Source organism: Salminus brasiliensis, chromosome 10 (assembly GCF_030463535.1).
Source record: "Salminus brasiliensis chromosome 10, fSalBra1.hap2, whole genome shotgun sequence".
In the NCBI taxonomy this organism is placed as follows: domain Eukaryota; kingdom Metazoa; phylum Chordata; class Actinopteri; order Characiformes; family Bryconidae; genus Salminus; species Salminus brasiliensis.
In genome coordinates, this window is record NC_132887.1 from 10,945,119 (window position 1) to 11,068,917 (window position 123,799).

The 123,799-nt window shown below is 40.1% G+C and overlaps 5 protein-coding genes across 16 annotated transcripts; 3 read left to right on the forward strand and 2 right to left on the reverse strand.

Annotated features, from left to right (window-relative positions):
• Window positions 1-674: 674 nt before the first annotated feature.
• Window positions 675-4,713, forward strand: LOC140564608 (uncharacterized). The gene is made up of 6 exons (XM_072690202.1): window positions 675-778; window positions 1,843-1,952; window positions 2,058-2,321; window positions 2,950-3,113; window positions 4,271-4,407; window positions 4,560-4,713. The coding sequence occupies exons 1-6, from the start codon at window positions 675-677 to the stop codon at window positions 4,711-4,713; spliced, it is 933 nt and encodes a 310-aa protein (XP_072546303.1).
• Window positions 4,714-5,595: 882 nt separating this feature from the next.
• Window positions 5,596-10,706, reverse strand: ttc8 (tetratricopeptide repeat domain 8). 2 transcript variants are annotated; one of them, XM_072690304.1, is made up of 14 exons: window positions 10,484-10,706; window positions 9,568-9,688; window positions 9,380-9,443; window positions 9,093-9,252; window positions 8,845-8,934; window positions 8,702-8,746; window positions 8,534-8,619; window positions 8,315-8,402; window positions 8,108-8,218; window positions 7,739-7,878; window positions 7,423-7,597; window positions 6,701-6,823; window positions 6,256-6,339; window positions 5,596-6,001 (listed from the first exon to the last, which is right to left on the reverse strand). In XM_072690304.1, the coding sequence occupies exons 1-14, from the start codon at window positions 10,601-10,603 to the stop codon at window positions 5,885-5,887; spliced, it is 1,524 nt and encodes a 507-aa protein (XP_072546405.1). In that variant the 5' UTR covers window positions 10,604-10,706; the 3' UTR covers window positions 5,596-5,884. The 2 variants fall into 2 exon arrangements, with proteins under 2 accessions (XP_072546405.1, XP_072546406.1); XM_072690305.1 differs by lacking the exon at window positions 10,484-10,706 and adding an exon at window positions 10,224-10,437.
• A 910-nt stretch (window positions 10,707-11,616) lies between these two features.
• LOC140564092 (putative E3 ubiquitin-protein ligase UBR7) lies at window positions 11,617-16,013 on the forward strand. 2 transcript variants are annotated; one of them, XM_072689191.1, is made up of 12 exons: window positions 11,617-11,662; window positions 12,398-12,521; window positions 12,998-13,131; window positions 13,288-13,348; window positions 13,535-13,630; window positions 13,806-13,859; window positions 13,939-14,044; window positions 14,163-14,275; window positions 14,667-14,873; window positions 15,038-15,191; window positions 15,321-15,382; window positions 15,519-16,013. In XM_072689191.1, exons 2-12 carry the CDS (start codon window positions 12,399-12,401, stop codon window positions 15,609-15,611), a joined length of 1,203 nt encoding a protein of 400 aa, XP_072545292.1. In that variant the 5' UTR covers window positions 11,617-11,662; window position 12,398; the 3' UTR covers window positions 15,612-16,013. The 2 variants fall into 2 exon arrangements, with proteins under 2 accessions (XP_072545292.1, XP_072545293.1); XM_072689192.1 differs by lacking the exon at window positions 11,617-11,662 and having other exon boundaries at window positions 12,273-12,521; window positions 14,670-14,873.
• An 11-nt stretch (window positions 16,014-16,024) lies between these two features.
• On the reverse strand, window positions 16,025-67,384 carry LOC140564091 (BTB/POZ domain-containing protein 7-like). Of its 4 annotated transcripts, none has more exons than XM_072689187.1 (12): window positions 67,360-67,384; window positions 60,422-60,549; window positions 44,767-45,019; window positions 41,629-42,828; window positions 27,215-27,423; window positions 26,500-26,575; window positions 24,829-24,989; window positions 24,476-24,619; window positions 23,342-23,531; window positions 22,708-22,886; window positions 21,421-21,810; window positions 16,025-19,667 (listed from the first exon to the last, which is right to left on the reverse strand). In XM_072689187.1, the coding sequence occupies exons 3-12, from the start codon at window positions 44,846-44,848 to the stop codon at window positions 18,927-18,929; spliced, it is 3,372 nt and encodes a 1,123-aa protein (XP_072545288.1). In that variant the 5' UTR covers window positions 44,849-45,019; window positions 60,422-60,549; window positions 67,360-67,384; the 3' UTR covers window positions 16,025-18,926. The 4 variants fall into 4 exon arrangements, with proteins under 4 accessions (XP_072545288.1, XP_072545287.1, XP_072545289.1 ...); XM_072689188.1 differs by lacking the exon at window positions 67,360-67,384 and adding an exon at window positions 20,811-20,864 and having other exon boundaries at window positions 19,603-19,667; window positions 60,422-60,763; XM_072689186.1 differs by lacking the exon at window positions 67,360-67,384 and having other exon boundaries at window positions 60,422-60,760.
• Window positions 67,385-67,623: 239 nt separating this feature from the next.
• On the forward strand, window positions 67,624-121,206 carry LOC140564093 (protein unc-79 homolog). Of its 7 annotated transcripts, none has more exons than XM_072689193.1 (52): window positions 67,624-67,708; window positions 71,558-71,678; window positions 75,544-75,857; window positions 76,748-76,918; window positions 77,616-77,711; window positions 77,929-77,984; window positions 78,337-78,466; window positions 79,023-79,087; window positions 81,719-81,807; window positions 82,783-82,823; window positions 83,228-83,256; window positions 85,409-85,638; window positions 86,441-86,612; window positions 87,005-87,235; window positions 87,322-87,512; window positions 88,857-88,980; window positions 90,748-90,888; window positions 91,874-92,089; window positions 92,628-92,855; window positions 93,094-93,241; window positions 94,432-94,511; window positions 94,601-94,749; window positions 95,388-95,545; window positions 96,880-97,061; window positions 97,436-97,637; window positions 97,996-98,175; window positions 99,951-100,019; window positions 100,885-101,186; window positions 102,670-102,852; window positions 103,125-103,290; window positions 103,405-103,554; window positions 105,096-106,346; window positions 107,753-107,854; window positions 109,130-109,255; window positions 109,434-109,536; window positions 110,309-110,437; window positions 111,005-111,145; window positions 111,365-111,403; window positions 111,769-111,881; window positions 111,980-112,065; window positions 113,566-113,739; window positions 113,863-113,931; window positions 114,055-114,165; window positions 115,849-115,953; window positions 116,049-116,126; window positions 117,121-117,210; window positions 117,301-117,476; window positions 117,863-118,046; window positions 118,832-119,035; window positions 119,424-119,501; window positions 120,312-120,353; window positions 120,447-121,206. In XM_072689193.1, the coding sequence occupies exons 1-52, from the start codon at window positions 67,687-67,689 to the stop codon at window positions 120,633-120,635; spliced, it is 8,226 nt and encodes a 2,741-aa protein (XP_072545294.1). In that variant the 5' UTR covers window positions 67,624-67,686; the 3' UTR covers window positions 120,636-121,206. The 7 variants fall into 7 exon arrangements, with proteins under 7 accessions (XP_072545294.1, XP_072545295.1, XP_072545300.1 ...); XM_072689194.1 differs by having other exon boundaries at window positions 118,832-119,032; XM_072689199.1 differs by having other exon boundaries at window positions 75,703-75,857.
• The last annotated feature ends 2,593 nt before the right edge of the window (window positions 121,207-123,799 follow it).

Genomic DNA, 123,799 nt, shown 5'->3' on the forward strand with positions numbered 1-123,799 from the left:
CGCCCAAAACACACCCATGATTAATTAAGAGACTTTTGTGCCTTTTGAGCCGCGCAAAGACACACTGACACCGTAAATCAAGATGCAAGGTGTGCGGTTGACAGCTCGCCTAAAGATGGCTAATATAGGGCCCATACTGTTTATTCACCAGTTCACATGGTCTGTATGGAAACTACACTGAAAACAGCCACAAAAACCAACATATTTGCATATCTGCAAATATCTATTGCGTACAATACAATTTAGCTTCGCCCATTCACCAGATCCACTTTCTCACAGATTATTTACACTAAACTAGCCCAAACCCACACCTTTTAAGCTCCTTATAAGATTCACAGTTCACAATGGTCATATGTAAGATACATTGTGTATATATATATATATATATATATATATATATATATATATATATATATATATATATATATATAAAATAAAGGTTAGAAGCTTTTTATACAAAAAACCCCCAAAAGCTGTATTTAAATGTCTGTATTTCTCTGATTGTTTGTCTCATCAACTCAACATGAACCATGACTGCAACAAGCATAAGTCCACCCACAATCAACTGCAAGTAAGTACAATGACCCTGTTTGTACAAACAGAGGATAGCTCTGCAGGTGCTCTGGGAAAAGAACACGGGTATGTAATTCACCGTCTGTAGGACTATTAGGGAAATGGCTTCAGAGATCTCAAAAAACAAAGTGACAGGAACATACAATGAATTAGACATTCATGATGATTTCATCACAGATGAGCGTCCTCTTTATTCAGATGGTAAGTCATTGTTTTTCCACAAGACATTTTAAAAAGGATGGCCTGTTTATGACTTGCTTCATGTCTCTAAGTAGCTTTTCTCTATTTTGGGAAGTGAGAGAGGTTGACTACATTTGGGTTCTTGCTATTTGTCTTTAATATTGCTTGTTATGCCTGAATGTAGTCACTGACAAATCAAAGTCTAATGAAAGTCAGGAATAACTTCTTTCCAAATCACCAGTATTTATACTATGTACTTACCCTCACTTTTGATTAATACTTTCTCACATAAGGTGAAATAGGTTAACTACGGCACTTTTAGTCTAGGTTTCTAACACGGTTTGTATGTTTAACTGAACTGGACCGACTGACTGAAATCCGCAATGTAATATTTTTTATTTTTGAGCAGATTTTCCATCCAATTCACTTATTAGTATGTATATATTGTCACCGTCCAATGAAAAAAAAGTATCTGCAAAAGATTGACTTTACAGGAGAAGACAAAAGTTCTTAACCTTGAATGGAAGGCAAAATGGAAGGTGTAAAGTCTATTCAGTGTAAAGTTATTTAGAGCATTTTATTGGTCTTTTCATACAGAATTATTTACACAGTGCACAGTGCAGTTACAGGGTTCAAACCACGTATATTTACTTATATATATGTAATGAAATATAGAAGAGTTTAGAAAGAGTATAGAAAGATTCTATACCATTTAAAAAGTGTCCCATTTAGTACAATTTTTAATACAATGTTATATATAACCAACATAGAGATCCCACATTGATCTATAACATAAACAACAGCATTTCTGAGTTTGCACATTGCACTTTATGCACTCTTGTGTAGTGTCATGTTGCTCCATGTTGTACTGTGGTCCACTTTCACTCCACCGTGTACTTGTTGTATACAGATGAAACCACAATAAAAACCTCTTGACTCTGACTCAATTTGACTAAAGTCATATGTATAACGACGATAGCTAATAATCGTAATCGATAGCTCATAATCGTTTTTTAACTGCTTGAGTTTGTCTTCACAGAATGTACTGATAGCTGATGTTATTTACCTATTTACCTGTCCAGCTTCAAGGTTCAAAGTCAGAGATGGACCCATGTCAAGGTCTTACCGACTGGCAACTATAAGTCTGGGCCTAGTGAGCGCTGTGTTTCTCATCATTATCATAGGACTGGGTGTTCACAGTAAGTATTTACTAAAATGCTAGATAGTCCATCACAGAAAGCACAGAAGGTGAAATGGTGTAGGCCCAGAGACCTACACTGTGTACTAATCTGTTTCTCTCTCAGTTAACAAGGTGAGTTACAGTCACAGCAACTTGTCTGTCAACACATCAAAGATCAGTTCTCAACTTGCTCAGCTTACATCAGACCACAAAAGCCTGACTGAGTCCAAAAAGTTAATTGAGAATCAGCATGAAGAGGACACAAAACAGATCAAATCTCTTCGGTCAGACCTGAGCACGGAGACAAGACTGAAGAATGAACTGCAGTCTCAGAATCGTGCTCTACAAGAAGAGAAAAGAAAACTGAACTTTCAGCTCAGAAATATGGGTGAGTATTGCTTATGATGAGCATGCAGCTAAAATTATATATATAATTTTAATGTCTCTATACTGTAGAGACAATTATACGCTTTGATTTACAGTGGTGGTGCAATAAACCAGGGGTCATGTACCACAAATATAGCCATTTTATTTGCTGTCCAAAATGACCAGGGACCTACACGCGTCTTCTGAAGTTTTCTATGTAATGTGGATAATAGTAAAATAGTGGGTGAGGAACAGTGTTTCCTTTGGGGGCTATTTTCCCTTACAATGTGCTGCATGTTCCTTTCTGCCCTAATTGGATTTTAAAAGTATATTATTTTCAGAACTACTGAAAAACAGGGTCTCAGGCATCAGATAGCATATTCATAACTATGTCCTGTAATAACATATCTGATGTAATTTGGGGCTTTTAGAGGCATTCAACTCTTCAGGTATCTGGTTCCTATCACCACCACTGTAAACAGTTCTTCTAGAATGGCACATTTCATATCAGATCTCTCTCTTGTTTACATCTTAATGCAGAAATGATGTTGAATTAAAAACACACACATGGAATTACATTTTAATCACAGTTTTTGTATTTAAGCTTGGGTGTGCTTTTCTGTTTTTTGTCTCCCATCTTACTAAAACAGAAGACAACTGTGGGCAGTGCTTACCGAACTGGGTGCTGATGAACAAAACCTGTTATTTCTTCGCTGTGTCTGACACTATTTCACGCAGGGGTTGGGCTGCAGGCAGGCAAGAGTGCATCAAAAAAGGAGCTGAATTACTTGTCATAGACTCAAAGGAGGAACAGGTGATGTTACATTATTCTCCCAATCAGTGTGTCTGGCTTCAGTGCCATGAATGTAACACGGCAATGGCAGTCCAATTGCAGGGAACATCTAGCACACATTTAACGCACCACAGATCTTTGAATCTCTATAATGATATATATTTTTCATATTGCCTTATATAATGAGCCATTTGAAGTCATTTCTAGCCTAATCGAGTGCTCACCCACGCACACCACCTGGGGAACAGTTTGCACATTGCAAATTGCACATTTGTAGTCCTGTATTCATTATGTGTGCATGCACACGAGGACTATGAGGCTGTAGGGTGTGTTCACAAGCACCCTATACATGGCCTTGTTAAGCCCTTCCAGAAGGACCACTATAAAGTGGACTTAGCAGCACCCTATTACTCACATTTCCCTTTTAAAAGCAGTATGAAGCAATAAAAGCTGTATGAGCATTATGGCAGAGAATAGAAAAATGTGAGTTAAAATAATTTCTTGAACAATTATTAAGAGATAAGTGTCCTAGAATGCATAAAAAATCTTTGCACTCCAACAAAGATACATTACTTTGAACACTTACATTTATGGCATTCAGCTGATGCTCCTATACAGAGCAACGTACAAGCTTACTCATATTACAGAGGTAGCCAATGTAGTGTTAGGAATCTTGCCCAAGCACCCAGACCGGGAATCAAACCCCAGTCTCCCACATGGTGTGGTTGGTGTCTTGTGTGGTTCAAGTGCCATTAGTCTGTCCCACTGGGTGCACTATAGGTGCGTAAGTTGCTGATGTCACCTGAGTGCAGACCACAGGGCTTAGACCATCTTTTGGGATTAGGGGAATGTTATATGTATTCCTCCATATCCTCCAGGGGACTGAACCAGTGACCTTTCAGTCCCAAGCCCACTTTAACATAAAGGCCTCAGCTGCCCACTGATGAAGTGGTTTAACTGGCTCTACATTTTGTAGAAATATAGAGGGGGTTAGCCAGGGGATCACTGGGGAGTCTACGGCAAGGGTGGTCACTTGCCGTAGGTGGTCACTACTGGCAAATCTGTCGCTTGTATTTTTAATATAAAGGGTGTACCCATTGGCCACTAACCATATTAACCCATAATGTTGGTCATTTACCCTGTAATAATATCATTATACTGTTTGTTTGCATCCATAGGAGTTTATCGTTGACACCTTAAAGGCAATGAGGTACAATTTACAGTTTAGTTATCGAAATGGATTCTGGATTGGACTAAAGGATGACCACACAGAAGGCGTCTGGAAATGGCTGAATAAGACCAATATGACTGAAGGGTATTAATTCTATGTTTACGTGTAGTAGGATGAATACATGATCCCATGATGTCCTTTAAATAAACAACAATTTCACTGACCTTCTGTTTAGCTTCTGCCTGTGGCTGATTTAATATTTTGTTCAAGGTGTCAGTCCTCTTTTTTTTTTTAAGATATTGGATGGACGGAGAGCCAAATGATGACATGGGCATTGAGGATTGTGCAGCTGTGTATCCCACCAATTACCCAATGAAGTCCTGGAATGATGTACCTTGTTCACACCCACTCAAATGGATTTGTGAGAAGGAAATAATTCAAACATCTTAGAATCCACAATAATCCACCAGTATCATATTTTCACCTGATGTTTACCTGATTAATGTCAGTATTCTTTTTGTCTTTATTAAAATTAGTGTTGAATGACTGTAGGTGAATGCTCCTTATTTTCTGTTTTCTGTGCTTGCAGTTTTAGCAGCCCTTAACATTTTATATATAATACTATGCAAAAGTCTAAGGCAGACACAAAAATGTAAAAAAAACCCCAAATAATAGGTAATAAAACAAATGTACTATAAAAATATAATTAATGCAGTATAAAGTAAGAGGGATGTTTCATTTTCAATTCAGAACCCAGGTTTGGTGCTGACTTCTCTGTGAACTCCAGTCTCTACACAGATTTGTTCAGTTCCACCAGCGGCTTATCTGATTAACTTTAATGAAAGACTGATGCTGAATGGTAATACTGGTCTTCTTTGAGAACAGTTTTGGAAGCGGTTATGCTAAGCCATTCACACCCACAAAATCACATGCATTGTTTACTTGCAGGATATTAGAGTTTTTCAAAACAAATATATAGCTTTATATATACACACTATATGAATAAAGTATTGGGACACCTGCTCATTCATTGTTTGTTCCACAGTCAAGGGTATTAAAAATAATTTGTTGGAGTAATTGTCTCTACTGTCCAGGGAAAGCTCTCTGCTAAATTTTGGAGCGTTGATTAATGTGCATTTTAGCTCTGACATGTTTTTGTAGTTTCCCTGATCCAAACACATCAACCTCTTTACCAACTCTGCACTGAGGGTCTTCTAGCAAAAAACTACAAAACTGTGCCGCATAGGTGAACCCTTAATTGTGTTTAAAACTACCTTATTTTTCAATGGAAAAATGACTGCTCTTAAAGACAGAAAAATAATAAACATATACTTTTAGTGGTTTCATACAATCATAGACTTTTTATAGATGAACATGTTTACTACCACACAAGTCACATTACTGTTCTGTTCAGTAAAAAACAAAACTAACACCTCCATGTTTTCTCAAAGCTTACAAGACTTATGAGAGTTTACTATAACTCAGAAATCATGCATATAAGTGCAGTGATTCATTTCATGAAAATAAATATCTATAATCTATAAATATTTCTAAATATGATGTGGATGCGCTCTGCTACGTTGTTTAATCTGACTGATGTGAAATGTTTGGGTTGACCAGCTCATAGCACAGCAAAATGGTGCCTGAGGCTCTTCAGGATCTGCTGAGTGTCCACGTGTTCAGGGAAGGCATCCTCAGACTTCTGGGCAGCCATATAGCTACTCTGAAGATCACCCACCTTACACACACACACAAAAAGGAAAAATATATATTACTTGCTTTCCTATTAAATAAATGTATGTGTACAACAACACTGCCACAAAACACTATATGTGATATTGGGCTGCAGTGAATACAGATCAGTGATATGACAAAGCTCTTTTTTTAATGTAGTAACATAAGTGGCTGGATGGTGAAACATCTAGATATATCCAACTGTACCTTATCTAATAGCATAGTAAAGATAAAGCAGAATAGTTTAGTGATCCGTACCTTATCTGATAGTATAGCAAAGTTAAAATGTGGTTCATACATATGCGGGGCCAGAGTAGAAGCTGTCTGCAGAAAAGCTTTTGCCTGTAACAAAGAAAATGTGAATGACACAATGATTCTATTATTTAAACATATTCAAAATAACCAGTTCAGCCTATATGGTATGGTAATCTGATATTTAAATAGTACATAAAAAGCCAACAATCTAAATAAAACCTAATCTGTACTGAAGAAACAATTCACATATGCATAAGCATATTTTCTCTGACCCTGGGCATTTTAAAGACCATAACATTTTAATGACACATATATATCTTAGATCTTTAGATCATCCATAAGAATTGATTACCATTTTGCTGAACAGTCTGAAATGTTAAACTTTTCACTATGCTTACTGACAAACAGCATTCTGATGAACAGCAGTCACACTGATTTCAGATCTCACCTGCTCAATGCGGCCTTTCCGAAGCTCCAGTGCTGCCAAATTGTTATAAGCCTCAGCATGATCATTGTTGAAAGCCAATGCTAGTTTAAAGCACTGATAAGCTAGAGGCAAGTCACCTATACCCTGTGGATGAGAGAAAATTAAGAAAACTAATTACATATGCACCAGAAGAGGATTAAAAATGGATTCCTATTTTATCATTACCAGTCATTTCAATGAGCTGGAATGTTTATATTAGCTTGATTTATATTTAGGCCTGGCCCCTTCCCAAAACACACAGTTGTCTACCCAATGTAGTCATTTCCAATTCCCCACCTAGTATTAAGAACTCCCTTTATCACATGATGCCACCGGTGCCTGGAGGGTAAAAGCTAGCATGTGCTTCCTCCAAGTCACATGAAGCTTGTTGCTGCATCTTTTTGACCTGCCGCCAACAACAGCAGCTAAATGCGGGCAAAATGCCATGTTTTGTAAAATCAAAACCAAATGTTTTGTAACATCAAGTTACAGACGGCCACACTGGCTAGCATCGAGCTGAGTGATGTGGAGAGAGAGAGAGGACCATCCTACCCACCCAGAGAGAACAATGTCACATATATTTTCTGGGACTCCTCCTATGGCATCATCAGGCATCAAACCAACAATCTGAAGACAGGGTCACCTTAGACAGGAGCTCATGAGCCCCTGTGTATATTAAAGTACTATCAAAAGACATGACGCACCACTGCAACATGTCCAAGATTATACCAGACGTCCGCCTGTTCCTCATCACTTGAAACCAGAGCCAATGCTCTTTCAAAGGATGACAATGTCATGTCATACTGCTGAGCATAAAAGCAGCACAGGCCCAGGTTATTATACAGCTGGCAGTTGTACACACCCATCTGCAGCAATCGTCTGAGACAGAGAGACAAAAATAAGGGAAGAAAAAACAGGAAGAAGGAAAGAGAGAGTGAACCAGACACAGTAATTACAGTTACCACATAAACTCCCATGCACAGTAATCATTTTCTCTCACATCAAAAAGAAAAAGATAACCTGTAGAAGCGTAGTGCAATCTCCGGTTGGTCAGTGTAAAAATGGTTACTTCCAATGCAGGCAATGGCTTCCACATGTGTATTGTCCTGTTTTAAGACATCTTTGTAGTACTCTGTGGCTGAAGTGATGTTATTCATCTCCTGGAAGTGGATAAAGACTTAAGTTATTATGTTTGGGAAATGATCCTGTACCATTCTGGGCCCAAAAACATCTTAGTGTTTCAATCATCTTAACTTGTAAAGAGAACGTTTAGGGTAATAATTATATTTGATGCTAAAATGCTTTTGGGGAACCCAGCTCTGTTTGTTAGTACACACATTTGCAAGTCTATTAAAACGGCACATGTGGGAGTCTTTCAATAATACATGCCTCATGAATGCGAGCAATTCCAGTTAGCAAAGTAACCTCTCCTGGGAAATGGTCCAGGCCTTGTTTAAAGAGGTTCAAGGCAGTTATGGGTTGATCCAGTCGTTGGTATACCTGCATGCCAGACAACAAAATAGAAAGGATTTCTTGTTCTTGCACTTAAACTAATTCATGTGCAATAAATTGAAGTGAAGGATGGCAAATGCATACCTTTGCAAGGTAGAGGTATGTATCTACAAACTCTTGGTGATTGAGTGCAGATCTGAACTGTTTCTCTGCTTCACGATACAAACCAAGCCTGTGAAAAAAGATATTTACCTAAACTACTAAAATCCATTATATGAAATTTACAACAGACAAATTCAACAATCAGACAATTTAAATAAACATGTAAACCACAACTATATGTTGTTGTAAAGGGTGACATACCTGTAATAACATTTGCCAAGCTGAACTTTCCACCACCAATCTTTGAACTGGGCATGCTCAGTGGCAAGAGCAGCTAGGTCCAATGCCTATAATGTTCCCACACTGAGAAATGAAAACATACATGGACTGCAAACAAGTATGAGCTAACATTTAATAAGTCGTACTTACATTTTTTACATCATTTTCATGGTGAAAGATGTATTCAAATAATGTCTAGAAAGACAAAAAAAGCAATTTTATGGGTATATGTGAACCTTTTGTTACAACTGGATTCCATGATTTAATTCAACATTTTCAGAGCTCTGAAATACCTTAGATAAATTTGGTTTCTGGGCATACTTCGCCAAATTTAACCTGGATAAGTTTATAAATGGTCCATCTGGATTTGTTAGCATGGAAGCCTAAAAAATGAAAGAAACATACAGCTTTAAAACAACAAACATACACAAATACATAAAATAATGAAAGCATGATGTTAATAAAACTACAACTAAGAGAACTCAAAAACAAAACACTAAATATCTAAATACCCTTTAATCTACACTCTGTAATGCCCTACCGTGCCCAATCTGACAAATCTGCCAGAAGAACTTGTGACCGGACGGGCAGTGTTTGCTGTTCGAGGCGTCCTGATGGCTTGCTCCATAGTTCCTGGTCTACCAGACTGAGTGCTGGGCCTTACAAATCCTGTGATGGGGCGACCTGACTGGGTCATTGGCCTAAAACACATTACACAAATCCAATACACAGTAAAAACATCATATTTAACTAACATGAAGTATATTAAAGTGAATATACTACTCAATATTACTTAAATTAAGCTCAATCATTTTCACATTTATGCACCTGACAGCTGGAGTAGGTCCTCCACCATGGCTTGTTCCAGGGAGTCTAAGTGATGTTCCAGGGCCTGACAAAAACATTACTACTTTAGTCAGATTTACCAGGGTTTAAACTAAGCATTCTTTCAGTCTAACATATTTGCCTTGATGTATTCATGAGAAAACATGATGAAGTATTACGACAGTACTCACGTGCAACTTGCGCAATAGAACTTTCATCCAACATAATTTCTGCAATCCCCTCCTGATCCACCTCCACCTCATCAATGTAGACCAGCTCAGTCAGAGCCCTTGTCTTCAGACTCCAAGCCGCCTTCAAGTAATTAGTGAACTTAGTAAACACTGTCTCGGATTGTCCTACAACACTGCACATTTTACCATTTCTTTACTCTGCTATACATCACAACCTTTTCTATGAAGTTAAAGGTGGAGGAGAGGATGGAGTGCTGGTGATTAGGTTGGGTTCCTAACTAGGGGTCTACCTCTACTACACATCAATGGCTTTAGATAACTAGCAGTGGGGTCTGGGGTGATTGGAGGATAGGGGCTATGGCAAGGTTCTTCATTTCTGGTCCAGCATGGTTTGGTGATTTCCCTGCTCAGACAGGACTGACAAAACTCAGCTTTTAATGATCAGGTTTAGTAGATATGCTTGAGCAGGGAAAGCACTGTGCTGCACACTGGATTTAAAGACTAGAAGGCTGGTTGGTTATTACCTCAGAAATATGGAGTGAAGTATCATGTTCCTTGGTAAGAAAAAAATTGTAAAAGAAGGAGGAATGACAAGCATGTAAGTAGTGATGGCTAATATAGCTAGTGAGATCATTTCCTTTGCTCATTGCAAATACCTGAAAGGGTTATTGATAACCTGATGCCAGAGTATGCAGTTGTCCACAGCGCCACGTTGTTGACAGAGTGCCCTAGCTAGCACTAACTACTTTCTACGTGATTCTGTCAGCTAGCTACCTACTTACAAAGCCATATTAATATATAGCCAACCAGCTACCGGTGTTAGTTTAGCTGCAGTCCAGCTTATAGGCTTACTTCTAATAGACCCAGCGACGCTGCTGGGGTGGACTCGGCTAGTTTAGCTCATAAACAGACAAACCTGGTCGTACGGACTGTCTTCCAGCACCTTTGTGCAAAGATCCGAACATTTCTGGAACTTTCGTCTTCTAAAATAGCTCCATGCTAGAAAAAGAGGGTCCATAGACAACGTCACCTCCATTTCTACAGTGAAATGCCAGAGAAATGGCTGTAAAGACCCTACTGGACAACAACTAGCTTGCGCGCTAATCAGGTTAGCTAAGCCTCACGCCTGGCGTTACCCAGGTAACGTAAGGCACGCGCATGCGTGTTGGATAAACAGACGTAATCGCTGCACAAACGATTAAATTAAGTAAATAAGTTTTATTTGCATTACTTTTTTAAAACTTAATTTTTTATTAAAGGTTTAATATACATAAAAATACAATTAACTACATTTATTTTATTTATTTTTTAATTTTTATTATAATTTATTAACTAAATTACAACCTTCATACAATACCAATTCGTCTATTTTCAAGGAACACATAGCTACATAACATCAGTTACCCCACCCACATCCATTACTAAACGTTTTCTTAATTTTTTTAATCGTTTTCTCATTTTTACTAAAGGTTCCCTCTAAACTGAGAGAACTATGTATTAAATTGGGGGACCGGGATGTTAAATTAAGGATGCAATTAAATTATATTAAATCAAGGGAATGTTTGTGCCTTTAAATCATATTTTTCCTGTATACTTTAGGGGCTCCGTATAAAACAAAAATACTTTTCTATATTAATGTCCCTAACTTCTTTTACCTGAGGGCTTGACTTTGTTAAGAAGGTTCCTGCAAAAAAATACAGAAAATACACCCAGGTCCACAGTCAAATAAGAATCAGGATAATGAAAGCACACTGTGATTTTTCAAAGCGCAATGTTTTTGAGGGAGTTAACATGCGAACATGAGCCAAACGCGTTTGTACACCTATATCTCAATACAGTGTTTTAACTTGAGTGTCTCTAATTTTCTATCGATAAAATACCTATACACTTTATTGCTTCACACGGTTTCCTATCTGATCCAAAACGCCCACTGCAGTGTCTAAAGGTGCCGACTGTGAAGTGTCTCTGGTTTTTGCCAGATTTTCCTCGTTAAAGGCTGTTTTCAGGGTAGAAGCCCATTGTTCAGTGTTTGGCTCAGTGAGGGGCACCTTCACTGCCCCCCTCATCAGTCAGGCTCGTTCACTGCGCGAAACAGGTAGGGGCTGTTTATTTTATATTGAACAAAATGTGAACTGAATACTAGCTAATGTGTTTATTTACATGGAGGTAATATGTAGATGTCATGTCGACAGTGAGCTGTAAGACGAAAAAAAAAAAAATCACCTATTATTAGCCAAACCAGACCAAGCACATTGATGAAAGTCGGTGTAATCAGAAGAGGCTCATGAACGGAAATGCTTAAACAGTTTAAGTTGTAATTATATATTAAAATTAAGTGATTTATAATTTTAAATGCTGAATTAGATACGAGTAATGAAAATAGCCATACCATACTTTTTTGTATTGTACACTTTATAGAAATTAAATAAGTATACTTTCAAATCACATAGCGGGACTTTTATTTTGTATAAATATACAGCACAACGTGGATATGACAAACTGACAGGCTGCCACTCTAGGGCAACTAATTTTTATAGTTTAATGAACATGTATTTAGTGTCTTCTAAATTAACTAACAATAAATAAATAAATAAAGTACAAACATACATACAACATAAATGTATACATACGAAAAAAAAATCCCGCCAAAAGTTTGACGTAGGGCCAACCCGGAAGTCACGTGTTTTTTCCCCTGCTGGTGTTTGTAGCTGCATTGTGGGGGTGCCGCTGTTGTCCTCTATATCTGAAAACGGTGTTTTTGTTCATGGAAGTTTTCTCTACCGTTTACGATCACTTAAACGGGGTCTCTTTTTGTGTGTGTCGTCTGAAGAATGGCTGATAATGAAGGAAACGAGGCTGCCGTGTCCTTGGTGGATGTAGGAGACGATGAGGAGCTTCGTGAAGCTCTGGCAGTTTTGGCTGGCAGTGACCCCAACCAGTGCTCCTTCCAGCAGGTGAGAGAGAGAAAGCTAAACATCTGAATAACCAAAAACATTACTGAACGTGCAGCTTTTAATTAGATACGTTTTTTACACCACATGTCCAAAAGTATCCAGACAGCTCTTGTAATTAGTTAAAGGTTCAGTCATTGCTTAAAGAGGCATGCAAAGTACCCTAGCACCCCTTCATCCAGTATCTGTCAGAGCAGTTAGAGTCGTGTCTGTATTCCATAACTAATCATCCAACATCTGTACCTGACCACACTAATACTTCTCACAATTCTTTTAGTACTGAATAGTCCTGTTCTTGCAGCACCTTTTTGCTGCAACAATACCCCTGATTTCAGAACAAACTTGGATGAGCAGGTTTCTTAAAATATTTGGACATGCATTGTATTTTGAGACACTTTAATGGATACCTTATGTTCACTTGGACTGTTAGTCAGTCTGTATATTTTAATGATTTCTTTTGTTTTAACCCTCTGATTCAGGGATACATGAAGAGACAGGCTGTGTTTGCCTGCAATACTTGCACAAGTGAAGGCATGGGGCCAGCTGGAGTCTGCCTTGCATGTGCTAACCACTGTCACGATGGCCACGACATCTTTGAACTGTATACCAAAAGGTATAGACTGCCAATACACCATAGTCAAAAGCTATATTTGCAAGGCTGTGATTTTAGCAGATTCATGTCTGCGTGATGCATATTTTGCACAATTATGATGGGCTAATCTAATAGAACATGATTTACCTCCCCTTGTAATGGTCTTTGTTTTTACAGGAACTTTTGCTGTGACTGTGGGAATAAGAAATTTGGCTCATTTGAGTGCAAACTCAGTCCTGTAAGCTATTTTTTATTTTAGAGTATTTTATTTTACAGTGCTGTCTTTTTACTCAGGATGATTTTTAGATCTGCATTATGGAATTTCCTTTTGTCTATTAGCTACTGGAAATACTGTGATACCTGTTGTGTGAACCTGGTATTTATTTGCCATAATTGTCTTTCTTTCCTGATAAAATGTTCACAGAAAAAAGATAGTCAGAACGTCAAGAACTTGTACAACCACAACTACCTTGGCCGTTACTGCTCCTGTGACCGACCTTATCCTGATGATGATGATCAGGTATTAAGCACAAGTTCTTGCTTGGTAATCTTTGTGGACTCTTCTACCATAAGTAAAGTGTACAATCACTTTTGTTGTGAAAGTTGTCTTCAAAGTTGAGAGGTCATATTTAGTAAATCTTAATGGTTAATCTTCCAGTCTTCTAATTTTATCTTATTTATGCTGTTTATAAAAGGTTGGTGAAGAAATGATTCAGTGCATTATATGTGAAGACTGGTACCACTCAAAGGTAGGCTGCTGTACAGTTATTAGGAGTTAGTCCTTATTGTGCAGTGTAGTTTTAATGATATTAATTCTCTCTATCTCAGCATCTGGGCTGTGCAGCAGTGGACTCTGAGGAGTTACTGGAGATGGTGTGTGAGAGCTGTATGAATAAAGCTCCCTTCCTTTGGACATATGCTGCTTACTTTGCAAGTAGGTTATATGTGCTGTACCATATGCACTTGTAGCTGATTTAGGTTTTCTTTAGGACAATCACAGCAAGGACATGTGTTTTTTGTTACACTGAATGTGATGTGTATTTATGCTTAAGCACCCCCAGTAACCAGTAAAGAGAATGAAGATGTGAATGTTGAGAAGGAAACCTCATATTCATGCAGGAGTGGGCATGATGAGCCATCCACAAGCCAAGGCTGTAAAAAAGAGGTAAGACAGAGAGAAACAGTCAAGTTGACTGGTGGCCATTGTATCATTTATTAAACATGTCAAAACGTAATGGACATTAGTCATCCGTTAAGCATATGCTTGATTTGTGTACACTGGGATATGTAATGTTCAGAACAGTCTCAGTGTTGATATAATGTGATTTTAGATTTTTCAGGTATAGCAGATTTTTTTGACATGGATATCATTTTTATCCTTATAGTGTACTTATCCCATCTTATATACCTAATTTATTTATATATTATCTTTCCCCACCAGAGGGCGCAAAACCTTTAAACTAAACATAGTTAAATTATTGGTTTACAATAATGGGTTTAACAGAAATACAGATTTTGATACTATCTGAAAGTAATGTTTTCTAATCCTGGTTTAGCAGCCCACTCCTCGTAATGGGGATAGAACTGAAAGCCAGAAGAGAACTCATGAGCAGATGGAGAGGCATTCTTTAACATGCCAGTCTGAAACTACACAATGTCAACTAAAGGATCTTAAAACCAAAGGCCTGGTGAGACCTAGGGTTGGATCAGTGTTTTGGCCCTACTGTTGGCGGTCCAAGCTTTGCACTTGTACAGACTGTAAGGTATGTTTAAACAAACATTGTACGCTTTATTTATGTAAATGAATTTATGTACATGTTATATATAATTTATTTATTACATTTTAAATGAGAATTTTAGGCAAAAGTGTCATTTTGCCACATTCACCTGCAACAAGTCCAGTCTGACCGAGATTGATGTCTTGTAGAGAACGTATGTGGAAGCAGGTGTTCAGTTCTTGCTGGATGAGTCAGACACTGTGCTTGCGTATGAGAACAAGGGCAAAGAGCTGCTGAGGGAAGACTTGCTCATGTCCTGCTTTAGCTCCCTGGATCGCGTCCAGCAGCTGGAGATCATTTACCGTAAGAGCGTAAACAACTCTTTACGACTTAATAGTCTGATGTAAATGTACATGCTTTAACCGTAAGCTACAAGGACAGTGGTCTCTCTGGTCAGTGTTTAAGTTTGTCTGGTGATTTTTGTTTTAACAGAGTATAATGATATGAAGGATGAGCTGCATGCCTTTCTTCGGGAGTTGGCTGACCAGGGGAAGGTACATAGTTTTATGGGCCATCATTGATTTTCTATTACTGTGGACTGTTATTCATAATTTCATGTAGATATTCTGTGAAGGATTTGCAGTTGCATTTCCCATAATTATTCCATCCTTATTTTACAATTAACTACAGGAGGTGACCCCTGAGGCTATCTACACTTTTTTTGAAGAGCTTCGGACGAGGAAAAAGAGACGATCCAACGCTGGCCAGCACAGCTGCAGCTGAATGGATCAAGCCATAATCACATTCCACATCCTGGACAAGCTGCACCTTCTTCCAAAAAGTGTTAGAACCATTCTTTTGAATAAAAGATGCACATTCAAAAGGACTGCTGCTAAAGTGAGGCGTGAGTGTAAACCTGTTCCGTTGCATTTCATGAGCTGCTAGAGTGCCCCTCATTCCATGCATTTCACCTAAACAGATGGTCAAGTTAGGAATGATCATGCACTGATTAGCCAGAGTTCCAAGGTTATTAATGTTTTAATAGGAACAGTACGTTTTCAGACACGTTTGGAATAACCATATTTGCCCAGCTTGCAATAAATTGAATGTTGATGCTATTTACACTGTTTTGGAAAGACTTGAATTAATTAAGTTTGCTGTTAATAAACAGACAACAAAATGAAATTGCAACAGAGTCATATTGAAGCTTTATTTTTGAAGATGCTCTCTAGCTACAAAGTTGGTCACTTATTTACCCTCTTTGAGGTAAAAATAGAAAAATAGAACCAGTGAAAATTCAAAATTCATTACAAGAAATGCAATTATATATTAAAGTACAATCAACATACTTATTTGAAAAACCTGTATCAAACCACAACACATATCTTGAGTTAAAGGTATCTTTAAAAAAAAGAAAAAAAAAGAAAACCCAAACAAAATACTATCTTCAAAATCATGTACATGAGGCAATACAGGCAGTTTAGAAACTGACAGATGGACGTGGGCTCTTATGAAGGCTTGCATAGGCCAAAATCACTTCTAAGAAAATACTTAAGCCTCTGCCAGGCAAGGCACAGACATTTGGGTCTTCTACAGTGTTATGCAGTGGATGCAAGGGAACCCCTAAAGCCCTCAGATCTCACCTAGGATATTTTTCTTTTTATTTGTCAACCAAATGCAATGTATTATGAAATGTATACAAGTGCATTTCACCATTTTTTCATGTAGATTAACCTTCTCCTTTTGTGCTACTGAAGTAAGTTGATGAGCAGCGAAGCAGAACTAGACTGCATAAGCAGCATGTGCCTTGTTAAAGGGCTTTCCCACAGTACAGATAGATGAAGGCTACTAATGTCTATTTTCAAAAAAGCCCTGGCATATCCAACAACAGCACACTGTATAACACTCGCAGCAGATCACTGTTTATAGAAGTGTTTAGCCAAATGTTGAACTTGATGTCCATAAAGCAATGATTGAGTTTGACCACTGTCATTTTGGGTTAAGCATCAAAAATAGTTACCTACTGCCCTACTTTCCACTTTGCAAACACAAAAATCACTTCACATGCAGCCTAATGACAAACACACGTTGCATCAAATACTATGCTGGTGACACTGGTGTATGATGGCTTTTTTTTTTTTTTTTTTTATATATATAACTGGATTTCATGTGGACTAAACTGACATCTTTGTGAGGAGACCCTTATTTCAGTAGCTATTAGTCAACAGATCAACAGTCATACACTATCACACAGCTCTCCAGCATCCCTCTGTACCACTAGGTGGCACTGTTGAGACTGATATTTGATGGAAAATCAAGCAAACAGCTAAAGCTCATTGCAATGTTCAGACTGCACCCTACAGTACAACTCCACACGCCACTAACTGTCAGCTAAATGAAGTTGGACCAGATGAACAATCATTAAATTAGTGCCATGGAAAAGAAGGAATGGCTTGCAATCATTCCATGGTCTCTGAGAGCAAAACCCCACAGCTAAGGCCACTGGATGTGAGGAGGAGGTGAATTCAAGCATGTTCAGTATGTTCTCTACAGTACATGGATTAATCATTCTCAAGGCTGGTGCTAATGTAAATATTGAACAGTCCTGATTAATTGTAGAAACTAGGAGTCTTACAGAATCTAAATGTATACCTAACAATGAAGTTACTCAATCTGTATAAAAAATGTCATTCAATTCAATGATTACAGCACTGGGAACACAATACTATTCAAATCCATGGCCAAAACCAAACTTCATACTTCTTATTCAGCATTGTAAGTCAGTTCACCCTGATCACATGGCAACCTATACGTTCTTCTGACCAATGGCTGCTGTTTAACAGCATCAGTCACAATCATCTCTATATGCACTTTCTATGGGAAGCTTAAAGGAAACGCTAACCAACTAAGGAAAAACACATTTCCCAATACCCAAAGACATGGAGTCTGTAGCACAATGAAGACTGTAAGGACAATGAAGAGATAAGGTAATCATGCCTATAGGAATGGCCATGGAAAACCAGTTTTCCCCCTTTGGTAACTTTGAACTAATCTGAACAGCCACACCGATGCTGTGATCAATATGGTTTTAAAACTCAATTTTATATAAGTTGTATAAAGGTTGCCTATTGTATAAGCTTCTGAAAACAACTGGTAATCCCAGCCAACATGCTCAGGTGGAGCTCACATGGGTGGAACAGGGGCTAGGTGGGTTCCAGGTAGGCATGAGCTCTCAGTGGGTTTGTACTTGTGGTGTTTACTGGGTCAAAGTTGGGCTTCCCAAATGGGCCCCATCATTACACCTTAATCTCACATGGGTCCCTTCTAGGGGTCCCAATCTGCTGCGTACAACCCAGATGGGGCCTGTGCCTAACTCCTAGTCCCATCACTGACCATGCTGGTTGGCATCCATATGTAGAGCAAACATGAAACCCATGGACCAAACTGTCTGGTTCCCAGTTGGGCTACCCATACAGGCCCCACATAATCATGTTATTTGGGATAGTAGCTCTTGGGTGAACAATAGCCATTCTAAAACATTGTCAGGTCCAAACTTACAAATGATGACTTGCATGTTCATCAAACCTACCACAGGAAACACTACAAAATGGCCTGACCACACTATAACTGATCATATTCCTATTTCACTGTAGCCTAATGCATTCTTCACTGAGCTGTTCAAGGTGTGAAGTTTCATATGGCAGATTTACTATAGACTGTATACTGTGAAAGTGATGTAGACTTTATGAGGTTCATCTAGGAGCTGATTTGATCTCCATTTTCAATGGCAGGCATATTTTATTGATGCTACCTTCATCAATTAATATAGCCACTGTGTCTGTGACAACTGAATTATTCTGTCAAAATGAAGTTAAGGTGTTTAAAACTGAAAATAGAAAATACAGAAAATTGAATTCTCAGCCTATCCTACCCACAAAAATGTGAAACTACAAACCTCATTCATTCACTAGCTCATGCTAAAATTCACAACATTCAGAAAACAACCTCTTCATTGCATTCGCAAGATTTAACAGCCTAATTCACTTGAGTTTTATTAGTCTTCGCCCTAAAGTCAAAATTCCCTTTTTGTCACGTCATTTAAAGTGCAGATTTCTTATATTGGTACTCTGGCTTATTGGGTGACCTGTGATCCCGGCTTATCCCCGTTTCTTCACTACTGCTCCTGTGATGCCCAATCCCTCCAGAGGGCTCCCTCATGCCCCCTGTGCCATCGGTGACTGGTGGTGTGTGCTCCTCATAATGGTCAGCACCAACCCTTGAAGGTCCAAGACCACATATCAGGTCAGAGTCATTTATTGAGCGCCCACTGGGCACAAGAGCTCCTCCTGCTGAGGGTCCTCCAGAGGAGGCCTGGGCCAAGTCCAGCCTTTGACCCAAGACATCCAAATGAAGGGAGTCAGACGGCTGTCCCAGCCTGCCCTGGGAGTGCAATGACAGGGAAGTGTCAGGCAGATACGAGAGGTGCAAGGTGTTGAATGTACCTCTGCGGTGGCTGTACAAGTCTGAGCCTGTGTAAGTGGCCTGAGGAGGATGGCTAGATGTAGGGGTGTCTGGTTGACTGGAGAAGTCATAAAGGTCTGGATACTCAGACTGCAGTTCTGGTTTTTGTTTGGGGGGATGCCTTTTGCAGGGCGGATGAGCGAGAGAGTGTCTTCCACTGGGGCAGGGTCCAGTCGGGTAGTGAGGCATTGAAGAAGCCATACTTGGATGAGGACAAGGATGTAGGGCAAGGTTCTGAGCCTCACTGTGTTCCGACAGGGTCATAGCAGACACTCCGAGAGCGATGTCCGGCATGTAATCACTCAGAGGTTCCAAACTCTGCAAAGACAACACAGTGTGTCTTTTATAACTGGTAAGAATAGAATAGCCCAAACAAACCCAAAAAGATTCATAGACGTATTGAGCAAAGCCAAATAGCTCCCACAGACAAGAAAAAATTACTCTTCCCAAGAACTGACCCATTATTTTGGCAAGCAAAAACATTTTGCAATGGTTTCCCATATACTCTTCAAAATACAGGTGCTTCAAGTGGTTCTTCTATGGCATCAATGAAAGAACTTTTTGAAGAACTTTTATTTTTAGGAGTATAGTATAATCATAATGATGACTCTAATCCCCTCTAAAGAACGTAGATTCTTTCACATCTACGTTCACATCACAAGCCTCATTGCTCAATTCTGATTTTTTGCTCAGATTCAATATTTCTGACTTTGATAGTTGTGATCCATCTGTTTTTAGTGCACACACCTTCACTCTCAAACAACTGCCATGTCCACACTGGAATCAATAATCTCATGTGAATGAACCATGTGCACCATGAACATTAAACTTAAGACTGAATCCCAAATGGTTTCCTCGTCCCTAGAGCCCAAGCAGTAGAGCTCTGTACATGGACTGAATCCTAAATGACATGACTAAGTGAGATATATAATAGATAATGCACTGTTTGCACAGAGCCATTTAAGATTAAACATATCTAAGCAGCAGCAAAAGCTTCATCAACAAGATAATCTGCTCTGTTTATTACTGCAAAGACAAAAAGGTCAGCTGCATTGATGCTTTTGCAGCATTTACTGGCACAAAGTTCTGTTACTTTAACTGTGAATGATGGTGCATTCGCAGTGTTATTAAAAATCGTTCAGAGGAGAGGAGAGAGAAAAACAAAAATAATCAGATTTGTGTCCCTGTAGCCTGGTAATGTGAACGTAGACTTCTCATACAAGTAAGGAAGAAAATATGAAAGCAGTACCATGTTTTTTTTTCATAGCACCACAGTATACAAGAAATGCATAATAATTTGCAGTTATTGGAACTGTAAAAAGCCTAAAAAGGGAAAATGATCAAGTTTATATATTGTTTAAAGCAATTGTGTGGATATACAGCATCCCAGATTGGTTGAGAATTAATTTTTAAACAGTAAGCTTTTTATTAGACTGCTGGCATTAATAATAGGTGACCTACCCATCCATACACTCGATTTCATTACAGAGCAGTTGAAAGGATGCCAGTCTGAAGCTGCAGGAAAAGATACACATATATCTAGACAGCACTGAACTACATAACTGTAACTTGATCTCACCAAACAGTATTCCCAACAGTGCTGAGGCAAATTTGAAACGTATGACGTCATGAGTGATTTGAAATAGGCCATCTAATAGAGAACACTGAGCATAGAAATATAAATGCTTGGTGCTTTTTAAGGCACCCAAATCCACATGAAACTCTGTAAAGAGAAAAAGGAGAGGTCCTAGGCAAAGTAGCCGTGTTAAGAGACCCATCTTGTCGTCCTTTAAATGTAGGAAAAAAAACATTCAATTGACAAACACACCAATAGAAAATTTAAAGTTATTTTCAAGTAGTTCTTAGTCCTGGTCTTGGTGTACCATTGCCCTGCATATTTTAGAGCGTCCCCAGCTTCCAACACACCTGATCCAACTAATATTAAGAGGAGGTCTGTAGATTCCAGGACCGGGGCTGAGAACCACTGCATTAGAAATCATTAAATTAAGAACTTTTGAGAACATGTATTTACCTAAATGTTTACAACAGTAAAAGTATAGATGTCACTCACCCCACATGACTCAGGAAGGCCCTTTCCCATGCTCTGAGCTGTGCTGTAGTCAGGAGGTTGGTAGGCCTGGCTGCTGGGTTTGGGAACGGTGGAGCCTCGCTGTCGGAGAGGTGTGTGGTTACAGGGGTAGGAGAAGGAGCGGGAGGGAGGAGGCACAGGAACCCTTGGCCTCCAGCCTCCTCTGTGCTGAGTGTGAGCAGGCATGGCTGGAGGGTGATACGGAGGAGGTGGAGGCGGGAGAGGGGGGTTAAGACTCCCCAGGGTCTCCAGGTCTGTGAACAAAGTTTCCATGGCGGGGGAGCTGTTCACTCTGCAGCGGCCAGCCGCTCTCAAACTGAGGATAGGACTCTCGTCCCCGAAACGCTCCTCCGGAAAGAACTTCTGTGGGTTCTGCCAGAGCAGAACAAAAAAGGTCATGTTGCATGCTCAAGCAAACCATGCACTTTGTCCTAGTTTCTATCTTTTGCTAGCTGCTGTCTAGACTTCAGGGAGTTCTGTTCACTTAAAAAGGGACTGGAAAAGTTCCACTGACAAGATACATTTAAAACAAAAACATCTGTTACAATATACTGGCTTGATTAACTGGTAAAAATTACTGAGCTGATTTCTATTGCTGTGTCTTAAACTCTTGCTGTGTCTTTACATCCTTACATACACTATATGCCCATTTATAGTTTCTTCTGAAATCAAGTATAAAACAAAAATATCATCCTGCTTTTGTTGAATTAACTGTCTACTGTCCAGGAAAGGGTTTGGAGCATTGCTGTGAGAATTTGATTGTATTCAGCAACAGGAGGTGTTCGTGAGGTCAGGATATTGGATGATCACCACCCCACCTCATCCCCAACTCCCCAACTAATCCAAAAAATATTGGATGGAGCACCATCATTCCAGAAAACAGAGCTCAGTGCTGAGGGGCCTTATAACTCATGTTCATGTCCATCTGCTCCATAGAGTCCTATTCTATTGGCAATACTTCTCTATAGGGGGTAGACAAGCTATTTGCGCACATCTGCACATCTGTGTCAGCAATGTGTGCCACTTAAAGTAGAATAAATGCATTCATTAGAAGTGGTGTCCGCAAACATGTAGTATTTTGAATTGTCATATCTTACCATGATTAAGAATATTTGACATTTTTATTTATTTATTGTTTTCTTGTTTTTTGTAAAGTGTCTAATTTCTTAATGAATTGTCAAAATAATCAGGGGGTTACTCAATGTATAGTGTAATTGACACTAGCAGCCCTACACCCATTATTATTTGGCAGCATGCTCATCATCTCACCTGAAGTAACTCTGCCGCGCCGTCTGGCAGGCCAAACTCTCTAAGCACACGGAGCTGCAGCTCGTAGCTGACCGTGGCTCCCTCCCCGCAGTTTAGAGCATACGCTCTCTGAACCTGGTCTGTGTGCCTCAGCTCCTGCAGTCTGGCAATCATCTCTCTCACCACTGCCAGCCTGGGCACTGACACACACACACACACACACACACACACACACACACACACACACACACACACACACACACACACACACACACACACACACACACACACAGGGTAGGAGGGAGTCAGTGATGGTCAGAAATTTTAATCACTGCATTATTGAACAAGCCATCACACGCACTTGCAGACTCCTCCCTGTCTGACTCAAGGACAGGTTGCTCATGACTTTCTGAGGTGAGTTTTAGCCCCCTGTCTCTAGACATCCATCAAAGTCTCTCTCATTTATCCACTAAATGGCTCTCAGTTCCAGGATGTCTCTTATCATCTCTGAACCTGACAGATCATCAGATTCTAAGTCATGTCCCATAAATGTCTTTGCTAAACACATTTAAAGTGGATAAGATAGCAGATGAAGCACTCTTCTGCTTGAAACCAAAGCTTCAGTTAAGACCATGACCTGGGAACATCATCTTACCTGGTATCTCGTTGGCCACCACAGACGGGGCCACAGTCTGGCTGCTAGTGATTTGCTGATGGTTTATGATGTGACAGCACTGGGGGACAGCGTTATTGACCATGTACAAGGTGTCGGGCACATTAGACATGCGCACCATCCTTAGCCGTACAAGATCCGTCTGTTCCACCATCATCTCCTCCAGAACAGACTAAACAAACACGGGCACATAAAAAATGTGTTTGTTCAGATCCATGATGCATAAAACAGTAATGCAAGCCTGCTGACTGTATGAACCAAGCATGAATGTATGTTCAGTGCATTCACAGTGTTTAAAGTATGTTATTATTAAATTTGTACCTCATTACATTGAATGGATGGACTAATAGAAATGCTCCAAAATGACTTGGAATAAAATTTGACATCGACTTCCACTGAAAGTTATGAAGGGCTGTGTCCAAATTGTGTACTACACACTAATACTATAACATCTTTTATACTACATTTAATAGTGCGGGTTTGCCAGATCAGTACACAAAACATTAACTTACCAACCCATTTTGTACTAACAGGAAGTGATGAGGCAGTGTTATCCACCTTTGTTCCAGATTTTTCCACATGAGTATCTCCTCCCTTTCACATTGCATTGTGGGATAATAGTGGTCATTGGAACCACAAAAAAAACCCAAACCGTGAATCATGGATGTTTTAGTATTTTTTGTTATTTGATATTTCTTTGTCACTTGTTCTATGTTTACTCAAAAACTAGTTAGTAAAACTACTTATACTACTTATAAGTATGCAATTAGGACACAACAAAGGGTTTTTTTTCTCTCCTGTAAAGAGATTTTTTTTCTCTCCAATAGCGAGGATGTAGTTACAACACCTCACTGTTCAATCTGTCTATAGAGTACATCTGTATACACTGATGGAAAAAAAACCCCAGATACCCACTACCTGCATTAATTCTAGTTATCTATTATATTATTTTAGTACTATCTTCACACCCCTTCTTCTACCCTTTACTATTCAATTTCATTTGCTACTTTGTTACCAAGTCTGTCTTAACGGGAGATACTGCTGCCATGAATTCCTCATGTGATGTGAAACAGTAGCTAAGCAGATGTCTAATAGCATGGCTGAAAGAAGCCCTACCTTTGCCTCCTCCACATATGGAGAAAAGAGGCGCGGGCGCATGTAGATGCCAGTGTTCTTCTGCCTGAGCCAGGAGTTGGCCTTGCCTCCCTCTGCAGTGGGCAGCATGTCTGACGGAGGAGTGCTGATCAGGCCACGCTTCATCTGCGGCAAGAACAGACATTTCAAACACAGCAGACATGCACACACACCTTTGTTAGACTGTCACTGACTGTGGTGGTAGACAGATACTGTGAAATGTTAAAGGTAGTTCGGGGACCTATTCGGATACAACAGCCATGATGCCCCAGTCAGGTCTTCGGTAGCAATGTGATGTCTAAAATCAATGTGAATGTGGACGTGCACACACTCACTGCATCAGCGAGGACATCACTGTTGGCTGGTAGGATGTGCTCCATGCGGACGAAAGGCAGCAGAGGAGACAGGATCTCCTTCAGTTCCTCTACATCTAGATCTCTCCTCTTCACCCCACGCTTGTTCACACTGTGAGCTGTACTGCTCAGCAGGTTAGGCTCTGAGTCACACACAAGCATAGAGCAGTTGCATACATGATTAGTGTGCTATATTACTATAACATAACTTCAATGTAGTGACAGAAAAATGTACAAAATTATTAATACACTAGTCCTGCAACTTTATGGGTTCCATTAAATTATTATATATAGCCATATCGGTATATACAGAATGTTATGACCACCTACCCAACAACCCTTGGCTAGGATGACCTTACCGAGACCTTGTGACACAGACTGTATTAGGTGAAAGAAAGTGTTTATTAGGAGGTTAACTGCTCCACACTGGCGAGTCGATTGCGCTGTACCACTTGCTGAAGTAGTTGTTGGGAAGCACTCAATGTACATGAAGTCCCTTCTCTGTAACCCTTCACTACAGCGGTTTAAGAACATCCCACAAAGTTAGTGGTTTCTGAGATGCTACCACCCTTCACCCCCTGTCACAGTCATATCAGGATATTATGACCATCCCGGTTCAGAATGAACTTGACCAAGGTTGTCACAGATGCCCCATGATAGGGTTTTCTGCCCGAATAAATAAACGAGCACACCAGTCAGCTGTAGCAGAGTGCAATACGATCATCATGGGCAAAGCATGCAATCTAAATGATGTCCAAAAGGGCATGATAATAGAGTACCAGGTGAAGGGTGGTAGCATCTCAGAAACCGATAACTTGGTGGGATGTTCCAGAGCCGCCGTACTGAATGTGTACCAAGAATGGACTTCTCACACATTGAGCGCATCCCAACGGCATAATAGTGATGCCCAATGGGCCACTCATGCCAGAGGGGAACAAAGACTCTGGCAAGTGGTACACAGCTAATGAAGCAGCACTGTGGAGCAGCTAACCTCTATAATTAACACCTTTTGTCACCCAATTCGGTCCATGCCACAACGTCTCGCTAGTGTCATCCGAGCCAAATGGTTATTCCCACTATTAAGTCAAAGCATTTTGATATGACATGATATATGAGTGTGATTTTGCATTATGTAACCTGCTGTTGAACACTAGATATTAAGAGAGATCTTGCTTTTGTTGGAGTACCAGGAAAGGCTTTCTACTAGATTTTGGAGCATTGCTGTGAGGATTTAATAGCATTTAGCAACAAGAGCATTTGTGAGGTTAGGATGCTGGATGATCACCACCACACCTCATCCCAAAAATTTGAACACCATCATTCCAGAGAACAATACTGTGGGGCTTTATACGCCTCTAGCTCACACTTGGGATTAGGCATGGTGCCAACAGGTTAATGTTTATCTGCTTCAGAGAGTACTATTCTATTGGCAGTACTTATCTACAAGGACTACACAAGCTGTGTGCCTCAGCTTTGGGTGCTGGGTAGTGTGTGTTGTATAGCCTTAATGTGGAAGATCTTTAGTGTAACTGAATATGCGTCTGTCATTTCGGTGTCATTATATAGCCTATAGGAGAGCACTCATTTGAGATAAGGCAGAAATATTCGGTGCAGCGGGGGCGACTTGAGGGTCACTGGGAACAGCAATCTCACCTCGGTCAGCCATCCTCCTAATGAGCTGGTGCTCGCCCCACTTAATCACATACTTCAGAATGTCCTGCTCGCTCGCCTGTGAAAGAGAGGGCGGGGAGGGGCCGGGGGAGACAGCGAGACACAGCACAGGAATATCACCAACCTCATATTTCACAAAGACGGGCTGAATGGTTTGAGACTCAGATGACAGATTGGTGCAGATGCAGGAACCCGCTATAGCTCTTACACTGGCTCGGTTTGTCTGGCACCATTTCTTTGGCAACTACTATCTCATGCACATTAAGCCTTTAAAAAAGGGCTTAAAAATGCACCCTAAACCCATCTTAAAGTGTGTGTGTGGGTGTGTTTGTATGTGTGGGTTATGTGCCCTCAGGCCCAGTTTAAACCATGAGAATGTTTCTGCTTTGACACAAAGGTGAGTTCATCAGATAGCTCTTCCCTGGGAGGTGCAGCTCAGATTAATTACAAAACCCAGTGAAAAGTGGGTCATCAGGTCACACTATTATACAGCACGCATGATGACGAGAGAAACAAGAACACAACGTCTGTCTCTACGCAAAGGAGAGTAAACAACCGCACACTGAAAACAGATATAAAGGCTACATGCCATAAATGATAAAAGAATGTGTGATAAAGAGGTACACACAATGTGCCAAAATGCTGTTAATAAGGTGACAGGCTTTTTCATACCTGAGATTCATAATGAGAGTCATACCTGTAGGTAGTCTGACTGGATAGCAGCCAGCAGTTGATCCTTGGCCAGCTCATAGAGCACTTCGGAGGTCATGACCTGGCTGAACTCCTCACAGAGAAAATGCATGGCCTGTCTGTGGACCCATTTGGAGCCATAAGGCTGAGAGCTCCACTTCAGTATGGAGACCAGAGACTCAAGAGAGATGCTCTCCACAATGATGTCCTCACAGCCTGAAAGAAAGAGAAGTGTGAGGCAGCTGTTGCGAGTGCTAAAAAGCAGAGATGTAAAGAGTACTAAAGTAAGCAAAATTACTAGTCTAAAATCTGCTCAAGTAAAAGTTAAAAAGTAGCTCAACTCATACAGCTATTGAAGGTGAAATAAATTGTGCATTACTCTCTGAACTTCCTATTAAGTTTTACCAGCAGTTGATTTTTAAAGTTAGTAGAGCTTATCCTCGCTCTGCTCCTACAAACTCAGCGTGCTAAATGCTGGCGACTCTGGGTAATACACACGTTTTAACAGGACATCAGACACAGAGCTAAGCACCCGCCATTGAGCGAATAATCAGCATTCAGTTCAAATGAACATTTCTGCTTAGACTCTATAAATCACTGTTTAGCATTATTTTATAGCCTGTTGGGCGACATAAAATAGCCCAGGTACAGTCCACTTATCAATTCATCTCTGACATTTAATTAGGTGTGTGGCTGGGTTTTATATCAAAACGCTCAGCGCAATCTCAACTCCCCCTATAATGAGACCCCATGTGACCTACAGCACTGTGTGAAATCATGATCTGACACTAAACCAAAAAAATAAGGTACAGTTTTAGAAGTTCTTGATGTTTCTTGTGAAAACATACCTTCACCCATGTGAACCAATGGTTTTGGGGCTTGAAATGGGTTAACTAGAGTCTTAAGCAGTGGAATGTATGAATAAAATAGGACACAAACGGTGAAAGGCAAAGACATAGGAACCTTTCCATATTTATAATCAGAACCAGGTGCAGCACATCAGCTGCAGATAATTAGAACGTCATTAGACAGGATTTTGGAGGAGCCAGTCTTATTTAAACCTCAGACGTTTAGTTTGGTTTGTTCTTAATTGTTAAAGTGAGTGGTTTCACTATGGCAAGACCCAAAGAGCTCTTTGAGGCCTTCAGAAAGAAGGGTGCAGATGCAAAAGATTCTGGAAAACGATTGTCATAGATCTCAGAACAATTACAAATGAGCCGCTCCTCTGTACGCAAAATAACGTAAAAGTGCAACAAACGTAAAAGTTCTAGCAAACTCAGCTCAAAAGATGCATAAAGAAGTCTCCAACAATCCCGAAATGTCATCAAGGGACCTACAGCTAGCTCTCGCCACAGTCAAAGTACAGCATCTACCATCAGAAAGAGACCAAACAAGTTTTACTTTCATGGAAGGTGAGCAAGGACGACACCTTGCATTGTTGCATTATGATTATTGCAGTACAATTATTGCATTGTGATCTTTTTTGGGGTGGTAACATTGTGTTGATTAATAAATTAGATAGAATAGATTTTAAATAGTAATATTCAATATACATAGACATGTTCATTCTCTTTGTCAAAATAAAATGCCTGAGCTATTTGTAAAAGTGTGACTGTCCTCTGCGTGCCGTTTTACCCTAACCATCAATATTGACTATTCAGAAATCTCTCCAGTCACGTTTGTTTAAACATGTGATTAGAAGTAATTCCAAATCCTGGAAAATTGAGATTTCAGGATGCACTGAATTATTCCCTAAAAAATCTGATCTCAAACTATTAGAAGGGATTCTGTATTATCCCAAATTTATGCAAAGTATAAACTCTGTTTTTCCATTTGGGGCATTCTTACATTTGCCTTCTGCACACATTAACTGCTCAAGGACAGAAGGGCAGACAGAAGAGATAACATCAGCCAGAGTCTGCTGCAGAGACCCAGTCCAGCACACCCACTGCTCAACACCTCTGAATCACTCCATGTAGCAGCAAGGGCGGAATGTGGCCAGCACTAACCCAAAGATAATCCAGGGCTTTTTTTTTTTCACTCCTCCAAAGGCTAAAGCTTACAGACCCGTGGCTCCCTACTCATATTATCACCTGCAGGTCAGAGTGTCATCCACCTAACCGCTGCCTTAGCAGACACATGAAGCAAGTGCATTTTACATTTTACAAGTGCCCAAGTTCAACTGCACAGAAAAGCAATGTCAGTCCACATTCTGAAGCACAGACACATTTTCTTTACTTTTAACTTTGAAAATGAGGCATGAGGAATTTCCTTCCATACCATGACATATTTCCAAGTGAAATACAATATCAGGGAAGGCCTTTTATTCAATGATGGGGGTTGGGGGAGTGGGAGATGAAAAATTAGTGGTGAATATTATTTTTCTCACTTGCTGGTGCAGGGCGACAATCAAAAAGCAAAGAAGATTACAGAAAAAAAAAAACAATAATAATTTGAAATGATATTCTGAATCATGCTCTTTTTTTATCCTAATGCAGTAACTATTGTAAATTATTTGGTAACTGTTTGGTTTAGCATATCCTGTGGAATCCCACAGGACTCTATTTTAGGGTCTATGAAACTGATGTTAAATATAACAGTAATGCACTGTGTGAACATGAGGTTAAAGAAGAAAAAACACCACCCAGATTTAAGACAAAATAACAGAGCTGTACATTAACAATCTCATTAGCACAAATGACACTTAAAATCCAAAAATAAACTGGGGAAACTAGTAGATTTCTGTATCTGATGACTAACATTTGACTGCCTTTTCAGATGAGCTACTAATGAGCTCCTAGAGGTTACTGATTTGTTGACTGCTGATGAGGACTCCATTTTCTACAAGGTCTTTTCTCTTCAGTGAATACCTCACTGTCAACACCTAGACCAAGCTACCAGCAGCTACAGTAGTCACCTAGTCAGTAATTAAACTGAGCATAACATTACCTTCATACATGCATATCAACTGGACTGATAACCATAGCTAATATTGATGCATGGCACATCTGTAACAACAATGATCAGCAAAGCCACACCTGGGTAAATGTGCCTCTTATATTACTAGTTTGGTTAATGTAGGTATAATGTCTCAAATACAACCAACCAAAGGTTCAGTAGCTTGTCTCAGTGTCATGTTAATGGTGGAAAGGATTGTTTGAACTTTGGATTATGTGTCGAGTGAAACCAATTAAGCTCACTGCTTTGGTGCCTCTGTGTTTTACAGTCATGCTGCTTTGTGCTGTTACGAGGAAACACTTTGCTCTCTCTTTCAAGCATGTAAAATGCACTCATTTTGCTTAGTGCACCAAAGTAACAAATGCTCAAACTCAAGTCTTTGCTGCTAATATCCAGAATAAGAAACAGCACGGGATGCCAGATTGATTAAACATCCCAAGTGTAAAATTTGTTAAAAAATAATAATAATAATAATAATAAAGTAAAATAAAATAAAATAAATACTCTCCAGGGAGTGAAAGCCTAAAATATAGCCTAAAATATACCTGTGTTCTGCAAAAAAGGATGTTAAAACCTACTTAATTCTTTATAAAAATAAATCTATTTCTAATTTCATCCAATTTTTCTACCCAAATTGGAAGGCCAATTACCCAATTGTTGTTTATGCGAAGACTAGCACGTCTCCTTGACACACGTAAAATCAACCCTTGCCTCTTTTCAAACTGCCGCTGATGCAGAATCGCTAGGTAGCCAGCATGAGGAAAGCACGGCTCCCCAGATCCAATACAACAGCTAACAGATACCTGTACTGATTAACACCACACTAGGAATGATGTGGGGAGGAATTGCAATCAACCTGAGACCCCTGAGAGAACAAGGCATCTATCTGATGCTCTCGGACTCCAGCTTCTAATGGCAAGCAGTGTGACCTGGGGTGGGGAGCCCCTATAAAATAATTCCAAATAAAATCTCACAAAACACCTTTATCAATTCCTCTCATGATCACTCATACGGTCCTTGTAAAAACATTCTTTTAATTTAAAGTTGCCAACGTAGACTTCTGAGGATTCCCGAGTTCTGTTGTATTACATGCCAGCATTCTCGTTTACAACAGCCAGAGCGCACCATCAAGCACACCATACTTTTCTCTGATGTTTCTACTGTACACATTTCTCCTTCAGGGATCAAGGAATCAACTTTTTGGCAGCCATGATATATTTTAAAAGTAGTAAATAAAAAAATAATAAAATAATGCAATAGTGAGTCATTTTCCTCAGGGACTGCATCTTCAAAAGAACCCAATTTGGCAGGAAACTTGTGAACCAAGCAACCCTGTTAGCAGAATTGTGTGTGTGTGTGTGTGTGTGTTTGTGCACATATACATACACATAAATACATTATATATAAAGTCAAGCAGCATTAAATGACACAGATTCAGAGCGAAAGGTACTATCCTGTGCTCTGGAGTCCCACTCAGCTAACCCCACCCCACCTCCTCTGAACCAATTTCCCAAACATTTCTCAAAATCAGAGCACATACCAGAACAGCGGGTGCTGCTTGAACTCCATTAACTACCAACCCACAGCAATGCCTTTGATACCTTCACACCTTCCGGGCTTCGCTTCCAACTGCCCCCATTCCAGCTCCACATTCTCCACATTAAGTAAACACAGTGGCCACAGACAGGAGGGAAGTAAGCTGCTGGGTGTTAATCTATTCAAAGTAAGCTTCAGCTAGCGATGCCAGTGGATGTGAGGCTACACAGCAGTCAGATGATGTAGGGAAAAATCACTATAGAGGTAGCCACAGGGACTTAAAAGATCCATTTCGTTCTCCTTTTTATTTGGTATAAGCAAGCGAGAATTGCTTAAGGCACATAAGCAGACAGCAGAAAAAGCTTTCTGGTGTTAGAAAAGTGACGGGAGAATAGTGAGGCGAGCACACACATAACTCTCACTGTCAGCTGCTGGCAATAGTTCAGTTTTTTTAAATGTCACCTCCCCGGTCCATACCGAGAACGCCTTCAGTGCAAGATGGCGAGACAGCCTTAGTATCACAATCTCTGCAGGGGGATCTTCTCTCCGCCACGGCACGCTCATACTTAATCATCGTGCCTCTTTTCTGATTTCATGTTTATTGATTGATACTTCTGCTGCGAGAGACGGGTAGACCCACTTCACAGTCTTTCAGAGTTCTTTCAGTGACAACTCAAAGCAGCTTTGCCTTCAAAGACTTGCAAAAGCGAAATGAGAGCACCTCATAAATAGACCACATGATTAAGAATGCCCTTTGCAGTTGTGACTGTGTCCCATGTGGAGGACGATGTAAAGCTCAAGATACGAACACTGTTTCCCAACATCTCAGACAGATACATTTCCAGTCAATCAGAAACGTATGCACCATTAAATGACCTCAAACCCCTTTTAGACAGGCACAGTAACCCAGAACGTTTCTGGACATCACCCGGAAAAATGCCTAGATCTGTACCGGACATTACCCAAACTTTGTCCTGCCAGCCCCTAGTACAAAGTCTGGGTAATGTCCGAGAACGTCCGGTCATTTTCCGGAAAATTCACAGTGGGCATGTCGATGACCTGATTATGGATGAGTCAGTACCCTTGTTTGCCATCTTCGATGTGCTGTAAACAAAACACTACGCTACTTTTGCAGCATTTATTTTTGCGTCCTGCTGCGCCTCCTGCATGCACTACACAGGCATCACCCCCTTACCTAAACCACATGGAACATTTCCTGTAGTGAGTTCAGTGTCAGACGCGTTAATCTCCGGCTCTACACTACGTGTTACAGGGTAACGCAACTGATTCTCCAGACAGTTTCCGGAGTTCATATGTGGAAAAAGGCTTTGGAAAACCAGTCAAATTAACAGGTCAATGGTACACAGCATCGTTTCAGCATCATTAACGCAATAAGCACATGCTTATCTTTTTTACTTGTTTCATATGGGAAAGTAGAGTAGTGTGAATTGTCCTTTACTCACAGACCTACCCGAGGCAGATCTGACCATCATCATGTATTGTTTGGTAATATTAGTGCATTATTAATAGTATTACAACACAATGGATCACTCACTTATGGTGAAATCAGGCAAAAATGTCAGTATATTTCAATATCGCAACATGCACCGCAGAAAAGAATGTCAGGTTTTTCCAATATTGTGCAGCCCTAAACCTTACATGTCAGCATTACTGAGGAATTACTGGAAAACATCCAGTAATGGCAAACAAAGTTTTACATGATTCTAGTGGTGGGGAGCTTGCGGCACACAGGAATGGTCCGAATGGTCCATATTGCGAGAATTCGGTATGAACACATGTACCATTACACTCCTACAACATAAGCAAACATTGCCCCACCCCTTATGACCCCTTTTTAGCTTCTTCTTGATAGGGCTGCCGCGATTACCGCACTTTCACAATATCGTGCTATTAAAAAGCGAACTGCAGGGAACAGCAAGCAACCGTCACGCCACACTGTTCATGTTTTCTCTCTTTTGCAAGATGGAGATAACGGCAGGTGCTCTGGTCACAAAACCAAACACAGCTTCACCAGTTTAGACGAGGCACTATGCAAAATTTGAGACGAAGCCTGTACATTGGACGTCAGCTGTAGAGGAGTCATGTCAATAAGTAGACGAAACCGCACACTCAAAGAGATGCTAGTAGTGAAAGACAGTGAGGAACACCAGATTGCGACAGCCACCAAAAAAGAAGAGACCGCAGATCACTCAGAGCACCATCAGAGAGAGTGTTTGGTCCGGTTGGGCATATCGTTAGCCCAATCAGGTTCTCTCTGAAAATAAACCTCAAGGTGAAGGTTTTTCTTAGCGTGCAATGAGGACGAAACTTACTCGCTTGGTTTGTGACGAGACAGATACGCGCAGCCAATTACTAGATTATAAAAGTTTACTGGAAAGGTGGTGATCCAAAATCAAACCACTAAACAAGAGAGGGAGAGCTTAAGTAGTGGAGCTGATGAGCTTCAGGGGCGCGTTCCAAAACTCTGGCGATCGTGCTTAGTCCCGATTGGCTGGAGTGGTCACGTGAGCAAGCAGAGAGACATATACAACGACTAATGGTAAAACCGCATATCGCGATGCTGAGCCACCCTAATTACCGCCGGGTACCGCAATGTGACAGCCCTACTTCTTGCCTCTTGCACTAGCAGCATCTTTAGTGTAGACTAAGTCTTAAGTGCCCTCCAGCGGCTGATCAGGTTGATTAAAGTGAATCGGGTTTGCCATTGCCTTTAGTCAACACACAATAGTAAAATAAAACGTTGCATCTCTCCCTGCCTCCCTTCCACCTACCTATCCGTACTCTACCTGTCCATCCTCTCGCTTCGCTTTACATTTACTGCATCCAATCTTCTGCTACTCTATTTCTCCCCTCATCCTGTAACCTCTATGCCTATACTCCCTTCATTATCTGTTTCCAACACATTCCCTAACTCCTCTGTATCTCTCTTAACAGCTGGCACACAGCATGCGTGCGCACACACTTGCTCTCCCACACGCGTGCGCACACACACAGCCTTTGAAGGGTAAATCCTTGCTTTTCCTTTGGAGGTTTGCTTTGGGGGTTATGCCAGAGAGATGAAAGAAACCGCCTCTGTTCTCCATTAGCCAATTGGGATTCACAGGACTATACAGACCTGTAAAAAGTTCTATGTTTCCCAATATAAGCCTGTGTGATCTGCATCAACGTTAAATCTGGAGCAGGCTTCCTCCAACTTTTCCGTGGTTACACTCAGAGATCCAATTGATCCAAAAAAAAAAAAAAAAAAAAAAAAAAAAAAAAAAAAAAAAAAAAGGAGGGGGTTCAATACTTTTGTAAATATGGAGGAAACACATCATCTTATTTGGAGCACCACACATTCAAACTCCCAAAAGATTGAAGGGTAAAAATTTTCAAAGGGTATTACACTTGTCAACAAGTTAGAGTAGTATTTCTATATGAAATACAATATCTAAGGAATGTGCAGGTGGCACACTGCTGATATCTGCTATTTCTAGTGCCAATTAGTGAGGGCTCTACATTAAGTTTTTTTGCCAGCAGCATTTCCTGTCAACAGTGGGGACTGTAGCATTGCATCAATGTGAAGGCAAAGGCACTTTTAGGGGATCATTTCTGTATTTTAATGTATATATTGCCTTAAAGAGGCACATTTATTCAAATTAATTTAGCAAAAATGACAACAGAACAGAATTTAGCACAGAGTAGTGAGAACACCAAGTCAACTATGAAGCTAAAGCTTCTTATTTTGTTTTAGATTTTTTTTCCACCTTAAATGGTTCAGCAGTTACATTCTGGATGATGAACAGAAATAAGAATATGAAGCAATTCTTCTTCTGCACCATTTCAGGTGGAACTGCTTCTGCCCCATTTGAGAAACTTTGAACAAGCCAGCAGCAGCCTAATCACAGTCTACAGGTCTTACTTGCACGCTCACAAAAATCAAAAACGCTGTCAGTTCTGATGAGCTTTCTGGCAACGCTTAATAAACTCCCGACAGACAGACTAATGATCAAACAAGGTTGACATGATCTTAAATCTTTTATACTGATCTATTTCCTTCCGCAATGTCAAAACGTGCAAGACCTAAAATGGTTAGGAAGGAAAGACCAATGGCATTACAGGTATTATTTTTCCTTGTTCATGGGTCATAAGGAAATGTAAGACAGGTGACTGTTTCATGTCAACAACAGTGTGTGTGAACAATAGGCCTGTCAGACACTGATAAAGTATGGCCAAAGAATGTGTTTGTGGACGTGACGGGAAACGTGATGAGAAAATCCACAGTGCTTTCACTACTGCTGGAAATTGAGCATATCACACAGAAAATGCCCATTTTTTAATATTTAAACAATGTTTAGATATGATTCGTTCAACCAGGAGCTTTTATAGATTTAAAACAGAGGTGTTAGTACTGCATGCACAGACCCAGGCCCAGATTCCTCCACTTTAGTGTTTTTAACATTACATTAAATGATTAGTATCCAAAGACCATATATCCTATGTACATTTTTTTCTCTTTAACTTACTACACTGTTCCACAACTCAACATCGTACCTATATATTGTCAAGGCTAGAGAGTAACCTTCAGTACTGCCCACTGCGTCACAGACACTACAAAACCTTCCAGGTGACTGGCCACATAGCTGCCATTTGTTTTAGTAATAAAATACACTAAAAGTAAATTCATTATGGATCATTAAAAATAAATGTATTTAAAAGTACCAATTACAGTCACAAAATGAGAAAAAAAATGATACATAGATAGGTATAAAAATGCATTGATAATCGATGTATAATCACTAAATCATAATCAAACTGAATTGTGAGGTGCCTAGAGATTCCCACCCTCAGGTTAAACCAATTATATATAAAAAACAATTATATATATAGCTAATCTGTAAAGTATTGGTACAGAAAGAAATGAGGATCTGAAACTACAAGTAGACTATTTTACCTACGCTCTGCAAGAACACCAAGTGCCCCTTTCACATTAGAATGGTTGAACTGTCGTGGCTCAAGCTGTGAATACAAAGTATTCATGTCAGGCAAAGAAAGATTACAAAAGCTAATATTAATTCATCTCTCTTGTTTGCTCAGATGTACTCTCTCTCTCTCTCTTTCTCGCTCACTCACTCTCTGTAGTCAGTCACTTTCTTTTTTTACTCCATCCATGAAATATGGAAGGTAATGAGATTTTTGACATTCAGACACAGAAGAAGAGAAAGACGAGTTAATACTTTGTTTACCTCTTAGTGTTTGCACATTATATCTATTACTGACTCAAACAACTTTTAGAGACATTGTTACACCATTGGCATCATAAATCCAAATGGCATATTTGATTGTAAAATGACTGCAATAAAAAAAAATATTGACTATAAAGGGCAGCAATAAAAGGTGACAGATCACATAGACAAAACATTAAGTCTGAAGCAATACCTGAGGGGGGAGGAAAAAACATTCATTAAAAAAAAGGGAGACTGACAGCTTTTTGTCTGGGAGAGGGGCACTGGCTGGGATGGCTTGTTGACCCCTAGTGCCTCAGGGAGGCCTTCAGTAGCTCTTAGCCAACAACCGAGTGTGGTTAGACAGTGGTCAAACGTTCCTTCAGCAAACAAAAGAAACAAAGTCCTGACAGGTGGAACAGTGTTCGATGGTACTGCATGTTTGAGCAAGCCTCTCATAGAAAAGTAGCCCATTTTGCCTGTGCAAACCATGTTACTGAATCATATTCATAGGCATAGACAATACAGCATGATACTTCGAGATATTTTCATACACACTATAAAGTAATTTTCTTTGAGATTTGCAAAGTTGGTACAAACAAAAACACCCCAGCAGTGCTGCACTGATAAGAATGAAAGAATCCAGTGTTAAAAAAACAAACAAACAAACAAACAAAAAACCCATTAAGAGGCCTAACTTTGTTCCCTCTGTAATGATGTATGCAGAGAAATAACAATCGGCGTGACCTTATCAGACAAGTGTACCATTGCAATTTCTGGAGGCCAGATGACATTTACTAGAAGACATTTTGATATTGATAACCAGTGCATTTAATTGCATTGGTGCAAATATATATTAAAAGACAGTAATTAATGATGTTTTGGGTGAGTCAGAACATTAATCTAATAATAATAATAATAATTACAACAAAAACAATCAGCCACGAGACACAGAGTTCCCCAGCAGACAGGAGAGAAAACTCTCCAGACCATAGAATCCTATCTGAGTGATGGAAAAGGCCTACTGAGCCTGATGAGCAGCTTGAGAAGAAGCCTCAGAGTCGCAAAGTACAGACATTCTGGAGGGCTTCAAACCATAATATAGAGACATCAACCAAGGAAACATCCAAGCTGCAATGTAGAGTTATTCTGGCATCGGACCATTAAAGATACCCAATCCACAGTGTGTAATAATAATGATGCCACCATCCTGGGAAGCCTCCTAGCTATGATGTACAAAAACCTCAAGCAGGAAACTCCAAAGCCATGTGGGAATGTCACTTTCAGATGTCGGGAAATTATCCAAATAAACACGAAAATGGCACAAATCAGGTTGTCCAACCTATAAGAAATCCATCCTGAGGAGCATGTGCTCATAATATTAGCAGCAGCAGCAGCTCTGGCTAGAAGAACGATATAAGCCTCTCTAAAGAGTCAAATGTTACAGTGTACTGCTGCCATACATCAAAAAAAGCACACTCTGATGTTGAATTCCATCATTTTTGTGCAGACCATCATAAAAATTGTGTTCCCTCCAGCAGCAAACTAAACCACAGTTCTCCTAGACCTGTGATTTTTGTAGGACAATGGCCTTCTTGTTTGGTGTGGACCAGAGTATGTGTGAGTGTTCCCACCTGTCAAAATGGACAGAATTAAAGGAAGGAAAAAATGCAGGTCTGAAAGCACCCTGAGACTTACTCAGATGCTGCCTCTGACATATTTGCAAAATTCAGGACCTGTACAGGAACCTGCCAGAACAGTAACCAGCAGTTTTGAGTTGTTTCGACTGGGTTTTAATTCTGCACTGAATTTTTTTTGCAGTTAATCTACGCCTTCTTCTAATTGGTTTACAAGCTGAAATGCACCATTTTTCTACTTTGTTAACAACTATTAAAATGAAAGTAATAAAGTGAATGTACTTTATTCAGAAATGTGTGAGCAAAAAAATCTTTCACAGGAAAAACGTACGCAAGTAATATAATGAGCGTAAATGCAACTAGCTATTTTCCACCAAAAAATGCATATACAAATACATAAAGAAAACATCAGTCTTATCAATCATCTGCTGATATGTAAATAACTGACATTTCTTTCTAATTAGAAAACTGATCTAATTTGTTGAATATAATTGCTATATTTTTGTGTTACAATTGAGAACAGACAACAGCACTGTTTAACTCCAATCAGGAGTATTTAATTTAAATGTAAAATTAAATCCACTGAGAATGTTTCGGAATTGGTCACAAAATTACCTCATCGGTCAGGCATTAGTAAATTAATCACAATAATCCTAAAATATCAACATACTGACCAGATATGCCATATATAGAGTGCTTCGCTGTATTAGATCACAAGCTCAATTAGAGCACAAAGAATAATAACTATAAAACCAATTGGTTATGGTCTTTAGTCCTTTTTTAATTGAATCTACTTCATCAAAACTACATGGGGTATGTCCCTGCCTGGTCCATCAGCAACACACACATCACAACACCATCTCCCAGTAAACCCTTAATATACTTCAGTGTTCCACCTCACCTCATATGTAATGGATTAAGGTGGAACAAGGACATCATCACATCTTCAGTCTCTCAATCAAAGCGAGAAGTCCCACAGAGAAACACAATCTCAGTGTCACCCCTGTCCTCATCTACCACAGAGAAGCATTACTGGAGAGTCTTTGAAGTGAACACTGATGGCAGTCTTCTCTCACTAATCTTAATGAATGTAAATTTCTCACTGTTAATCTGCAATGACTGGAAGTACCCACCAAGACATTTGGTGGTAAGATGCAGGCGAAATTGGTTAGAAGTCTATAGTCCTACAAATCTGAACTTTATCTGAATATTTTATACAATCCATCCACCTACCTCATCTATACTAACTAATTTCTCTCCAATGTTTGGCTGAACACAAGAATAAGACCATAAACATTAATAGTTTATTTGTACTTGGCATTCACAAACTTCACAAAATGAAGATCTAAAGCACAAGTGTGCTGATCAACTGGCACTAACAACAAAGACAACTCCCAGTGCACCTTCACAAATCAAACTCAATGCAGTCGTCCTTATTGAAATAAATGACTACACCCAGAAAAGATCACACAGAACCTGTTGGAAGAAATGAGGGGGAAAAAACCCAAAAAAACAGTAACTGTAAAATAATAAAAAAAATAAAAATAAAAAAAAAACTGCTCCCAAACCTGCACAGTGACCCAACTCTACAGGTCAAGCCTGAAAAAACAGAACCCAGAACTAGGAAATTACTGAGCAGAAGACAGATGAGAGAAGTGGTAGATGGAATGTCAGAGATGGTGAAAGTAGCTATAGACTGTTATATTGGTCTATTAAATGTGAAAAAAGTGAGAACAAAAAGAACAAGGGGGTAGAGAAATTTTATGATATGAGGGCTTAAAGCAGAAAGTTGAAGGCAGCTATAAATGAGATTCTCAGTTTTAAAGCGCAGAGGTCTCAAACCACAGCCTTCCAAATCCTTTTTATCTGATGTCAGTCTGGAAAATCTATTCCCTGTATCGAGCCACAAGAACAAACAATCCTTTAATAGCCAAAAAGAATCTGTCAGACTCAGGAATATTCTTTCTATAGAGACCAAACCTAGTGTTGTGTTTATTGCTACACTTGTTCTCGCTCATAAACCTCCACGACAATACATAATGAATTTACCCAAACTCACCATTTAGAAAGCAATTGTGATTTTAGAAAGGAAGAAAAGTTGATGATAAATAACTCCAGCAAAACAATTCTAAGAAGACAAAAATATCTTTCAATTGGCATAATGCTGCTATTAGGACACAAACATTTTAGGCATATACATGTGTGTACAGGGTGGCCATTGGTTTGTTGTGTGTTTGCATTTGTCCTGATGTTATACATGTTCACTTTGTTGCTGTCCAATAAAAAACATGCATCTCCATTTTTGTCTCCGTTTTTAGCTTCTCTGTACACTGTGTAAATACTTCTTGATAAATGGCCCATTAGAAATGCTTTAAATTACTTGGAGGTATGATTCAATACACTGTGATATATTGAGGTACTGTAAGCAAGGCAATATACTGGAAAACTGTCATGGTAAAAAAACAAAACAAAAAAAAAAACCCCAAAAAAAAAAAAAAAAAAACCACCCCATTATAAACCTGAGCAAAAGCAAATTTTACTTTTATGCAATCAGAACATTAGTGGGTCAAATTCAAACGATGTTTATCTTTGCAATAATACAGCACAGAAATATGGTTCAAGCATTTCCTGAATCTGTAAAGCCCAACCTTTCTATTGCATCTTAACGATGCGTTGCCGTGTCTAACCGGTGGATCTGTGTGTCCGTCCTCTGCCTCTCATTATTCATGCGCCCATCGGTGGGTTTGGGTAAAACGGCCCAATAGACACTCAGAAACTAGTCTTCTGCCTCTCATCGTTTCGACTCTGGTAAACCCATTTCAAGCACCAACACAATGTGTCACATGACTGAAGGTATGTTTTCACAGGAAATATTAAGAATTTCTAAAATCTGACTTCAATTTTTTCAGGTTTAGGGTCAGATTAATTCTTGTCACATGGAGCTTAAGGTCACATGAGGTATCATTTAGAGGGAGAGTGGTTATTCTCCTATATGCAATTTTGTCTATTAACATGCACTTTTTTTTTTTACTGTGAATTGTATGGGTGTGTATGCTCACACTCACCTTGAGCCAGCATGCTGAACTCCAGAAACAGGGCAATGTGATAAAGTTCCATGGCTTCTTCTGTGCGTATAGATACAGACCCTTTTCCAGCTCCACTGCTAGTGGGCAAAGCCTGTGCCTCACTCAGACTACCCACAGATGGACTGCCATGCAGCACTAGGGACATGTCCACAGCGTCCGTGTACATGCAGTGCAGAATCACACGGGCATACTTCCTCGGGATGATGGACTCGTCCAGCACAATCAGCGTGGGCGTCTGCAGTGTCCGCTCAGTCATCTCCTCACCGGTCCGAATGCGTCGCTGCAGCAGGTTCCGGAAGAAAGGGGAGCGGGCAGAGAGGACTGCTTTGTGGGCCCTCAGGTCCTCTTCAGGTGATGGCAGCTGCCCGCAGCTTCCGATGCTGCCATTTACAGTGCTGCCTCCGGTGATACCCCCTCCACTAATACCCCCCACCCCATCACACGCTTCTGCGAGTTCAGGATCTGAGCAAAAGCTCAGGACGGAGTCGTAGTAACACATGTAGTTAAACAGTGCCCTCATGTCGTCCTCCAAAGGGTTAGGCAAGCCAAACTCCTCGCTCAGCTGCCTGAGAACGTCAATGTTTCTCAGTCGTGTTTCTGCCTCGTCTACTCCAACAGCGCCCAGCTCTCCCGTGTAGAGAAAGTGCAAGAGAGCAGAGAAGAGAGTCACGTTCATGCCCGCAGTGCCTACGTCCAGCAGCACCTCTGCCCCACCGTAGCCTGACGCTGCTGCACCCGTGGATGACAACAGGGTCTTGAAAAAAGGGCAGCGTGCAGCCAGGATGGCTCTATGAGCGGGGAAACAGGTGTCCTGAAAGACCAGGTCGACGTCAGTACAGTGTTTGTGCTGGAACAGGGCGGCCATGTCAGAACGCAGCGTGGACGCCTCAGGCCTGGCCAGGCCAGCGGCCAGACTAAGCTCTTTGAGGGTGGCGGTGCCCTCATATTCCTCTACCAGGGCATTAACGTCACGCACGTCCCAGCCTGAGAGCAGCTCACGCATCTGCCGGGCGTGGTCTGCCGAGCGGCCGGCCCTGCGACGCCTGATGAACCTGCGCTTCAGGGTGGCCAAGCCCGAGCTCTTCTTCTTCCGGTCGAGCGGCCTCTCGTGTCCGACATGCTCCAGGCTGTAGAGCTTCGGCTCCCAAGTGTATGACTGCTGCGAGTACAGTGACGTTCCTAAAAGACGCGGACAGAGAAACACTCTTCAACATTGTTATACATATATTATTAGCACTGTAGTATTTCTTATGTAAGGCTCATTAAATACATTAACCATACATACAATTCATTTATTCATCAGCCATAAAATTACAACTGGTGAAGTGAAAAACACAGACCGCCTTTATCTACAGTGGCATCGGTCAAGGGGTGGGAAATATTATAGAGCAAGAGAACAGTCAGTTCTTGAAGGTAAGGTGTTGAAAGCAAAATGGTTTGTGTATGAAACAATTAATAATTATGTATGTAATAACATACATAATTATTAAATAATAATTAATTAACAGTATGTCACAATTAATTATTACTGTTACTAGCCATGCTGTTACTAGAGACCTCTACATAACATCAGAGGTTTTGTTTTTACATTCAGCTTCCTGTTAAAAGAAAGAGCATCACTGAAAACTGTTGAAAGCTGGAAAAAAACCTCAATTAACTCAGCAAAATCATTGAGACCTGGGGAATTACTGATGACAGAGCTTCACAAATCGTCTCCAGCAGACCGCGTCTAGAAACACGTCAAGGAAGAATGATTCTTTTGCCCAAAATCAGCAGCCATTCAGACTGCAGACACACATTCTCCTGGACTGAGCAGACCTGATAACTAGCTGCTCCCAAAAAAGCCAGGATTCGTGCAGGCTTCAGCAACACATTATCCCACTCCCTCTCCCTAATGGTTCCGGTGACACTCTGTTAATCACAGTCTCCAGCCCCATTTCACTGGTAATTGAACTGCACTTTCCACAGGGGGGAATTAAAAATCATTACAGAAATGCCAGTGAATGTCACAGGCCAGGGTTAATCATCGATGAAGTGCTATGGGTTCTGATGTCAAATATCTTGGTTAGGACGCTTTGTTTTGCGGACAACTCACAGGTACGTATGGAGAAGACAGGTCCATTTTCGAGACTGTAAGGGAGATGCACTCGTGAGCAATTCATAAAACGTTTAATATCCTGACACAAAGTCCTAAATTTGATCTAATATTGTATACCAAAAACCTTCCAATGAATGCATTCAGCTACTTTACGTTACACTGATTGCAGACACAGATGTGCAAATGCACAAACAGCTTGTGTTGTCCTTGTACTAGTGTACTACTAATAGAATAGGACTCCCTGAAGCAGATTAAGAAACAGGAACCTGTTGCCACCACACCTGATGCAGCCGTAGGCTAGAGGGGTATAAAGTTCCCCAGTATTATATTGTAGAACAGTGGAACTGTGTTCTCTGGAATGATTGTGCTCCATCTAACACTTTTGGGATAAGTTGGGAAATGGGCTAGGAGGGTGGTCATCTAACATCCTAACCTCACAAACTCACTGAATGCAATCAAATTCTCACAGTAATGCTCCTAAATCTAGTAGAAAGTTTTCCTTTGAGAGTAGAGACAGTTACTCAATCAAAAGCAGGATAATCTCTTTTTTTTTTAATACCCCTGATTTCAGAAGAAAAAAAGAATTAGCAGGTGTCCAAATACTTTTGTGCATGTTCATGAATTGTAATGGTTTATTAATATGCCATATTAAAAAGCCACAGCCAATCCACATTCTGTGGCTCTATATAAATGACAAGAACAGAAACTACACAAACTCAGACATTTGTCTGGTTGGTGCACTCACACTTTCTGGCACTGAAACAAATCTGTCTCATTCTCATTTAGATTTTGACTGTTTATTCACGGGTAATTAAAGCTACATTGGAACGTCACATGAGGCCTAGTTTAATCAGTGAGTGAGCTTCCGTGGCAGTCTAAACTGTTTAGGGAAACTGTCTCACAACTATATAGAGAAATATGCAACTTACTGCTCCTACAACCACACAAGCGCTGCTCATCATTACTACAGAACAGTTTAAAAACAAACGCCGGTTTTAGTATTTCATTTAAATACTCACCAATGAATGTCTGCTGCGCCTGTGCATTTCCACCAAAGCGGGGGGAGCATGAGTGTGGGTAACTGGAGGCATTGGCTCCCATCTTCTTCCTCCCTCTTCCTCGTCACGTCTTCACTTCCACCTGCAGGGCCTTCCTGGTCTCTTCGTCATTACGGCCCAGCAAGGAGCTCCCTTCCTCAGCTGCCTACTCTGTCCACTAGCGCCTGGGCAGGACTCTGGGCACTGGAAGCCAAGGCCCAAATAGCCATGCCTCCTGCAGAAAAAAGGTGGAGGAAACTCTGAGTCACTGTTTTGAATGAATTACACCGCTGATTGATTAGGAAGATAAGGCAAGATGGACGATGATCCACTCGTGCAAGTTACTGAATAACCACCTCAGCTTGATTCCAACGTGACTGAAGAAGGATCTGATGGCAAGATGGCTCCAAATGAATAGGACATGATTTAATTTGTTGGAAACAATAACAAACTTCCAATAACCCACTAGATTCTCAATATGTAGGTGGTCCTTTAGGTAGTGTCTATTGCAGTCATAAGAATGTACATGTTCAGTAATACCCTTTATTTGCAGACTGGAAAAATAAGCTTAAATGCAAAAATAAAAATACACATTGAAGAAAGAGTCATGAATGAAACACTAAAATGAATAATAAACGCCCCAGGGTAAACTTTCCTGACTAAGCCATGTGAGTTATATGCCTTGGAGTACTTTGTTGGTTCAGAGTGAAATTTTCATCATCTGCCTGGAGAGGAAATGGTTTTCTTCCACTGACTGATTCCTGCCAAATCTCTCAAGACCTCAATAAACAAATGTTGTGCTCATTCTGTGGAAATGAGCATTCTGACTGTCTGAACCCCTGCAAAAGGAACAGAACTGGCTTCTTCATAGAGCGAAACCACCTACACAGGTAGGTGAAACCACTCTGAATCAAATTATAACCAAGCCATGCGTGGCTCTTTGCAGTCCTAGATCGGTAGCACGACAAGGGAGAACTTTACAACTTGGCTATGAAAACTGGCTATGACTAAGATTGGCTAACGGTTAGCAACAGTTGGTAAGACTGAATAAATTGGTCCAAAATCATAAACACGTGGTTTATTATAATTGGAGCCATCAGAAAAGCACCATGTTTGAGCAAAAATGAAAATTTAAACCCAAACCTCAATCTGAAGATCAGTTTGTATTGAACACTGCAGCTATGTTTCAGAGATGTGTTTTGCAAGACCATCTTTTTAAGATTTTGACTGATCATGATCATTAAAACAAGCCAGGGGGAACAGATCAGTGAACCAAGCCAAACTCCATATATTTGGTTCTATATATTAGTTCTAGTGCCTGATGTAAACACCCGTTTCTAGAACTAGGGTCGGGCAGTTAAACTGTATATACTGGTACAGAAATACTATTTAATATTACAGAAATACAAAAAAACCCCAACAAGTGTAAATTCATATTCATGTCTTTTCTGACGCGCGAGCTGAGCCATTTTCGTCTAAATGTTTGAGAGCTTTCCCTCAGCCAGACTTGAATTTGTTCTGTGATGAGCAGATGACAAACTGATTATCCTGCTAACTGAGCTAAACCTAACTAGCTTTTCTCTACTGACAGCTTAATATTTGCAGTTGTCAGACTGACTGATTTAAATTGTGCACAGCATTCATTTAGTTTGTCACCTTGTGAGCAAACCGTACTTTGTTTCTGATCGTTTCTCGGTTTTAAAAGAATGCAGGATCAGATGATACAGAAGCCCCTCACCACCCAGGTATTATGGTATAACGTGGTAATATTTTAAGGTGGTATGCTGGTATAATAAAGTGAATACCACCCAGCCCTACACAGAACTGCATACAGAACTGCACAGAGAACCAAGGGCAAGTATTAAAAGGTCATAATCCACAGAAGACAAGCATCCAGACTTTTTTTCTGTCCTGGCACCGAAGTGGTGGAACGCACTTCCCCTGGGTGTCTGAACAGCAGAGTCGCTCGTTGTCTTCAAACGCAGACTGAAGACCCATCTCTTCCAAGAGTGCTTGGGCGAAGTGTAGTGTTGAGTATTGTGGTCCCAATACTGACTTTTGTATTTAGTAGTATCTAAGCTTAGATGGTAGGTTTTGGATCATAGCCAATACAAACTAGCTAAGGGTATTTTCTGAAGGAACAGTGAAGCACTTTGCTCTGGATAAGAGTGTCTGCTAAACGCCTTAAACGTAAATGTAAGAATTTCACATAATACCTCAATTCTCACTTGTCCAGTTTTATTGATATTAGAACAGAAAGGTTTGCTACATAAGATTAAACTAATAGAAGAACTAATTTGAAAACTAATGCAGTAAAAATTATAGAATTGTATTCATTAAAAAAAAAACATGTCATAATTTCTTCCCCATTTGCTTACGCTTATTCTGTAGGCAATTCCTTAAGCTGCTGTTAACAGTACATTCATTATGAAATGATTCATATCACATATTAAATGCCTTGCATGCACATTTAATCGTTTTGTCCTTTATGTCCTATTTTCACCTCTGTCATTTACCTTTGTTTATCCATATACGCCAACTAAGACTGTATCTCAGGCAAGAGTTAGATATAGCACCTATATTTTAATTATAATATACATTTTAATAAAGTGAGGTTTTAATAATCAGTATTCATACATGGAGCACATATATCCACATCCATATATTTCCAGTTAATTATTTAAATGTGTATTAAGTTCAATATTTGACTAAAAGATTACCAAACTATGAGCATGCTTGACCAACACATACTTTTTTAACCCATGTTCAGATAGAATTAGAAACACCTGCTCTGCTTGTAGTTCATAAAGTCTGTTAAAAAACTGTATGTACATTTAAATACAACATAAATGTTTATGATTTATTTTAATTAATTAATTTATTCAGTTTAGAATGGCTTAAAAAGGACTGAAATGAGAAACTAATCTACGTATCATTCATTCTTTTCATATTCAACTGAAAATCTTAAATTGAGGGAAAAAAAAAACGTAAACAGTAAAGAAAATGACGCACATCCCCAGGAGCCACAGCGATGGCCGCCCATGTGTGTATATGGTCATTGCGTGTGTTTGATTCCGAGGTGGGTCAAAGGCGGAGGCCGAATTCCATCCGTGTCCAATACTAATAGTGAATACGGTTGTCTTGGATGTTTGTCAAGGCTTTCTACTCGATAACAGAGCAATGCTGTAAGTATTTAAAAGCCTTCAGCGACAAGTCAGCAGGTCAGCATTAGTGAGGTCAGCCCCAACTCCTCAAATTATCCCCAAATGTATTGGATGGAGCACCATCCATCATTTCAGAGAACACAGTTCCACTCCTCCACAGCCCAATGCTGGGGGGCTTTATACCCCTCTAACTTATGCCTGGCATTAGGCACAGCGCCAACAGGGTTATGTTTATGAGCTGTGTGTGTGATTTCGCACTTTTGTGTGAGCAATTGGTGCAACTTAAAGTAGCTGAATGCACTCATTAGAAGGGGTGTCGGAACCTTTATTAGATAAAGCAGAATGTTTTCTTTTGGAGGAAACATTTGCAGTAAAAAATGAAAACTGTAAAAGCCTTTACCGCACCTGTACCTGATAAAATGCAATAAACTGCCCTGTCCTAGACAACAAGCTTCTTCATGACTAAGCTGAGAGTGTGTCTTGTGTATATGAGCAGGACAGTGGGAGCATTAAAGCTATATTTTCTAGGATAGAAATAGAAAAATAAGACCAACACTATCAAAAACATTAATAAGCTCACAGTAGCAAAACATACTAGTATGGAACTACAACACAGGCTCACTAACACTGACACACACCCATGTGCTTCCTCTTACCCCCCCCCCATCTGCGACACTCCTCCAGGCAGGCGGTGTGTTTGAGTGTTCTGGGAGGTCTGGTTTAGCTCAAGCTGATATTTATGTTAGTTCCTCCTTCTCATGCAGTAAACACGTGCATGTCTGCGCGTGTGTGTGCACACACAGTGACAGATCTGCTCAGTTGCACAGCCCATCAAAAGCTCAGTGGGGAGAAACACAAGCTTTTACCCACTGCTCAATCTCTGCTCCGCACTAATCCTCCACCTAAATCACTTCTACTCTCAACTCACCATACTCGCACACCATGGCCTACATACTCCGACTTAACATGAGCTCTGGTGCACACACACAGCCGCGCGCACAGGAACAAAGACAAAAGAATCCATAATGATTTATGGAAAATTTACCTACCACGCTGCAGTTTTCTGGCCAAGTGTGGTATCAATTCTTACCTCACAAGGATTCAGTTCTATTCTTTTTAAAAGGAATCAGTGAAACGCACAAGCATCATTATTTTAGTATGCCTCAGCATTGATCAGAAAACACACTAAACACAGTAAGTGTATTCTGTCAGACCCCCCACGGTACAGAAGGCGCGGTTTGATGCACACAGTCATACAGAGAACACACGGTATGTGATAAGCTATGCACAAAGCATCCACACAAGGGGTGAATACTGATGAACATCGTGCAGACCCAGACCCAGTTTTATAAACATGTGTTTCACCTGGAAATCTTAAACCCTAAGCAGTAAAGTTTGTATTTGTATGGCATTGTGGGAACTGTAGTGGATTTAAGAGTATCGCTATGGTAACTGTTGGTTTGTGGCCTCTCCCGCCCCCTCGCTGCAAGAAAATCTCTTTCCATTATTCTTTATCACTCGCTGTTCTGTCTGCAGTGAAACAACTGAAAATCAGGGTTAGGGTGACTAACACATAACATTTGTTATGGTAGTGTTTGTAAGCTTTGCAAAAGGGAGATGGTTTATCACAGCAGTACAACTTGGCATGCATGAGCACTTGAATTATAAGCATGCCAGAGTGCTTCGCCAAGACGGCAGCACAACCGTACCGTAGGAGCTGCGTCTTCTTCGTTTATTTCTGAACCGCTACCGTTACAGTAACGTAATGTTCCACCATGTCTTATCTAATGTTATTCGGCAGTGTTATGATTTTCTGTTGAACTTAATGGCCGTGTACTTAGCTTTACAGTAGCTTAAACTAGTATTATAGCCGGCTGCTACAGCCTGTAAATTAATGTTAATTATTTTCCCTGGACTGCATTGATGCAAAAATACATTGGCCAAGGAGAACCTTAACAGAGTTGGTTACCTGTGAACACTAAGGTATTCCTGTTGCAGAATAATGCCCTGAACTGATCTAGGGCGTGTGTGTGTGTGTGTGTGTGTGTGTGTGTGTGTGTGTGTGTGTGTGTTGGTGTGTTTGTGGACTGCAGTGTGAACCAAATCTTGACTTTTGTACCATTACACCCCTACTATTCACAGTAGCAAAAAATGGACAGCACAATCAATATTGGTTTGATGCTGAAAAATATCAGAAATTAGCACATATATTGTTATGCTATTCAATAAAGTATTATAAACGGCAAACCAATTCAAATCAATGCAGTTGAACAACCCACTTCAGACTGATGCAGCTTTACAACCCTAAACAGACCTGTAAAATAAAAACACTAAAGAGGCCTAAACCTATGCAGTGAGCACCAGTCCCGTGACAAGCTTACAGCAGCCAGGTTAGAGAGGAGGGGTGGGTGCGTCCTGTGGGATGACCGCTGAAGCTGGAAAATGCGAGAGTAATAAAAGGGGACAGAGCCAGGCCACAGTCTGTGCCTCGTCTAGGTGTGACTTCATGACCTCTTTACCACCCCACCCCCAATAAACCTCTCTCCAACCTTGCACAGCTACCTTCCTGTCTGTACCACTTAGACATGTAAGCATAGCTGAAGAACGATTAGGCCTCTCAAACAATGACAGGGTTTCCTGACAAGGTAAAGAAGCAACCCAACCACTCATTGTCTTTAATGCTATTAAACCCTGATATAGCAAAAGCTTTAGGCACCAAAGACAATATTTAACGCCTCTCTTAGCAATAAGAGTTTTTTTTTTTACTGGAGAACCTGCAGATCCCATTAGAACAGATGCAGGTGAACATAAATACAGTAAAAAGCAACAATAATTTTATACTGTGAAGAAAGTAGGTGAGATCTTGTTAGCTAGTCTGAAGAACAAAGCTTAGTTTCAGGTTTCTCCTGGACGCCCCCAGCCAGCACAGCGTGGATGTGTTCAATACCATCACCAGCTCGCCTGATTTACCATCATCAAGCACTGATTTACCAACCAGGTGTTGGATGATATCTATACATAACACTAGACACCCAAGAGGAGAGCTTTGGAGAGGTTTTACTGAACACAGTGATGGAAAACCACGCCTTCTGGTATGAACATTATTAGTATTTATTCTATCTGTGTTTTACTGAGAAAAACACTTACTGCCAGATAAAGAGCTTGTTATTATGATTCCCACATGTACCTTAATTTTTTTGCATGAGACTGTACAAGCAATTAGCCATTATTCACATTAATACCACGCAAAACACTGACGTTATCTACACAGTAGGACATATGGGCATTCTGACTCATCGCTGACTCAAACACGCAGTAAGTGACTTCTGCATGAACGTGAAAAAGGAGAATGTAAAACAACAACAACAATAACAATAACAGTGCTTCAACTTAGAAACTGTGAACCCACTGGTGGAACTAGAGCAGTGACACATTAACCAAAGCTACTCAACAGTGACAGGAAGAAATGTGGCTCATTAACTTACGAGCATTAGAAGTGCTCTTGACTTGCATTTAGCCTTCAATCTTTTAAATGTTACCCTCAGGCAAGTCAGTCAAAATAAAACATAAGCCAGAGCTTACATTTGGAAAACCCCATTGCAACATCACAGCGTGCACCAGGTGCTGGAAATCTTAACTTTTCTCAAGACTTTCATAATGACAAGCTTGACTGATTAAATGGAAGCTAATGCCTCTGAGATTAAAGAGAAAAAAAATGGTGAAAATCCCCTTAGGCCAAATGTAGCCTAGTTGATCAGCCAGGACACGTTAGTGTCTGAAGTGTGCTTCTTCCCACCCCTCCCCCAAATGAAGCTATGAGGGTATTGTAGCCAAAAAATGGAGTACTAAGCTTTGTTTGCCAATCAGAATAATCTTGACTATAAATTTATATTATATATAAAAATAATTGACAATTTTACAAAGCTTGTTAACAATTAGGCTTGATGACGTTTCCCATTTTTATCACTTGAATAAAAGAGGGAAAATACTGACAGCAAAGACCAGACATATGCATAATCTAGAAAGCCCAAAATATAGAAGTGCCTCACTTTTTACAGCACTCAAAAAGATGCATATTTTGCAAATTGTGTAGAACTGCTTATTTGGTATGGTAGCATGACTGTCAGCTTTGAGAACACACACTGCTTCCACTGCAGAGGATCATAAATGTCGAGTAACTAAATAGTAAAACCAAATTTAAAAAGCATAATACACAAACAGAATAAACCGCGGTTCCTGCAGGGAAGGGACATGAGTTCTAAACTGCACATGAGTCCAAACATTTCAGTAATCGGGGTTGTCCGTGTTCTCAGGCACGTACACTTGCTTATCCAAAAGAAAACTAGTTTTTCCATCTGCATTTTGGCCTCCACAGAAATGCTCTTTAAAGCAACAGTATGCAACAATTGTACCCTGCTGTTATTGTAAAACAGCAGTTTCAAAATTTTGACACTCCACTGACTGTAACCGGGAGAATGGTGGCTCAGTCAATGCCACTCCAGGCTGGAACTCTGCTACTCAAACTATGGATCTTTGGTGCAGTGTGAATGAGACCTCCTGCCACAACTGTGCATCACAGAGCAACTATAGTCATATTTGTGTAAAATCATTTACACAACATTACTCTACCTCATCAGACAACATAGTTTATTCACTTCAGATGCAGATTCTGTAGCTCTTAGCTTGTCCACAATGCACATGTACAGCGGCCCATGAACAGGAGTTAATTGCAAGGTGAATTACACTCACTGTCTGGAGGGGGAGCCCAAGAGCACAGAAATAAAAATTCTCACTTAATCCTCCTTTAAGTCACTAAAAACTGAGCTCTTGAAAGATTTTTCCCCATTAGCTCCATGTATGCTGTTTGTATGGGTTCATTTTTCACATAACCATTTTCCAACCTATCTCTCTATCTGTTGTTGAGAGTAGAGCTGGACAATATGACAATATTTGATCATATCGTGATAAGTTTTGTTATCGTGGTACACAATATGCCTTTATGAGTGTATCGTGGATATCACAGTACATTTCGTTACAAAGTGTAATCAGTCTGATTAAATTCAAAAGCGTGCAGCATATTTGGAGTAAAAATCACAGTACTCAGTATGGTACCACTGGTTCTTCTTTTTCCATTTTATATGATGCATCTTTACACAAATACAGGGAACAATACACACGCAGTAAAGATCATTAGATAAATAGCAAATACATATATGGTATTTGTTTTGGATATTACATTTTCCTGCCTGCTAGTGTGGACGCAGGGTTAGAACTGAACAGGCTGTTTGTTACTGTGACTGATATATGTAAATCATGTCTGCTCTGATTGACTGCCTAGTGTTGTTCCTCATTGAAAAAGCACTCCTGACGGTCCTTGTAGCTGCATCGTGAATGGGTGGGTCTGAAGCACTTGTTGGATAGATAAATATATGTAAATGTGTTGCTTCACAAAAAAAAAAAAAAAAAAAAAAAAAAAAAGTAATTCAAACCAGGTTTCCTTGTATAGACTAGAGATTGAGTGGTACGTTCAGAAACCATATTAACCATTTATATAAAAAAAATAAAATAAAAATAAAGTACTTTATTTTCTCATTGGGGAACAAATCATTTAAATAGAAACACTAGTTTCATTGAGGTTAGTTGAGCTGAAACTTCTCATTTAGCCATTCAGCACTGACCGATAACCTTTTTCATATTTTATTATTTCTTTTGCATCTTACACACTGAAAAAATGAGGATCAATCTTTGTACTATTATATTATTGTACTGTATTGTGTTATATTACTATTATATGTATTTGTGGAAAGAAAAGATATGATGTGTAAAACAATTAATAATTGATAGACTAAAAAATGAATGATTTCTCGCCCCAGTTATATACAATAATCAAAGCTATAATGGACTGATTCATAAATTATGGAAACACACAACAGTAGGTAACAATGTGTGGTCCAGTTACAATAAATTGTGACATGAAATTTATGACATGAGGAAATTGGTCACGAGTTAGCTCAAACAGGAATCTGCATGTGGTGTATGGATCACTGTAAGAGGAACTCATGAGGCAGGGATGAGTTAAAGGAGTTTCTCTCATTCCCTTTCTGTGACCTCTGCTGGCAGTCAGTCAGGGCCACTGAGACGAGCCAGGCCACCGAGCTGTCAGCCAAAACCCTGAAGCAGCTACGTAAGCGTCGAAGCGTGCACACAAACAGCTGGCCCCAGACCAGCTTTTGGGCAGTGCCTGCATTTGGCCAGCATAGCAGATGTGGGCCACGGATGAGAGCTTTGGATCATGATGCCTGCTCCAAGACCTGAGAGAATGACAGTGCATCTGCTGACACAAGACAGGAATTTACATCCAGGTCTTTTCACAGTCCAAAATAGCAGGTTACTGAGGGTAGAAATGGCACCAGTGCTTTATGACAGAAGGATGTAAAGGTGCCATTTTAAAGCAACAACATGTAGCATTTTACCTTAAAATTGCAGTTTTAGAATCATGTTGAGGCTTCACTGACCTGTAATAAGAAGAGTGGCATTTATATTGTTGCTACTTTGGGCTTTAGTGAAGTGGGCAGGACAACGCCTGTCCAGTATCTTTCAGCTTCTCCAGAAATGCATGTGTAAAGTCATGTGTCTTAAAGCGCAATTACACCCAACTGTATTGGGAGCCCAAGAGCAAGAAATACTGATTCTTGAATAATGCTGCTTTAACAACATTGAATTAGAAATAAAACTGATTTGAAATTAGAATATTAAATAAGTCAATCAATTTTACTCTCTGTATTCTAGCAACGTACGTAAGTAATTTTGATAGATCTTTGATATTTTTCTGGCACGTATAATGTCAAGTCAAATGACAATATACATTGACATGCAAATGACATTTTCGTATAATGCAGAAATGGTATGAGTTTTTTTTTCACCCTTTCAGAAAAGATCACAGTTTCACGGTGTCACAGTATATGGTATTTCACAATTCGTCCTCATCACTGTCATTATATCATACACTGACTCTTTACTACAGTTAAAGCTTCAAACAATTTATTAATCAAAGTATATGTAAAATAACTTCCTTTTAAAATAAACAAATAGAACTGTGTGCAAGCTGGAGTTCTTTTTAACTATTTTGTTTCCAGCTAATGATTATTTTTTATTAGTTATTAATCTGCAAATTAAACTGATAATTATTTTCTCTATTAATCGATTGACTGTTGGGTTGTTTAAAACCCTTTAAATAGGAATTGGTGTGATTTTCTGTTGGGCTGCATTTCTTTTAATACCAGTGTTAAGTAAATGTACACCATTTGGTAACCATAAATGTTTATACCATCGATTAGCTTAAACTGGTATACTGCTTAAGCCCTATCCTTGTGTAACGCCAATTTTTTCTGCTTGTTTTCTGCTCAGCTTCAAATAGACTTTTCCCCCAGAAACAGCTCTGTCTTCATGTTGGTTTATTCTTTTCGACAGTAGATGCAGTCTTACTTACATTGCAATATTTTTTTGCTTATTTAAAAATGTGTGGGTTGGGCGCAAGTGGTACAGCAGTTTAAGCGTTGGCCCTGGTCAGATCAATGACCGGTCTACTACATTCCACTACTCTAAGTAGTTCCTCCAGTCATTTGTGTATGCACAAATGAACTTTACTAAAACAAACAAAAAAAACCCGAAACAAACAGAACTCAAAAACAGAAAATGAAAAACACTGTCATGTCAGTTTGGTTATACATTGATTTTTTTATGAACTGCCTTGGCTGTATTTCACCGCCTACTATTTCAGCGAGGGTTTTCATAAAGTAGTGCAAAAAAATTCTGGCACCACACAGACCACATAGTCTGACAAATTCATTCTTCCAACTGCTCAATGGAAACCACAGAAATACTATCTATCCATCTTATAGGCTACACCATGTATTGTTGCTTGTGTCAGTATGTTTTTCCAGCAGGGACATTGCTGACTCAACAGGTTTAAACGTTTCTGCACTGAATACTTGCTAATATGTAACAGTCAGCCATACATCCCCCCCCCCCGAGGTCAAAAACGCAACATACAGCAACGTCAACAATTCTCTTTCAGATATAAATACTAAACAATGGCAGCCTGTGTATCCTGCAATCATGTTTAGCCCACACAGTGGCAGACAGCGGAAACTACAGGAATCAAACACTCCTGAAGCCAACGGGACAAAAGGCTAGTGAAATATCACTCTCACTCAACTGCAAAAAAAAAACTGCAGTACATAGTGGCTTGAGTAAACAGTGAATAAACATTCATAAAAACCATCAGAATCACTGCTCCCATATCTCCCCCCCAACCAGAATTTTCACTACAATTACTTTTATATTTAAATCGCTGAGCTCACCCAATTCACTCCATTTGTTTTAGTAATTTCCTTTTGCCACCCACTCCCCGATCACACTATGCCATGAGTGATTGGAGAGTGAGTTAGCTCAGGCTTCCTCCGAGTCAAATGAACAGAGCCACTGGATCTTTTCGAAGTGCAGCTAACTCAACGTCATTGGACAAATGACCTGTACAGTCTGGGACTCATCCTGGAGTCACTGAGTGCAGGAATATACCCTGGACAGGGAGCCTGTCCTTCGCAGGGTATTATACAAACCAATTTGCTCACACCTAGAGGGCAACCTATGGGCTTTCGGAAATGGACGACGAGGTCATATTTACTAACCATTAGTAGGAAAGCTTTTTAAAATCTGTTGTCCTTTTAGTAGGAAAATATACTCATTACATACACGTCTGCCTGCTACCCTAGACTTTATACTGAATAAGGGAAAATATTAGGGCTAGAATCTAGGCTTCCTCATTGATTGACGGTGCCAGTGTGTGTGTTCAGGTGCTTTGGGCTTGATGGGACATCCAATTATTTTATTTCTGCCATTAATTGAAGTAAATGTCCTTGTGTGGGAGATTAATACAATAGTTACAGAAAGTCATAGAAACCAGAAAAGATATGTTTGGGAGTTACACTGCTGACTTAAAAAAGCCGCCTTCTTAGCTTTCAGAAAGCTGGATCTGCCAGTGTAAAGCGACGGTTTAAACACTTTCATTATATGAAGACATACAGTCAGTTATTGTCAAGCAAAGGACGTTTAATGAAATGCTTACTTTGACTTTAAGGTTAATCAACAGAAAAACAGTCTTTAGTGGCAGCCCTAGATTTCTTTCTATACTTTTGCTCACCTACCAATTGGGTGGTCTGCCACCAATGGTGCCATAATCCAGTCTGTAAATATCAGGAAATAAAAGCTGAATTTCAGATACATTGTGTTTTATCTGTCTTTTCAGCTCAAACCCAAAATAACTAAGATACTCAACCAGAGTTTTCGTATATTTAAATAATATTCAACACAAGGCCTGTCAAAGTCCACCCTGAGCAAAGTCCGCTAGCTTACAACCATAAGGCCTTTCAGTGACACAAGGGACATGAGATAAACAAACAACACACACGTGCCTCTGAGATGCAAGCATGGCACAAGGAGTGTTTGCTTATGATCTACTGCTCAGTTCTGTTTATGGCTGAGCGACGACCCTCAAACAGCAAATCTGAATGGAGTGCTGTGATGAGCCTGACAAACCTCCTTTTTATTAAGCTGAAAGCTAACACTAAGATTTTGGTTAGCATTTGCATTAAAGCCGACATCCTTTTTTTAATGCACAAACGTCAAATGTTTGTGGACACCCCTTCAAAAAGTTGTACCCATTCAAGACCGATGTGCTGAGTACGGCCAAAAGAACTCAGACTCAGATAAACATCACGGCCCACAACTGGTATCATGCCTAATGCCAATCATGGGCTAAAGTATAGAGCCCCACCCCCAGCATTGAGCTGCGAAACAGTGGAGCTGTGTTCTCTGAAATGATGGTGCTTCATCATCCAGTACTTTTAGGATGAGTTGGGGATGAGGTGGGGTGGTGATCATCAAACGTCCTGACCTCCCTAACACTCTCATTGCTGAATGCAATCACATCCTCACAGCAATGCTCTAAAATCTTGCAGAAGTGCTCTCTTTTCTTTTATGCCCTTGATTTCAGAATAAACAGTGAATGAGCAGGTGTCCCAATACTTTTGCCCATATTGTGTAAGAGGGATTGTTCATATATTGGTAACACTAGACTTGAACTGCAGACCGCCTCTCTAAATAAAGGAAAATGTTTTTTTCAGGCATACAGCAGCACTTACACAGAAGATGAGATGAGGTCTTGTTGAAGTATGCACAAGACTGTAACAGAGATTTCTGCGTACCCCAAATTCAAACTTATCGCAATCTCTGAAAACCAACAGAAATCTTTTCACATACTCCATCAGCTCACTGACTTCTTTTAAAGTGAAACACAGCATTAAGAATGGTCTCTGAGCTAGCTGAGTGGTTTCGCTCGTTGACAGGTGGGAGTGTTGAGAAGGGAAGGTGAAAGATGATGATGATGATATTGGTTAATATTCATTTTCCCCACCAGCTGCTGCTGCATCAGTAGATTACAGAATTATATGAGAACAACAATTTTATCTTCTAAACTATTTGATTGTGCTTAATATGACAGAAAGTACGTGAAGTACATGAATTTAATATGGTTAAAAGGTCCATTCTAAGTTCGGTGTGACCTTAAGGCCTGCTGTAGCACCAGAGCGTGTTTCATCTCCTACATAAAAGAGCAGCTCATGAAACAGCCGGCTAATTTGGGAGAGAATATATCTGAGGAGCACTAGATCAAGTCACCTGATCTACAGAGGATGTTTATTTTGACAGCAAAGCGATAAGTAATATTAACAAGGAAATTCCACATTTTGTTCAGGATTTCTCCATTATGTAATCATTGAGCTGTGAAGACCAGTCTGAAGTAAGATGGTTTACTATAGAGAAACTAAAACACTGAGGTACTTACAGCAGCGGTGAGCCACAGTTTTATTTTTATGACCACTGAATCTACGTGAGTCTTTATGAGCATGTCAATAATGGTTAAAAGACTTTTACTCTACTATTCCTAACCATTTCATGGACCACCTTTCTGTGGAGGAGCTTTGAGAGGCATTAGAGGATTCCATTTGTCCCGTCACCACCGATGTGAACAATCCTGGCGTTTATGTAGAACAGGGCATTTCATATTGTTTCAGACTCTGCTTGTGTCTTAACCACTTAATTATGCAGATATTTAGGAAACAAATGGGTGAATTTCCTTTTACACGACTTTGTGGGCTTTATTCAAGGTCATACCCACCCTCTGAATCAGCACATTTGAGGAAGGAAAAAAAAAATGCAACCTAAAGGGTGCATCAGAGTCAGACTTAGGGGTGCGTTAACTAATGGTGGGAGGACACAAAAACCTTAGTTATAATGCAAAAGACATGCATGTCATGCCATCATCCAAGATTACACACATTTAGCTGTCTCCCCTGAGGTCCTAACCCAGTACCACATTTTTGACAGTCATCTCTGTTTCATCTCAGCCTGTCTACATCGACCAATTGTGGGATTACCCGACACTTACCTGAGATTACCTGTTTATGGCGTGTAAAGGAAATACTAATTCCTGTCACACTTATAAGCCTTTCATGACTGGTCAGACTATTTGGCTGGCAAAGGTACTTACCAGGCTCTTGGTAAGTTCAAGCAGGCAAACAGGCATAGAAAGCAAAAGCAGGGTACGACATTCCCAGCTCTAGAGCCCTAGTGTGACTTGAAAGCCACTGCCTCTGAAATCTTTGCATTTCAGATGTTCTTATGGAGGAAGGACTGGGGAGAAAGGAGGGCAAGGGCCACTGCCATAAACCATAAACCATAAAGCATAAAACAACAGGTTCCAGCATCCGCACACAATGACTGGATACCTGTCTTCTGTGCAAACAGGATACACGATGCAGATGCAAACACAATTGCAATGCTTTCACAAGGCTACTGGGACGCTTACGTCAAAAGAGTGGAGAACTCGGGCTCATCATTAAATGTTCAATGCAATCAATCAATCAATCAATCAATAAATAAATAAAAGCCCACACTGTGTGTGTGTGTGTGTGTGTGTGTGTAGATATCATTGCAAGAATACAATGGCGACATAATACACACTGGAGGATTAGCATACCCACAGCGTGCAGAAGAAGCTCGTGAGAACAGTGCACAGGATTGCTTTGTTAGCACGAGCTCCGTGTTGCATCTCCGCCTGCATGCAAGCAAAGCCCTCATTTCTCGCGTGCTCTTTCTTTGCGTCCAGAAAGAAGCACGCTGGAAAGGCACATGGACCTCAGGAGAGGAGAGGAGAGCAGAGGAGAGGAGAGCAGAGGAGAGGAGAGGTCCATGAACAATACGAGCAAACCAAAACACACCTATCATGTCATGACGGGGGCAAACGCTGATACGCTATTTTATCACTCGCTCGTGCAACTGAGAGAAACCATGAAACCAAACGAGCTCGGGTTAAAAGTTCGCGATTTGAAGAAAACGGCAAACCCGTCGCTCACCTTTCTAACCCGGAGTCCTGTTTCTTTCTTGTAGCGCTGCTGCAGCACCGACCGAGTCGCTGGTTGAACTGCAACAGCCTCCCTCCTCCTCCCTCCTCCTCCCCGCCTGGGTGAAGTTTAGGGATTTCCTTCCAAGAAGCACAAAGACACCTACATTACAGCTCGACTCCCCGCAATCGCCGCGACATCCAGCCCCTTATCCTACAAGCACTAAAGCCCCGGCTCGTCGCACTTGTTGGCCTCCCCGGGGTGCGGGCATTTCTGTGGAAGTTGAGTGTTCGTGCTGGTTTTGGTGCTCGGTGTTGTGGCCTGAGCCGAATGACGTTGGTAGCTCTGTTTCAGGACCGACTCACTCACTCCGCCGAGCTCAGACGGGATCTAGGCGTTAGTGTGTTCTCTGGCGCCCAGCAGTGGCCAGTGGAGGCATTACACACGCACTTCACGCCTCATTGACAAAACTGAGAAAATGTTCACACGACAGGCTTTTATTTGGTGTGTATGTTTTTATATGTAAAGCAAAATCCTTGTGTGTGCATGTGTGTATGTGTACAGACTCATATTGATATGTGTGTAAATCTATATGTACTTATATTACGTTACATTCACATTTATACATGTATGTGATTTGTATGTATTTATATACAGTGGCCCCTGTTAAGGGGTGGGGTATACATATTAGGCAGCAAGTGAACAGACAGTTTGAATTGAATGTGTTGGAAGCAGGAAACTTTGACAAGGGCCACATAGTGATGGCTAGAGCAGCTCCATAATGCCAGGTTTTGTGGGGTGTAGAGTGTGTGGCTGGTGTGGTTGGTGTGGCACAACAGATAACGCCACTACCTGCCACTGAGCTACCACACCATGTTGGAGACTGGGGTTCGATTCCCGGGCTGGGGTTCGATTCCCGGGCTGCGCTACACCAATAAGAGTCCTTGGGCAAGACTCCTAACACTACACTGACCCACCTCTGTAATACCAGTAATCTTGTAAGTCGCTATATAAAAGTATAAAAGTAAATGTAGAGTGTTCCTGGAATGCAGTGGTCAGCACCTACCAAAAGGTGGTCCAATGAAGGACAACTGGTGGTGACGGTGGTGTCAAGCTCATCAATGTGCGTGGGGAGTGAAGGCTAGCTCAGAGGAGCTACTGTACACAAATTCCTAAAAAGTTTTACTTTGATGGATCAGGTGGCCCTATATATATATATATATATATATATGTATATATATATACATATATATATATATATATATAAATATATATATGAGAGTGGTGGCTATATATGTTATATATATGTTCCTCTATTGATATGAATGAAAGAACATTTTCTTATATGTAGTGTGTGTGTGTGGGTGTGTGTGTACTCACTGCCCCTAGTTCACTTGTGTGTGTGTGTGTGTGTGTGTGTGTGTGTGTGTGTGTGTGAGTGTGTGTGTGTGTGTGTGTGTGTGTGTTCACTACCACAGATGGGTTAAATGCGAAGGACACATTTCACTGTACAGTGTACATATATATATTTGTTCCTCTATTGATATATTGATATGAATGAAAGAACATTTTCAGTACAATGTGAAACCGTTCTGCTTAGCATGTGTACTCCAACAGCTAGTAGAAAGCCTTCCCTGGACAGCAGAGACAGTTACTCAAACAAAACAGAGAAACTATTTCTAAGAACTGGGTTTCAGAATAAACAATACATGTGCAGGTGTCCCAATACTTTTGTCCATACAGCGTATATACAGTATATCTTCAAAGGCACAAAGAAATGGGAACTCAATACAGCAATCAGTCAGAAGGGGGCGACTCAAGGCTATAGTCTTATTCATTGCACATTGGAACATCAGATCAGAAGAGTAAATCACCATTTATTAGTAATAACTCAAATAAACAGTATGCACTAGTAAAACAAATAATTCTAGTTAAAACTCAAGTTTCCTGTGAATGTACAATTAGTACATTTAGTGTTAAAAACTAAATTAGTTAGGCTTGCCATAGAAATATGACTTTCTATGAGCAAAACATGCTTTACAGAGATCCTGTATTCAGTTGTCACTAGAATCATATTCTTACAGCTTGTTTCTGACTTGCCATACCATGTAGTACTGAAGAATTAACCCTCAACAGTCTAAACAACCTGGGCAATCATATTAGGGATCTCATTTGTTCACTTGTTTTGGTTTTAGGAGTGAAAGGAGTCATCTCTACGCCACTTTAACTTGTCATCTCTTTCTCATGTATTGCCTACAGGGTTGATTTTGAGGGCACAGATATTCAGCACAGAATCCAAGACCATGCTGAAACTGTTCCATGATGTCTAACTGAGTGCAGAGTTACTAGATATGTGTTTGCAGTATCCAGGCAGTGTGTATACTCTTTAAAATGGGACATCTGCTGTGGTGACTTCTCTGACCTCTGGCTTCCTCTTGAGGGACACAAACACAGCTGTTTGTCACTACTTGCAGTATCATTTTGTGGTGGTTTTCCATGCTTAGGCTAAATCTAGCGAGATTTCTCAGCTAAACTGAAGTCATTTAGTCTAGTGCTAAGCTTAACCCAGTGTCTGTCTTGTAATGAAATTAAAATGAATGTTTTGTGTATGATCATGAGGTCTTTTTTGCTGCTCAGTCACACAGTAGTGCAGAAGAATTTGTATCAGACATCAGTTCTTTAACCTCTTTAATTCACAGGACCATTACATCCTACAGCGTCTTAACTTATAGGAGTGATTTGTGGTGTTTTTTTAGAAGCATAATCAAGCACTTCTTTTGATAAATGCGAATACTTCGGTCCTAATGTGAGATTCCTGTGACATCTCTTCCCACGTCAAACTCTGAAAACAAAGTGAAAGATGAGAATGTGAGAGAATCTAATTGTAGCCGTTCTCTTGGGACCGTGGAAGCAGTGGATAGTTTTGGGTCATTACCATGGCTTGGGGGTCCTCCCTGTTGGTAGGATAAACTGTTTTGCACAGTCATAACAGGACATACCATTTCACATCGTCTTTATGGTGTACACACATATACACAGGATACTTCGTTTGGAGGAGAAATTCTTCAACAGAATTCGGATCAAAAATGCTTTTAGGCCTGAGAGGACGGGTCAGGGCTCTGGCACGAGCAAAGCTGGCCCAACAAGACCACAGGTCAAATATCTACTGCAAACCACCTAAGGACAAGATTGGACCCGGGGTAAATATCAAATATATCCAGGAAAACTGTTCATAAGTTTCATAATAATATTCATAAGTTGTCACTTGTTATATTATTCATTGTTTCTTGAATTCACACAATAATTAATCTGTAGGATAAGGATTTGAATATGATAATTATTTTAGAAAAAGTAAATAAGTAGTTTATGAACAAATGTATATATGAATATATTATATTACTTATATCTATCTATATACAACCTATGAACAATATATATGATAAATCATATACAGTATAAGTAAAACTTGTATATGTATGTATGTGTATATATATCAATAAATAAATAACACACACACACACACATATATATATATATATATATGTAAAAAAAACATTAGATTGGTTTAATTCAATTTGTAAGTGATTTGTTATTTAGTATGTATTGCTGAAATTATTCCAGTTTTACTGCTTGTTACCAGTTTTAGTTGCCATTTTACAGTGTACATACTAAGAAATTAAAACAATATCTGTTTAAAGAAATCATCTACACATGGTTTTCCTTGTGAATGAAGAACCATTTACACATTCAGGTTCTTTGGCTTGTCATGGTTCTACATATATAAAATATATAGAACCACACTGTGTTTATTTTAGAACTTATCTGCAAAAAAAGGGGTTTCAAATGATTGAAAACACTGATTCCAAACTTTTGAACAGCGACTTTAAACTTCTAAATGGTAATGCACAGTAAGACAACAGTTAACAGATACTTGTTGCTGGGCTGTGATGTAGCCTGTTTGGTGTTTGGTAAGATTCAGAAATCAAACACCTTCTAATTGAATAAAACTAGAAAATAACTAACTGATTTCTATCAGTTACAGTATTTCTTTTACTATTTTGCACTCAAGTTCAGCCAACTAAACCCCAGCTTAAAGTCCTCGAATCCTTAAAACGATCTCTTGTATAATCAGGCTGGCTGTGGATGAGTGCATAGGTGTGTACATGGTATACAACCCCAGTATAACCAGTGTTTTATTAATAACCACTGTATTAAATTAACACCTACACCACCCGGTCACTAACGAACACCAGAAGTGTTAATTCAACACGGGGGACGTCTGTGCCAGCGCTGTGCATTCTGGCCAACATGTGAAGTGATAATAAGTCTTTTTTCCCACATCCCTATCATGTCTCCACAGCAAACAGTGTTTACCATGTCCGTCTTTGCACTTGCTCTTCTGGTCCCGGCGGGTTGGATCATGCACCATATCCCAGTTTACCGGCAAAGACCACCTCCTCAAGACTGACTTGACGGCCCACCTGCAACACTGACGCTCTGTCATATCTTCATATACAACATAACTGTTATTGTTGACTGTAATAAATAATGTTACCTGTGGCATGTAAATGTGTTGGTACTGTGTATTGACCTGGGTGTTTCTTTGTGAAAGAAGGCAAATGATGCTGATTAGTTATATTATTAGTACGACATGAAGGATTTGGTTCCAAAATACAATAAAAATGTCATTCTGATGAATTGTGTGCTTTACATGCACATGAAAACTCAGTGTTATGTGATTAATTCTCCATTGTCTGCTATGGTTATGGTAAGAAACCATAACCATATCATTATTACCATGCATTACCATAATGGATTTCAGAATGAAGCTCTTCATATTCAGTTAATATTCAGTGAAAAAAAGCAACTGTCTGTTTTTATGTTCATCACACATTTAAAGGGGTACTCTGCCGTATACGTGCCCACCCGCCTCCTACAACAGTGCCACAGTAATCCTGATAACACAATTTACTGGTTTAAAGACCAGGAAAGGCTACTTCTGATGAAGGTGAGAGGGACGTTTGTAGAACTATGAGCGCTGTGGGGTGACGCAGGAGGACAGGCTGTTATTTTCTGCTATCAGGCAAATGCCGAAGTAAGGCAGAGAAGCTAATGCTACTGCTACGAAGAGGAACATCATATATATTTATTAGACTCAGTGGTTTCATCATTGGATTTCTTTATTGCAGTGGTTGTGTGGTGCATTTTTGTGATGCATGCTGGGTATTGTAGTAAAAGAGCACTGATGAAGGAAAACACAAAAAGGATACAAAAGGAATTGTTTCAAACTGCGTAAAACTACTTTACATGAACAGTAACACACAATATAACACTCGCTTCAGTGTATTAAACTCATGATCTCTTAACTGTGAATCAGAACATGTTTCTTTAAAGTATTGGAAATAACCTTTAACCTTTTTTAGGTGCTACACAAAACCATTTTATAAATGCTTCTATGAATAGCCAGGTACGAGAGATTTCCCTTGTATTTGAAGAACTACTTGACCGCTCAAAGAACCAGTTTAGCATAAGACTGAGCAAAGAAGAGCCAGACATCCACTGTGCACAACTCTCAGCTCCTGTTGCTGTTTAATTTTATACGTCATATCGAGGTTTTCCTTGTATTTGAAGAACCATTTAACCACACAAGAACAAGTCTAGCATTCAGAGGGTTTGTATTGGGCTAGGGCTGCACAATACATTGTTTCAGCATTGTCATTGTAATCTGGCATACACAACAGTCACATGTGCCATGTTAAATAACATTAAAGAAATGAAACAATTGGAATGTGCATTGTTCTCATTTTTACCATGACATATCTAGAGGCATATTTGTATCTATTCAATATTGTTTATTTTACTCCAATCTTGGATACATGGAGTGCACTATAAATAATTGTAATATGTTGGATCATTGACTTCTGGAGAAATTTGGTGCAATTTCTTGTATTTTTTTTTATATTGCTGAACAACAAAATATCATCAGTTTTTCCCCCCAATACCGTACAGTCCTATATTGGACAATTTCCTTTACTACAGAACCCTTGAATAATAATAATAATAATAATAACAATAACAATAATAATAATAATAATAATAATAATAATAATAATAAAATCTTTATTTCTATAGCACCTTTCATACATTGGAATACAGCTTAGTGCATTATGTTAAACATACATTATTAAAATAAATATTAACATGAAATAAAATGGACATTTGTCTGTTCATATCTTTTATTGATATGCCATATTCAGTTTACTCAGTGACAAAAACAACATTTGTCATTTTTGTGGATAATAAACTGGATTTTTTCCACTGTGCATCTGTGCGCTGTAAATATTTCACATACCCCTATAAAACAAGTCAAACTGAACCACCGCAGGCCACATGTAGACAAGTCTCTTAATGTACATTCAACAGGACAGTCTCAGAACTGGACAGTCTCAGAACAGGACAGTCTCAGAACTGGACAGTCTCAGAACAGGACAGTCTCAGAACTGGACAGTCTCAGAACAGGACAGTCTCAGAACTGGACAGTCTCAGAACAGGACAGTCTCAGAACAGGACAGTCTCAGAACTGGACAGTCTCAGAACAGGACAGTCTCAGAACTGGACAGTCTCAGAACAGGACAGTCTCAGAACAGGACAGTCTCAGAGGTGTGAATGTCCACCACATCCCTGCATCTCTAAAAACGGCCAAATCCTTTCTTAAAAACCAACTGTTGCACATCCAGCTCGTACAGCAGTCCCACACTACACGTTACACCAAACCCCCCTGTGCCATTTTACGCGCCTGTTTACATTCCCAGAGAACCCCCCTGAGGGCAGACTGATAGATGGTCTGTCCTAACAGCGTTCTGGATGTCAGAAATTAATATCACGAATGGCAACTGTTCGACACGGAACAGACCATTTGCCCGGAAAGGTGAGCAGGGAGATTAGCCTACCTTTGTTCAGTGATTTTTCCCAGGCTGAAGGATTGTGCGATTAACGTTTCAGGCTCGTTTAGGACAGAGGAGACGGGCTGCAGTGACACAGGACGGGTTGTGGGTCTTTATACGAGGAGAGATAAGGGCTGATGTGGTGAGAGTGGTACAACCTGAACTCGGGCTGGTGGAGGTGGTGGTGGTGCTGCTGCTGCTGGGGGGCGGAGGGTGCAGGAGGAGGGGGCTGTTCACTTTTTTTTTTCCAACACTGAGGAGGGGGGGGGCAGTGTAGACACCGCAGGGTTAAAGAACACCGTCGTGGGCTTTTTTGTGCGGCCAGTTTTCGACATGTCTACGAAAGCAGAGCAATGTAAGTATCCTCGGCACGCTTCGCTCGCTGCCTTCTCATTTATGTCCACGACGCTGTGGTGGTCAGTGTGTGTGTGTGTGCGTTATTTTTTGAGAATGGGGCTGTGGATGTGGGTAGCTGCCCTTGGTGATGAGGAGAGAGAGATAGAGACAGGGGGACGTTGCTAAGGCGAAGGAGCTGCAACACGTCCTCCTGCTGCAGGAGACGAGGCTGAAGCTCCGGGTTTTGCAGATTGGAGATAGAGAGCTGAGACGGTGGCTGTGGTCATACATGCTCTCCCTCAGGTGATGGTGATTGGCGTTAAGGCTTTTTGCGACTAAAACTGTAGCGATACGCCCTTTTTCTCAAGGTCGAGCTGCTTCTCATTTACCAGGAGGCTGATTATTAAACCCCTCACCTCAAACCTCCTGTAGGTTTCCAGGGCAGAAGCGTGTGGGTTAGATTAGACTGTAGGTTCTCCTGTTACAGTGAACAGGTGAGTCACTGCTGGGCACCAGCACAACTACAGAGTGGCTCAGTTATTACAAGCACAGCAGATATGCAGACTGTTCAGATATTATTAAATAAAAGGGTTATTTAATAATATCTGGTGGGACATGGTATCTGGTGGGGATGGTGGGACACCCCCACCATCCCCTGACTCCATGTCTCTCTCTCTCTCTCTCTCTCTCTCTGTCTCTCTGTGTCTCTCTCAGTCTTCTTATTATTCTTATGTTTGTGTTTTTTCCATTGAATTTCTGTTCTCCTCTCCCGGACTCGTTCTCTCAGTCTTCTTCTTTCCCCAGTTTCTTAGCAGCATCATTAAAACAGTCAAATCTTATTGCCAAAGCATTACAACAGTAATGACAAGAAAATACAACAGCAACAGTAATGACAATATAAGTAATAACATTAGTATTGAATAAAGATAATAATCATTCAAATGAAGGGCAAATGGCAAATTACTATATATAATATATGTATAACATTCAATTACTTTCTACACATTTATATATGGCCCACTCTAGAATTGCAGGTGCATTCCAAGTATGGAAAGATTAGACCCAAACCATTTAAACCAGTAACAGAGTTGATGTTTTCCACCCTTTTGTGCTTTAACTCCATATGTTAACCTCAAACTATGGCACGTCTAAAAACAGTTTCATTGGATTTTCAACACATTAATGTTTATTAGGAAGTGATTGGGAGATTCACTTAATATCACAATAAAATATTTTACCAATAATTATGACACTGTTGATTATTTCTTAACATATAACACAAAAAAATGAGATTAGGAGTTTGATATCTCAGTTTGATGTCTTCCACACTTCTTGCCAGAGAAAGTGTCATCACTGAGTGCAGGTCAAAGGTAACAGAGGTGACCAGAACACAGAAAGTAAAAACTATTTTTTAATAACTGAAATTACATATTCTATCTACAGTAGTTAGATATGCTTATGTAGTTACATGTATAACTGTTAGTAGAGTGAGAACAAAAACTGCAAATTAGACTTAATTACTTTATGTAAACTTCAATTGAGGAGGTGAAGACAGTCAGTAATGTGTGAGCTGAGAGTTAGTTAATATTTTGTGTATATTTAATATGTGCTTAAAATATACATCAAGCATCATAAAAAATGAATGGAAAGCTTGTTGAATTTTTTGTAGATTTTTTTCCTTTTTCTCCCATGAAAAAATTTGATATCGCCAATTAACCCACCTCTACAAAGCCCCCCCAGCACTAACAATGCTCCAGACACAAGGAGGGTAAGGACTTAACACATGTCTCCCCTGATACATGAAAAGCCAGTCACCGCCTCTTTTCCTGCTGCTAATGTGGTCCCCATCTCCACAGCACCAGCTAACATACGTCGGTGCCAGTCAGCATCGCTTAATAGTAATGAAGGGATAGAGCGCCCTCTATCCACCCAGAGAGCGCGTGGTCAGTTGTGCTCTCTCAGACTCCGGCCGCTGATGACAAAGCGCCATGGCTCAGGATTTGAACACGCAACCTCAGAGTCATAGTGGCAGCACATTATATTATATATACATCACATTGATCATTTTGTCCTCTGCCCTTCTGATATATCATCATATCTTTGTCTATCAGCCCCTCCATTGTCTTTCCTTCTCGTCTTTTTTTTTACTCTTTATCTTAGTCTTGTGTTTGTCCCCTTTATGTTTAATCTCTTTCATATGTTTGCTCTCTTGCTCTCTATGGCGGGCTAGTCTGTTATGGTCAGCTAGTCAGACAGACTGGAGTTACTACCTCTAACAGCTCACTCACTGGAAGTGTGGAATAACAATGGCTGTCTGTAGGGCTATAGCTGACCTGACCACCCAGATACTAAAGGCCATCTAATCATATACTAACAATATTGCAGGAGCACAGCTTCAGTACAGGCCTTACAAGGTGGGGTGGTAGATGTTGGTGCAGATGCTGTAACTAGAGACATTTTTTCAATTGGTTAAGCAATAGGTTTCTCCTATACTCTGCACAGTGTAATGATTGCAGTGATGAACAAAGGCAACAAAGAGTGGTGTGATGTGAAATAGTGCTTTGTTGAGGTGTCTTTATTGCAGTGGTTATAGGAACCATAGAGTCTCAATATCTACAACAAAAACAGACATTTTATGTATTATTCAAATTGACCAATAAACACATGTCTTCTGAGATTTTATATGCAGTGTTGATAATGGTAAAATGAAGTTAAATACAAAAAGTACATTTTATTTGGGTGCGTTTTTTTGTCTTGTCTGAATGTACGTCCATGAAAAATATATATATATTTTCAGGCTTATCTTAAAACTGTTCTGAAACAATGTCAGACAGCATATTCATAACCGTTTCTTGGAATAGCTTCCTGTCATGTAGCTTTTAGAGGCATTAAACTCTTTAGACGCTTGGTTCCTATCACCACCACTGTGAATAATTCTGACTCATGCTGTTTCTCTGAAGGGGCCATTATTATTTGTTATGCAGAAATTGAAAAATCAGTAAAATGTCCCTTTGAGAAATGCTTAAGATGTGGTACATTGTATGGACAAAAGTTTTGGGACACCTGCTTATTCATTCTGCTGTTTCTAAAAGTATTAGAATTTTCTAAGAGTATTAGAAGAGTATTATTTTCTGCATTCAGAAAATAACGTGTTAGTGAGGACACCTCATCCTTAACTCCCCAACTCATCCCAAAAGTATGGGATGGAGCACCATTCATCATTCCAGAGAACACAGTTCCACTGCTCCACAGCTCTGTGCTGGGGGGTTGGTAGCCCTCTAGCCCACACCTGGCATTAGACATGGTGCTAATAGGTTTATGTTTGTTGACAGGTACTAGATAAGCTGTGTGTGTGCATTTGCACTTCTGTGTCAGCAATGGGTGCAACTTAAGGAGCTGAATGCGTTCTTTAGATGGGGTGTCCACAAACATTTGCACATATACTGTATCTGCTGTCATAAAAATGTGTAAAAATGTTCATTGGTATTGAGCACTCAAAATGTGTTCTTTAAAGAATGTTTCTTTGTGTGGAAAAATGGTGATTTCTGCATGAGTAGTTAACATGTTGAACATTTGCCCTGTGTGTTGTTGTCATGCACAATGGGACACAGGGTGGCGACACTATATGCTGTGGGCTGCAGTGTTTACAGCTTTTCTGATCTTGATATTATAAAGATTTGGCAATATGCCTGTGGTTTAAGCTACAGTGTTACTAACAGAATCCGGCCTACTTAATACTGCTTCCTACACGCCACTGTGTGTGAGCAGAGCTGTCTGATCTGTAGGCCCAAGCATGTTCTTTGATCCTCTGTGACGGCTCTGAGGCCTCGCTTGCTGTTGATTATGTATCACTTTGCTCTTTGTTTAGTTGCTTCTAAGATTCGATACTTGCAAGAGTATCACAACCGCGTGCTACACAATATTTACCCTGTGCCGTCTGGAACAGACATTGCAAACACACTGAAATACTTTTCTCAAACCCTGCTCAGGTAAGTGTACTACGCTGGGACCAACAGGTGAAGTACAGCACACTGCAGATGTCTGTGTTGTCTGAGATTGAGTGTTTTAGTGAGAATAGGATGAGGTTACTCAGGGACAGTTTAGTAAGCTTTACTTGTAGAGAAACAGTGACAGCGTTACAATTGTTAGCGTCTCATGAATTCTTGAGTTTCTTTTTTTACAGCATTTGATCTGCTCCAGCCTCTGTATGTGACATAGTGCCACTGCTGTTTAAGGGCAGCGTTTTCCCAACCCTGAGTCATGTTGTAACATTTTGTGGTGTTTTCTGTACCCAATACACTCTTAATCCAATTTTACATGACCTTTTACCAACCTCTGTTTATCCCTCAGAATTAAACAGGCTATTTTTGGGACTGTACTTTAAGATTAGTGTATTTAAATGATCTGTGTTCTGACTGCCTGCCCTTTACTGTGCCTTGTTTATGGTAGAAAACCCTTTATACCTTCAACATGAGTGGGTGAAACTAATATGCTGTAAGCTGATGAATAGGCGGATGTATGTAAATAGAACTGGTAAAAATATGAAATCACAATATTTAAAGACATTTTTACAATACGCAATATTCATCACCATAGACAAGATTGCAGACAAAATGCATCAGTAGAGGAGTTTTTTTTAAACTTTAGGGCAGTGATGTTTATTCAAAATGTGCTGCACTTCATCCAATGAAACCAGAATAATTACACTGTTTGTAAGAAAAAGTGCAGCCGATCAGTGTTATTTAAGCACTGATGAGATCCTCGTTATATAAAGTATATTGTCCATCACAACAACAAAATTTATCATGATACGCGAAATTACTGTCATATTACCCACCTCTATATGTATCTATATGTGTTGTTTCTAAAACAGTGACTTTAAAGCTAGCTATTTATACAGCTTAGGTCCCATGATGGCCTGAGGAGGGAATACCTCACTTTGAAACATTGACAGTGTTTACAGTTTACATCATGCATTTAACTAAAAAAGTTAAATCCGTTATATCACCATAGATTATCAAGATAATAAGACAATAAAACAGCAAATGATGGTAGATACGTTCTGGATACGCTTGTGAATGCAAATGCTAATCACTGCACATCCCTGATAGTGAGACTGCAGTGAAGGGTCCAAGCCTTAGGGCATGCCTCTCCTGATTTCAGTTACTTAAAACTTAAATGAATTCAGTAGCACTGTTTTATGCCCAGAGGTCAGAAAAGAGTGGCGTTTGTGTTTATTGCTTTGGGATTCTTTCAAGTCTAGATCCAGAATTATGCACACAGACCTGCCAAAACAGAGTCACCCATCTTCTAAACTTTGATTTACTGTAATATTAAATATTTATTGATTTGATGAGACAGTCGCAGTTACAATGCATTATGGCCCGAATTTCTGAAATGAATTACTCTCTGGTGTTTCAGATGGGTTTCATCTTCCCTTGACAGCACAAACCAACCATTACTGTAATGGGCGGGACAGCAGTGATTATTACAGATATGATATTTGCATACAAACAGAGCGGATAGACTTATCTGAGACCATGTGATCAGTTAGTCAAATAACACAGGCCTGGTTTTGAAAATGTTGCAGTTTTATTCAGGTCCAGCTTCGCAAAAAGAGAATTTATTTAGGATGAGTTGCTCTGCAAACTGTAACAATAGAGTGAATTTGCTTGAGTTGAGTTCTTACATCTTAAATAGATAGATAGATCAATTGATTGGTCGATCAATCACTTTAGTAATTCCAGAGGGAAGTCACACATTACAGCGGCATAATATATTTATAATTTAATAAGACAATAACAGAAAATATTAAAAAATGCAATTTGTACATGAATAAAATATATGATATCTACACATATTTGTCTTATTGTTGTCAGTCAGTGTGTTTTATTCATGTTAAAATTATATGCACATTTGAATCAAGAGCATTCACTGCAAGGGAAAAGTAGCCAGTTTCCAACACTCCCTGCTCTTCCTTATATATTTTTTTCAGACACCTGTTTTACAGAGTGCCTGGGGTAAAGAGTGAGAGCAGCGGAGCTTGAAAGCAGGACAGCAGGGACACAGCATATGTCGGGTTCATAGAGAGAATCTCAGACAGACAGAGGATGGAGCAGCCAAATGGATATTTGATACACGGACACAGTTCTCTAGTGCTGTCGGGGGGGTGGTGTGATGAAGGGGGCTAATGGCATGTGGCGAAAGAAAGGGCAAGAAAAGTTTTAGGATTTGTGGGAAAATGTTGTAAAGTCAGATAAGGGCCCTACTGTATACATAAACAGCTATCAAACCCTCTGCATGAGTGAGCTTAATTCATACATACTTTAACTCTAATCCATGCATAATTTGCTAATATAACCTTCAGTAATATTTATCATGTCTGAAAAATATACTGTAAAAATACATATTTGGATATATGAATTGCTCACTCATTAATGGAGCCTTGAATTATGAATACTGAGACTTGTAGGGTAGCATCAGCCAGTTCAGGGAGGGATACGTGGTTGTGTGTGTCTCTGTGGTTCCAGTTTGTGTCTTTATGTGTCAGTGTTTCTGTAACAAATATACATGTTTGAATAATGATGAAAATTAATGATCAGCTCAGTTAGGATAGTGACTTTAAATTATTAATTATGCTCTTTAAGATTTAGCAGTTTCACAATTGTTGCCATTCAGAAGGGACTACAGCACAAGAACTACAAAGCTGCGACCCATCAGGGTTAAAATCTTAAAGAGTATAATTTTATACTTCTTGTGTATTTCAGCACCACTGTTAATGTTCTTTTCTAATGCTAGCGTTATTATGCATAAGTGTTTATAGACAGTTTAAGTGAAGCTTCATACTGTTGTTATTTAATGTACATCCAAAAGACCAAGAATTTCTCTTCCTAATGCTCTCAAGCCCATCATAGGCCAATGAAAGATTGCTGCCGTTTTCCTTCAGAGAATTAGGGAAAAAAACACTCCCAGGAGACAGCAAACACAAATGTCCATCCCCCATTAGTTCACAAGCATAATGCTGCCAGCCATCCCGTTTGAAGCAACCTTTATTCCTTTTCCATTACAGTTTCTTCCCCAACCGTAGATTAGTTACATTTATTTTAGAACTGAAATCCATATGCCTGTTGGATCTCATTATTTCTCTTCCCCAATGATACTGAGACAGTATCATAATGTATTTACATACTGACATTATTTTTTATGATGCAATAAACATGTGTTGTGATCAAGGAGCTTTTAGTCTAACCTCACATACATGTTTATTACTGGCTAAAGCATGTTTCAGAAGTGTCATCTCTGTATTGTGCCCAAACCAATTTAAAATTGCTCTCATCTTTGACAGCCCCTGCCATTCTTTCTTTTTGTTACATTCTTGAACAAAGCATGGTTGTTTGGCTTCCTGACCGATTTGACCTGCATAGCTGCCCCGCGATTGATTTAATGAGAGGGGGCAGTGTTTATAAGAGCTTTTCCTCTGAAGTACGGGGCTGCCACTGAAAACATGCCATTTTTTTTGTATTTTTGCTCCTTGTCACCAGATACGCATGAGATGCAGTGATCATTGCAGTTCTTTGCAAGCTTCTGTTTGTGCCTTTTTCATTTTCGAGTAAATTAATTCAGCAAAAAAAAAATCTTACATTCAGTGAACCTTTCTCAAACATCTATTCTAAAAGAAAGAGCACATATACTTTCCAACACAAGAGTGGAGACACTGCATCCTATGTGGGGTTTATCTGGGTTTGGTTCTTTTCTACTTACACTGTCTCTGTAGAACCATTTCAATGTAATGTGCTGTTTCTTTGTGTCTTTGTTGTCTCTTTTTTTCCCCTGTTCCCCTCTCCCCCGGAGCAGCATCCTGTCCCGTACAGGCAGGAAGGAGAGCCAGGAAGCTTCCAATTTGGCCGTGCCCATGACCATGTGTCTTTTTCCTGTGCCATTCCCACTCACCCCATCTCTAAGACCACAAGTCAGTTCCATCAACCCTACAGTTACTCGCTCCCTCCTTTACAGCGTTCTGCGGGACGCCCCGGCCGACCGGGGGGGGGCCACCCAGCAGAGTCGGGACGCTCAGCTCTCAGAGTACCCCTCTCTGGACTATCAGGGGCTTTATGCCACCCTCGTCACCTTGCTTGACCTGGTGCCCCTGCTGCAGCACGGTCAGCACGGTGAGTGATGATGCCATCAGGGCCCTTGACACTCCTGACCATTCACTCACTCCCACACAATGAGATGAAATGTCACAATGAGGCGACAGGCCAGTCTAAAAGCGATGGCACTTATTATACTGTAATAATTACAAGAAAAAGCATAAAAACTAAGTTATTGGATTAAGAAATGAAAGACTGGACTCTCCATTAAGTGCTCTCCAGTTTAGGGGTTAAATATCTGCTATAAAATAGAACCATTTACAAATATTCATGTGTCTTCTTGGATGCAAGCAGCGATGCAATGATAAACAGTAAAATTATCAGTGATTTATTACCAGTTCATCTTTAATGATCATACCTTACACACCCATTCTGCAAAGTTAGCTATTTCAAAAGCTCCTTTGACCTTCTAAAGTGTCTTCAAGCACGTTCGTCCATCTGTTGGCCCTCTGTGTGGGAGCTGTTTTTTGTACATTAATATTTCATCAAGTGAAAAAAGACTTAAACTTTAAAGCCCAGACTTTTCACTCTCTGTACTCTGCTGCAGGCAACTCTTAGTCTAGTTATGCTGGCTTTTACTGAGCGAACAGTGATCTAAACATGGTGTCCTTAAAAAAATATTTTAATTTTCTCTTTCCTTTATTTTTTAATGCTTTGTATTGATGGGACACTAAGATAATGTGGGCTGACTGCCATGTATATAACTCCCTTCCAGTATTGCTTGACACAAAGACTGTAAATAATTTTTGACAGCGCTTAATATTTGATGGTTTAACAATGTTTAGAGGTCTATAAATATTTATTTTACATCCAGAAACTGTGTGAATCTTGAATCCATGTGTGAGGTAGAACATTGTTACATTGGTGTCCTTCTTTGTCCTTTTGCTTCTCTCGCCTTTCTCTGTCAGATCTGGGACAGGCCATATTTTACACGACAGCATGCCTGCTTCCTTTTCTCAGCGATGATATTCTCAGCACTTTGCCCTATACAATGATCTCCACCTTAGCCACCTTTCCTCCATTCCTGCACAAAGACATCATAGAATACCTGAGCACGTCCTTCCTCCCTATGGCGATACGTGAGTATGTTGGTGTTATTTGCAAGAAGGGTATCACTGTGACCCTGCAAGAGATTCAGTGTACTTCTTCCTCTTCCTATTATACTTTTTGTTCATGTGTGCAATGTAATTTACACACAAACCATGTTTCAGCACTAAACATTGAATCATTTTATATTTAGCAAAAGAACAATGTTATTTTATTATGTGTCATTAAAAAATAATAATTTGTGCGAATGAGGTGAGGTAAAAGAGGTAGAACTCTGTAGTGCTGCAGCCTGCCAGGACTGGAGTCTGACGCCCATCATGTAATATAAATGGAGTTTGTGCTTTATCACTTTGAAAGGGAACAAGAGTCTTGTTGACAGATTGGGGAGGTGCAAAGATCAGAGATTGTCTTCAGTAGCCAAAAGTATATTTCACATATTTCACAAGTTAAATGGAATCGATGACTCAAAGACAACCTTTGTCATGGTGTTCTCAGAGCTCTAACACTGAGTCTTCTTATTGTCTGAAATCATTTAAATTGGGAAGGAAGGAACAGCAAGATATAAGACACATCCTAGTGTATCTGGTCATTAAACCAAAACAATTTATGCCAATATTATAAGTTATGCTTTAAGATGCATGTATTAAATATATTAAACTGTACATTTGATTATATAACCATTGTTTTTTGTGTTTTAGTGCTTTCTGTTTTTTGTTCATATTTTTTAAGTGGGTTCAACTAGAAGAGAAGGAGGGGTCCCAGCATACGTCAATCTGTCTGCTTCCTCTATGCTGATGATTGCTATGCAGTACACCTCCAACCCAGGTACACATTCTCTTCTGTCTGCAAGAAGACCATTGACTTTCATTAAATGTGTTCATTAATTATGCTTTTTATACATCATTTAAATATGTCCTATAGTTTTGGATAAAATATACCTGAGCATTACTATAACTTCCAATTCAGTGAAGAATGACAAAAACAAAAGATGTACTACTTAGAGTGCTGTGGCTGATCCCTCTTTTTCTGATGCTATTTTTAGTGTACCACTGTCAGCTTTTGGAGTGTCTGATGAAGTATAAGCAAGAAGTGTGGAAGGTAAGTTTTTTTTTATCCTATCATCTTTTGACAGTATTTTACTGCTTTGGGTATCAGCAGGGTTCCCAAGCATTCTGTAAAATCTGGAAAACCAGTATTAGAGACTATTTTTCCAGGCAACTCCTGGAAAATGAGAAAAGTGCAATTAAAAGGCCCTACTTAATGCACATATTGGCTCACTTTCGTTATAAATCAGTTTTCTTGCAACTTTTTCTATATAGCTGTATTGAGCCTAGCCATTTGCTCTCAGCATTTTACAGATTTACAAATGGATTTCCCAATTTTGTGTATGTTGTCATTTACCGAAGCTTGGAACCCTGAATAAATGATTCTCTCATTTATTGTTTTGTAGGACCTTCTTTACGTGATATCCTATGGACCATCTCAAGTTAAGCCACCTGCTGTTCAAATGCTCTTCCATTACTGGCCCAACCTCAAACCTCCAGGGGCGATTAGTGAGTACAGGGGACTGCAGTACACAGGTGAGTTAGTAATGCTGGTGCATTAAGTTCCCCATGGAAATTGGATGTTTAAAAGATGCATATCATGTAAACAAAATTGGCAAAAAAGATCAGAACAGGCCCCTCCCCAATGTAATATTTAAATACTGTAATATTTAAAGAAGATGTCCCTTTTAGTACAGTTTAATAAGCCAGTAAATTAAAAAAAACCAAGCTGCAAGAACAGACAATACATTTATAGTTCAGTGTTTTTATGATGTAAAAGTATCTATTTCTACAGCCTATGTGCAGCTTAGAATGCTGATGCTATAAGCAGTGTTTTAGCAGAGACTGCTTTTTGCAAGGGCAGCCAATCAGAACAAATGAGGTAATTTACATATATCAATCTTAAAGATACAGTAGCAAATTACAGCCTGTTTATAGCTAAGGGCTAAAGAGAGGTTGTACAATTGTTGTGTAAAGATGAATTGTCCCTGTATGACTTCACTTCACTTTACTGTTTGCTAATATTTGTAGTTAATCAGTGCATTCTAATGGTCTTTTATTTTTCTTATGCCCCTCTATCCTCCTCTTGCAGCCTGGAATCCTATTCACTGCCAGCACATTGAATGTCAGAATTCTATTAATAAACCTGCAGTAAAGGTACAGTAAAAGCTTTTTTTTATCAAATGTGTTAAGGTTAATGTGATTTGGCTGTGTGTGTTTTTTTATGTGGGTGCGCTTAACTTTATACTTTTTTAAAGTGAACTTTCCATTTACCTCTATGATAAGGCCCAAGCCACACACACACACACACACACACTGTCTCTCTCTCTCTCTGATAATGTCTGTGGCCATTTGTGCTGCTCCGTCAGTATTGGCTCAGCTTGCACTCAAAGCCGAGAAGCAGAACAGGAACAGACAGGTGCCGCATTTCAATTACTACTGGCCTGGTGGGGGACTGTGCTTTACGGGTTGGAGGTGGGGGAGCTTAATGGGAAGAGATGACCCTGTGCTGCCGGAGGATGGAGTGGGCGCATGTGTGGAAGAGCACAGTAAATTATTTCATGTTGTATTGGGAGCTACAGCCCGACCACTGACTCCTAACTTATCATTAAACAGTGCAAGTATTTTAAGGCTACAATATCGGTGGAAAGGAATTTATGGAAGGGTGCATGCTGGTGATGCATTTTTGTATTTGGACTATTGTCATATTCACCCTTACAAAAAATCGAATAAAATATATACAAAATAGATTACAACATATGTAATGCACCATATAACAATATAGCAATTTATAGGGCAGATACCCTGTGTCAATTAATGGTACTTTAGATGTGAATGTGAAAATGTACTATATTCTCACTGTCATAACAAATGTTTTAAATATCTAATAAATAGAGGTGTAACATTACACACCATGGTTTGAACTTGTGTGTTTAGGATTTTTTACATAGTCTTGCCATTTACTGATGACCAAACGAAATTGGACAATGACTAATAGGTTTCATTGCCAATGCAACCTATTAGAAAGAACAAGACTTAAGGAGTGACCAAGTGAACAATTTCTGGTCAGTGTTGGTCCAGAAGAAATGCACTAGCGAGCTCAGCAACACAAAAAACAAAAACAAAAAAATGAGTGCAGAAATCGTTCCTCGAGGAGGTAGGTGTAGTGTTGTCTACAATGTCGAAATGAGCGTAAATGAGGAGGGTTTAATGCAAGAGGCAAATCACTGGTAGCACTTAAAAACAGAAAGGTCAGATTTACACTGATAGAAAGCATCTAAAAAAATCAGCCTGATCAGTTCTAGAACAAGGTCTTTGGACAGCTAAAACCAAGATTAATTTGAGTATGGAGAAGAGCATAAAGGGTTCTTGATCCGAAGTATACCACATCTGTCAAAAATGGCATAGGCAGTGTTATGGCATAGGCATGTGTAGTTACTAATGGAACTGTGTCACTGGTGCTTATTGATGTGACTGCTGATGGAAGTAGCTGGATGAATCCTGAAGTGTGTAGATCTATACTTTCTGCTCAGATTCGGTCAAATGCAGCAGAACTGATTGGATGGCACTTCACAGTACAGATGGGTAATGGCCCAAAACATACAGCGAAAGCAACCCAAGAGCTTCTTAAGGCAAAGTAATGGATTGTTCCTAAAAACAGAAAGAGTCAGACCTCAACCCAATTGACCATACTTTTCACTTACTGAGGACAAAACCGAAGGCAGAAAAACCCACAAATAAGCAGCAACTAAATGTGGCTGCAGTAAAGGCCTGGTGAGGCTGGTGTCAGTGCATCAAGAGCCACCACTAGGAAAGGGGCCACAGCTGCTGCATTCTTAATATCAAGCCACTCTTGAACAGAGACAGCATCAGAAGTGTCTTACCTTGGCTAAGGAACAGAAGAACTGGATTGTTGCTCAGTTGCCCGAAGTCCTGTTTTCAGATTAAAGTAAATTTTGTCAAGAGGAAGACAAAAAACACCCGACCCCGCAATACAGACGTGCTGAAGGCCAGTATCAAAGGAACCTGGGCTGTGGGCGATGAATTCAGTAATTCATGGAGGCCCAATCAAGTATTGAGTGTATAAATGAACATACTTGTCAGAAGTTGAGCATTTCTGTATGGTACAGTCTTTTTTGTTTTAATTATTTCAGATACTAGATTTCAGTTTTTTCATGAGCTATAAGTCATACGGAGACATACATACTCAAAAGTACTTGAAATGTCATTTTACATGTAATGAATAGAACATGTATGAAAGTTATTCATTAATTAAATTATAAACTATATATTTTTAATATACTCAATCTATTTGAGAGGAACTAGTATGTTTGTTTATTGTCATAACAAAACCTTGTATCTCCAAAATGGCAACTGATTTTTTGTAACCTTTATTAAAGCCAGTGTAACAATAATTATTCTGAGTAATATTGCTCTGTTTTTGGTCCAGTCTTCATGTATTATTGTTGATATAAAGGACAGCTTGTACAAATTTATAATACAAAAATAATACAAATGTTTGTTAATTTGATAATATTCTGCCCATTCATTGGAATTATGCACACAATGCAAAGCATAACCTGTGTTTTCAGATGTAACAGATATAAACAAAAAGACTTTACAAGGTTTTGTAAATTATTTGGTGTTGATATTACGATATGCATTGCAGATAAAAACCAACACACATAATACTGATGCTCATTTCCTCTCATTAATATTGTCTAATTTGTCTGACAGTTATTGTGGTAATGTGGCTCTGGTGTCCTGCTCCATGTTATCTCCTCGCAGATGTGCATCGACCCTACTCTCTCGGTTGCCCTGGGAGACAAGCCCCCTCCGCTCTATATCTGTGAAGAATGTAGTCAGAGGATTGCTGGGTAGGTCTTACTGCATCACTAAAGCACACACTAGGTACAGTGCTCTCCACACGACTGCACACTGCCCTCCAGACGTGTTTCTGACCAGTCTGTTTGCTCATCTGCGTAGTTACCATGGTTATATTATCCCCTTTTTCCCAAGAGTCTGTAATGATATTATCATTCTCCTTGACGCTTAGCCTCTGCTTTCATACAATTTGGTGCTCTGCAGGACTGTTGAAAAACATGTCTGAAAGACTGAGAAGTTGGAGAGGGGTTGTAAGGCTTCTGACAGTTTCGGTTTGTCAATACTGGCCTTCAGGTCAAGACTGTTTGAGGGAGGAAGACTGTCTGTCGGAATATTGTCGCTGTCGTAGCAAAACCTCATGTCTTCGGAATGGTAACTTAGTAGGAAAGGGGAGAAAAATAGCGTTGAGATTCATTTTTGACAATTTCTGTTCTTTTGCCACAAAATTATGATACAATTTAAAAGATTGAAAGTACTTTATATGGACAAAAGTATTGGGACACCTGCTCATTCATTGTTTCTTCTGAAATCAAGTTGTTGTTTTTTTAAAAAAAAGGTTTATCCTGAGTTTGTTGTCCAGGGAAGGCTTTTTACAAAATTTTGGACCATTGCTAAGAGGATTTGATTGCAGTCAGCAACAGGAGTGTTAGTGATGTCAGGATATTGGATGATTCTCACCCCACCTCATCCCAAAAGTATTTAATGGAACACTAGTTTCTGAAGACACAGTTGCACTGCTCCACAGCTCAATACTGGGGGACTTTATACCCCTCTAGCCCACGTCTGGCATTTAGCATTAGGCCAATAGGTTCATGTTTCTCTTCTTATTCTATTCTATTTCTTTTCTATTTGCAGTACTTCTCTACTTCTGTCCACAAACATTTGGACATAAAGTGTATAAAATATGGAAAAAAGCTACCTAAGATGTTGTTTCTTATGTGATGTTTTATTCTGTTCTGCCCTTTCAGAGACCATGCTGAGTGGCTTGTTGATGTGCTCTTACCTCAAGGTCAGCATTAATAGTCAGCATGAAGCAAATACACATGCACAGTCACACTTAGTCATGAGGACACACACCCAACACTCCCAACACTTGTCCTCACACATACACAAACCACACACAGGGAACCCCATATGAAGGTCTGTTTAGATATAAATAATTAGAGGCTTTAAAATGGGATGAATGACAGTTCAGCTATATTTATTTATGAACCTCCTGCCCACTTTTCCTTATAAATAATATAAAGACAATGCTTCTCTGTACACACTGAGGAACATCTAAATCTGTGTGTGTATGAGATAGATGTCCTATTTAGCATAATATTTCTATTGGGTAATTTCATGTTATTGACTTGCTTGACTGTTCCAATTGCTTGATTGTGTGATAAAACCTATATGGTTTCACCCGAACAGCTGAAATATCGGCTATATGTCAGAAGAAGGTAAGATTTCGGCAGTGGATATTTCATGTGTGGTGTTTTGAAGTGTGTGTTTTGGAGTATGTATTCATGTCAGTGTCTTATCATGTCTTTGAGCATGGGGAGGGGCCTGTTCTGATCTTTTACGTTGTCATTCTTCATCTGTATTCATCTGTATGCTTAAACACTGGACTTGTCATTGTTCTTTTACACTCATTTTCAGGCCATACATCCTGTATTAAGAATGGCTGTCATTTGTACTTCTCTCTCGATGTGCTTTGCATGGTGATTGTCATGGCAGCCTTTGTCTCATCTAAAATTGACATTATCAGCTGGCATTTTCACACCTAGCCATGTTTAGATCTAGTGAAGCTCTCTAGCTTACATTAGCATGTATACTGCTAAGAACATGTTGAATCTCAGTACAGAGATCACTGTACAGTCTTAAAAAATTAAGGAGGTACAAAGGGTCTGATGCCATAGAAGAACCCTGTTTGGATGTATGAGTGTGAAAAACCTTGACATCAAGTGATGGTTCTTTAAACCTTTACAAAGTTCCTCACACTCACAAGCCTCATTTATAAACATATGTTCTTTATGGAATCAAAATTGGTTTCTCTATGGCATCACTCACATAACCATTTGTACACCTTTATTTATAGTTTGAACAGTAAAGTCGACAGTGTTGAATGACCTCGGGTGGACTGATAAGGTAAATCTAACACTGGTAATCGTACATAATGTGGGTCAATCAAGTATCTTCTGTTCAGTGTACCATATCTCCATAGATCTTTCTATGCCCTCAAGCTTCTTCAGTGTAAGATTTTTGCAGTGTGACCTGAAAGCTTTCAGAGTCTTTAGAGTCCTTCATGAACCTCCTCTGATTTTTAAGATCACCTTTAAAGGACCTGAAGGATCTTGCATACGTCATTTCCTTCTTCATAATGAAAATAGAAGGGCATGTTGATATGTGTCCTGGAATACCTCTTATGACCAGAGGGCCTCCCTACATTTCCCTGGTGAATCAGTGAACAGTGGGCAGTAATCTCAGGTACTCTGCCTGGCTGAACATCAAATAGCGTTTGCACACGAGACAGCTGTCCTGAAGCTTAGAGTGTTTCACCCCTTTTTAATCCACAATCTTTTAAATAGGCTTTGTCATTGTGCAGAATGCTTTTTTGACTCTCACCTGGACTCATGCCAGCTTTGCTATGAATGATTCCTTATTACATGCAAACTTTTGCATGCTGGAAGCTTTCGCTTTTTTGGGAGACCAGTATACATTTGCGATTTTTGTATATACAGAGCAATCCCATTTGCTGTAGTTACATATGTAAATGTATGGTGTACTGGTTCTTGTTACAGTCTATATATAGTCTATACAGACTATATTTCTGCTATATTATCTGAATATGATTCAATTTATTCCATCAACCAGGATTTATCTCTGTCTTAACAAGTATGTCTCTAAAACATCATATACATTTAGCCATGGCCTAAAGGTTAGAGAAGCAGGTTTGGGACTAGAAAGTCCTGTAAAATGGCTGTAAACTATATTTCTAATTCTAAATTGATTCAATTTGTATCCATGCATTAATCAAGTGTTTACACAGTGCAAATGGCAGCAGTGTGCTTATGTGAAATACAATAAATAAATGGTTAAAATAAATGGAGATCTGTGATTTTTATATAGATCATGGGGACTTGGAACGTAAAACCTAGCAGTTACATAAAAGCTTTATTGTTTGAGAGGTTCATGCAGTTAGACTACGCTCAAAGTGGCACATCATTTACACTTGCATCTGTTGGTTCATGCTAGTAACATGCTGTTGTGACAGATGGAACCAGTAAAGCAGCGTATCAGTTCATTTGATAGATTGCACCGCATCTCAGGAGCATTGCTTTTAGAGAATGATCAGATTAAGCCTGGCCCACTCTTGCCATGCTTTTTATTTTTAGAAAAGTGAGACACTCCAGGGACACCCTTCCCTGTCTGGGAACAATAGCACCGTGTCCACGTCACACATAAATCACTGTGTTGCCGTCGCTTGGCATGGACGAGTGTTATTGATTCCCCTCCTCTTCCTGCTTCTACACCTCCTCTTGCTTGTTCTCTGTCCGTCCCCGCTTCTCACCTTCTCCCCAACTCTCTCGCCCCTCTCTCCCTCACCGACAGAACTGCAGCTCTCATGTGAGAAGAGCAGTCGTCACCTGCTTCTCAGCTGGCTGCTGCGGTCGGCATGGCAACCGGCCTGTGCGCTACTGCAAGCGTTGCCATGTCAACCATCACAGCAGCGAGGTGGGGGCTTCGGCAGAGACTCATCTGTACCAGACATCTCCCCCGCCCATCAACACACGTGAATGTGGAGCTGAGGAGCTGGTCTGCACTGTGGAGTCCGTCATCAGGTACACACATGCTACTGCATTGACCAGAGCTGGCCCCTTACAACCAAACAGTACAGAACACACTGTCTGTTGATATGCACCCCCTAGAGGTTGAATTCAGTTCAGCCTCAATTGAATAGGATTACATTACACTACATTACATAGTGGTAGGCGGTGACCCTCCGAATGTTAACATGCCCATTGGTTGCTGTGGCAACGTCTGAAGCAGAAAGGCCTCTGATTAAATGTCCTTAAACCTGCCCAAGCCTCACCAAGCCTCGCCTCCACACAGTCAGAGTCAGCATCAACCCCCTGACTTGCATTTTTTACATGTGCTGATAGAATGAGAAACCCACTAATATTGAGGGTGGATGTACTCCAAAGAAACAAAAGAACACAAACAAACAAACAATAATAACAATAAATAGTAATAATTGGCAGCACTGTGATGTAGCTGGTAGTATGTGTGTGAACTGCAGAGCTCCAGAGACTGTAAGGTGTCCCAAAAACTTAAATACGTACGTAAATTGGTTATGCTAAATTGCTCCCTGAATTGTGTAAGTGTGTGTGTGGTACCCTACGATGGACTGTTGCAGTGTGTAGACTGGTGCAGTGTGTAGGGGTAGTCCTGCCTGTGTTTTTAGGCTTTGGGCCCTATCAATGCCAGTAAAATTGAGCATTCCAGCATGTAAAGTAGTCTTTAAAGTGTGCTAGTCAGCCAGTAAGGGTCATTAAATACCTGGGGTGTCAGCTGAACTGCACTGGAGCTGTGTTATTTACTGTGTTATTGGGTCTTGTTTGTCTTTTTCTCTCTTCGGGGCAGCCTGCTGAAAGAGGCAGAGATCCATGCAGAGCAGCGGGAGTTCGAGATGAACCGACGACGTCAGATGGGCCTCTCCACCTCCCACCACTCATTGGACAACCTGGAATTTGACAACAAAGAGGATGACCAGCATGACCAGAGGCTGCTCAGTCAGTTTGGCATCTGGCTCTTGGTAAGTGCATATCTGTATGTGTGTGAGTGTGTTTTTTGATCTATACACTGAAAAAGGGTGCTTTAATAGGGCAGACTGCAACATAACATATTCTTTGTTAACTGTTTCCATCATTACCAATACTACCTCACTAAGGCTATTACTACTGTGTACTGACCCCCCCCCCACCCACTTTAACCTTGGATTTACCACAATCAACCCATCACAGTGATTTACAGTTATACTTTCCCCTTTCTCCTTTCCCAGAGGTTTAGAAGCCCAATTCTGTACCATACTGATACAGCTTACTGTTCTACCACAACTGTACTAACTAAGAAGCTAATCCCATTAACTTCCATTTCCAAAACACCCCCCCCCCTCCCCATCTATTCACTTCCCCTACACTGCCCCAGGTGAGCTTGTGTACTCCCAGTGAAAACACGCCCACAGAGAGCCTGGCTCGACTAGTCAGCATGGTCTTCCAGTGGTTCCACTCCACCGCCTACATGATGGACGATGAGGTGGGCAGTCTGGTGGAGAAGCTTAAGCCTCAGTTTGTGACAAAGTGGCTCAAGACGGTGTGTGATGTGCGCTTTGATGTCATGGTCATGTGCCTGTTGCCCAAGCCAGTGGAGTTTGCCAGGGTAAGAAGAGTTAATGATGTTGTGAGACTTAATAGCTTCTGTTGAATTGGGCTTCTCTGAGTCTTGGTATTTGTATGTGTGTCTAGGTGGGTGGTTATTGGGATAAATCCTGCAGTACAGTTTCCCAGCTGAAGGAGGGACTGAACCGTATCCTGTGTTTGATTCCCTACAACGTCATCAGCCAGCCACTGTGGGAGTGCTTTATGCCAGAATGGCTGGAGGCAATCCGCACTGAAGTACCAGACAACCAGCTGAAGGAGTTTCGAGAAGTGCTTAGGTACAGAGGATTCTGCTGAGTATAGTGATATATTTTGATTATTCATTTATGTCTGAATTAGGGGTGGGAGATGTGGCTTCACAAAATATAATGTTTAAAACTATTTATCTTTTCAGTGAGTGCCTGAATGGGTTATCAGTAAAATTGTGATGCTGGTCAGGGTTATGGTTAAAGCACAGGTTTGGTTGCTGACTTCTTTGTGATCTCCAGCCACTGTATGGATTTGTTTAGTTCCACCAGCAGCCCACCTGATTTACTCTAATAAATGATCAGTATATCCACTGATCAGCCATAACATCAACACCACTGACAGCAGAAGTGAGAAACATTGATTATCCTTCATCTGCAGTGGCATCTACATCTATCAAGGGAATGGATATACTAGGCAGCAAGTGAGCAGTCAGTTCTTGAAGGTGATGTGTTAAAAGCAGGAAAAATGGTTAAATATAAGGATGTGAGACACTTTGACAAGAACAAAGTTCTAATATCTAAACGACTGGATCAGAACATCTCCAAAACATCAATTAAGATTATCTAAGCACCAGCAAAACAAGAGTATGAGGTACATATAAAATGTAATTTGTTTAGATAAATCCGTCACTACAATTCATCTAATTTTGTTATGGCATAATGGGCTGATGATGGTGTAATGGACCAATGTACAATAAGCTACTTTTTAGTCTTTAACATATTACTATAGATATTTGTTTTGTGTTCTAGGTAGCCATGATATACACATAACAGTTTACTGTCATGTAATTTATAATGATAACAATAATACCTCATATTTATACAGTTACACTCACTTACTTTGTAAATTGTTCAATGACCATGCACACATGGCCCAGCACTCACATTTCCTGTGTGCTTTTGTTCAGGAAGTACAGTTATCTCTGAGGTCAACCATGGTTAAGATTCAGGTGTTTAGAGGCATGGCTTTAAGAATCCCCAGTGGTGCTCAGCACCCTCTAGCCCAGCCTCATTCATCTTTATTACCATGGCAACGCATGAACCAGCTAGGTGCCGTGACCCCCAGTCCAAACAAGGTCAAACGTGGAATCCCCTCTGGCTCCACTGAATTTATTTCTGTACTGAGCAGCCCTGTAGAGGTCACTCTTAATGAGAAGACAGCAGTTAGCATCCAATGGCCCTTTAGCTACGTCTCCTGCCCTCCTTTGTCTCTCTGTTATGTTGTCCAGCTCCACTATGCGTTCCTTCCATTTTAATTAAGTCTCTAGGTTTGACCTGATAAGAACAAAGTGCTTCGCTTGCTGCTTTTGCCTAGTAGTTGTGCTCAGCTCGTCTCGTTCTCTCTTACCCCTTTCTCTCTTTTTCTCCCTACAGCAAAATGTTTGATATAGAGCTGTGCCCACTGCCCTTCTCCATGGAGGAGATGTTTGGTTTCATAAGCTGTAGATTCACAGGATACCCTGCATCTGTACAGGAGCAAGCCTTACTGTGGCTACATGTGAGTGTATCGGAGTGGAATTCTATTATCATACTGCAACATGTTTCTGTGTATTTTGCTTAGTGTTAATCAGAAATAAATGATACAGGCTGAGCTTAAAAACATGCTTAGTTGTAATAACCCCATAGAGCTACTCTAAATAAACAGTACTGCAGTAAGATTGACTGTTTAAATAGCTTAACACAACAGCCAAAATGAGCACCCCCCCCACACACACATTCCTACACACATGCACATACAGGTTATTTCACACCAGCTTACCTTGGGCCAGGTCACATTTTGAGTTACCATGGAAAAATAATAAAAAGGGCCCCATCCTACATTTTCTTCTTCTTTTTTTTAGTTTTCCTGAGGTATATTTATGATATTTGTTTTGGTTTATGTACCAAAAATGCACCATGATTATTTGTTTCACCTCAATTTTCCACTCTCTCTTTGTCCACTAAAACAAAGCAGTTTTGTTACTGTACGTTTAAGACATATATGATATATGTTAATGACAATTGCTGTGATTGGCTGCTCTGTCTTGTACTTTATTCAAGAAGCAATCTGGGTTGACACACTCCTTCTAACTTCAGCTTGAATGGGTGGAGCTAAACAGCTTAAGATTGTTAAAGCAATGTGTTTATTATCACTGTCACGCAAAAACCTTTTATATTTTACTTTTTTAACATTTGTGATGTAATTTAATTATGACAGATGGTTTTTATTGGGTTAAATTGACCAATAGACCAATTTTGTTTTGGACCAATAGAAATGCTCCAAAATACCTTGAAACAGAATCTTTTATATTGACCTCAATTGAAAGTCAAGAAGGTTTTTTTTTTTCTCCTGTTAAGTTGCAATAAAGCTGATATGAGGTTTTGCACACACACACACACACACACACACATACACACACACACACACACACACACATATATATATATATATATATATATATATATATATATATATATATATGTGTGTGTGTGTGTGTGTGTGTGTGTGTGTGTGTGTGTGTGTGTGTATTACACAACAATATGTTACCCTGACATCACAGAAACTCAAAGTAGTTCAACGTAGGAATTCAGAGTAGGCTGTTTCTGAAGTTAATTCATACTAATTCAAGTATGCGTAATAAACTGGAGAATGAACTGTGCCCTTTGAAAAATGTTAAACTTGTCCAAATGTTCATTTGCATAATCTATCCTGGCAAAGCATAACAGCATATGATGTCTGCCATAACAAAAATCTTAAAATATGCAAAGAAATCCAGAAGTGCACATTACCATGAAACCACACCCTATTCATGATTTTCTCTTTCAATCAACTTCACATGCTCTGGTTATGCATAGCAAAATGTAGCATGTGTCTATTTTGGGAGGATTAGGGAGAGAAAATATAAAGGCACAGGCCATGCTGAGTATGGATCTGGGTCAGTGGTATCGTGAGACAAACACTGTGAGCTGTAGCTCCCAGATAGGAGTTGAGCCTTTTGATGTCACATTTAAGCCATAAACTCCTTCCACTGAAATGATTTTACCCTGTTAATGTAGTTAGCTGGGAGATTCTTCTTGTGGTCCATGATTAACACTGACATTTCTGATCGGTTATGGCCGACGACCAAAAATCAGTGACCATGTCAGTTGGAAGGAGTGTCTTTACTTTTGCACGGACAAAACATCTTCACAATGCAAGATTTAGTGAAACTAAAAACTCTTTTTCTGTGTAATATTACAACAATCTAATTATAATAGCATAATAGAAATGGGTCTCTGTTTACAGGTGCTCTCACAGCTGGACATTGTAGTGCCTCTACAGTTGCTGATTGGCATGTTCTCAGATGGCGTGAACTCTTTGAAAGAGCTGGCCAATCAGAGAAAGGCTCGAGCTGCAGACCTGACGAGAAACGCAGGGGCCAGAAGGGTACGACACACATTCATCAACTGAAATGTGCTCACTGTAATTTAAATAATACTTAGGCAAGGCTGTAAAAAGAGCAAGTGGAGACTGAAGTGAGTCTCCTCAATTACTCGGTGCAATACTGAAGGGAGTCTGGTTGTCATGGCAACAAGCTGAAGACTAAATATAGTCTTGTTAAATGGCTTGATTATTGGCAAGCAAGATAAAGTAATCTATCCAAGCACAGCTGGACGAGTGAATGGAAAAGGACATAGTGTTCCCAAAGCTCAACGGCTCACATTTCTATTACACTAAACACTGCATAAACACATAACGTCCATGGTAAGGTTGTGATGAAGCTGGAACGAACTTTCCCAATGACACATATGCACTAGTAACACCCAACCAACTACATGGGATACCACAGCAACCACTTTGCAATACTGGGGCAACAAACAAAGAAACCACCTGGGATACTATAGCAACTTCCTACCAACCACTAAGCAACATCATGGCAACCACCTGAAATACTTCAGCAACCACCTTGCAACACTATAGAACTCCTCTAGTGTCCAATTAGCAACACCTTAGCAGCCACCTAGAATATCATAGCAACCACCTAGAACCCATTTAGCAACACCATAGCAGCCACCTAGCAACCATTTAGCAACTGCCTAGCAACCACCAGGAATAACATATTAACTGCCTAGGAACATGATAGCGACCACCTAGCAGCACCATAGCAACTACATGTGCTACCATATCAAGCGCCTAGCCACACCATAGCAACCACTTAGTAACGCTGTAGCACTATACCAGCTAACAACACCATATAAGATACTTGGATTACCATAGAAACCATGTAACAACAGCCTGCCAACTGCCTGGAATTGGGAACCACTTTAGCTCTGCAACCATTTTACATTTCCTTCAGCCTTGTAATTGACTGTATGATCATCATGTTTATTGTACAGAAAAGTATTTTGTAGTCATGTGTCTTTATTTGCAGGTGAGTGTAGTGTCAGACCCTGGCAGAAGGGGGCAGCACAACACTCTGAGTCCATTTCCCAGTCCATTTCGAAGCCCCTTCCGCAGCCCCCTGCGCTGTAGCCCCTTTAAAAACCTGGGGCATGCCACTGGCAACTGTGCTCTGGACCTAGACTGTGATGATGACGACATGAATCTGGGCTGCTTCATCCTCATGTTTGACCTCGTCCTTAAACAGGTGACTAGCTCACAGGGATGTCATGAAAAGAAAAGCTTCGGTTCTGACATCTGATTGGCTAAACCCTGATCAAAGTAAATCTCAGCTCTGCTAATTCAGTTTATTATGAAATCAGTGGTGTTATTCTGCTTTTGTAACTGTCTCCACCCTCTTATAGATTTTGGAACATTGCTGTGAGTATAAGATTGCACTCAGTGACAAAAGTATTAGTATGATCAGGATGTTGGATGATCTCCTCATCCCCAACTGCCCAACTCATCCAAAAAGTATTTGATGGAGCACCATTCTTTCAGAGAACTCAAGTCCACTGGGGGGCTTTATACCCCTCTAGGTATTAGACATGATGCCAATAGGTTAATGTTTATCTGCTCCAGTACTTTTCTACAGGGACTAGACAAGCAGTTTGTGTGCATTTGCACATCTGTGTCAGCAATAAAGTAGAGGTGGAGGTGTCCACAAACATTTGAGCATATATGATAATTATTGGAAATGTTGTAAAGACAAGATCTCTGATGTTTTTCTGCAACTGTGTATGAAGATGGAGCTGCAGGATGATGGAATGATGCTAGGTCTGGAGGGCAGTCTAGGCAGGGACATTGTGGGCATCATTAACAGCGTGTTCCAGGCCCCCTGGGGCGGCTCACACACCTGCCAAAAGGATGAGAAGGCTCTGGAGTGCAGCCTGTGCCAGTCCAGCATCCTCTGCTACCAGCTGGGCTGTGAGCTCCTCCAGAGACTCACCCCCACTGATGAGATACGCCTAGTGGTGAGACATGCACGTGTTTGTTTTTGTACTTTGTGAGGACATGGCATCATACATATGTCAAGACATGTTGGTCCTGACCAGTTTTTCCTTTGCTGTCAGGACAATCAATCAGGATGTTTTTTTTCCTGAAAATGTTTTAAAATAACACGTACAAATGAAAAAAACAAAAAACAAATCTAATGATGGGCACTAATGTTCTGTGTGCGCTGTTCCACTAATTTTGTGCGATTTCTAACAGGAGCCTGCAGACAGTCTTGAGGAGAGTCTGGTCTTCCCCAGATCAGAGCACTGTCTGCAAACAGAGGATGTTACGGAGGAGAGGGACAACGCATCTGGTGCTAATTCAGACAACCCAGGCAACCAGAGTCACTCCCCTGACAATCCACGTATGTATCCATGACAACTATCTGCATGTATTAGGTAACATGGAGTGTTACGGTCATTTCCGTTCATCATAGTGTCCAGGTGCCATACTGACACTTTAGGCCACAAGTAAGCAGCACTAACTTACTAAGAGTTAGAATAAGAGGTTTATTGTACTTTTAATTATACACTGTATGTCCAAATGTTTGTGGACACTTGTTCAAATTGCATTGCAAATGCATTCAGCCACTTTAAGCTGCACTCATTGCTGGCACAGATGTTCAAATGCACACACAACTCGTCTAGCCCCTGTAGAGACGTATCAATAGAATAGTAGATAAACATGAACCTATTGGCACCATGCCTAAGGCCAGGTGTTGACCAGAGGGGTATAAAGCCCCCCAACATTGAGCTGTGGAGCAGTGGAACTATGTTCTCTTGAATGATGGTGCTCCATCCAATACTTTTGAGATAAGTAGGGAATGAGTTGGGGTAGGGTGGTAATTATCCAACATCCTGACCTAATTAATACTCTTTTTGCTCAGTGCAATTAAATCCTCACAACAATGTTTTTCGAAAATCTAGGATAACATGGAGACAGTTACTCCAACAAAAACAGGATAAACCATTTTCAATACCCTTGATTTCAGAAGAAACTATGAATGAGGAGGTGTCCCAATACTTTTGTCCATTAAGTATACACCTAATTCACATGTTCAGATGCTCCTGGAGGCTTAAAAAATGGTATCTAGAATGTATATTTTCCTGAGATTGGGAGTTATGTGAACAGAGTAAAAACTTTTGTCACTGTTGGAACAAAAGGGATATATGCTGAAAGGGATATATGTGATTTTGAACAAATTATTTTGGTCCATTTGTTATATAATGTAGAACTGTGCTTCTCAATCTGGACATTAGGGCCCAATAAAAGATCCATATTTTTTGGGAATCCATTATCAAGCTAAATGTGGACCATCTAAAGGCCATGAGAAGCAGTTTGAGAAGCACTGCTTTAGAGCTTAAATACATTCCAGCAGGAATGAAGAAAACATCTCTAGATGAACCATAGCATAAATATAGCGTGCCATGTTGCCTTTAAATGGATTTAACAGTAAATATAAAAAAAGACTGCATGTTACAGATGCATACTACACGCACAGAAGCTTTGGAAATGCTCACTTTGGAAAATCTTATTTAAGTTTCTCTTCCACAGCTTTAAAGAATAACTCTGATAGGAAGTTCTCCTACCAGCAGCTCCCTGTTTCTCTCAGACTTATTTACACCATACTACAGGTAAACATTACAATCCATTCTGCTCTCTGTGCTGTGCTTCTGTCTGTCTGTGTCTGAAATCACCTGGATGCTGCTTTTTATTTCTGCAGGAGATGGCTAAGTTTGAGGAGCCAGACATCCTCTTCAATATGCTGAACTGTCTGAAGATCCTGTGTCTGCATGGGGAGTGTCTCTATCATGCCCGCAAAGACCACCCTCAGTTCTTGGCCTACATCCAGGAGAAGATGCTTATTCCCTGGTAAGAACTGCATTCTGACTAATTAGTATTTTTGCTGGTGTTTAGTTAGAATTACAGTCATTGTTATAACTGTCCTTTTATGTAGCAATAAATTATACTCCTACAGCAATCAGCCATATTATTAACCCCACTAACAGATGAAGTGAGAAACACTGATTAACCTAGATGACTGGGTCAGAGCATTTTCAAAACATCAGTCAGGTCTTTTGGGGTGTTCTCAGTATGCAGTGGATAGTACCTACCAAAAATGGCTCAAGAAGGAGCCACCTGTGAACCGGCAACAGGGTCACAGGCATCTAAGGCTCAATCCTTAAGGGCCCCACCTCACAACTTACAGGATCTGCTGCTAACGTCTTGGTGCCAGATACCACAAGAGACCTTCAGCAGCCTTGTGAAGTCCTGAGATTCTCAAATCTGTTATGGCTGCACAAGGGGACTTTACTTAGAATTAGGCAGGTGGTGTTAATGTTATGGCTGATCTGTGTTTGTCTGTGTGTTGATAGGAAAAACTAGATAAACCGACTCTTCACTTGTAGGCTCTGATATAAGTAAGGCAGGTTGTTTGTGATCAGGAATAAAAAAGAGCTCCAGTGATTATGTGTGCGCATATGTGATGTAATGTCTGCTCTGGTGGCCAGCCTGTGGTCCATGCTGAAGTCTGAGTTCTGCCAGCTGGCCTCCCTGGCAGTGCCTCAGCTGCTCCATGCTCTCTCGCTGTCCCATGGCGCGGACATATTTTGGATGCTGGTGGAGAGCAGTTTCAACAGCAAGGACTGGAAGATCCGCTTTGAAGCAGGTCAGATCTATTTGCAAGGACCCTGTTGTACGAAGCCATTCGTATTCATTTGTTTTGTGGCATGAATGAATTCTGAATGTGTTGCTTGTATTCAAATAAATGGCCAATCATGCAGCGGAGCTGTAATTTGCTCCGCCCTGTTTGCACGCTCCCTTTCAGAGAGTGTGTGTGTGTGAGTGAGAGAGAGAGAGAGTGTGTGTGTACGTGTGTATGTGTGTGTGTGCGGGTGCATGCTCGTGTGCTCTGTTGGTTGCCATGGTTACCAGTCTGGCTCCTACAGCGTTGAGAAATTGTGGGATTAAAGCAGCCTCTTATGATGATTGGCAGAGGGAAGCGCTGACCTTGTAGGGGAGTCGAGAGGGCGTCCCACTCATAAATAAAATCGCTGTAAAGCAAGAGAGGACTTTACGTTGTGACGGTACATCAGTAATGCAGATTGTCCATGTGTGGGTCCAACCTTGGAGCCAATCAGAAACCTGATGATACCATCAATGGATGGAAATGATGGTCCCACTTTATATTAAATGTCTCCAATAATAACTGTGTTGTTACACATTGATAATCCAGGCAACAACAGTGTAACTAGTGGTGGTGTAAGCGCTGTAACAGATGGAGTGAATACAAGTGTACCTCTATAGCTGTAACAGCTGTGGAGATGCACTTGTGTAATAACGTGAGTGAAAACTAAAGTTGATACACACATGTAATCTCACAGGCTGTACTTCTGTAATTCATATATAGCTGTATATACAGCAGCTGTAGTCACATTATTACATTATTGCAAATATGTTATTAGACACTTAATGCAAAATTGGGCCACAATTCAATTTAGAATGATTTCTAGATGGGATGATTTGTGGTTTGAGCAACTGACTTGTTTTTTCAAGTATGATTTGAAACACATTATTATGAATATTGCAGAAGCGATTCAAAAACAATCAATTACATTATTTATTTGTTTTGCATATTTTTTTCACATTTATTGTACATTGAAATAGCTGTTCCTTGGACATCACAGCCATCTACAGGTATAAATCAGACATAAGGCTATTAGGTAGAAGTGAGTGAGAAGTGAGAAGAGACTAGTGACTGTCCCTTTCACAAAGCCAGTAGTACTGTTCATACAGTGCCATCTACTGATGCATCATGTTACAAACTCTCATTTACTGATTTAATTACTGTCTTTTTCCCAATAGCTTGAGCTCTATTATTTCTCTGTATATATGGTGTAATGATGCTGCCATGTTTGGACTTGTTAATGCTGACTTGTTAATTGGCCTTGAAAAGACCTTTTCCTGATTCAGTAACTGAAGCAGAAGTGAATGTCTCTACAGTGGAGCGGGTCGCAGTGCTGTGTCGCTTTCTAGACATCGGCTCAGTCACTAAGAGCCACCTGCTGAAGTATTCGCTGGCGCATTGCTTCTGCTGCTTTCTGTCCAGTATTGAGGACGTCAACCCTGCTGTGGCTACCAGAGCTAGGCTACTGCTGGATACCATTAAACGTCCCTCGCTACAGGTGCTCATACAGATATTATAATAAATGATAATGTTACTTTAATAGGAATAATAAATAAGATTTAATGAATAGATTTATAGAATTACTCGCACACAGTTAGCACTAAAAATAATTCTGAATTAAAACTGATTTGAAACATATGGCTCTCCGTTATTAATGTGCTTCCAGTGAATAGGTTCTCTTTTGGTACTGGAAAACATGAGTATGCATGTGCTACATACTCAGCAGATACAGATCAGGTTGTAAAATGAGTTGTGTTATAGATTATTCCTTTAAGAGGATCTGTACCATATGCAGGAACTGGTTTCTTGCACTCTGATGTATTTCATTGGCCTTTTTCTAACGTGGGTGAGTGTATTTGTGTGTTCCATAAGGGCCTGTGTCTGTGCATGGACTTCCAGTTTGATACTGTGGTGAGGGACCGTCCAATCATCCTGAGCAAGCTACTTCTGCTGCACTCTCTGAAGCGGGATATTCCTGCACTGAGCTGGGAATTCTTTGTGAATCGCTTTGAAACACTGTCCCTGGAGGCTCAGCTGCACCTGGATTGCAACAAGGAATTCCCTTTCCCTACTAGTAAGCACGTGTATCTCTGTGAGTGTCCATGTGTTTGATGATCACAGCTTAATCCCCTACACTCTCAGGAACATTTAACAAGTTCCAGCTTCTGTTACTTGCTGTGATAACTGCATATTACTATCATAATAGTTATGGAACAATGTCTTTACAGTAGAGAATAAATTATAAAAATGAATAAGTCTGGAGTTTCCTTTTAGGGGAAAGATAAGAGTTTTTTTAACAAATAATTTAAAATAGGATTGAACTAGGTTTGAATGATAAATCCTGGGTTCAAGGGGTTAAGTAAATTACCATCGCAAAGAAGGAAAAGCCATGTATGTCTATTGCAATTGACTTTTTTCTCCTTTATGATAAGCCATCACTGCAGTGAGGACCAATACAGCCAATCTGAGCGATGCCGCCATGTGGAAGATCAGAAGGGCTCGTTTTGCTCGAAATCGCCAGAAGAGCGTTCGTTCACTCCGAGACAGTATAAAGGGTCCATCAGAGTCTAAACGTGCCTTCTCCCTCCCTGAGTCGCTCTGCAACAAACTGCGTGAGTCCTCTCACTTCCCTGTCTCTTCCTGCTTCTTCCTGTAGCTGTATTGTCCTGTTCTGCCTCACCTTCTTGCTGTATGTCTCTCCATTCACTCCCAAGTGTCTTAAAGTATGTTAATGATTTACTAACGTCTTGTCTTGTTTGTGTGCTCCAACACCCCACTCACTGCACAAAATGCTCTGAGTTCCTGCCAAGCATTTTCAGATAAATGGTCCAAATAAGCTTTTTTTTATTCTTAAAAATATGCCAACACTGGTAAATTATCTTTACATTTGAATTACACTATATGTCCAAATGTTTGTGGACACCCCTTCTAATGAATGCATTCATTCTACTTTAAGTTGCACCCATTGCTCACACAGACAGCTTGTGCAGTCCCTGTAGAGAAGTATTGGCAGTAAAATAGGATTCTGTGGAGTAGATAAACCTGAACCTAAACCTAAACCTCTTTCCAGATGTGGATTAGAGGGGTATAAGTAGAACTGTTTAGGACTCTGGAATTATAATGCTCCATCCAATACTTTTGGGATGAGTTTGAGATGAGGTGAGGTGTCATCACCCAACATCCTGACATCACTAATGCTCTCATGTTGCTGAATCCAAATATATATAAGACTTTCCTGGACAGTAGAAACAATTACTCTAACAAAGCAGAATAAACAACTCTTTAATACCCTGGACTTTGGAAAACAGTAAATGAGCAGGTGTCACAATACGTTTGTCCATATAGTGTACGTAGTGTTTTTTGGCCACTACAGAGACTTTCCTTAATGGTTTTAGTGACACCGTAATGGTGCATTTTCTTTGGATGACAATTTTCTCCTTATAATAAAGTTGTCATCCTCAGGATAAAAAAGTACAATGCAGGATTAAAGCATTGTACTTTTCTTCACAACTGCAGCCTACAAAAATATGGAATAGGGATGTCCTGGTCAGGTTATTTTGCCCCCTGATCCGAGTCTCTAAATGCGGAGCTGATACTGATCCAGTCTTTGTATAAATAAAACAGTTACACAATTTAGATAAGATGTGCTGCAAATTAATACATAATTAAAAAGTAAAGGCACTTTATTTTAGTAACAGTATATATATATATAGATAGATAGATAGATAGATAGGTAGATAGATAGAGAGAGACAGAGAGTCAGACTATTATAACATATTAAACACACAACAAAAGTAATTTTACTCTACTCTAGTCTCTACTCTAAGTTTACGTCTCATTATATATATATATATATATATATATATATATATATATATATATATATATATATATATATATATTTAATGACTTTTATTGTGTGTTTATTATGTTATAATAGTCTCTCCTCTGAATCTAAAGGTTCAGATATTATGGTCTATTTTCATGTTCCACTGTTAAATAGTTCCACACTGCAGACTCTAACTAAACTCTTTTCTTTCTGAGCATGTCTTTACTGCTGATGGCTGGACAACAATGTCCGTTAATGGTGCTCTGAGGACACCAGGCAACGCTCTAAATGCTTTGGTTAAAAGAAAGCCTTGGATTGGGATTGAAATAGCCAATACCTGATCCTTTAAAAAATGCCTAGATCGGGACATCCCTACTAATTTCCATTTGGTAATTTTGTCAGACGATTTCTTTAAATCCTTTATTACCTTACTCTTTCAAAAAAGCAAATGTTCAAGTAATTATTGGTGGAATGGATATTGAACAGTGTGGAAACTCAGATGTGTGTCTGTGCCCACCCCTAGATTCCCTAATTGTCTTTCCATGTGTGACTTCATAGCTCTAAGGCTCACAAGACAAGAGCAGTCTGCACCCACACTCGGCGATATGCTAGAGAAGGTCCTGCCAGGTAATTAAGACCAGTTTGGAACAAAATAGTGGTCTCCATTAATATATCACATTTTCCTCCAACTTCAAAGGGATAGTTCAGCCAGAAATCATATTTACAGTTTCCCTCTTACCTATCTGTACAGTCACTGTTCATGCAAATCCTGTTTAGGTGTTTAGTCTTGTACTAGAGCTAGACAGATTTTAGACAGATTTGCATTGTTAAATCTGTAATTGTGTCCATTGATTATATATAACAGTATGTCATACAGTGTCAGAAACATATGCATAAGTTTTCTTGAGATTACTTGATAAATCAGTTAAATTTAAGGCCAACTGTATGATGATGCACAGTGTTAATTAGTGGTGTGTAAATGTGCTTGTTGTCCTTTAAAGAAGAAACTTCAACAAACATGGCTTACCTGAATGACTACCTTTAGGCTAAGGGGGTTGTGTAAACTTTGATTTTCTGGCCTAGCTTTTTTTATTAATTTTTATTATATTTTTCTTTTAAATGAATAAAAACTCACCTTTCAGGCATTCAGCTCATACATATTCATGTCTACACTGTACACTGATGTAGGTTTGTTTATGATTGATTTAGTTTTGTTTACCATATGACCATCTGTCATTTTGGAGGTGTGAAGATTCACCATGTTGATGACACATCCCACAGTCCTGAGTGGACCTTGTTTCAGACCTCTGCAGTGACCATGTTAACCACTAAGACAGAGCATTTCTTCACCATAACTCCACTGCAACCTGCAGATGATTCACTGGTCTAAGATTAGCACTCCCTAAATCAGTCTTATGACTCAGCTTACATTCTGAAGCACTGCACTGCTCTCCAATCAGGTAGTGAATATGTTAACTTCCCCTTTCTGCAGCCCACCTGCCAACCCAGAGCTCTCCCCCAGAGAATGACTCCGGCATTAAGGACCTTCTCCCAGAGGATGTAGGCATAGACCACCAGACCGTTCACCAGCTCATCATGGTGCTAATGAAGTTCATGGCGAAGGACAAGAGCAGTGCAGAGGTTGACATTGGCAGTGCCAAAGCCTTTAACACGGTGAAGAGGCACCTGTATGTGCTGCTGGGTTATGACCAGCAGATGGGCTGCTTCATGATCGCCCCGCAGAAAATGCGCTCCTCCACCTGCTTTAATGCTTTCATTGCTGGCATTGCACAGGTGAGTATGGTAACTACATAGACATCATCAACAACCTTAACACTGGCTTTAAGTTTTGAATTTGATTTCGGTCAAGTAAGACATCTCATGTATTTGTAACAGTAGCTGGTATTGATACAAGGTGACAAAGCATACATTTGGGAGCCAGTATTGTAGAACGTCACCAAGTGCTGTCTGGGTTGAGCTGTCTTCCGTGGTTCCAGTGAGTGATGATAATGATTACCCTTCATTTCTTGTTCATAAGAATGGATTTCTTGTTTTTTAGTATCTTCTGTGGTTAGCTTTATTTTCTCCACGACAGACAGAGTTAGCGGGATAGTGTTATGAGGTGGTTTAGCAATTTGATTAATTGACTGAATACTTGCTTCCAAAAGTGTTTAATGGGTGTGCTGAACTATAGGTCAGGTATGCAGTTGTCTGGGGTGTTAAGTGTGAAGTATGAGCAGATTTCAGATTGAATTCCTTTTAAAATAATTTCAATTGAAATAACGTCTTGTCAATCGCATTACTTAAATATCCTTAATTAATTGTATTAACTATAGACTGCCGTTGTTAGTCATGTTAAATGTGTCGATGTGTTTTCGATACAGATATGATGTGTATTGATTTGGGTATGAACATGTACTTTTTTATGAGTAAATGATTACTAGAAACGTGCATTTCCTGAAGAAAATGAGGAATGGTTCCACTTCCAGGTACTTGCTTAGCTGTTACCACATGGTTCCATGTGGTTTCCCTGCTAGCTGGTTGCTATGGTGTATCTAGGTGGATGCTATGGTATCCCAGGTATTTGCTACATGTCCTGAGTCTGAGTTTTTGGTCATTAGACAGTCAGGGTTATGCCGTATAAGATTGTGCTTGGTTGGGCAGATTTGTGATCTTTTAGATTTTTCACCTCTCTATCAGAGGTTTTGCAGTAATTGGGCTTTTAAAGCAGAGGTGGTGTTTAAGTTTGATCTGATGAATGATAAGTCTGAAAATGTCATTTTGGTGCAGTGTTACTCCGCATGTACCAATGGGTCGCTTCTCTTATCTGGCTTATCAATTTAATGATGGACTGCAGTATTTTTAGCAAAACGATACTGGGGGGCTTCAAGACCTCCCTAAAGTTTAGGTTTTTGTAGTGTAGTAAGTCTAATAATTTAAACCAGGTGATCATGGTTTGACTGAGATTATATATATATATATATATATATATATATATATATATATATATATATATATGGCACATTCATGTTTAATGGTGTTATGAATGATTTATTTCAATTAATAAAATCATTTCAGATGTTGTATATTTGTCTGTGTTTTTGATTGAAGTTAAAGAGGGATTTTTGTTGCTTAAGTTATTCAGTGTAGTACAAAAACATCCATCCAACTTTGTCAAAGGTCTGTTTTAGATTTTTTGGCAGAATGTGTAATAAAATAGTTCTAGAAATCTGAGCATGGCAATTACACATGTATCTTTAACGTTTGTATCTTCCAGGTGATGGACTACAACATTGGTTTGGGGAAGCAGATGCTGCCCCTTGTGGTACAAGTATTAAAGTACTGTACATGCCCTCAGCTGAGACCCAACTTCCAGGAGGCTCCACGCTGTTCGCTATGGGCTCTGAGGCCGCACATCAGGCAGATGTGGCTCAAAGCCTTACTTGTTATACTCTACAAGGTACTCATTGCTTCAGTTTTTTATTACATTGGCCTTCTTCCTGGTGATGTGTTCTTTATTATGAATCTTGATTTCATGGCTATTCTGAGTAAACCAGCAGATGTTGTGTCCTCCAAGTGGGGGGGGTAAAAAATGTGTCTCCGTGCCTAGACATATACTGTATAGTTGAGCTCCCCCAAGTGGTAGAACTAGGTCAGGCTAACCAGCAGATAAAAAGGGTTGGTCCATATATTTCTTCTTACAAGTAAACTGAGAAACATGTTCTGTTGCAGTACCCATACAGAGACATGGATATGAGTAAAGAGGTTGTGCTGCATTTGATCCACATCACCATCAACACTTTGAATGCACAATATCACAGCTGCAGACCCCACGCCTCCGCTGGACCACTCTACAGCGACAACTCCAACATCAGCCGCTACAGTGAGAAAGAGAAGGGTAAATTATAATCAACCACTTAATCTACATAACTAAGGTGAAGCATTTTGAGGTGAAGAATAAGATGCAGTGCTTGTTTGAAATGTTTGTCTGTTGCTGTGGCTTGATTTGCAGAGGAGGACAGTGTGTTTGATGAATCGGACATCCATGACACGCCAACGGGAGCAGGCAACAAAGAATCCCAGACATTTTTTGCACGACTTAAGAGGATTGGAGGCAGCAAGTCTGTCAAGTATCAGCCAGTGGAGCTCAATGCTCAAAAGAGTAAGTGTCTGCACAGTTTGCATATTGTTACCTAATTCCCAGTGAGGTGATTAAGCTGGCCTAGATGAGTCCTTCCCTGATTCTGGAATACCCCTGATTTCCATCTCTAAAACACCTAAAATATCTAGAAATCTTTTGTAATTATCTTTTAGCTAGTCATCGAGTTTAACTTCAGCTCAGCTTGGCTCAAAGCCTTGTTGTAAACATGATGCAGCAACAACAAACAGTACAGAGAGCAACAATTAAAAGCATTTGTTAGTTATTATGTCAGAAAAGGAGGATTTAAACCACTATTCTGTAAAATGTTTGTCTATTATCTACTGTTTTTTTTCACGCCTCCAAAACACCCAGTTTTGTTGTAGTTGTGCAACAACAGATGTTCTATTAAGTTAGATTATTTGGGGAAATATACATCCATCCTATTTTCACTCTTGAATTACGATCAGTTTTAAGAGATGCAGACCATCTGCAGACATTCACATTTACATACCAAACAAACAAACAAAAAACAGACAGGGAACAAGAAGAAGAAGAAAAAATATATTTCTGCATATTTATATATAAGAATAAAAAAAGTACATAAATATCTAAATAAGAACATAAAATGGTGTTAAATACCAATATCAGACAGGAGGCAACAAGTTGACATAAGACAATAAGGGAGAAAATAAACCTAGCTGGAATCTGAAGGGTCCTGGAGTTCTAGCTTGTCTGAGTGTATTAGAAAGAGTCCCCACACTTTTTAATATTTTTTTTCTTCAGGAAATACAGTACATCTTTAATCCAGTGGTGTAGGACGGAGGGTTTGTTTGTTTCCCACTGCATTGAGATTAGCCTTCTCTCTTGAGTCAAAAATGCTACCAAAATAGACTTGTATTTAGGTAAGGCAAGAGTATCAGGGACTACAAACAAGCAATAACTGAAGAGGGATCAACAGACACTTGCAGTAGGCCTGTAAAATAAGTGAGTTTACTAGTGTTTACTAGTGTTTCTTAACAGCTTCTATTTAAACTGGTGGGGCTATTCTTAGAAGTTTGTAATGAACATTTTTCAATATATGATGTTTAAAGGGTTAATTGAAAGGTAATTTCTCCTTTGAGTTGCAAACTTGGAACTGGAAACACTAAAATATACATAACAGGGGTACATTGGGATTGGGAACCAAAGAGCTTGGGACACTCAATGAAGTAATACCTTGAATGCACTCAGTTTAAATATACTATATACCTACCATTTCTGCATGAATAAAATGTGCTTCAACACTTCTTGTACATTATTTTGACAAGATGTGTTGATGTACAATATTGTAACATGTACAGACAGTTCACACATTTACATTTATGGTGTTTGGCTGATTTCTTAACCAGAGTCATTTTAGTCATTTGAGTAATTTTACACAGGTAGGCAATGTATTGTAAGAGTTTTGCCCTTATTAAAGTAGCATGATGTGGTCACCCAGCTGGGGAATCAACCTGTAGGATGCATTTGAATAAAGTAAATCATTGTGTCATCATTCAGTGACCTTCGCCATTCCATTTCAGGCGAGATTGAGTTGGCAGAGTACAGAGAGCCCGGCACACTGCAGGACAGTCTGCTGCACCCTGCACGTGACGACAGTAGCAGCAAGAAGAAGAGACTACAGGCTATGCACAAGCAGAAGTCTCTAGACATCGCCAACACAGACTCCATCCTTTTCAACCTTGACGAGCACCGCCGCAAGTCATGCATTGACCGCTGTGACCTGCAGGGGCCACCACCTCCACCCCCCTCGTCCTCTTGCTCTACAGCCAGGCAGTCCCGGCGAGGAGACCGACATGGCAAAGACTCGTCTGATGGCTCCTCAGGTCCTGACCGCCGAGGGTCCAGCCTGCAAACAGACCATGTCAGGCCAGTTATTCCTGAGGTTCGTCTAAGCTGTATGGAGACTTTTGAAGATAAGTCGACAGGACTGGACTCTCCTCTGGTTGTCTCCAGTGGACCTGGAAAGGAAGACGCAGACCTGATCGATTTGTCTTCAGATTGTGCATCTATACCAGAAAAACGCTCCATTCTCTCTCTGTCCGATAGCGACTCCTTGGTATTTGAGCCACTTCCACCACTGCGCATTGTCGAAAGTGATGAGGACTTGTTTGAGGCGCTTTCTAAGCCTCCGAGCGGAATGCAGATCAAATCTGAGCATCCGTCACCATCATCCGCAAGCACTATTTTACGATTATCTCCAGTCATTCAAGTCAGTGTGGAAGACTGCTCTAAGGACAAAAGGAATAGCTCTAGCACCCCTGCCAAAGGAAGCCCTCTTCAGGCAGCTGAGAGGAAGCCATCTCCCCGTATAACCCCTACCGCCTCCTTGGAGCTACCAGAATCAACAATCCACCCTGGCCTGGAGAGCCCGATGACCTTGAAGCAGAAACGAGACCTCTTCAGGAAAACAGCCCATGTGCCTGACACTTCAGTCGATGATGGGGTTGAAGGTGGAAGCCCCTCTGGAAGGTCCGTGTTCCTCAACATCCCAGAAGACACACTGGACAGCCTGGACCCGCTGAAGGACAAAAAACGTGAAGGGAGCGTTCATACTGAGGATGAGGATGATGTTGAAGATGACGATGACACTGGTGATGAGAGAGACAGTGATCCCAAGCCAGATGATGAGAGTGATGAAGCAGAGTTTAAGATCCAGATCGTTCCTCGCCAACGTAAGCAGAGAAAGATAGCGGTCAGTGCCATTCAGAGAGAATACCTGGACATCTCCTTCAACACGCTGGACAAGATGGGAGAACAGAGCACAGACTCAGGTACACGTGTCATACTGCTGGCCAAGATTGGCAGTGTGTGGTTCACTTTCATGTGTGTTTCCATTTCATGTAAGAGCTAAATATTGTGTTTTATGTCTCTGTGTCCAAATGTTTATACGTAGAAGTTTCAAAGTACACTGATCAGCCATAACATTAAAACCACCTGCCTAATTTTGTGTAGGTCCTCCTTGTGCAGCCAACTAAACAGCTCTCACCTGTCAAGACATGAATCCCACAAGACATCCAGCATTAACATGTTCAGCAATTTATGCTGCAGTAGCTTTTCTTTTCCGATTGGACCAGACGGCTGACCTTTGCTACCCATTACATAAATGAGCATTGGGCACCCATGACCCTGTCATTGTTTCACTGCTTTTGCAATGCCACTGCAGTCCAGGGGAACACCCCAAAAGATCTGCTGTTTGGGACATTCTCTGACCTAGTCGTCTAGCCATCACAATTTGTCTACACTTTGTTTACATTTGGTTACTTCATGTAACTAGTATCTGGACTGTATTTACACACGGAAGTCAAATGCATCTCCGGTTAGTCAGACTGAATCCAACTGCTGTGTGGGATGGACTATGCAAATTTGCTCGTTGCACTGGATGGGTTTACACTGCTATAACATGGCTCAAATGCATCTCAGACCACCTCTTTGGATCTGGTTTAAATGTGTCTTGGGGGCCTTTACATCTGGTTTGGCCTTATCCAGATGTAATTCAGAAAAATGCATGAAGTGACCAGGGGTAAACGTGATCAAAGTGACGCAGATTCTTACTCTTGCCCAGTTTTCCTCCTTCTTGCACATCAACTTCAAGAACTGTCTGTTTACTTATAAGAACCCTTTGATGGATGCCATTGTATAGAGATACTCAATGTTATCCTCTTCATTCACAGCAGTGGTTTTAATGTTATGGCTGATCGGTGTTTGGCAGTATTTTATACAGTTTGTGCAGTTTACTGATAATACATCTGATCAGAAGAAAGATGAACAAGAGAACAAATTCTGAATGATAGTATAGCAGGTCTTTCTGCATTATAGAATGCAATAAACCTAATGTGTGTTTTACAACGGACACCTCTAAAATGTCAGGAAACACCTGTAAGACAGTCTCACTTATAGACATAAGTAGATTTTTTTAAGGCCCTCCACAAAACACTTCGTCCTTCGTCAGAACCCTTTTACTTGTTAACTGTGACCCATACAACTTAGTGATAACATATAGATAAGCACAATGGCAGTTAGCTATATAAGTAGAAATGCTGTCATTACAAACAGCCCCCCTTCAGGTACATTCTTTTTCAAATCAGTAACCACAGTGTGACCACAGCCAACAGCATATAAAGTCCACCCATAGTGATGCACTAAATCTGTCCCATCAACCGCCTGCATTGCCTTGCAGATCACAAAGCTCTGTCCAAACTGGAAAAGCCACGAGAATCGGCCTCAGCCCCTGCCCTCGAAGCCACAATCCCAGAAACAAGCAACCGCTCCTCAGTAACAAGTAGGAGCCAAAGACCTTCTCACTAATCATATCCATCACATGGTCCCTCTAGCTCATGAAGCTGTCTTTAATCCATTAAGCAGACCATAAATCTGTAACTAGATCCACTCATCCCTCACCCATAAACCTAAGCACATTTATCCCTTCTTCAGTGTTCATAAATGGGTTTGCTCAACCTGCACTCCCCAGAGTGAGGTAGAATTTTACAGCAAGATCTCATTAGGCACATTACATTTTAGAAGTATCCAACACCAAGTGCTGTGAACTGATTTTTACAGAGGTGATCACAGGCTGAATTAATAGACTCATGTACATATTAAAGATGAGTTAGATGAGTAAAGACATACAAATAAATATTTGTATAAACACTATTGTACTAAAACACTTCTCCAGGTCAGTTTGTCCTGACAGCACAGACACTACAATACTATAAGAGATCAGATGATAATTGAACCTAAATTTAAGTATTAAAGAGATCAAGATTTTCCCAATGTTTACCATTTTTAGACAAGCAGGTCTGTTTAAAGTTCCAGAGAAATTAAAGGATTAATAATAAATATTAATAATAAATTGTGCATTTTACGTTGGTCCTGGCCCTGCTCCTGTACTACTGTCTGCCCTGCACATTTTAGCATTTTCCCTGGTCCAGCTAATCAGCTAATTTGCTAGTTTAGACCATGCCTTCAGTTTATGTTGATTTGGGACCAGACTGTTAGAGAGTACTCAGAGGACTTTGGGCTGGACTTCAGGTGGCTTCTGCTTGTGAAAGGAAGCCAGTCCCCTCTCTGATAAATGGAGCCAGGAATGACAAATGACAGTCTTAAAAAAGGAGGAGACTGGGTGTAGAGGGTTGCAGAGACTTGTTGTATACATGTGAACAATCCAGAGAGAACATTTATATGATGTTAGATTTGAGAGAAGCCCTTCAGGCATGTTCCCCTTCCCACACTGAAGCCCCTAGACATGTCCCCCCTCCCAAAATGTGGCTATTTCATAGCACCACATCTCAAGCCCCTCCTGAGATTAAACAGTGGTGAGTTAGAACAGTAGAATGTGTTCAAGGTTAGGAACCAGTACAGTATTAGATTAGACAAACTGTAAGTCTGCCCTTAATAGTTAAAATACCTTCTGTAATTTTGATAGAACAACCTTTAGTTCTGTTTGTTTCATAAGCCGTTGTTGTGTTGCTGGTTTTGTCTGCTTGAAGTCATGAGCAAAGCCTGGAGCACTGTTAAATCCTCATCTTGTTTCATGCTTTTTCGCTTCTGTGTTTATGTCCCACAGCTCAGTACCGGCAGGTGAAGCGAGGCTCTCTGGGCGCTGTGACGATGAGTCAGCTCATGAAAAGGCAGCTGGAGCACCAGTCCAGTGCGCCACACAACATTAGCACCTGGGAAACAGGTCAGTCAAAGGGCCTTTCTTCCTCATTCACACTGTACAGCGTAAGAACATTTCCAATTAAGTGTTCTTATAAAAGCAGCAGCCAGCAACTGTGCCCAGTCATTTTGGACACAAATGGTGAATAGGAAGAGCTTTATGGGGTGTTAATGCTGAACTTTAATGTTCTTTTTCCTACCAGGCCCAACAAAGACCAGCCTGCTTTCAGCACCCAGCACAGTCAGCATGTATGTGCCTGCACCAGAAGACTTCAGTGATGAGCAACCTACCAATATGGCCGACAGGTACTGCAGGTCATTCGTAGTGTGTGTGTGTGTGCACATGTGTTTGCAGACACAGCGCTGGCATATAGGGATGGGCGATATGGAATAAAATGTTCTATCATGAAATTTGATGATCTTTTTTTTTATTATATGTCATATTTTTCATAATATTTTGATACGCAGACAACATGCACCAATAGTGGCAGATGCTTAAAAACTGCTAACCAAATACCCTCCCATACTGAGAACGGTGATTTTTATTCAAAATGTGCCGTATATCATCAAATTAAGCTCTGCTTTCTAAGGACTGACAATATCCACAATAGCAAAATGGATCGTGATGCAATAAAATATACATATTGCCCACCCCTACAAGCACACACTACCTTGTTATATATATATGTAGTCCACAAATGTCACTTTGTGAATGTATATTGTATAAACATTAAACCTACCTACAGCTCTCTTTACTGCACTTCTTAAGTCAGAGAGCACCCTTCATTTATGTAATTTCTTGTAAAAACAGTCATTACGTTCAAGAAATTCAATTTTCAGCATCTTTTTTAACTTTTTTATTTTTATTTTCAGTCTTTCAAACAAATCTGCAGATTTTTCCTCACCTCCAAACTTCAGTCTTGGAGCATATTCTGCTTCTCAACATCCAAGTCATCCTAAACCCATTCAGTGATGTTGAGGTCTGGCCCTGGGGTGGTTAATCCATTGTTCTGAGAGCAGCAGCAGCTTCAGTCAGCAGTTTGATTTGCAAATGTTCTTGTCTGTGTCATTTTCTCAGTAAGGGCATCTTGACGGGCTCCACATCTTTTCAGACCCACAGCGTTGAGTCATCTTCTCACAGTGGAAGGACAGACAGATCTGAAGCGAGAGTGGAGCTTGATGTTCTCCTAGCTCTCAATGATGAAAGGTTTAAGTGCTGTTTATCTGATGGGGGCAGGTTTTGTAAACGCCTGTTTCTTTATACTTGTTTTTATTTCGCCTTTCCCTTCCCTTTCCAAACAAATCTCCACTGAAATATCTGAGAAAATTATATAAATGAAGGGTGGTCTGACTTTTTGCGGTGCTGTATATCAGCGCTCTGATGTAAGATCCTGCATCTCCATTTTTTTCCTTTTTGACATAATTTTAGTCAGTTGTCCCTTACATGGTATTAAAAGTTAATGGTGAATGGACTATAGTAGATGGTCCAAAATGATTTGGAATAAAACAATTTTATATTGATTTCCATTAAAAGTTTAGATTTTTTTTCTTCTCCTGTAAAGGTTTTTGCATAACAGCGTGGTATGTCATTCAGATAGGGCATATACTGTAGATGCCATTATGTAAAAATGGGTGGGTGTGTGATAGTGTGTTGGTGTATTCAAGTGTTTATATAGATGTGTATCTACTGAGTATGCTGTGTGTTTAATCACTCATGGGGTGAATGTTCATGTGTTAATGTAATGTGTATGATGTGTGCTTGTATATTCTGTAGGTGTCGAGACTGTGGAGCTGTACTAGAGGAGTATGATGAGGAGACCCTGGCTTTGGCTGTTGTTGTTCTCTCCATGTTTATCCACTTGAGTCCGGACCTGGCTGCGCCACTGCTCCTGGACATCATGCAGTCAGTGGGAAGGTACAGAATAGTTGCACCAGTATGGTCCACAGTCTGCGCTGCATGAACGTATCCTGCTATTGCTGAGGGCAGGATGTTGGTGTTGCACTGACTCTATTTTTTTTAGACAGGAAAAGACATAAAACCACAAGGCTTGAGATACAAAACATCAGCTGATTCAACTTATTTATGTAATCAGCAACTGAAATACGTTTTGTTAAATGTGTTTTTATGATGCAGGTTGGCATCCAGTGCCAATTACTCAGGCCAGGCTGAGAGGTAGGTTTGTTTTTTTTGTAGAGTGTGTATATGTCTGTATGTATGTATGTATGTGTGTGTGTGTGTAGTATGTAGTTACTTTTGATGTTTAGTATGTACATGTGTATGTGGAAATATCAATCTCACAACAGTTTAGTTTGCTTACAGTTCTTTAGTAAATGATTCAGTGAGTCACCATTATTCAGTTAATTGGATTATTTTGGTATGATTCCAAATTATAAAAAGAAATAATTTGTGAAAATAATTGCTGTGTGCTCCAACAATTTCCCATGCATCAGTTCTTTGTACACCTCTACTATGTGGATGTGTGTATTTAAATGTGTATATGTATGTTATAATGACCCTGTACTCTTTGCTGTGTGTAGCATGCTGATACCTGGTAATGCTGCAGGTGTAGCTAAGCAGTTCCTGCGCTGTGTGCTCCACCAGCTTGCACCCAATGGCATCCTGCCACAGCTATTCCAGAGCAACATCAAAGGTATCCAAAGCCTGTTTGTGTATACTCACACACGCACACACACACACACACACACGCACAAACATGGAACATCTGTTTATACTGTTTCTACCTTTCAGATGGAAGCTTCCTTCGCACACTGGCTACGTCTCTCATTGATTTCAATGAGTTGAGCTCCGTGGCAGCATTAAGTCAGCTTCTCGAGGTAGGTCTGGAAGTGAGCATGTCAACGTTGTCCATGCTGACCTCAAAACTGACCTCTTACATTGAACGGCTCAGAATATTCTCCAGCAGATGGCACTCTTGTCAAAGGAAAGTGAGCTGGACCTCTTGAGGCTTGTGCTAGCAAAGCAGCAAAGAGATTTGTTTGATATGGACTGCATAGTCTTTTCCAAGAATCTACCTTTTCTAATTGATCTGTTAGAAAAAAGATATCTTTGTGTGCGTCATTGCACAAATCATGTAACTGTACATTTAGTCTGTATAAATATACAGCAGTAATTCTTATGATCCAACTGTGTACCATTTTACCTTAAGATACATTATGTTTACCTTTCTAAAGGAAAGGGGACATGGAGACATGCAGTATTTGTGCACTTTACATTTTAGATTGCATTAGACATACTTAGACGCATTAGACATACTTAGACACATCAGACATACTTGGAGGAGAACTTCCAAGTCTGTTACATTAGTAAACAGATGCCCACACTGGCTAGCAAAGAGCAAGTCCAGGTATGCTCACTGTGACTTCCTGTGGCATCACAGTGCGGTGATCTGCTGCAGTCTGCTGGTGCTGCAGTCTGCTGGTTCGGCCCAATGCTTCAGTGGCAGCACTTAAACTTCCCTTTTAGGTGGAAAAAGGATTACTGTACAGTAACTGAAAATACTGAAAATGTACCAACCCGGGGACAGTGTTCATACCTTAAAAGGTAGTTCAGGTAAAAGGTAGTAGACCCTTTTTGGAGAGTGTAGTAATAGTGCAATAATGCAAATCTCACTGATAAGGGTATTACTTGGTTCCTAAAAATCATATTACTATTTTAACCAAAATCTCAATTGTTATGTTATGTAAGAATAAAAAAAAAAAGATATTTTTTCATTACTCTGACAAAGGTCATTTTTGGGCCATTTTTATGGGTCTGTTCTCAAATGTCCACACAATGTTTAAGATAAGATAAGATAAGATAAGATAGTCCTTTATTAGTCCCGCAGTGGGGAAATTCTCAGTGCAACAGCAGAAAGGGATAGCAAGACACTCAGTTACAAAAATTTTGATAAATAATTTACACTATAAGTTTATGTATATGTTTATGTTATGTATAAGTATATGTTTATTGTTTAGGGCTTCGAGGGTTTTCAAATAGAGTTAAAAAATATGGGGTTCAGAGTGGCTGGACAGTCTAAGTGTTGGCCATGTAATCAAGAAGTACAAGAGAGCATAATTGGCCTTGCTCTCGCTGGGTGGATCGGATGACCATTTCCCCCATCACTCAGCACAATGCTAGTAAACACGGGCAGTTAGTTGACCTAGCAAAATAGGAGAGTTGGTGTTCTTCTCCAAAAACAGTAAGTTGTTTGGGACAGTCCATAAGTCCATTTGTTTTTAAATAATATGATTTAGATGATTGATGATTAAATAATGTTTTATTTTTGATGTCAGCATTAGACATAATCTCAAACATGATGTGTATCATTCTGTTAGGGTTTGAACAATAAGAAGAGTTTGCCTGCTGGGGGCACAATGCTCCACTGCTTAGACAACATTGCCACTTTCATGGAGGCTCTTCCTATGGACTCCCCTAGTAACCTTTGGACAAACATCTGCAACCAGTTTCAAACCTTTCTGACCAAGCTTCCTGCTGTGCTTCCTCTGAAGGTATTAATATTCCTTTGTAGCCACCTTTCTAACACTACACTACCACTAAACAATCCGAACCCTGTTCACTGTGTGGCTGGTATGCCTGTTTGAGATGTTTTATTTGAACCTGTTATTCTATAGTATCCATTGGACTCCAGCTTGAGAATCATCATTTGCTTGTTGAAGATTCCAACCTCTAATGCAACCAGAGTAAGCACATTTGAACCATTATGAGTTTTCCCCTTAAAACATGAAACTGTCACTTATTTTCTAAAGATCTTGTAGGCTACATTGAACGTGATTTTAGACACTGACTCTGAATCTTTTTGCTAGAGTTTGCTGGAACCCTCCTCAAAGCTGCTGAGTTTTGTTATCCAGTATGGTGTTTTCAGCCTCTCGTACCTTGTGGAGCTCTGTGGCCTGTGCTACAAAACCTTCAGTAAGGTATGGATGTTGTGTGTCATGTAGGATTATTTGCAAAGGAATAAAAAACAAATAAATAATCAATATTTTTGCTGATCATGGTTTTGCATTAGTGTGTGTACATTTATTTATTCATACTGTAACAGACAACAGATTCACATAAGTTTTCCACAAACCTTAGGAAATATAAAGTCTTGAGGCAAATACACCTCAGAGCCATATCTGAAGGCGTATATACCTCAGAGCACCTCCACTTATGTCGCTGGAAATATATTTTCCCATCCTCTCCTGTTTGTGAAATATGGCCTCTCTCTTGCTACATAACACCTGAAGAAGAATTCAATCAGTCCGTATTGATTTTCAGATTTTAGAATGCTGGTTTAGAGGCACAAGAGATACATCTGTCCCAGAGAGCTGCTGATGATATGATAAGTGAGGCCATGCTATAATTTCTAATTTCTAGTGTGAGGAGGTGTCCTTCAGATGGATGTCCATTGCATCCCACCTGCCAGCACTATGAGTTTATGGTCTCAGTTATATTGATTTGTCTTAGGCAGATTCTCTGTGGACTGCACATCATTCATTTTTCATTAGATGGTGGAATGGACTTCTTTCTAAATGATTCAGTGTCATAAATATGTCAAATACTGTTGGCTGCTTCTGTGGCAGCTTATATGGAAAGGTCCAGGACTGTAATTTCACTATATCAGAGCTGTTTTAATAGTAAATACTAGGAGATGTAAACTTCTTGATGTGAAGAGGTTGGTCCATAGATGAAGACCAAAAAATACTGTGTTAACACTTTAACACTGTGTTAACACGTTGTCCACACTTAATTTCTTTAATGTCATAGCAGCATTACTGTAATTAATGTTAACTTTATAGGCCCTAAGATAGAACCCTGTGGGATTTCACAAAATATGCTAACATAAATAGCTACCAAATAATCCACAGTGGTTTCTGCAATGTTTTTGATGATTCCAATGATTAATAATGGACTAATAAACCTAGAAAAGTAGAATGTCTTAAAACTGTAGTTTATAGCAATAAAACTTAGCCCTTTAATAATGAAGCAATCACAAATGTATTTACCAATTTGCAGATTGTTGCGTTTATAATGGTATGTACAAAAACATGACCTGATAAAGCCAAAACGTTATTGGTAAAATGACTGTAATGTTTGGAGGACTTTGTTTTGTATAAACCATTTGAGTAAAACTTGTATAATCTGGTTTTGCAGTGAGGTATCCCAAACTGACCACAGTAAGCATATTTGAAGTAGTGATTACAGTTGAGTTGTCCTCTGCCTCTTCTATGACCCGACGGGGCTGAAACTGCTGACATAAAGACACAGATCTCGTTGCTGTGAAAAGGAGAGAGGGGGCGGATAAGATGGCTTTTATCTGCCTGGGACCGTGGCAGAAGAGCTGGGCCGCCTGCCATTCTAATCCACTGGTCTTCAGCTGGGAATATGGATAGACAACATTACACTGAGCAGTACAGCGAGGGGAAGAGATAATTAGGGCGTAGGAGACAGACAGTAATAGAGGATAGACAGACAAAGTAATGAGGACATGAATTCATAATCCTGGAGACAAAATTGAAAAGACAAATTCTAAAAAGAGAGCGCACTGACCTAACAGAGGTTAACATGTAAAATAGATCAAATAGATCATTTATTGTTTCTTTTCTGTTCTCCTGTAGGAAAGAGACAAGTTCTATATGTCCCGCATTGTCGTTCTGGAGTTGCTTCAAGCTTTGAAGTTCAAGTCTCCCATTCCTGACACTAACCTACTGCTACTAGTCCAGGTAATTGGTGTTGTGATCTTATTTGTAGGTGTGACAAGATAGAGAGACCGATCTATAATAATGCTGTCTCTCCATTTTCTGCTTTCTAAAATAAGTTTGTATGTGCTGACATCGGAACTCGTCTATCTGAGTCCACCATTCTACAGAAGCACATGATCTCATCTGTACCAGGGGTGAGTACACTGTACCCTACTTTAAATGGAAATGTATTTAAAGTAATACAGTCAAATACATATTTTTCCCCTCACCTGATACGTGTTCAATGTACACACCTTGTTTAGTCTCTGTGGAGAAGTATTGCCAGTAGAATAGGACTCTCTGGAGCAGATAAACATTAACATAAAGGCACTGAAGCATTGAGGGAGCACTTTTGGGATGAGGTGGGGTGGTGATCGTCCAACATTCTTACCTCACTAATGCTCTTGTTGCTGAATGCAATCAAATCCTCAATGCTCCAAAATCTAGTAGAAATACTTCCCTGAACAGTAGAGACAGTTACTCCAACAAAGGCAGGAAAGCTCTTGTAAATAGGCGCCCCAATACTTTTGTCCATATTGTGAATGCAAGTCATTTTGGGCCCCAAAAAAACATTAACATCATCACCTTACACTTTCTGACTGCATGTTACTAAAGTCCCAATCTGAAGATCAGATCAGTCTCCTAACTTTTTAATGCCAAATATCTAACAATGTAGCAGTAATGGAGGTTCTACTCCACCCTGACTCCATCAATTATTGTGCAAAATGCATCCTTAAATCATCACACATTTGCCTCAAAGTGTGTGGAGCTGTTAAGTGATCTCATTTACACTACATTTATATTCATAGCATTTGGAAGAGGCTCCTATTCAGTGTGAATTACAATGTAAATATGGTACAGAGCTAGGCAAATGTAGCGATAGCTGTCCTGCTTAAAATCTGTTTTAGTGTGGTGTTTTTGCACAGGCATGTTATTTAACCCCAGTCTGCCAAGTGAGGGAGAGCAGCACTGTTGCTGATAATGCCATACCAACCACAGTATTTAATATACACAGTAAAACATAAAATATTACAATATTACAACCACTAAAATATCAAAATGCCTTTCTTTCTCACTAGACAATTCTTTGATTATGTACTGGCAGCTGAATTCTGATTTTGACGTAGCTCATACTTTCTGTTCTCTCAGTGCACAACAGCGGCCATGGAGTGTTTGAGGCAGTACCTCAGTGAGCTGCTGGACTTCATCGCAGATATGCATACCCTGACTAAATTAAAGGTGAAGTATTAAATACACATGCCACCTCATACGTTTTCTACAAAATAGATTATAAATACATAAACTGTATCTGTGTCTATCTCTCTGTAGAGTCATATGAAGGCCTGCTGTCAGCCTCTGCATGAAGATACTTTTGGTGGGAATCTGAAAGTGGGCCTGGCCCAGGTCGCTGCCATGGAGATCAGTAAAGGCAATCACCGTGACAACAAGGCAGTGATTCGCTACCTGCCATGGCTGTACCACCCACCGTCTGCCATGCAACAGGGGTAAGACGGCCCTCAATTGTAAAAAAGGGAATCACCCCAAGTGCCATTTTCATGGCCATGCCATTTGTACTTCAGAATAATGCTTTATAACCATACAACTAAAGCCTACATGAGGAGTAACCTTTTAAGATGCACTGGAACAAATGACACCATAAAAATTTATGTAATTTAAATGTGGCAGGTAGTGCCAATAAATAAAATGTGCTATGTTACCACAGTTCTTCCTAAAAATGAATATAAGTTAAGAAAGCAATTGTCTGGATGCAATATATTTTATTCATTTGCCACATTTAAACCATATAAAATTAAAAGTGCAATTTTTTAGCATGATGGTTGATGTTACTGACGTTCTGTGAGTGCTAATTGCAGTACTCTCTTGTCCTCAGGCCCAAAGAGTTCATTGAATGTGTGTCCCACATCCGCCAGCTCTCCTGGCTCCTGCTGGGCTCCCTTACTCACTGTGCTTTGCATCAAGGCTCCACGTCTTGTATGCCCATTCCACTGGACGCTGGCTCTCACATTGCAGACCATCTCATTGTAATTCTCATTGGCTTCCCGGAGCAATCCAAGGTATAATAGTTAGATATACATTATAATCAGTTCAGTTTAATTTATATATAGTGTAAGATGTATTCATTTAATGTAACTGTTTTACAACAGACGTGGTCACAAAGCAGCTTTGCAGAATTTGCTTTGCTTATCTTCTCTATATGAGTTAATTTTAGCCTATGAGCTGTGCTTTAAAAATTCAGTCTTGGTAAATGAGATCATGTTATATTGTATCAGTGTATTTATTATGTCTGTTTCTTTCCTTAATTCCGTAATTTAAGCATTTTATGTTGCCTATGTCATATGAATAACTTGAGGACACTCTATGGAAATCATTGTCTTTTTGAACATATTTAAACATGTGGACATTTGACTTTCATTTGAACAATATTGAGAAGTAACTAATAACTAAAAACAGCTGAAGACAATAAACAATGTATTTTAAACATAACTCTATAAAATGAATAGAACTGCAGTTTTCTTGTGAGTTTTTTAGTTTCCTAATAGCTGATATTTCTCCCTATGGCTAAAATAATTATTAGTTTCCTATAATGACCAACCAGTTTGTACTATTGGGAGAAAGGTTTTCCCACTCCTCCATGCAGAGTTCTTTCAGCTTTGTAGCAGTGGCTCAAAGCGTGAATTTCACTTCCCGACTGGAGGGGGTGCCCAGGACCAAGGAATGCCAAATCTCGCCTACTGCTGCTTTAAGAAGATTTTACTCGACTTTCGCTTGCCTTATCATCATTTGCTGCAGTGAAGCTGTTGCTGAGCAGAATATTAATATTCCTGTTCTTTTTCATTAGACATCAGTGCTCCACATGAGCTCCCTGTTCCACGCCTTCATGTTTGCCCAGCTGTGGACCATCTACTGTGAGCAGGCCGCTGCAGCCCCAGCCGGACAGAACCAGAACCAGAACGAGTTCTCGTCTGGCGCCATCCTCACCGGCCTGGAGTTCTGGAGCCGAGTCACGCCCAGCATCCTCCAGCTCATGGCACACAACAAAGTAGTAAGACCCAGTTGCCTAAAATGCATTTTGCTTCTTTTTTTTTTTTATTGTGGTGTGTCTTCAGCTGGTTCTTTTGCATTGTGGCTTCTTGCAAGTACATACTTGTGAAACTGCATGTCCTTAACATCATTTAAGGTTGAGTCATAGGGGGAGACATCTGCTGCTAAGGTGGTTGATGTAGCATTGAAGCACAGCTGACAAATGACTCAGCCTTTGTAATATGGTCAATATTAGTCAATTTGATTTGAATGGATTTCTGCAGTATTTGCACCATGTTCCCTCCAGCTGAATTGTGCTTATCCGTATGTGACCAGTAGCATGATATCATTTTGCGAATCACGAATGACAACTGTTCAGAGAGGCTGTTTTTTTCCCTTCTTCCCTTTAGATGGTGGAGATGGTGTGTTTGCATGTCATCAGTCTGATGGAAGCATTACAAGAATGTAATTCAACCATTTTTGTTAAAGTAAGTTTATTTATTATTTGTTTCTATTGTAATTCCTGAGGAACTGGATGATTTGAATGAACTCATTAATTGTTGTTGTTGAGCTCTCTTGTATTGTTTAAACCTGCACTGAAGAGTATAGTATAATATTGTTTTTAAATACACTATATGGACAAAAGTAATGGGACACCTGCTCATGCATTGTTTCTTCTGAAATCAAAATGAATTAATGAATTCGTCTAGACTTTGAAACATTGCTGTGAGGTTTTGATTGCACTTAGTGACAGAAGCGTTAGTGAGTTCAGGATGTTAGACGATCACCACCCCACCTCAAACCCAACTCCCCAGTTCATCCCAAAAGTAATGGATGGAGCATTATCCATCATTCCAGAGAACACAGATCCACTGCTCCACAGCTCAGTGCTGGGGGCCTTTATACCCCTCTAGCCCCCGCCTGGCATTAGGCATGGTCCCTGTAGGTTCATGTTTATCTGCTCCAAAGAGTCCTGTTTTATTGGCAGTTATCTCTACAGGGACTAGACAAGCTGTGTGAATATGTGTGACCAATGGGTGCAGCTTAAAGTAGTAACAAATATATATATCAATTATATATCAATATATCAATTTAACATTGACAGGTTTGTCTTTCAGTTTACTTACGTTGGAAAAATGTTTTGCTGTTAGTACAGTTTATTTCTGTGTTTATGTGGAAATGAACAGATTTTAATCAAGCAAATTCAACACACCACTTTTTTCCAGTGTGTGTGGTCAGCTTTGTCTCTGAGGTTCCTGAAACTCTAATTTATTGTTTCCTCACCTGTTTTTTTCTAGTTAATTCCAATGTGGCTGCCAATGATTCAGTCCAACTTAAATGTAAGTACACCATCTATCATACAGTGTGATATAAATTTCACACTCAACAGCCATTCCTCAGTGAGCTGATACACTCTCTGTCTTGATTCATAGCACCTATCTGCAGGTCTCCAGCTGCGTCTGCAGGCTATCCAGAACCGAGTGAATCACCAGTGTCTCCAGGGGCTTGGTTCTGGCTCCTTTCCCATCGCCCTGCGCAAGTGGCTGCAGTGTACTCAGTTTAAAATGGCTCAAGTGGAGATCCAGTCATCTGAGGCCGCCTCCCAGTTTTACCCCATGTGACGCACAGAGCAGTCATATAGGAGCTTCTGTGAGACCAGCACACATTCGTTCGCCATCTGCTCCAACCAGCATACTGTTTTTCTCGGACTCCACACGTAGTTGTGTTTAGAAGCTTGGCTTTTGTACCTATGGGATGAACTGAACAGTCTGTTGGTTGTGACGGCAGAAAAAATGCTGTAGCAAATGCAGGCTAACTGAAAACCTTCTTAGAGGTCTTTATATTCGCTTGTAACTATCATCATGCGTAGGGGAAGTGAGGCACTCGTTGTGAAACAATGTCACTGAATAATGAGGTGTCAAAACAGCAGAATGTGGTACATACAGGTGCAGGAGTCTTCCTAAGTGAGAGTGTGAGAGTGTGTGTGGGTATGTGTGTCTCGGCCAGGCTTTGTGACTAGGTGTGAAAAGCGCTGGTCGTAGTGCACACACCTTTCATATGCATTAACCGAACGTGTGAGAATGGTGATGTTAAATCCAGAGGGCTTACAAAGATACAAAGATAATGAATAATATGTTTATAATATATTATGTTTATTCATTTCAAGTAAAAAATAAACAAGAACTAATTTTTTCAAGGTGTTGTGTGTCGGTCTTTCCGTTTCATTTTGTCTGAATGTGAAACTCAAATAAATATTGATTCTGGAATTAATTTGACCGTACAAGAGGTGAGGTTAAAATAACAGAACAAAGCTAAACACATACCTCATACAAATCTAATTGCCCTTTGGATTTCCAGTATCCTCCTCCTCTTTCAGGCTCCAAGATCGGACATATTGCCTCTATCCATCCATCGCAGCACAAATCAATCAGACCACAAACCAGGTCCAGGCAGCCGAGTAACTCAATAAAGCCTGACCAACAGACAGTGGAGGTAAACAAGCCCGGTGAAGCGGGAGAATAGTGGCCATTTTCACTCATTAATCAGTCCTGCTTTCTCAGAAATGCAGCAAACACAATTACAGCTTCCCTCAACCAAGTTTAAAGTGATGAAGTGTTCTGGCCAGGTCTCATTAGGTTACAGATGAGCAGCATTGCCCTTTTCGAGTCCCCTTAATTTCCATTGTACATTCTAAGACAATTTTTTTTTCTTCTCATATCCATATGGTGGCATGCAAAAGTTTGGGCACCCCTGGTCAAAATATCTGTTAAGGTGAATAGTTGAGTGAGTAAAAGATGACCTGATTTCCAAAAGGCTTGTGGATGCGGCATGTACATGCAATAACACTCACATCAGCATGTGCTGCATCCCTGGCAACATGCCCTGCCTCAAGCAAATCAGAGGGTGAGGCACCCTTCCCATCGACCTCTAAGCCCAGCTCATCAAAGAGACCCTATCCTGCAGTGTGTGTATGTGTGTGTGTAAGCAATCAACTCCCCATGCTCAGATGCAGCATCTGCCAGACGCCTGCCATGGTCGTTTGAACTCAGAGCCCTTTCAAATATCTCACTCATTAAAAGCTGCTTATATAATCAGTCTCAGGAACACTGGCTCTACTCCTGTCTGATCCCACCTTACGCCACTGCCTGCCTCTCTTCCACACCACAAATTGTATGTGCATGTCTGTGTGTGTATGTGGGTGTTTGTGTGTGTGTGTGTGTGTGAGGAGAAATACCCTGATGAGAGGACAGCTGGGGGTCAGTAATTAAAGTTGACCAGTGTGAGTGGTCAGCTGACAAGGTGTGAGTTGAAAGGTCACAGTGTCTTAGGCTGATGAAGGTCACTACCACTCTCACCACCAACAGGCTCCTCACATTGGTCCTCAAGTTAACTTCATGGGATACCTCTTCCATTGATGAGTGCTGGGGCTGAGGCTAGCACTCAGCAGTTATGGTTGATAATGTGATTAGGACTTCAGGAGACATACTGACCCAACATTGCCCAGCAGACATCAGCAAATCCACACACTGACTCTGGTCTGTCTTTCTAAACATCCTAAGCCTGATTGCCTTTGCTGCAGCGACTGATGCAGCATGAAGACATGATTAATTTACCGTCAGTTGAATCGGATCTCCATCTTTGAAAGATGAATATTAAGCACATTTATTAGCTATGATCCGGGTTTGACATGAGGAACAATATATGTCCAAATGTTTGTGGACAGCTCTTCTTATGAACACATTCACCCCATTTACGTAGCACCCATTACTGATACAAATGTACAAATGCACACACACAGCTTGTCTAGACCCTGTAGAGAAGTACTGTCAGTAGAATGGGACTTTATTGTCTATTGGCACCATGTCTAATGCTAGACGTGGGCTAGTGGGGTATAAAGTCCCCGAGCATCGAGCTGTGGAGCTGAGTAACAGTGTTCTCTGGAAGGATGGTGCTCCAACCAATACTTTTGGAAAGAGTTTAATAGGATGAGGTGGGATGCTGACCATCCAACATCCTGAGCTCACTAACACTCGAATGCAATCAAATCCTCACAGCAATACTCCAAAATCTAGTAGAAAGCCTTCCTTGGCAAAAAAGACAGTTAATCTAACAGAAGCAGAATAAACTATTTTTTTTTAAATACTCTTGATTTCTGAAGAGACCTTGAATGAGCAGGTGTCCCAATACTTTTGTCCCTATTATGCTTCTAAGGTTCAGTAGAGTATCTGTGTTTCCAAAGTATGCAAAATATTTCTTCGTTCAGAATGGAAATGAAATCTACCATGTTCTGCTGGCACATGGTGCAGTGTTAATCTTCTTAAATTGTAGACATATCCCTTTACAAAGCCGTGCTTCTCTTACAGCAGTCAAGGTGCCATGATAGGAAATTTGCCACTGCAAGGAGCTTTCCTGACTTAGATGCAGCCAAGCCCTTGCCAACCCGTACAGGCTTGTCAGATCAGTTCTCTTCCTCAGCCATTTCGAGGGCTGCAGGCCGGACAATGCATGAATGTTTAAATTGCTCAGAGTGTCACAAGATATCATCCTCAACTGGCACATTTACAGAGAGAGAGCGAGTGAGAGAGAGAGCGAGAGAGAGAGAGCTTTTTTAGACATATTAGTCTCATTCACGTTATTATCCATTCACAGTTCTCTAATTCTTATATTGTCCGACAATATGTTTTCTTCCTTTGTTTGTAAACCTCCAGCTTGGAGGTTTGTGCTGGGTGGTTTGCTTTTCCAACCAGAGATTAGACCTAGTCCTGATTTTAATGAACGTTACAAG

Bases quoted from the DNA above. Each gene is read 5' to 3' on its own strand.
- LOC140564608 (XM_072690202.1), top strand. From the start codon at position 675: ATGGCTTCAGAGATCTCAAAAAACAAAGTGACAGGAACATACAATGAA. The intron at 779-1,842 runs GTCATTGTTTTT...TCCAGCTTCAAG, and splicing joins CCTCTTTATTCAGATGGTAA to GTTCAAAGTCAGAGATGGAC. The intron at 2,322-2,949 runs GTGAGTATTGCT...TTACTAAAACAG, and splicing joins CTTTCAGCTCAGAAATATGG to AAGACAACTGTGGGCAGTGC.
- ttc8 (XM_072690304.1), bottom strand. From the start codon at position 10,603: ATGGAGGTGACGTTGTCTATGGACCCTCTTTTTCTAGCATGGAGCTAT. The intron at 9,689-10,483 runs GTTTGTCTGTTT...AATTACTTGAAG, and splicing joins AAGACAGTCCGTACGACCAG to GCGGCTTGGAGTCTGAAGAC. The intron at 8,620-8,701 runs GTAAGTACGACT...GGAACATTATAG, and splicing joins ATGAAAATGATGTAAAAAAT to GCATTGGACCTAGCTGCTCT.
- LOC140564092 (XM_072689191.1), top strand. From the start codon at position 12,399: ATGGCTGATAATGAAGGAAACGAGGCTGCCGTGTCCTTGGTGGATGTA. The intron at 12,522-12,997 runs GTGAGAGAGAGA...CCTCTGATTCAG, and splicing joins ACCAGTGCTCCTTCCAGCAG to GGATACATGAAGAGACAGGC. The intron at 14,874-15,037 runs GTATGTTTAAAC...GATGTCTTGTAG, and splicing joins GCACTTGTACAGACTGTAAG to AGAACGTATGTGGAAGCAGG.
- LOC140564091 (XM_072689187.1), bottom strand. From the start codon at position 44,848: ATGGGAGCCAATGCCTCCAGTTACCCACACTCATGCTCCCCCCGCTTT. The intron at 24,990-26,499 runs GTGAGATTGCTG...TGTGTGACTCAG, and splicing joins TAGGAGGATGGCTGACCGAG to AGCCTAACCTGCTGAGCAGT. The intron at 24,620-24,828 runs GTGAGTGTGTGC...TTCTTGCCGCAG, and splicing joins GTGATGTCCTCGCTGATGCA to ATGAAGCGTGGCCTGATCAG.
- LOC140564093 (XM_072689193.1), top strand. From the start codon at position 67,687: ATGTCTACGAAAGCAGAGCAAT. The intron at 77,712-77,928 runs GTACACATTCTC...TGCTATTTTTAG, and splicing joins GCAGTACACCTCCAACCCAG to TGTACCACTGTCAGCTTTTG. The intron at 85,639-86,440 runs GTACACACATGC...TCTTCGGGGCAG, and splicing joins ACTGTGGAGTCCGTCATCAG to CCTGCTGAAAGAGGCAGAGA.